Here is a 144,179-nt window from a genome sequence, read left to right as displayed (position 1 = left end):
TCTCTTAACTTTTTCAGAAATGTTACCACTATGGAACACTTCCAAGATCTTTTTTTACATATTTTCTGTCAAGTTACAGAACACAAGGGTTGCAAAGCAATCTCCCACATTTCCCAGAAAATAAACACATCTGATTTGGAAACTTATATCAGCGAGATTGTGCAAATATTATTTGTAGCAGTTATTTCTTAAATAAATAAATACAATCCCAGAAAATCTTTTTAAAACATCATTTCAAACGATACAAATAGAAATGTGACATGCATGGCATGGCTGTCTCTTTTACTTGTCCTACTTTACTGTTTCATAGTCTGAGCAAACAGAGAGGCTATTTTCCCCCAAGGGTTCAGGAGGGCATACAATTTCATTTCTTCAGAAAATTGTTTCTCAAGATTTCAATCTTCTTAGCTGAAGATGACAAAACATAATATCAGAAACACTTATGCTTTTTATCTACTATATTTTCAAAGCATAAATAAAAGCTCAGTATGCATTTAAGACAGGTAGATTCAAACTTAAGATTAAATCACATACATATTGCAAAATTGTTTTATAATGTAAGAACATCTTAATTTTAAAGCGCTTAGGAGGAGATCAATATAAAAACTAAGCCCTTTAAAATCATTTTGCATTGTCATTCTTATTTTACTCAGGTAGCATTCAATTTTCTAAATCTTGGGGTTAATGAAACAAGTAATAAAAAATTAAATTGGATTTTTAGGGAAAGGGATTCAAATGGACAACATTCGGCTAAAGCTTCTTTTTCTATTTCTCTGCACCGTGGTGAGCACTACTTTGGATTTCAGCCTCATTACACATCTATTCATAAAGCATGGTATAAAAACTTTAAACCTCAAATGTTTTAAGAATAAAACAAATCACGCATCTATGAAAAGATGAGCATAATGGCTTTTCTGCAGCGTGCCTAGTGCACTTCTCGACTGGTCTTGCAGCGCATTAGCTGAGCAATTCCCATTAGCATTAATATGCTCTTAAGTTTCTACTGTCCTATCATTTAAGCAATAATTTGAGGATCAATTCAATTTCATGGGAATTTCACTATTCCAGGTCGGCTTTGTGACATACAGAAATTTAGTTGTTGAGACACTTAAGTCTCATCGTCTTTTGTGGAGTAATTGGACACATACATACATGTACATATATACCCACGATACACATGTCATTAAATTAATGTCATGGATGAAACCAGACACAAAATAAGGTAGCTTCTGAGGTATGGATACCTATCAGCCTCTCACCTTCCTTCTCTCAGCTCCCAGCTTGTTTGCAGACACCATAGTAAATAGGTCATCCAGCAAAATATCAGGGTTGGTCCCTTGCGAGATTTAAGAGACACTTAAAGAATACTTTAGTCTCTATTCCATTCTGGTTGCTATCTTGGGATAAGGAATTGCCTCTAGAAGGTCTTTAGTAAGACACCAATTTCTGATCTGAGAGGGTTATCAGGAACTCAGTATCAGAGTTTCCTACATGTAGTAGGTGTTCAATATATGCTTACTGAATTGAAATAGCACCCACGAGATCACCCATGTGATTTGCCCAGTTAGTAATGAGCAAAAGCATCAGAGGACAGAACAAGAGTCCTGAGTGCTGGGGTTTGGTGGGGAGATGGGGGAGAGGACGGGAGAGAGCAGAACATTTACATCCCACCTGAAAATTCATAATTCTTATGTTAACTGAAAAAGGTTTAGAAAGAGGCTTCGTTGTGTGCTGAGAAAACTATATTCTTAACACTAAAAGGTATCTCTAGTGGTTGCAAGAAGGTTCAGAGAAGTCACTATTACAAGCTTAGGCAACATTTTATATATTCTCATTCACTGGAACTAGGAGAGGCCTGAGGCATCAGAACATTACACTAAGACTGACAAGTTGTGAGACTTCTGAACTTTGATACTAATAAACCTACAAAATTTTCAGCAAGTTTCCTGGCTTATCTTGGAATCTCTTAGTGTTTTTCTCTTTATAGATAATCCTGCTCCAATCTTAGTTTAGCTTCCCAGGACAAGCCCTGAAGATGATCAGTTATAACAACCACATAACATGCATTAAGAAAATGAAATAAACCTATTCTACTATAAGCTATATATGTGTTTCAAAAAATATTTGCATTCTGCAAAATCACAGGACCTATGGGAAAAATAAAGTTAGTAGCAGACCACTCAAAATTTGAGCAATTTTGTAACAAAAACACCAACAAAAAGAATAAACCTAATAAAAATATATACACAGTTCAAAAAAAAGTCTAGTTAATGTCCTGATTTTAAAAAGACTACTGTAAACAGAGGAATTTTTACGTTGGAAAAAAAAGGTATATATTTTGCCACAATAAAAAAAAGCAGAGAGAGAGAGAGGGGACAGCTTGATGGAAGACATAAAAAGAAGGATTGAGGCTGCTGGTTTTTGGAGACAAGAGCAAAATACCCAAAGAGCAGAGAGAATCACACAATAAGACAAAGCACATGGTCAAACTGTTCACAGGACAGTCTATTCCTTAACTTAGTTTGCATGTTTGTTCTATACTCTCTGTTCTTCCACAGCTTGCTGCGTTCAGCTGCTGTTTGGTGATGCCGGCCTCGTTCTCCTATTGACCAGCTGTATGAGAGCTAACTAATGCTACAGAAACATACTACACACTCTACTGGAAAAGCTATTGCCCACATGTTGACGTGGTATTTTGTGAGAAAACATAAGACATCTAAGTGTCCTGTATGCATTACTCCTTTAACAATCTGGAAGCAAAAACCTAACCTACGCAACCTCCAAGACCTATCTAGCTCTTCCATTTTAGAAATATTCAATTCTGGAGGCTCCACAGCAATTTAATTTCTTAATGATAGGTAAATGATAATACCTGTAGACAATATAGATATAGTTGACAATAAATGTAGGTACTGACCATTGCCCAGAAACTCAAGTACAAGAGGAAGTTTTCATAAAGATGGAATGATTTTGAAATTCCTACAAACAAGAGAGCTCAGTCAAACAAGAGGACAGCTAATCAAGTCATCCATAAGGGGATATCTATGCCTTTGGGAAACAGGTGGCCAAGCTATGTCATGGTTTTTAGATCCAGGAAAAATCTCTTCATTTACCGCCCTTTAAAGACACATTCACAGTAGTCAACACTTTCTACCCTTTGGGATTGTTTAATCAGTAAATGTCCAACAGACTGTATTGTACTCTATTGCATTTCACCGAAAGAATTTACCCAGGCCCCTTTCTTTTAAGCCCTTCTCGATGCTAAGCAGCTCATCCTTTTAATCTGCTTTATTCAGCACAAAATATGAAACAAAATAAAGTCAGTGGCTGACTTCCATAACTGCCTTTGTTTTACCTTGTTGGCCCCCTCCTGCCCTATTTGAATAGTACTATATCCCCTTCACATTCCATTCTTAATAAGGTTATTTACCTTGCATACCCAATGAGATTCTACTATATATAATAAATTCTCTTCTCTGAGATATGTCTGAGAGGGCAGCCTATTCAACTAGTGAAAGGATTAACCTTTTAACTGACAGTGTTCTTAAGGCTGGACACAATTTTCATGCTGAGCTTTCAATTACTTAAGAGATGTCACAATAGCACACAGAGGTGTTTACATTTACATACACTAGTACATCAACCTTAAAAATAGCCCCTTATCAACTTTTCAAAATGGCTAAAGAAATCACATTTGTTACTACATGTGTATTGCTCTTGCGTATGCGTGAAATACAGGTGTACTAATAATGCAAACTGGGAAGTAAAAAATATAATTTTAATGAATTAGTATTACTATTAATTATGCATGCTAATAAAATACATGGAGATACAATCCATATAGACCCTTCAAGTTTCCTTTTAGCCAATAATTGTTCTTTTCTCCTCACAAAACTTTTTAACATAAGTGATAACACTAACTACCTTCATTGCATCTTTTTATACTTTCATCCCAGGTGGGAAAGAGTGACAAACAGAGAAATGGCCAAAAATCTAGAAATAGAAAATGGATGAGGAAAAAGCAAATGGCTTGGATATTCTACCATTTGGACAATATATTTGGCTTTACCTCATCAATAGGGCTGTGGTAGAGGTGAGGAGGGAGGTGGTTGGTGGTTGGGCAAAAAAATTTCAGTTACTTATTTAGGCTATATAGGTCAAATGCTTATACTGCATCCAAAGTAATATGAAAAAGAATTTTCATAAATCATTTTTCCTCTAAAATCGTTTGCATTATGGCACATCTCACTCTCAGATTCTCATGCACATCACTACCTAGTCTGCTTGATTAAATGTTTTACTGACCTAAAAAGGATTTGTTTATAGTGGTATCCAAGGCACTGGAGAGCAGATCTCTTAAGTCAAAACAATTTGGACTTGAGTCTCTGGAAAGGAGAAAGTGAAAGGAGAATCTCCTCTTGGACATAAACCATCTTGTCCATGTCTCTTGCAAAAGTCCTAGGAAAATTTAGTCTATTTACTCATGTTCTGAAGCTTATGGATTATTCTAGAGAATTCAAATATTTACTGATACCCTACCAACTGCTAGGTAATGGGAGCAGAGCAAAAAGCAAAACATTCAGAAATTCCTGGCAACATGGATTGCTTTCTACTGGGGGAAGGGGTACAATAAACAAAGATGTTAGATGGTAATAGCATTGCTATTGAATGTTAGTGATAATAGAGAAATTATAGACAATTTTAATGGAGGAAAAAAGCAGGAAAGGGATATGTTAAGGAGGGTGTCGTTGGGTCAGGGAAAGCAAGTTGATATTTGAGTAAAGAACTGTTGAAGTGACTGGAAGCAATAGGCTAGCCCACTTCCTCTTCACTCTCCTGGGAGGGCCTGATCGCACAGCCCCAAACTACTTCCTTACCTGCCTTACCAAACATCTGGCAATAATGTTTGACAGCAAAATGTGTTGGTAGAAGTTTATATAGAAAGCATACTCTTTGTGAAAAGCACCATCACAACGCATGAATTACATAGAATAAACAGGAGTCGTGAAAACTACCCGGAAAAGCTGTAAGAACTAAGGGAGTAGTTGATACCCACCCCAGTGTCAATAGGAAGATGTGCCAATTACTGGTATGCAAGTGCTGAGTGCACACAGCATGATCACAAAGGAAGGAAGGAGAGAAGGGCCAGACAAGGCGGCTGACTAGTATGGGATCCTTTGTGGTGCCAGGGCCTCTCACCAAAGGTGAGGTGGAAAAGGCAGCTGCTCACCAGTGCCTGAATGTCTAGGTAAAAACCAGTAAGATGGGAATGGCCATCCCCTTCCCTTCCTGGCTTCAATAGAAGACCTAGAAACACAAAGAAAACCGAAATGCAGGTTTCTTCATTCCATTCCAGAATCCCAAATTTCAGAGAAGATAAGCATCAATATCAAGGGCACAGTGTCCTGCTAAGAAACAATTCAATTCAACAAACATGCACTGAAACCGTACCGTTTCCCAAGCACTGTTTTGAGTGGAAAGCAGACAATACCTAATTCACAATTAGTCCCTCAGTGAATGTACAGTCCAGAAAGAAGTCTACATCCTTTGCATAAACCAAACCAACATTTAACATGTGCTCAGAAAAACATTTTGATAGACAAGAAATATTAGTTATTTTTCAGTGCTTTCACTGAAAATCTCATTGGAAAGACATATATATATATATATATATATATATATATATATATATATATATTTTTTTTTTTTTTTACTAATTTCAGAGAGAAAGAGAAAGGGAGAGAGATAGTAACATCAATGATGAGAGCGAATCATTGATTGGCTGCTTCCTTCACGTCTCCCACTGGGGATCAAGCCCGCAGGCCTGGAATGCGCCCTCACCAGGAATCAAATGATGACCTCCTGGTTCATAGATCGATGCTCAACCACTGAGCTATACCAGCCAGGCTGGAAAGACTAATTTTTTAAATGGCACAGAATCAAAGAATTTAGATGCTGGTTTTATAAATTCACTTAGTATCAAGAACAGAAGTATAATTTATATACAGAGCAACTTATAATCATCTTTTCTGCTGTTGTCACAAATCAACTCAACTCTACATGGTACCCCAAAAGACACAGCCAACAGTGAAAGTGGAGTGAATGCAAACTCACCTTACCAAGTGGAGGCGAAGCCAGCAAGCATTACAGAATTCTTTTTTCAGCTTCTAAAATAACTAGAGGCCCAGTGCACGAAAATTCGTGCACTGAGGGGGGGATGCCTCAACCTGAGGAGCGGGCCTAAGCTGTTAGTCAGACATCCCTAGTACTGCTGCAAAGGCGGGAGAGGCTCCTGCCACCACCACTGTGCTGGCCAGCCATGAGCCGGCTTCTGGCTGAGCTGCGCTCCCCCTGTGGAAGCTAATGACCACTAAGGGACAGCTCCTGCATTGAGCATCTGCTCCCTGGTGGTCAGTGTGCATCATAGGGACCGGTTGTTCCACTGTTAGGGTCAATTTGCATATTACCCTTTTATTATATAGGATAGTTAACATCTCTAATAGTGTTTCACAAAATTAGTGCAACCTAAAGAGTGGTCATCTTACTAAAGGGGTTCTTCAAGATAGTCTTCAGAATATTTAAACAAAAATGTTACTATGGAACATTTTTACAGGATATTTTAATCATTTAAAGTATACAAGGTAAAGACAGTGTTGCTAACAAAGAACCAACTTTAATAAATGAATAAGACTGGAGGTGGTGGGATACAGTGAAACATTTATGGATCAACCTAGGTTCAAATCCTCCCTTTACCACTTCCTAGCTGTGTGACCTTAGATGAGTTAATGAATTTGTATGAACTTCAGATTCCTTACCTACAGGATGAAGATGAAAATTGCCCATTTCAAAGAATTCTTCTAAGGATCGAATGATATTGCATATATGAGATGCCTTACAGCAGGTTGAGTATTTATTCTGTCAATTATTGAGACAGGCCAGTAAGCCAGGACAAGTGGAACAGGGAAACTGAGGCAGATAGCAGAACAAACTGGCAGAGCAATCTGCAGAGATACAGAAGGTCACCTACCTAGATAACATCCAGACCTCAGTTGTATTTCAGCTCCAGATCCAGAAAAGCAGCAAAACCAGGTGGGCAATACCAGGACCACCTGCAATGACTGACGACCCCCTGCCCTGATACTCACCAATCAGTGAGGATCGTGGCCCTGAAGAAGCACACCTAGAGGGCTAATCAATATTCTGCTGACACCCTCCCCGAGACCTCCTCTAGGATTCTGGCCTCCAACCTTCGAGAAAGACCTTGATAAAGAGACAAAGGACCTAGCCCATGCTCTCCCTCTGGGGAGCAACCCCCACCATTCCCTTTGCCCTCTGATTCCTCCACCTCTTCCCCCATAGGCATGCATCTCCCCTAAAGGACCCCATGAGACTTGCAACCTGAGGAGCAATGGGCAGCAGCAGCGCACAGGCTAGGACCCTGAACCTGGTCCCAAGGCCCCCTTTTCTCTGACTTCCCAGGGAGCTAGGGCGCCCAGCCTAGGCTCTCCTGTTGCTTCGTCTATGCTAAGCCCTTTCTTGTTTTACTGTCCCCAGCTTTAATAAATGTTCCCTCACAGTCACCTGGACTCATGTTGAAAATTTTTCCTGCACACAGTCAAGAACCCACACACTGCTGGCTGGTCCTAGGCAGACCCACCAAGGGCCAGGTCCCCTTTCCGATAACATTATGATTTCCCCAGTAGGAGACCAGTAAGCAATACAGTATTCTTTTTCCAGTATATCAGAGTAGCTCCAGATACTGGTATACATAAATTGGTCACAAGACAATGGTGGACCAAACTGTACTAAAATGCATTACTGCAGACTGTCAAACCTCAGAGGGAAGGTAGGGGAGGGTGGAGGTAAGGGGGAGAGATCAACCAAAGAACTTGCATGCATGCATATAAGCCTAACCAATGGATACAGACGCCAGGGGGGTGAGGGCATGAGTGGGGGGGCCGGGGGAGTAATGGGGGAATAAGGACACATATGTAATACCTTAACAATAAAAAATGTTTTTAAAAAAGTACAGACAACTTGCAAATGCTCTACAGAAAAATTTTTTTTAAATGCATTACTGCATACTGCACTGTGATAATTTCTAAATGTTTATCAGAACCCAGATTTAGGGAATTACTGGAACATCCATAAGAAGCAGTCTCAGTATGGAATTAGTTGTAAGATTTCCAAAGAAATATATTAAGGGAAGATCAAAGATTATGGTGATATATTGTGTATAACAAATCAACTACTTATTATAAGACAAAACATTTGATTCATTCTTTTTGATTAAATAAGTTAATGGGCTGTGTATGCCTCTATATATATATATGCTTATAAAAGGATATGGAGAAAAGATGTAAATGTGGGGGGCTTTCATACCACTCTACAAGCTGTGAGCACTTTGAACTGCAATAAAGAAATAAATTTAAGCTTCTCAGATTTCTTCCTAACTTTTAAGTTCATATCATTCATAAGCCATTCACCTTTCTTCTTTATTCCAAGGTAAGAAAGGTCTCTATATTTTTACTGCTCAGATACTCACTTTTTTTTCTCTTCATTTTAAATTTGAACTTAAGTCAACTTTTTCCCAAGACTCATATAAAAATGTTCTGAATTTGGGAATATCTGAAGTATTAACTGAATTTAGAACACAGTGATGTTTTGTAAGTCATTCTAGATTTTTAATTTTTTTCCTTTAAAAATTAGCTTTGCTAAAAGTAATGCAAATTCTTGATATTTAATTTGGAAAATTAGGGGAAAAGATAAAGATAAAAGTAATATTCTACAATCCAAATATAATTAGTTAAATTTTGTTGTATTTCTTTAAAAAAAAAAAAAAAGATCTCATTAGCTTTCTTAAACAATTCATGAGGGTAGCATCCCATTTAGCAACTAAAAGGGCCTCTGAGGAATTATACAAAATGGAAGGTTTTTATAGGAAGAAGAGTGGGGCAAGGGAGCTATTACATATAACAGTAAAGATTACTTTTAGGCCAGGACATCTCCTTTGGAGGGGAAGGGAATGACTAGAAGTGTTATCGTGCAGATGGGGGGCAGGTGAGTGTGCAGAGGGTCCACATGACAGATTACCTTGTTGGTGCTGGACCAGAAGATTCCAGACTGGCTCATTAAGATTACATTTCTGGGAAAGGTTGAAACAACAATTAGGTCAGGTTGTTAAATCTAGGTTTGGCATCATGGCCTTTAGCACTAGTGATACCATTGTGGGCCTATGGTTTCTTTCCTCTTTAACGCTAACACTCCTTGTCTGTATTGCCCACAGGCCTTTTTTCAGTTGTGAAAACCTTCAGTGGCCACAAGCCCTATGCACGGTCAGTCTCCTCTATTTGGAACATCTACTCCCTCCCCCTTTGCTTATTTGGCTCATTCATTCATTCATGATTTAATCATTCAACAAATACTTATAGAGTACCTAGTACAGCGATGGCGAATCTATGACACACGTGTCAGAGGTGACACGCGAACTCATTTTTTTGGTTTATTTTTCTTTGTTAAATGGCATTTAAATATATAAAATAAATATCAAAAATATAAGTCTTTGTTTTACTATGGTTGCAAATATCAAAAAATTTCTATATGTGACACGGCACCAGAGTTAAGTTAGGGTTTTTCAAAATGCTGACACGCCGAGCTCAAAGGGTTCGCCATCACTGACCTACTATGTGGCAAATACTATTTAAGTGCTGGGGGCAGCACTGAGTAAAGCTAAATTCCTGTTTTCATGGGGAAAACAGAAAAAAATAATTGAACAAGTAAATAACTGAAAATAATAATGTCAGGAGTTGAATTTCTATGAAAATAAATAAAGCAGGGTAAAGGACTTGTGAGAGAAGAAGACACTATTGCAAGAGTGCCCAAAGAAGCTCGCCCCGGAGACGTGACACCTGGGCAGGGCACTGAAGTGAGTGAATGAGCCTCACAGGTAAGCAGAGAACACAGCAAGTGCAAGCATGTCGAGGAGGGAATGTTCAAGGATTGTGACCCCACCAGGAAGCCAATATGACTGGAGTGGGGTGGGCAAAGGAAGAAGTGACAGAAAGTGAGAGCAGTGGGATAGCCAGGGGCAGATCATGTACAGCCTTGCAGACAATGATCTGGATTTAATTTACTCATGATGGGGAAGCCTGAGTGCGTTTTGAGCAATGGAGTGAAATGATCCATTGTGAAAGAATCCCTTCTGCTATTGGAGAAGAGTGTAGGAGCGAGAATGAAATGGGAGGTCAGTCAGGAGGCTGCTGTGGTGGCCTGGTCTACAGCAGCAGTAGTGGAGGTAAAGGGATTTAGGACATGTGGTTAGAAGGTGTAGTTGGCAGGCTTTTCTGATAGATTGAATGTGTGAGAGTAGGATGACAGAGAGGTTTTGCCCTGATTGACCTGAGTTCTCAGCTCTAAGATTCTTCCCTAGAGAAGACCTTCTCTGGCATCCAGAGTAGGAGGTGAGGTCTCCTGTAGAGCGGGGGTGCGTTACCCATCCTACATGTTCAAAATATAAAACTGTAACCTGCACATTCCTGTCTTGGTTAGCACGGTATTTTTGTGACCTACGCAAGTATTGATTTGGGTATGCTAATAAAATCAGCCAGCATCCAAAGCCTCTAGTCTGCTCTGGTCTATTTTTTTTTCCCACATAAAGGAATGCTCACACCCCAAATTCACACCAAAAAGGTACTATTATTAACTCCATTTGACTCTTGAGGAAACTGAGGCTGAAAAAGTTTAAGTAACCTGTCCAAGCTCACAGAGCTAGAAGTGAAGGGGCTGGGAGTCAAACCCTGGTCCTGCTTCAGCTAAAAGACAGCACTCAGTTAAAGGATAAGCAGGAAGAAAAGATAGGACAAGTTTCTGAATACACTATTCAGCCAAAAATTTAGGCATAAATTTATAATTTTTGTTGTTGTTGTTGGTTTACAAAGGAGAATTTCCCTTAAGCCGCGGGTGAATTAAGAAGGCACAAATCAGTTTATTTTGAAACCAAAATAGGCAAAGCAATCATGAGAAACCATTTTTTTAGCTAATACAGTAGTAAAATAAAAAACAATAGCCCTAACTGGTTTGGCTCCGTGGATAGAGCGTCAGCCTGAGGACTCAAGGGTCCCAGCTTTGATACCGATCAAGGGCATGTACCTTGGTTGTGGGCACATCCCCAGTAGGGAGTGTGCAGGAGGCAGCTTCTCTCTCATCGATGTTTCTAATTCTCTATCCCTCTCCCTTCCTCTCTGTAAAAAATCAATAAAATATATTTTTTAAAAAACAATACCCCAAAACCACCACCAGTGCTGCTGAAACTGTTGGAAAACTAGTTTCTGCCACTTAGTGAGCAGCTGTATTTTTAATTCACACTATTTGTCAGTTTGTAATGACACACTTGTGTGGTGATCTGAAAAAGCCACATGGAGGCAGGGTCTGTGTCTATTTTGCTCTTCTCATGCCCATGGAGCCAAGCTCAGTGCCCTACACCAGCAGAAATGCAACTTGTAATTGTTGCATAATGGGATGTTGTCATGATTAACTTTTTGGAAAGCAATGGGGCAATATACATATAATAAGATGTATAAGATGTAATATTATTTGACTATTACTCTCCTGTGGGAAAATATTCAACAAAAGAAAAAAGGAAGGTATGAAGATACTCATTTCTGCATTATCTGTGAAGGTAAACAAGCAACTAATCACAGATTCTATGTATGTGGATGGTAGTATTCAAAGTAAAACAAAAGAGCGTGTTCTCAAATGCAGTCATGCGAGTGTGCAGAAAGCAAACTGACACTTTTGTTGATGGGACGAAACCCTAGGACTGGTACTTGTTAGCAGGTTCTGGACCTGGGCCCTCCTTTCACTACATGGGAAGTTGGAGCTTCTTCTGGACTCTGCCCCACAGCATCTTGTCTGTGGTCAGCCCAGGAATCACCCATGGAACAGGATGTCACTATTTATGTTCTTCCAACCTTCAGTGATTGGTCTTCCCACCTTCATCTACCACCCAGTCAGTTAGGGAGTCCTATCAATGGCAAACTGATTCATCCGTCCAACAAACACTTGTTCACTGCCTACTGTGTGCCCGGCACTCTTCCAAGTGTTGGGCAAGAGAAATGCACTGAACAGACATAGTCCTTCGCTCATGGAAGTTACATCTTAGCAGAAGAGACAAGATTGTTAATGGCTAAACAAATGCATGATGTCAGGCTCCTCCCTCCATTCTGTCGCCACACGGCAACAGCCTTCAGATGTTTTTCCTCCTCCAATCCTGGTGGCTGACAGCTGTATTTTAAATGGCAAATCAGAGCTCATCTGTCCTGATTAAATACCATCTCGGCTATTCAGGACATTGTTTAAATGTCTTACTATGCACAGGAAGCCCTTGGGGATCCCCCTGCTCACCTCTCCAGCTGCATCTCCAGGCACCCACACGACCTGCACACCCGGACCTTTCCATGCCTGCCACCTTTCTTCCACTCCAGTGCCCTCCGTCCCCCAAACACCTGAAGAAAAGGAAAAGGGATTAGGAAGTGCAAATTGGACGTTATAAAACAGCCACAAGGATGTAAAGTACAGCATGGGGAATGTAGTCAATAATACTGTAATAATTACGTGTGATGTCAGGGGTGTCACTCGGGAAGTTATATAAATATGTAACCTCTATGCTGAGCACCTGAACCTAATCTAATATTTAATATTAACGGGGGGGGGGGTAAATAATAAAACAGAAAAAATAAATAAAGATCAGAGAACAACAACAACAAACAAAGAACACTTGCGTGCCTACTATATGTAACCTCTATGCTGAGCACCTGAACCTAATCTAATATTTAATATTAACGGGGGGGGGGGGGGTAAATAATAAAACAAAAAAAATAAAGATCAGAGAACAACAACAACAAACAAACAAGAACACTTGCGTGCCTACTGCCGGGCTCGAGGCCTTACCTTCCGGAGAGTTTCCTTCTATGCACCCATTATGTGGACAAGGACTGCGCCTCGTTCATCTCTCCGCCAAAGGTCGGGCACCCAAGTATCATCCGTGGGGTGAATGTGAGCCCTCGCAGGTGTCTGCACTTCCGTGGGCACCTGGGCGGGCGCCTGAGGAAGGGAGAAGCGCCGCTCTAGGAGCCACTCTCGGTAGCCGGGAGGACTGGGGGGATGGGGAGGGATGAAGGGCTAATTTGTTGTATTTCTTCCCAGACTCTTTATATAGACACACACACATATACACACATGTGTAAACTTGAGACCAGACTTACATATACTGTGTAACCATATACAACTGTACCCACGTTTCTCTTAAAATTAAATCACGAGCACTTTTCTCACATTAAAAATACTTAAATGTTGCCGAAACCGGTTTGGCTCACTGGATAGAGCGTCGGCCTGCAGACTGAAAGGTCCCAGGTTCGATTCCGGTCAAGGGCATGTACCTGGGTTGCGGGCACATCCCCAGTAGGAGATGTGCAGGAGGCAGCTGATCGATGTTTCTAACTCTCTATCTCTCTCCCTTACTCTCTGTAAAAAAATAAATAAAATATATTTTTTAAAAAAATACTTAAATGCATTATTTAAACATTCTCCCATTCCTGCACATTTGGGTCATCTTTTTTTTTTACTATCATAAATAATCATGTGATGAAACTCATTTTACAATGCAACAGGTTTAGACCTAAAAAAAAAAAAGTTATACAAACTCAAACTGAAGGTATATTCTGAAGGAGAAATGGAAGAGGAGATACTTGGGGAAGGAGCGGGACCAGGTATCCAAGCCCTCAGCGTCCGTTTGCCTGAGCTGGAGGGGGAAAGCTCATCAACCCGTGACAGCTGCTCCGTGGTCTGTAAGCAGTTACAGGTTCAAACCTCTTCCAGTGCCCACGGCTTCAGGTGTTGCAGGTGGATAGTAATGGACTCAGAAGTCTGATCACAGTTCAGGTGAGAGAAGCTACAAGAGGCAAGTAGGATCCCCCACAGAGTACCTGCTTCAGTTGCGGTTTGATTTAAGGATACAGCTGTGTACATATCAATTTATAAAGTATATGAGCTAAAAGGAATAAAGACTAGAAGAAAACCTAAGAGAAAACAGTTAATGCATTACAGTGACAGAATACAGTGAAATAGCTTTTCAAATTTTTCTCTTAAAAGTTGAGCTTTAAAATTCTTAAATTAAAAACCAAATGAGAAAAATAGCCATGTGTTGGCAAAACAAACTAATATAATGACATTATTGCATTAGGTTAATTGGGGGTAGGGATGTGGCAGGGACAATTAAAGAACAAGCTGGGGGTGATGAAGGAACAATATTTATAATACCAAAATTCAGTAACAGATTTGTGATTCCAACAATACCACCCTTTTACTTTTAAAATTCAACTTCACTAAAACCTGACAAGTTTTAAGCAATTCTAATGTCTAAAGTGATCATTGCTAAAGCCATCAGTTGTCTAAAAGCATGCAAGACTTGCCCTGGCCAGTGTTGCTCAATGGGTTGGAGCACCATCCTGTGCACTTCAGAGTCGTGGGTTCAAGTCCAGGTCAGGACACATATTCAGGTTGCAGGGACCTGGTTGGGGCACATGTGGGAGGCAACTAATCATGCTTCTCCCTGACGTGTGGGATCGATGTTTCTCTCTCCAATGTTTCCTGCATGCTCTCTCTCCCTCTCCCTTCCTCACTCTCTTAAAATCAATTTAAAAAAACAACAACATATCCTCAGGAGAGGATTAATAAAATTAGTATATTTAAAAACACATACACACACACCACCAAGACCCACATACTAAACTGTAGTTTCATTTTTATACTAATTTTACCACTAGTAGACATTGCTGCTTTGTATCTGGAATATAGCTCCTGGCCATGGGGATAATTTGATTCTTTAAGCCCAAAGAAAAGGTACATACGATTCAATTGTGGGGGTTTTTTTTACATCATTAATCCAAATATTACGGTAATGCTACGCAATCTTTGATAGCCATTATCCTAGAAGAGAGCTACAGCATTCCTGCTCTACTGACTCATGGTCCCCCTTGAAAAGTAGATGAGAGTAAGTATTCTCTTTCTGGAAAAATGTGCAGGCACACACAAATTCTGCAGAAAATTTCCAAAGGCACTTGGACTCCCTGACTCCGTTAGTAAACGTCTATACCAGAGAAATAGTAAACTAACTGACTGAGAGGTGTAGATGGAGATAAAGGAAGGATGAAAAATATAAAAGGAAGTTTTCCTTTCTGGACTTGGCCTAAACTTTTCCTATTATTTACTTTTCACAGCAGCTCTGTGTACTACAGATTTTTCTTTTAATATCCAGGAAATTAAGGTTCAGAAAGGTTATGTGACTTTCCTGCAAGATCAGACTACTGGAAAGTGGCAGAGTCAAATGCAAATCGAACCTCCTGACTTCTTAAGTCCAATGCACATTTTACTTTGCACTTCCTGTGTCAACTTAACTGCTCTTTCATCTTGGGACTTCTCAAGGTAGAATTGAACTGTGAGGCTAAATGTACCTAGTAGATAGTGCGCTCCCTGAGAGTAGTGCCCATGTCCCAGTTACTTTATATCTCCAGGGCCTGATACATAGAAGGTACTCATTAAAGGAGAAATGAATGGATAAATTAAAACACTGGTGCAGCAAGCCCATGGCAGAAGTTATATGTAGCTGTGTGTTACCACAACACAAAAGACCTCCTTGTCATCACCAAATATTCCTTTACATGACCACTAGACACAGATTTCAACATTTTATTTTTTAAATTGACTTCAGAAAGAAAGGAAGAGGGAGAGATAGAAACATTAATGATGAGAATCATCTACTGGCTGCCTCCTGCACTGTCACCCTACTGGGGATCAAGCCAGAAATCCCAGCATGTACTGTGACCAGGATCGAACTGTGACCTCCTGGTTCATAGGTCACACTCAATCACTGAGCCACACAGGCCAGGAGATTTCAATATATTTAAAACACACACAGTAAGACCAATCAATGTTGAAAATAAGTGCATAAATTAGGACTATTTATAAAGATACTTAATTTTTAAAATTTCATAGTAAGAACTTAAATGCATTTTTGTTTTTGCAATAATTGCTCTGAAGATGAAAACTAAAGCACCATTTCAATGTAGTAAAGGTAATTGCTGCATTTACTGCTCATGTCATGTTGATGTATCACTATGTATCAAAGGTCATCCTTCTGTACTCATACATTATCAAATTTGAAAGCACAATATTTGATTCTGACCAACCTTTAAACTGCCCACAATGTTTGTGAGAAATAGATGGAGTTCTACCTTGGGTTTTTAAAACAATGAACCTATGTTTCGGAAGCAGAAGGGTCAGGAAGCCAGTGGCAAGGTTAGATGTCAGCGCTATGAATCTCATACTGTCGCAGCTTATCAATGAGGTCTAGCACAATGATCACAAGCTAACATTGCTGTATTAATGAAGACGAAGGTCTAAAAAATTAGATAGCACCGGCCCGCTGACAGAGGGCAGTGCCTTGTGGAAAATAATGCAGAAATAAGGACATAAATCACTCTTTAGAGACAATAAAACCTATAATGCACAAATTGAATTGTTTACATGTGCATTGGAGGCACTGCTAAAAACAGAAGTGTCAGCCATGGCCATGCCTCTTGTTAGTCACCTGGAAAACAGCAGCCTCAAATTCAGCCACTTTATTAGAAAGCAAGTCATCTGCTTCCCACCTCTGCTCTTCCAACTCCAAGTACACAGCACTGCTGTCCTGACACCCAATTTAGTAGTCTGGTGCCATCCTACCTAAAAGGAGTGCTGGACAGTTAGGCTTGCTGCAAAGTATTGCTTACAATTGTTTGCTGGGTGGATAAATTGGTCTTATCAGAATCTACTAAAACCTGAGCAGCTGCTGCATGTGAGGGTGGGAGGTGGCAGTGGGCAGGGGAGGAGGGGAGGGCACGAGGGGGGTGTGGAGAGCAGGAAAGAGAAAATCCCCACTCTTCAGCAATGGTGGTGGTTGTACTTAAATAAAGTACAATTAATTTCATTAAGCCCAGCTACAGATTGTCTTATTGGAAAGAAGAAACATCATAGAAACATGCAAGAAGAATCCATGGCTTCAAAGTTAAAAGAAAAAAAAAAAGTGCTGAAAACAATCCACAATGTCCACTCAAAACATGTTTCAAGCATATCAATTTTATTTCAGACTGTACTCAGTTTAGATTATTTTATAAAATTCACAGTATCCTATTCCGAAAATTCATGTATCCTTTGGCTGTGTGAACACTCATAATTGACAATGTTTTCCAAAATGTGATTCCTTTTTATTCCTAGAAAAAAATACTTTTTAAAAAGCAAAGCACTGTAACTTCATAAAATGTGTCAACTCTTGGCAGGTAGGCAAAGCCTTTAGAATCCTTGCTATAGACAGTAAGGCACAAGTTGCTTGCTTCATTTTTATTTTATTTTATTATATATATATATAAATATATATATATATATAAATATATATATATACACACACACACACACACACACATATATATATATATATATATATATATATATATATATATATATATAAAATCAATTTGAGACGGAGAAACATCAATAATGATAGAGAACTACTGATTGGCTGCCTCCTGCATGCCCTCTACCTGGGATCAAGCCTGCAACCCAGGCATATGCCCTGACTGGGAATCAAACCATGACCTCCTGGTTCAAAGGTCTATGCTCAACCATCGAGCCACACCAGCTGGACACTTGTTTCATTTTTAAATAAAAATAATGATTAACCTAGGTTATAAGTCATAAAATATACCTCACTAATGCAAGTTTTAATTATACATGCCATGTACAGTATACATTGCCTTTTAATGTTTTTTTTACAGCAAGTACTCAACTTTAAGGTCTGAATTCTCATGGCCTATATACTGAAAGTGAAAATATTCTTGTGTGTGTGTGTGTGTGTGTGTGTGTGTGTATCCAGACTCCACCAGGTAAAGAAAGCAGCAACTTTATCCAGAAAATTCCTAACTTAATGCCAGCTGTAACAGTAATGGGTCAGATATGAGCTAATAAATAAAAAGAAAAAGATTTTTAAATACCTCATTCCATAGGTAAGTAAAATGTAGGCTCAGGGGATGGGGAATGTAGGAATCTTCAAGAACTGGAGTTTGGCCCTGACCAGTGTGTACAATGGTTAGAGCACCGGCCTGTGCACCAAGGGGTCATGGTTTTGATTCCTGGTCAAGGGCACTCACTTGGGTAGCAGTTCTATCCCCAGTCCCAATTGGGGAGACTGCAAGAGGCAACCAATTGATGTGTCTCTCTCACATCGATATTTCCCTCTTTCTCTCCCTCCTTCCCTATCTTCCTTCCTCTAAAATCAATGGAAAAAAATATCCTTAGGTGACAAACAAAAATAAGGGAGTTTGTTAAAAAAAAAAACCTCAACTTATTTTATATGCAATTTAGAAACCTTACCCAAATGATGGATTCATGTGAATTAGAAGAGTTCCTACACTGTAATCTCACCCTAGCATATGGCTCTTAGATCATCTCCCTTCCAATTTATTCATAGTTACTGAACATTTATGTCAGGCACTAAGAATACAAAAACAAATGATTCCTCCCTACCCTCAATGTGCTAACAGTTTCCATATCCTCATATCTTGAGCTAGTCCTCACTTTCCAGACTCAACTACTTTAGATAGAAAAGCAGCACACCAACCACTTGTTAGTGCTGACCAAGTCAGTTCTACCACATATTTATTGAAATCCACTCTCTAAACATGCATGTAGCAGACACCATGCCAGGCTAAAGTTTTAATTTGTGTTGTTTTGTTTGAGAGCAAGAGAAAATAAAAATTGAGAAACATAGCCCATCTTCAGTGTTTACAGTCAAATAAGGGAGGCTGACAATAACAAGAGGTCAGGACACTACAAGTTACATATAGTGCATCAAGTGCAGGGGGAACAAAAAGCAAGTAACTGCTTAGGAAAGCTGAGAAAGATAGCACTCAGAAGATTACAGATAAAGCTAGGTCTTACTGAAAGGAGAGTTTAACAAGGATAGCATCATATGAGATCAGAGTTGAGCATCTCTCAGAAGTATGGAATACTCATCTGCGATCAGAGCATAAGGGAGAGTGGTGGGAGAGAAGTCTGGAAAAGTAATTCACATTCTGAAGGGCATCCTTACAAACCACCTAAGGAGTCTACCATCCTCAAATGAGCTTTAGAATTTTTTTTTTTTAATTTTTATTGATTTCTTACAGAGAGGAAGGGAGAGAGATAGTTAGAAACATCGATGAGAGAGAAACATCGATCAGCCGCCTCCTGCACATCTCCCACTGGGGATATGCCCGCAACCCAGGCACATGCCCCTGACCGGAATCGAACCCGGGACCCTTCAGTCCGCAGGCCGACGCCCCATCCACTGAGCCAAACCGGTTTCGGCGAGCTTTAGAATTTTTAATTTATGTTTTAGAAAGCTCCAACAATGCAGGTAATGGATCAATAAAAAAAAAAAAAAGTGTCCATTGGAATTTGCCCAAATTATGAGTTAAAAGTTATCTGGCCCTTTCCCTAATGAATAATTCAACTAACAGGATATTTGCAAAATTCCCCAAACTCTAAAATCTTTACTAAATGACAGCAGTATTTGCCATTCTGTGTGTGCACGTGCATGTGTACTATCTACTCAACAGATAATTTATTGTGTCTTCTAGATGCCAGACACTAGGAATGTAATGATGAACAAAAACAGATATGGCTCTGCCTTCATATTATGAAAGAATTTCAAGGGGAGGGTTATGAGTGGAGAGTCTGACAAGTGTTAGGTTAAGAGAAGACGGCTGGTGAAGTAACACTTGAGTTATCACAAAAATATGAGAACCTAAAAGAGCATTAGTCTAATATTCAGCTACCAAAGGAGAGAACTCATAGGTAGTGAAAAAGACAAGGACCTGACGATCCTAGGTTCCAATTTCATTTACAACATCCATAAATTAAGGTCCTGGGAAATTAATGTAATCCCTGCTTGAATAGAATTCCCTCTCCTCACATAGTGGCTGTGAGAACTGTAAGAGAATGTACTTGTGAAAGTACCCAGAGCACAGTGCCTGACCAAAAGTAGGTATCCAAAAAATGTTCATTTAATTCCACACTTTCTTCACCCTTCAAAATCAGACTATGATAGAAATATTTATTTTCACAAAAGTAAATTATTTTTCCCAGTTTTCCTAAATCAAGTGCCAGGGATCTGGTAAAAGTCTTTGGCAGCTAAAAATTTGGCTTATTCTCATATAATCCTGGAATAAGAATTTTAAAAAAACTAATTTATGAGGGAGATTTTTGAGAACACTTTTTAATCTTCTCAGAGTGCTTCCAAATTCTACCAAGTTTACTGCCAAAGAAAAAAGAAAGGTATAAATATTTTTTTAAATCTAGGGAAAAATACAAAAAGCAGAAAATCTAAGTTTTAAAAAACATCGAATTAGATAGAACTATGTATGTAAATAGTGTTTTCTCCTCCTAAAGCCCATGGCTAGCATAACTTAAACCACATACAACAGGACCTCTGGAGGAGAAAGAATGAAAAATGGCATCTAAGTTTCACACAAAGACAAACTGATAAAGGGCTATTGGGGGCCACCTACTATCAGTAAATGCAACAATTTCTAAAAAGGCATTTTTAAATAGTATTAAAGTATAAAATGTGGATTAATTTCTGAGGAGGAAAGAAATTCAGCTGAGACAATAGTTTATAGACTGATACAATTTAATGTTTTAATTCAGTACTTGTTTAATTTTTATTCTTAAGTTTATATTCTAATAAAGTAATTTTCTGTATTTATATATTTATCTACCTAAACTCAGAGCCTGAATATATTAACTTACTAACCAGGTAGAGTTTATACATTCAGATGAAATAATTTTTGAAACAAGTCAAATTACAAACTAAGATTTAGCAGACCATCGATTCACAACCATCTCTGTTTTGCTTCATCTTTACATATTATTTTTAATAGCTCTTTGGTAGCTCATACACTAAATCACATATAATTTTTACAATGAATTAAAGTTATCCTAGATAAAAACACTGCATTTTCTTCCAATTTTCTAAAGCAGCTCTGTTCTCCATAATTGTTTCACAATCTATCCATAATCCCATAAATTATCGCCATTCTTTGACCCTTTGTCTAGCGGATTTGCACACAATTCAACAGGTAGTATTGGAGAGTAATATTGTAAAATAATTTACAGGAATTTTTTTTTTTTTTTTAGTTTTAAGAGTTAAGTAGCCGTCGGCTGGAAATAGAAGTAAACATGTTACATTTTTAATATTAACCACTAACACCAATATTGATTGACAGTGTAAAATTGGTGTTTCAATATAAAACATCTTGCACTAGGAGTTGAGATCTGAGTTTTGGCTTAGTTGACATGCTATTTATTGCTATGAACTTTTATAAGTCATTTAGCTTTTCTAACACTTAGCATACATATTTAATGAATTATTAATTAAACCTCTCAACACACACACACACACACACACACACACACACACACATACACACGAAGCTATACCTCTGATTCAGTTATATTCTCCATAACAATATTGGGTCCAATGTATAAAATGAGAAAGTTCCATTTCAAAAATAAAAAGCATAACTTAACAGCTAGCAAAATTTCTAAACATGAGTTTTAACTGCAACTTTTTCAAGTCAACAACTATTTATTGAGTGTACCTGGTCCCTGTGAGTGGAAAAATATTGCAGGCAGAGGAAGAACACAAGGAGGTTGGGGGATTAGAAACACTTTGCATATGCCCACCACAGAAAATATTAATGTAGCTACATTAAAAATGTATATGTGGGGAGGGGAGAGGGGGGACAGTGGCAGTAATTATGGTAAGAAATGCCAGAGGTAATTAGCAGCAAAATTACACAGGCTCTGTAGGCCATATCAATAAATTCAGACCTCTTCCCAAGACCAGAGAGGAATCATTAAAGGGTTTAAGCAATGGTATGGTGGTATGATTCAATTTCTAATTTTGAAAACTCCAGTGCACAGGATAGCAAGGCAAGACTGGAAACAAGAAAACCAGTTAAGAGACAGTTTTGAGATGATGAATTAGAAGGCAGTACAACAGTAATTAATAAGGAAAACTTCTGCAGTCAGTTGCCTGCATTCGAATCCCAGATTTTCCACTTACCAACTTGCTGTTTCTACCTATTTTCTCTTCTATAATCCAGAGATAAAAAATCTTCACAGGGTTATTGCCAAAGAACAAATAAAATAATATTCATAAACAGCATGTTGCCAGGCAGAGTAAGAATGCTAATATTCATCATTAATGTATTGTTAGTGGGCAGAGAAATGAGAATATTAACTGGAAGATGTTTAGGAGACAGAAATTGACAGTGAAGATATAGGACAAAGGGGAAAAAAATTAGACTCTAGTTCCTGGCTTGAATAATGGCTCTATTTGATGAGATGAGAAACACAGGTGGTTTGAAAGTTCTGAAGGTTTGAAAGAGAAAATAGTGTTCATTTTTTGGTATGTTGATAGTGAGAGACATTCCAGCAAGCAGGTGAATGTAGTACTCTGGAGTGAAGAAACACATCAAGGTTGGAGGTCTGAGAATCTGAGCAACAGATGGTAATCTAATCCATGGAGGTTGGTGAGAGCCCCTGGAGAAAGGACATGTGGGATGAAGAAAAGCCGGCACTAGGTAGAAGCTATGGAACAGCAACATTAAAGGAAGCCTGCAAAGGACACGGAGAGAAGGCGGGCCAAGAAATAAGAGAACAACAGTGAGAGAACGCAAAACCAAAAGAAAAAAAAAGTGTTTCAAACAGAGGGAAGTGCTCAGCAATGTCAATACTGTGAAGCAGCAAAATAAGGACAGTTTTCACTGCATCTAGCAACAAATTATTCATGCACATAATAAATATGTGTCAGGCACCAGGCCTGGAGATGCAGTAGTCAGTCAGTCAACAAGAGCCTTGCACACACAGACTCTATGTTGTGAAGGTAGAGAGTAAACTAGTAAACAAAACACTTATTTTATTTGAAATAGTAAAGTGACATATATAAGAGAGAGTAAAAAGCAGACCACTTTAGTGAGTTTGGGAGGGCATCTCTCTAAGGAGGGAATATCTAAACTGAGACCTAAAGCAGGAAAGGGCTCAGCATGGTCAGAGAATTGAAAGAAGCCATTAAGGCCACAACATAACAGTGGTGGAGGGATGGAGAGAGAGAAGCCAGGCATGTTTGCAGATTATGCTGAGGGCATAGTGAGAAAAGTTTAGATGATGACTGTTAAGCATGTAAATAGGGAAGTTAAGGTCACTCTAGCTAACAGCACTTAGTTGTTTGCTTTTCCTCATTTATACTAGCCTTAATTATCAGAAACAGGACATGTCACCTCTCTTTCAACCATTAACTGTTTATTACAACAATATCAGAATAAACTTTTCTATTTTAGAAGACATTATGATTATAGCATGTTACCTCTAACATTAATATTACTAATCCCGCCGAAACCGGTTTGGCTCAGTGGATAGAGCGTCAGCCTGAGGACTGAAAGGTCCCAGGTTCGATTCCGGTCAAGGGCATGTACCTGGGTTGCGGGCATATCCCCAGTAGGAGATGTGCAGGAGGCAGCTGATCGATGTTTCTCTCTCATTGATGTTTCTAACTCTCTCTCTCCCTTCTTCTCTGTAAAAAATCAATAAAATATATTTAAAAAATATATATATTACTAATCCCCTTTTAACTGTCCATATTTCTTTTGAAGATATTTCTCATATCTGCTTGATTCTATGACTAAATTATATTTCTCTGGAGTATTTTCAAGCAATGTACATCAGAATTTGAATATAACAAGAATCAGCAAGGTGTTACTAAAACCTGATTAAATTCATCCAAAAAAATTTCCATAGTTTATATTCTATCTTAGATTCCTATCTCCTTTATATATTTATATACATGTATATCATAGATAAAAGCTGGTGCAGAAAACATTGGCTTGATTCTGAGCAGCTGAATTATATGTTCATAGTTTTTCCATTTCCTTATCTGCAAGAGGAAGAATTTATGGCCCTTTCCTATTTCATAAGAACATCAATAACATAAAATGCTATTTACTTGGTATCTATTATCAGGCACTGAAGTAGGAACATTACATAAATTATGTTTAATCATCCTCATACTAAGACTGCAGAGGCAAAATTTAAGCCCAGTTCTGTAATATCAAAAAATTGGGTCACTAAACCATGATGCTTCAGACTATTAACAGATTGAGTTTCTTAAAAATACCTAAATGATATAAGTTATTAAATCATAAACATGAATTTTAAATAAATGTCATTTTATTAAATTTTTAATAAACTATGTACAACTTAGAAATATTTGCTATACACACCATTCCTATACATTTCTCCTTTTGTCATAACTTGATTTAAATTTTTTTAATAATGGAGAAGAGAGGTAAAAGACAGAAAAGATAACCACACTGTATTTAAAGTACCAGAATTACCATTCTGGGTCAAATTTTTTTCAGTTAATCTTTAAAACACATATTAAATCCAATGAACTACCTATTCTCATAAAACTTAGGTATCTCTCAAAATTAATAATTACAAATGGCCTATGGTTTTCCTGAATCAGAAAAACCTAATCTCTGATTAGAGCCTCTCAATGTCACTAGTTCCCTGAATTCAGAAGGTAACAAGTCTCAATAAAAGCATCATAATTTTCCCGCAGCAGTATCTACAGAGTTGTTGTATTGTGAGTTCTTCCTACTAAGATATTTTCAGGTAGCTAAGTCATCCACCAAGATTCTGTCTGAGGAAGTCTAGATATTTAACAAAAAGAAACTACTGCCAGATAATCTTTATTTTCCTTAACAAAACACACACGAGCACAAAATTCACTTATAATATCATTATTTTACAAGTATAAATAATGTTCAGAATTCAAGTTACAGTCAAGTGCAGAAATATTTCCTATATGTTACTATGTAAACATAAGCTAATTATAATATTATGTGCCTTTGGCCCAGCTGCAAAATAAGAGACATCAAAAAGAAACACTGCACTTGACTGTTCAATTGCATTCTTACTGAGAATTCATACCAATGCCTATATAGTTAAAACTTTCATACTACTTAATGTAAATGCCTAAATAGACATCCATCCCCGCCCCCCCCCCACCCCCCGGCAAATATCTTGAGAGTAAAACTTCTATCCATTTTTAATGATGAACTATTAAAAATCTTGAGTTCCATTCCTTTAAACAAACACTATTAGAACTTATTCCTAACCAAAGTTCTTCCTATGTCAAAATAGATATTATTTACAGGTCACACATATAGAAAACAAGAATGCTATCATGTTTGTTTACTTTTAGAATGCAAAAAAAAAAAAAAAATTCTAAAAGCCAGTATGGGTCTTTGCAAATTCAAAAAGATCTTACTTTACTGATATCACTTGCTTGTAGTTTTAATACCTAGTAGACACAATTTTGACATTGAAATAGCTAGGCAATCTGAATTCAAATGATATCAAGCATATCCTTAGAGAGAAAAAAGCACCACCTAAAAAGCAATAACTGACATCAACAAAACTACAACTATCCAGTTGAAGGCATGTGGAAGCATTTACTACATTGTCATCAATGATTCTCCACTTAATTCAGGATTAGGAATAGAATCAGGAACAGCATCAGAAATAGAATCAGGAATAGAATCAGCTTTGGGAACTATTGATTTGGCTTCATTCACTGAGGTTTCCTCATTCTCAGTCTCTTCTTGCTTCTCTTCTGGTTCCTCTGTACCAGATGCTTTTTCAATCACTTCATTTGTCTGCTCTGTATTTGTTATTTCGTCCTCTGTCTGCTCTGTAGTGTTATCCAAAACATCTTGTTCTTCTAAAGATTCTGAAAAGACAAAGAGTTAAGACTTCAGGAATATAAAAATGTTAAAATTGCTAAATAAGGTATATGAATTGGTACAAAAACAGGAAAAAAAACAATTTGGGGAAACAAATCCAAACTTGTATCTAAAGCCCCATATTTTCATAAAATTTAGGAACTTTCATAATATTTAAGAATTTTCCTAAAGATGCATTTGAAAGCTGAACGCCCAAACAAAGCCCCAATAGAATTATGTGCTGTAAGACAACAGCCCAGCAAACAAAACAAATGTATTAAATCTCAGATTATGTTTCTTGAAGGAACTGTCTCCCTTGTGCCCAGACAATCCTGTGGGCAGTGTGTAAATATGTACCTTTGCGTGTATGTAGGTGGTGCTATTTCCCACCCTGATTTACATCTCTATTATCCAAGACCTTAGAAGTCAGGATCCACCTTTTCCAAAGGCATGACAAGTCTCCCCTCATCCCTCTATATAAGACAAATCCTCAGGATTTAAACCTCTAGGTCAGAATATGCTACATACCTACAATGGTAGGGAGAGAAAGAGAAGGGTCTTTTGTTCCTGTCTCTAAAACGGAAACTAATTAAAGGTCTTGTTCCCTACCTGAAAATTTGTTCCCTTTAAACGCTCTAGTAAGTTTCATTAAATTCAAATCTCTTAATAATAATTTAATGACAATAATTCTTTATGTTTAAAGAATGGAATGGGAGAGGGAATGACCAGAGCAGTTTTTATAATAAATAGCAACTAATATTTTTGCTAGGAAGATAAGGTTAAACCACATCAGCTAAACAAATGGGCAGATTTTCCTACCCTCATAAAAGATCCCTTATGACATACAATAAATGTTATTGATTCAACATTTATGGAGTAAAGACCAGTCTACATCAGTAAAAAGCACTAGTTTAGTTCCTTATATAGTACAAAGTGTGTGTGTGTGTGTGTGTGATATTTTAAAACAATTATTTCTACACATATATTTTAAAGTATAGTTTACAGAATTGTAAACTTTTTTCCAATTTTTATATATAGGATGAAGGACCAAAATTATACAGTTAGGAACATCCGAGTTAATGAGATCTTACTATATAAAAACTTCATATAACCACAAAAAGTAGTAAGGAATGGTTCTCAAATCATATTATACCAAATGTCACAAAAATGCTATTTTTATTTCAAAAGGAACTTAAAATGGCATTGCTGCACCACTTCAAATCTTACAAAAATCCAAGGTAAAAAGCCGTAGACTGACCGAGTTTGTTACTTGAATGTTTCAGTGTACAAAAAGCAAAAGCAAACTGCAGATAAAATTCTATGGACATGTACAGATATTCTGCTACCTGGGCAAGTAAGGCCTTCAATGGAAAACTTTAGGAGTCACCAACCATTTGTAATTCTACCCTCACAGAATTTATCAATACAATTTTAAGTTATGGTTTTCCACAATACTTACTTGCCAAGAACTTTACAATTTCTTAAAATATAGTAAGCCTTCTGAATCAAACGAATAAAGCCAAACAAAATGAAAAAAGTTCAGAATCCACAACTCAATTCACCAATAAACATGTTGAAGTGAACATAGGCCCACAGTTAGTCATATTCTGTCAGACTGCCTCAGTACTACACAAGAGAGGTATCAAAGTCTATGGTTTATTCTGTTAAAGCTTTGTGATACAACTATTTTCAGAAACACATCACTACTCAAATCCATTTAATTTTAAAATTCTTGGATTTTAAAAATGTAGTTAAACAACAGAACTACCACACTTAAAATTTTAAATGTCTATAAAGGTGAATTCTAAGAAATACCATGTGCTATTACAACTAGAAAAGGATATTATTTATATACAAAGGATATTATATACTGTGTTGTATTTCACAGAATATATGAAAGATTAAAAATTGGTAAAATGATAGTGCTTAAAAATATTCAAAAAGCCTACTAATGACAACTTCTCCCAGGTTAATTTGCAGAAAAGTAATTTTAATAGCACTAACACTACAAAAAAACTGGCATGTGCCATGATGCCTATAATGCAGGTATTGGCTAGTCTAAATGACTTAGATATTCAATGTTTGGATACCAACGCTACTTTATGAGAAGTCATCCAAAAAAGATTTAAGTGAACTAGGTGAGCAAGAACAGAGAAATACTTACCAGTTTATTAACTAAACCAAAGAGCTTTATAATATCATTAAGTATATTCTAAAGGTACTGACTTTATTTCTATGAGATAGTATCATTTGCCTAGTCTAATAAAACAATAAATTTTTTCTGTGAAGTTGTAATTTAATGAGATGTCAACATTTGGGCATAAAATACTAAAAGAAAAACCAGCCTTTGGGGTCACACCAGTTTAGACTAAAAATGAAACAAAATTACCTGAATGATCTAATCTCATCTATAAGAAATTTTAAAAATCAACTGTTGCCCCTCTGGAGTGGCTCAGTTGGTCGAGCATTGGCCCATGTACCAAAACGCTGCCGGTTCAATTCCCAGTCAGGGCACATACCTGAATTGCTGATTTGATCCCCAGTCAGGGAGCTGAGGGAAGGCAAATGACACCCCTCCCCCGGCCCCCCATCTCTAAGCATGTCCTTGGGTGAGGATTTAAAAAAAAAATGGCATCTGTAATGCCAAGAAAACAATATATTACAATGTGATGAGACAAAAATGACCCATGAAATGTGTTCCTTTCCCCACTCCTACCCACTGCCCCACGCCCACCCCAATAATCTTGAGAGAAACTTTTTCTACTGAATGTAAAAAACTGGCTTCCAGTTGTTTAGGAAAAGCCTTAACTAGACAACTCAAAATCATAAAACAGTATAATTGTAAAACTAACACTACTGCCTCACCTATAAAGCACACACATGCAAAAACATATAAGAACATCAACTTACCTTTAGACTCTTAGTCTAGCTCGAGAGAATAATTTTCTATGAAAATTAAAGAATAGTCTAGCAAAACAATTTCATATATTTACTTTAGAAAAATATATGAAATTTTCACAGAAAAAATACATAATTCTATTTAGATTATGCCTTTAAAAACCCCTTGTGCTGAGCATCAACCTATGAACAGGAGTTTACCATTCGATTCTCTGTCAAGGCACACGTCTGGGTTGCAGGCTCAATCCCCAGTAGGGTGATCAATGGTTCTCTCTCATCATTGATGTTTCTCTCTCTCTCTCTCTCCCTTTCCTTTCCTCTCTGAAATCAATATATATATATTAAACCCTCGTATTTTGGTGAATTTATTTATATTCTTTATATTTTATTCCTTTTCACAATAACAACAAATCTGCCTTGCTAACACAGCAGTACTCACTGTAGACTATAAACTTGCTCATATGAAATTTATTAAATTAAAATAGACAATTTGTCTTTGAACTTGCAGGTTTTAAACAAAGAAGTGTTTACAAGATTTTTCTCTCTTAAATAAACTGGCCAACTTATTTTAAGAAACAAAGACATGAATATTCATAGGCTCAATGAATAAACTTCAATTAAATAATAACCACCTAGGAGATAACAGCTCATCTTATATAATAAAAGCTTAATATGCAAATTGCCCCGAGTGGTGGTTTGACCGGGAGGTCAACCAGGAGACAGGGAGTTCAACCGCTCACTATGATGTGCACTGACCACCAGGGGATGGTGTGGAACATGGCGGGCATCGGCAACGCAGCGCTGGCAGCGGGTGGCAGTGGAGGCACTGCCGACCCTCATGGACCCCTACGAGAACGGGACCACAGCAGAGTAGGACTAGGACCGTGGCGGGATACTGGAACAGGTGAGCGGGCAGCACCAGGCCAAAGCGGGTGCGAGCAGGGGCCTGATCGCCCTGCAGACGGTGATCAGTGGCGGCAGCGGGGGAGGGCCCAGCCCCCATTGATCGCCCCACAGGAGGGATAATGGAGCAGGTGCGGGGGTGGTGCCAGGCCACAGCAGGGTGCCAGGTGGGGCTGCGAGGCTGGGGGCATGAGCTGGGGCCCGATCTCTGCAGGCCACCCCGAGGGACCCCACCCATGCATGCATTCTCGCACCAGGCCTCTAGTATTCAATACACAATATACTGCTTATATACCATTGGTGAACAAATCCATTAGATGAGTAAGAATGTCATTATTGAGCAATGGTATAAAACTATTTTTTTTTTTGGTGAAGGTATTTTAGAAAAGAGAATCTGCAGGCCAAAAAAATCTCTATGAATAAAAGAAGCATGCAAACTGATACTACAGTTAAATTTACATCTTGAGTAAACTGTACATAATTAAATATATAAGTATAAGCTTTATACTAGTAGATCTAGTAAATATACAGAATTCAACAAAATTTACGTTATCAAATAGTTCAATATCTTAGAGCAGTGGTCGGCAAACTCATTAGTCAACAGAGCCAAGTATCAACAGTACAATGATTGAAATTTCTTTTGAGAGCCGAATTTTTTAAACTTAAACTATACAGGTAGGTACATTGTTAGTAACTTAATTAGGGTACTCCTAAGGCTTAGGAAGAGCCACACTCAAGGGGCCAAAAAGCTGCATATGGCTCGCGAGCCGTAGTTTGCCGACAACGGTCTTAGAGCATCATAACAAACAGTACTACAACAGAATTTTCTCTAGATCAACAGAATCTAACAGTAACAGTATATTGCTTAAAAGAAAGGAAGGGAAGAGCAGAAATCAGGATATCAAAATAAATTTCTACCTTATATAAATTTTACTTGTTATTTTTTATAGTATTGATTAGATGCCATGAGTTTTATTAGCAAGTTATTTCCAGTTGAATAAAAGCTATTTTTTCCTAATATAATTACATAAAATCTAGACAAATACAACTGAGCAATGAAAACAATATTAATATTTTCAAGCATGCTAGCCTAAAACCACTGTACTAGTATATTAACAATGTAAAAACTTCATACTCTCTTACCATATGTAACAAAAAAAAATGCTATGTCAGGTATTTTGGATTGCATATTTTTTAAAAGCAAAACTGATAAACCACTTTAATGTGGCTTAGCAGATTCAAGTATTACTGTACCATCCATTTAATCATAAAAGAAACTGAGGAACCTAAAAGTAATTCATTACTTTGGAATACCATACCCAGGATGCTCTTAGATACAAGGACAATCCATAGTCCTAATTTCTTGTGTTTCTTTAATATTCTATTCCTGAAGCATTTTCTATAGACAATGCTAAAAAAAAAATATCTAGGAATTCAAATGAGCAATTAATGGGAGAAATTTCTTCTAGATCTCCTTCTTTGGTAAAACTTTCCAAGATTTCATGTGTTGTTCTAAAGAGTGGCCCAAAAATTTCAAAAGCCTTGTGCCTCATCCTAAATGCAAAATCTTCCAGTAGCAGAATCTATAGACACAACTTAATTTCAAAGCCTCACATCATAGATTTTTAAGACGGTATCTTCTATTAATTCTAGATTATTCATATAAGTGGTTTTAGAATATTCATTGAAAGAAAATTCAAATGGAAGAAAGTTACCTTCTCATTCCATCTGTAAATTCAATAACCGAATTTCTATAGCTTTTGCTGCTATCAAGGAGCTATTACAATACTTAAAAAATATAAAAATTATAGCAGAAAAGTTGTAGAAATCAGAAATCTAAGCCCACAATTACATTGGCTGTCAGCATAGAGAATAGATGATTGAGATAATATGATCTTAATAGTTCAATTTAATCATAAAGATATGCCTCCGGTGTTCAAAACAAATGCAGCTTCTCTGTTCATCAAAAATAGTTCCAGTCATTTACTAAAGGAATCCAGCTTGAAATTGATAACTGTATATCATAGTGTTGAGATAGGAGTCTTGGAGAAAAGTTCAATCTTCTAGAAAGCCAAAGAAGTAAAGGGTGCTCATAGCCATTTTAATGAATCCAAAGAGAAGAATAAAAGTTACTACTCTAAAGACTATCTTAAACCAAATTCAAGTGTTGCTTTAGTTTCTAGCACTATGAAGTTACTACCAGTGGTTCTCAACCTTCTGGCCCTTTAAATACAGTTCCTCATGTTGTGACGCAACCATAAAATTATTTTCGTTGCTACTTCATAACTGCCATGTTGCTACTGTTATGAATCGTAATGTAAATATGTGATATGCAGGATGGTCTTAGGCGACCCCTGTGAAAGGGTCATTCGACCGCCAAAGGGGTAGCGACCCACACGTTGAGAACCGCTGTCCCTGCCTCAAGTTTTGTCTTCACCTATTAATATTACCTTATTAGGGTTGAATATGAGCCAGTTAGACTTCACTCCAGAGATTTCAGACAGAAAATGAGACATCTGGGGTATTGCTCCTCCTAGATTAGATGAGAAGGAAAGGTATAGCTCGGTGTTGTTTGCTAACTATCTATATTGACCTTAGCAGAAAATATAAAGCATTGGGCTCATTATCAAGATTTTATTTTGTTGGCTGATTTTTCTTTTTCTTTTTGTCCCAACTACTGGCTTTCAAATATTCACTTTAGCTTTCATAAGCAAGGTTACTCATGGAAAGGACTTCAATGTTTCCTCTAGGCATCTTCAGTAAGAAAGTCTTTCATTTTTCAGTTCCAAGAGGGTGCACACTGGTGAGGCAGATGATTTTCATGTAACAGTATGAAGCTCAGAGTATGACTTAAGCAAAAGAAAAAATCTGATATTATGTTTGGAGTTGATGTTGCAGACTTGGAGAAGATGAATGCATTGATTCACTTTTGGAAGTAACAGACCTCTTGTCATGCTTATCTATTCAAATTCCTTTTGGTATTTGTCATTAAGCCCAAAGCCAAGCCTGAGTCAACACATTATTTTATTATTCAAATTTTTTTAAAAAGATAGACAAATTTTCATAATAAACTTCTGGTATATGAAAATTCCCTCTCATATCATTTTTAAAGCAATTTTCCCTTACTCAATGCTTTTATAAAGAAGGAAATAAAATACATGTAAATGATAATTCCTAGAAATTAAAAGGATGAATATTGAATGCTAAATAAACTATGTGAGCTTAACTTCCAATATGGATTTTTTTTCTCTTATCAGCCATAGCACCAAAATATCATGGCCTGTATCATAATTTTAGCAATCTTCAGAATTCAGAGCTGCTTAACAAACAGCTCACCTCATTATTAACAGCAAGAAATAGTTGGCAATTAATAGTCAGCTCTTCCAACTCATCTTTTCCATTTTTTTCATGAAACTTCCTCAAGAATTCCTAAAACAGAATTGCAAGATAAGGCCTAAAATCCAATGAATTCCGATGAACTCTGTTTCTCTAAAATAAGGTTGTTTACATCAAGGCATGTGTCAGCAATGTTAGTCTCATTGATCAAGATAAATTGTTTCAAAGGACTACCAGTCGTATCAACACAGTCATCTAAAGGATGCAAGGATGACTTTCCAATTCCAAGGTTTCCTGCTTGCAATAACTTCTACTAATTCAAGTGGTAAGCATAAACTTATTTCATCAATGTTATTTGCAAATTTTAAAAAACTGTATCTTATAGTTGCTCCATAATTATCATAATCTGCTTCATTTAAATAAATTGGGGAAAAATTATTCCATAAAACATTAGTCAAACCTTCCAACAATTATTAGAAGAGGTCACTCCATAAACAATGTTTGCCTAGCTATTGCTGGATGATGCTTAACAAGTTATAATCTGTATATTTTAAAACTAAAACACATCATACCAATTATACAGGAGGCTACAGTATCAGAGTGATAAGTGATATACACATGCTGCAAAATCTGATAAATCCATTCTTATTTAAAAGCATTAAGCTGTTATTGTTAAATAGTAAACATTATTAAGAGACAAAACTTTTTAATTAACATATTCATACCTTCACTTATCTGGTTCTCTGATGAAATCACACTTCCTGAGGGCAAGGGGCCAACTGAACTTGAGCCTTCCACAGCCTGCCTCTTCTCAAAACTAAACTCTGGCAATCTTGGAGCCTGAGGTCTGGTTTTTCTTGCAGGATTCAAGAAAAAACAGTAGGCACACCGAAAAGCTGCAGAGAATTTTTAAAAAAATAAAACCACAAACCAAAGAAAACTCAAGGACTAGTCAGATAACTCACAAGATTACTTTTGCAAATAGTCAAAGAACTCTTCAAAAGTTATTTTATCCAAAAAAAAAAAGTTATTTTATCCCTAGTGAAATTACATATAGTTTTAGTAATATTACTGCAGGTGTTCTAACCAAAACTAATCTTAAAGTATACTTTCTAATTATTATTAGAATATTAATTTTAAATAGAAAAGATAAGTTATATAGCAGGTTAACTAGTAATAGCAAAACAATATTAATAATGACCTAAGTGTATTATAGAAATTACATTTCTAGTCACCAGAGTCATTAGGTATTTTTAAATCCAGAACCTTGCTCATTTACCCAAGAAAGTGCAGTATATCATATATGAGAAACATAATTAACTTAGTATAAAGATTTTTAATAGTGGCTGCTCATGAGAATCATCTGAGGAGCTTTAAAACCATGCTGATGCCCAGAACCCCACCCCTTATCAATTAAAGCAGACTTTCTGTAGGTGGGCCCTGGGCATCATACTTTTTAAAAGCTATTCAGATGATTCTGGTACATAGTGAAGTTTGAGAACAGCTGGCCTCGTACATTGTTGTGAGAAAAATCTGATTTGTCTTTCCTGCTTTGCTGTGTTCTATAATAAGGACAATATCCTGAAAAATATATACAGAGACAGTACCAAAAATAAAATAACATTATATGGGAACGGGCATAGAATGAAAAATTTGAACGTAAAATATTTAAATCTGCCTAATAATTCTTACCAATGTATTCAAATTCTTCTTTCAAAGCCATGCCATTATGAGAAAAACACTGCTGACATATAAGGGCATACCTATACCAAAAGGAAAAATAGACTAGTTACAAATGCAAACAAAGCCCATGGGAGAGGCTACTTTAGCCAACATAGCTAACTTATATTTTAACATAGCTAAATATGTCATAACAAACTAGATGTTCTTAGTAAACAATAAACAATACTCTTTAAACATAACAGTCAAAATTTCAACCATTTTAAAATATAATTTATGCATCAAATTTTAAAAAAACTAAGCAGCCAGTCAAATAAATACATCTTTCTTTTAAGTTAGCAGAAACATATAACAGAACATTTCAGTGTTTCCTAAAGTACCTTGCTGGGGATGATAGACTCAAAATGTGTAGTCACATAAGATTGGAAAAGATGGAACTTCTTAGAGATTCACAATGAGACGTCTTATAGTAAAGAAATTAATTTTATTTAGTTCAATCCAAAGGTTAATTTCTGTACACCATAATTCCTGTATTTATCCTAGTTACACTTAACATCTTCCTCACTTTCTATTTATAGACTCATTCTGTTCTCTGTGTATGTACTTAACAAAATATTTGGCCCTATTAAATGACATTCTGTTTTGAATAACATGTAATTTATTATGTTAACTTTATCTAGTCCCTTTATTAAATTGATAACATTAACCAATAACCTTATCAAATATCTACTCTATTATCCTAAAAATAATTCTTAAGTCTATACTATGACAATTGCTATATCATAACTCTCTTCCTAAAATTATTTTAAGGATCAAATAAAATAACAATTGAAAGAACATTCTGAAAACTGTAAGTGCCAAATACATACAAATTGTCCTCATTGTTATTAAAATTATCACTATCGCCAAGTCTAGTACTGACATCTATAAAATTCTATTTCTTATAACCTATCAAGTTTTCACTATTTGTATTTTAAGTTTTAGTGAACAGAATCAATTTCTCTAAAAATAACTGTAGAGTAGAATTATAATATAGTAGGGCTGCAATGTATATATATATTTTTCAGTATTTTACCTCCATACTTTATCCAAACTCCTACTGAAAAAAACAACAACTGAATGCATACTCCTTTGCAGGGCTATAAAATATTCCATTATGTTTTAAAATAAAGAAACAGGAGCCACAAAACTACAGAAATCTAGTACATGCACACACAACATACACAACATGACCAATAAATGTTTTCTTCATTTTCTTTTTTTTTGCCACCTTAGTAAACATTACCTGTTTTGTGGACCATCACCAACTAAATATTCAACAACTCTATCCAAAGCACTTCGTTCTCGAGGGAGAATGGGTCTAGCTAAAGGTGGACCCGGAGGATGAAGACCTAGTATATAAATAAACACATAAAAATTATATGTATAAAACACATAAATTTTAATTCAGTTTACCAAGAACTACCTATGCTTTTCAGAATTTAAATTTTAACAAAACAAAATAACATTGAATATTATAAACCTCTGTAAAGCATTCAACATACATAATCTATGAAGACATGAAATGATGTTAGGTTCTGTACAAACTAATTTTTAAAATGGCCAGACTCTTAAAAGTGTATGTAATAATAAATTATGGAATTCCACTTTGGACCATAATAGCTCCAGGGGGTCACATTTACCTTCCCAACTAAAATACTGTGCAAAATATATGATGCAACAGTTTTAAAGACACTGGATATCAGGCAATGTAGGATAAAGATTTCTGACAGACAAAAAGCAAATAAGATGAGCCCTACAACTGCCCCAACTTGTTGTCTAGAAAGAATTTCCAGGCAACAACTCAGGGAGGGTAATCCCAGGTGAAGTCTCCCTGAGATGAGGAGATAAAGTTGGAACTCTGGGGAAGCCAAAGCAGCTTGAGTTCACAGGAAAGAGTAGAAGAGAATGCACAGAGCCAAGATCTACAGACTATTCAAGAGAGTACTGATTGGCACATGCATATGAGGAAACTACCTGAGGACAGAGAAAACTGCTCCGAAGTATTTAAAGGTAACAGTAACTCACTCGGAGCCAAAAATGTTGCATGTTTCAACCAGTCAGAGTGGAAAACTTCATAACTCACAGGTCACTGATCAAGTATTCAGAGGAGTTTTGTATAGGAATATAGAAATATCCCACAACCAAGCAAGCAGAAAAATGCAACCCATCATGAGAAAAATCAATCAAAAATGACCTTGAAATGACAGAGATAATAGGATGCATAGACAAATATGTTTAAACAGTTATGACTACATTCCATATGCTTGAGAATCTAGAGGAGCCATTCAATGTTAAGTAGAGGCACGGAAAAAATTTAAAAGACCCAAAATGAACTTCTGCAGATGAAAACTACAATGTCTAGGATGAAAAATCCAGACATGGGATGAATAACAGTTTGCACATTATAGAAAAAAAAATAGTAATTATAAAGATATAGCAATTGAAACCATACAAAACACAGACTAAAAATATTTTTAAATGAAAAAATCATCAGTAAAAAGGACACATATGTAATACCCTTTGTAATACCTTAAGCAATAAAAATAAATAAATAAATAAATAGGAAAAAAAAATCATCAGTGAGCTATAGAACCTCAAGCAGTCTACTCTAACATACATATAATTGGAGTCCAGAAGAAGAGGAAAAGGGAAAAGAAAGTAATATTTGAATAAATAATGCACCCAAATTTTCCAACTTTGATGAAAACTATAAACCCATAGATACAAAAATATCAACAAACCTTAAGCACAAGAAGCATAATTTTGCAACAGGACACAATATATTCAAATTGTTTAAAACTAGTGATAAAGAGAACACCTTAAAAGCAGTCAGAAAAAGATACATTATGTACAGAGAAACAGAGATAGGAATGACAGCACATTTCTTATCAGAAAAATAAGCAAGCCAGAAGACAATGAAACAATATGTTAGAAATTCTGAGGAAAGCCGAAACCGGTTTGGCTCAGTGGATAGAGCGTCGGACTGTGGACTGAAAGGTCCCAGGTTCGATTCCGGTCAAGGGCATGTACCTGGGTTGCGGGCACATCCCCAGTAGAGATATGCAGGAAGCAGCTGATCGATGTTTCTCTCTCATTGATGTTTCTAACTCTCTATCTCTCTCCCGTCCTCTCTGTAAAAAATCAATAAAATATATTTTAAAAAAAGAAAAGAAAAATTCTGAGGAAAAACTATCAAATTAAAATTCCATATTAGTGAAAAAAGTCTTTTAAAAATGAAGGCAAAGATGAAGACTTTTTCAGGCATACAAACTGAAAAAATTCATCACTAGAACAATTTCATTACAAGAAATGTTAAAAGAAGTCCTTCAAGCAGAAGGAAAATGACACCAGATGAAAAACTGGATCTAAAGAAAAGAGGAGTACCAGAAATGGTTACCATGTGGGTAAAAATACAAAACAACTACTTTTAAATCTTTTAAAAGATAATTGATGGTATAAAAAAAAAATTAATTTTTTAAAAATATGTTTTTATTGATCTCAGAGAGAGGAAGCAAGAGAAAGGAGATAGAAACATCGATGAGAGAGGAACATTAATTGGCTGCCTCCTGCAAGCCTCCCTACCAAGAAAGGAACAGTGACCTCCTAGTCAATGCTCAACCACTGAGCCATACCAGCAGGGCAGGAAAAAAATAATTTGTTGTGGGATTTATAACATATGTAGAAACGAAATGCATGACAACAACAGCACAAAGGCTAGAAAAGGAAAAATGTAAGTATACTGTTGTTAGAGTCTTAAACTATATATGAACTGGTACCCTATCATGTGTAGATAAATTTTGATAAATCAAAGATATATACTGTAAAACCCAAAACATCTCATCGATGTTTCTCTCTCTCTCTCTCTCCCTCCCTCTAGCTTCCTCTTTCTGAGATCAATAAAAACTTATTTTTAAAAAATTAATTTTTTCCTTTATACCATCAATTATCTTTTTACCCATATGATAATAATCATTTCTGGTACTCCTCTTTTTTTGGATCCAGCTTTTCATCTGGTGTCATTTTCCTTCTGCTTGAAGGACTTCTTTTAACATTTCTTGTAATGAAATTGTTCTAGTGATGAATTTTTTCAGTTTGTATGTCTGAAAAAGTCTTCATCTATGCCTTTATTTTTAAAAAAATTTTTTCACTAATATGGAATTCTACTACTAAAATTACACATAAAAGCAATATAGCTAATCAGGCAACAAAATGTATAAAATGGAATCATAATAAAAAATAATCCAGCCCAACTAGTGTGGCTCAGTGGTTGAATGTGGACCTATGAACCAGGAGGTCAGGGTTCAATTCCCAGTCAGGGCACATGCCCAGGTTGAGAGCTCGGTCCCTAGTAGGGGGTGTGCAGAAAGCAGCTGATCAATGATTCTTTCTCATCATTGATGTTTCTATCTCTCTCTCCCTCTCCCTTTCTCTCTGAAATCAATAAAATAAAATTAATTTTTAAAAATATTAATAATCCAAAAGAAGGCAGAACATAAGAAAGTTCGCAGAACGGATAGGACAAATTGGGGGGGAGGGGGGAATAGCACAATAGAACATTTAACTCAAACCTATACATACCAATTATTATATTAAATGTATTTGGCCTGAACATCCTCATTCTGAGGCAATGATTGACAAAATGAACAAGAAAGCAAGGACCAACATAAGCTACTTACAAAAAAAAGACATTTTATATATAAAGACAAAATAAGTTAAAAGTAAATGATAGAAAAACATACATTTACACACACACATATATTAACACCAATAAAAAAATCTATAGTAGCTGTATTAATATCAAGCACAGTAGATTTTTGAACAAAGAATATTCTCAGGGATAAAATAAAAGAGTAATTTCATAATCACAAAAAAGTCAATTCATCAAGTGGGCATAGCAATCCTAAATATATATGTGCATCATAACAGAGCTTTAAAACACATAAAGCAAAAATTATAGAACTATGAAAAGAAATAAATACACAATTATAGTTGGAGATTTCAACAGCCTTCTCTCAATAGCTGGCAGGTCAGCAAATCATTTAGTGTTGATAAAGAACAACATTAGCTGAAACCGGTTTGGCTCAGTGGATAGAGAGTCGGCCTGTGGACTGAAAGGTCCCAGGTTCGATTCCGGTCAAGGGCATGTACCTGGGTTGCGGGCATATCCCCAGTAGGAGATGTGCAGGAGGCAGCTAATCGATGTTTCTCTCTCATCGATGTTTCTAACTCTCTATCTCTCTCCCTTCCTCTCTGTAAAAAATCCATAAAATATATTTTAAAAAAAGAACATTATCTACTACCAACTTGACCTAGTTGACATTTATAGCCACTCTACCCAACAGAAACAGCATATAGTCATTAATTGCTTAATGATGGGGATATGTTCTGAAAAATGCATCATTAGGCAATTTCATCGTTGTGCAAATATCAAATTTGTACTTATACAAACCTAGACAGTATATAACCTATTATATACCTAAGCCATATGGTATAATACTGCCTATTGATCCCAGGTTACAAACCTGTACAGCACATTACTGTACTGGACACCGTAAGTGATTACAACACAACTAGAGATCTGGTGTACAAAATTCATGCACGGTTGGGGGGGTGGTCCCTCAGCCCGGCCTGCATCCTCTCACAATCCGGGACCCCTAAACCAGCAGTCGGACATCCGGGATACTGCATGGACCAATGACCACACTTTTCATCCAGGTGAAAGGCATCTTGCTATTGTACGGGCAGCTACATTTTTTTGCCCTGATTATGAAAAGTAGTACATAACATGATCCTTCTGAGGCAGTAGTACCATTTTCCTCATCTTATGGGTGGAAAAACTGAAGCAGAGAGAAGTTAAGTAATAGGCTTTGTCACACAGTTACAAGTGGCAGAATCAGGGCTGACCACAAAATGTGCAAGCCAGAGTCCATGCATGTCATCACTGCATCATCCTGTTTTTTCAGTTAGAGTAGCCTTGCCAGGTTTTAATTTTTAAATCTAAGAAACTGTTCCCAATATATAGGATAGGGTCCCTAGGCCTGGCTGGCAATCAGAGCCATCTGTGGGGCAACCGGCAGGAGGGACGATTGGGGGGCCCCCACTGGTACCCGCCATGGCTGGTGGCCTGGCACCATCTGCTGGCCAGCCCCGCCCCCCCATCACCACATCTGGTCGTCTCCCTCTGTGGGGGAGGGGAAGATGCTCAACACAGTGCATTCGATCAATTTGCATATTAGGGTTTTATTATATAGGATGTTATCTGTGTATCCAAACACAGAAAGATTAAAAATGGTACACTTGTATAGGGCACTTACCATGAATGGAGCTTGCAGAACTGGAAGTTGCTCTGGGTGAGTCAGTGAGTAAATGGTAAGTGAATGTGAAGGCCCAAGACAGAGATGGCGAACCTATGACACGTGTGTCAGAGAGGTGACACGAGAACTCATTTTTTTGGTTGATTTTTCTTTGTTAAATGGCATTTAAATATATAAAATAAATATCAAAAATATAAATGTTTGTTTTACTATGGCTGCAAATATCAAAAAATTTCTATATGTGACACGGCACCAGAGTTAAGTTAGGGTTTTTCAAAATGCCGACACGCGGAGCTCAAAAGGTTCGCCATCACTGGGCTAAGATATTGCTACACACTACTATAGGCTTTATAAATAATGTTCCACAAGCCCTCCCCCTGCTTTCTTCCAACAGGGTCAGAAATAGACCACTGAAGCTGTCAATGTTTCTCCATCAACAGGGATATGGGCTGCACTAATTAGAAACATTGAAGAGAAACTGTCTAGATAAGGCATAGATCAGCATAGTAGTGACTGTTAGGAGGGAGTGAAAGGTGGCCTGAGATTCAGTAAAGAAAGAAATCAGATGAATATATAAATGAACATAAAGGATTGTCCTGGCAATGTTGTTTTTGGCTACCTGTTGGAGTAGTAGTCAGATTAAGAAACTTTGTGGTATTCATGAAAAAACAGTGTTTAACGTGGAGAGGGTGCAGAATTGAGGAAATACCTTTACTTTGGAAATATGTTTTGGTTCCATTGACCCTGTCTGGCACAAAAGGCTCTCTCTGGCATTGAACTGAAAATAGAGCCTGAAAATATTTGCAAAGTTCAGGGACAGGCTGGCTCCACACTACTACAGAAAGCTTTTACTAAAGTGGCAGCAGCACTTAATACTTTTTAAGGTAGCACCTGTGGACCTGTGTCCTTGTACAGGATCTTAGTTCTTCAACTAAGAATTTATAGCAATGTTCTCTGAACACCATCAGCTAGATCTGGGAGGGCTGTAGTGCCCTCTGAATGTAGAGTGCTGGGGGAAACAGCTCCTCTGTGCTGATACAGGTGAGTGGCTCAGTGGTTGGGATATAATCTATACACTCAAAATTGAGGTTCTGAGAGTGAAAGGGAATCTATTGCTAAGCCAAACAGATATTGTTTCTGTCCAACAAAAAAATTCCTCCTGAACCACATATCCTTCCATTTCTTACAGGAAATTCATCTCCATTAAAATCTTATGGGACCACCATCATATGTATATGAGGTCCATCACTCACCAAAACACCATATGTGGCACATGACTATATATTCTTCTCAAGTAGGAAAAAAAAGCATTTACCAAAACAGATGATATTCAAAGACATAAGACAAATCTCAATACATTTAAGAAGATTCAAATAATACAAAGTATGTTTTCTGGCCATAACTGATTTAAATTAAAAATAAGCAAAAAAAAAAATCTCCAAGTATTTGGAGATGAAATAATATCCATGAAATAATTCAGGGTTCAAAGGGAAATTAGAAAGTATTTTTAAATAAATAAAACACTTTAAAACATCAAATTATGATATGCAGCTAAGCAGTACTTAGAGAAAATGTTATAACACTAAATACCTATAACACTAACCACTTACAAAAGAAGATAAGATAGGTCTAAAATCCATGAATTCAGCTTCCATCTTAAGAAACTAAAAACGAAAAGCAAATAAAATCCAATGTGAACAGAATAAAAGAAATAATAAAGATTAGAGAGAAAACAAATAAATTGGAAAATACAAGAATAATATAGAAAAGCTAGTTGTTTGAGAAGATCAATAAAACTGGTAAACTTCTAGCCAGACTTACCAGAAAAAGAAAGAGGGAAAATACAAAATACCAATATCGGGAATAAGAGAAATGACACAAATCCAAATTGTAAAGATATTACAAATATAATAAGGGTATATTATGAATAGCATTATGCCAAATAATTTTATAAGTTGGATGACATAGATTGATTGAAAGACTACGAAGTTACCACAACTTGCTCAACAAGAAATAGATAACAATTCAATTTGCTAAAATTTTGTTAAGAACTTTTACATCGCCGAAACCGGTTTGGCTCAGTGGATAGAGCGTCAGCCTGCGGACTGAAGGGTCCCGGGTTCGATTTCGGTCAGGGGCATGTGCCTGGGTTGCGGGCACATCCCCAGTAGGAGATGTACAGGAGGCAGCTGATCGATATTTCTCTCTCATCGATGTTTCTAACTCTCTCTCTCCCTTCCTCTCTGTAAAAAATCAATAAAATATATTTTAAAAAAATTAAAAAAAAGAATTTTTACATCTATGTTCGTAAGGGATATCAGTCTGTCATTTTTCTTTAAAAAAAAATTTTTTTTAATTAAAAAAAAACTCTCCTACAAATAAAACACCAGGCCAAGATGTTTCAACCTATAAATTCTACCAAACATTTAAGAAATAAATGATATCAATTATATACAAACTTGTCCATAAACTGAAAGAAATACTTACTACTCAAAGAAGGCCAGCATTCCACTGACAGAAGAAAAAAAAATACTATTAACTGATATTCCAAATGTAAATATTTTTAACAAAAATTTCGCACACTATACTCAACAATATATGTGCGCATGTGTGTATAAAATAAAACATCATGGCCAAATGAGATTTATCCCAAGAAAGCAAGGTCATTTAACATTAAAAAATTAATGTATTTCACTAAATGAAGATATTTTTAAAAAATAAAATAAAACCCCATGTAAGCATCTCAATTGATGCCGAAAAAATTCATAATCCATTACTAATAAAAACCTTCAGCTAACTAGGAATAGAAAGGTACTCCTCAACCTGATAAACTCTATCTACAAAAAACAAATGATAGCTAATATCATGCTTTCCTCCTAAGATCAGCAATAAGGCAAGGATGTCTATTCTCACCACTTCTATTCAGCATTTTACTAATAAAGGTTTAGTGAGTGTAATAAGGCAAGAAAAAGAAATAAAAGAAATCAAGTAGAAAGGAAGAAGTAGTACTGTATTCACAATTTGATAGTCTATGTAGAAAATACTATGGAATCTATAAAAAAGCTATTGAGATGAGTTTAGCAAGATTATAGAATATAAAATTAATATACAAAAATCAATTGCATTTCTATATATATTAAAATGAACTGGACATAGTTTTTAAAAATATAATTTATAATTTGATCAAAAATATAAAATAGATGTACTAGTACATTTAGCAAAAATGTGCGAAACCTATATACTGATCATTATAAAACATTGCTGAGAAAAACTAAACATCTAAATAAATAGAAAAATATATTATGTTCGTGTAATAAATTAGGTAATATCAGAAGAGAGGAATGGAGAGTGGGGAGTGGAAGAATAACCTAGAATTTAGTTAATGATTTATTTATATCACATAAAAATAATAACAAGAATAGAGTTACACAAACTATGAATTGTTACTCCACAATCTCTCAAAAGTGAAAGAGAATTGTCTACAGGAAATACTCTGAACGAAAAGACAACACAGAAGAAGCACTGAGAAGGAAGTGGGAGGATAAAGATGTGATGTCTGCCTTTGTAAAACAAGGCAGGATGAACATAAGAGTAATATGAGCAGCAATGGAGATTTACAGGGAGACCCCACAGAAGCTTTTAAAACAAAATGAGGCCTTGTTGGAACAAGCCTTGCCACACAAGGATACAAGGTTTACAAATTGTCTATGACAAAAACTTTAAAGCAGTTAAGATAGGCTTAAGGTAGGAATATTATATTAATACTTTAAAGAATAAGAGATTTGCTTTGTAAATAATCACAAACCTAAAAACTATTACCAACTTAAAAATAAGCAAAAGATACCAAAATTATAGCTATTAGTAAATAAAATTTAGGTTCTAGAAAAAGTAATTAGTATTACAAATCAAGTACATTTTTCTGGTTTTATCAGGTAACTTATCTGTTTACTTGTACTAACAACATTCAATCATTATCATAACAAAATAAACATTAATGCAGACAGTAAGTGTTAACTCATAAAATTTTCAACTTGAATAAGCATGCCAAATGAGATTCAGAAAGCATTTAAGCCAACTTAACTTTTGCTGGAATATTTTACTTCTACCTGTTTAAAATGAAAATGTCCATAATGGAATCTGAATACATAAAATAACAGATTTCATAAAAATATCTTAAAATCCTTACATACTTAGTAACTTTTAAAATAATGCATATTCATCTTCATACTGTTAAGGATTTACAGTAATTAATACAAACATCAAGTGCAATCATTGTAGGAATACTGGTCATTTTTACATAGCTTGGCAAATTATCAAGTACCTGCTGCTTATTAATTTTCAAACATATGGGTGCCCTGTGGTAATACACATTAAATTGATTCTCTTCCACAAATATGGCATAATGAAAAAATGAATTATTAATCTTCTCTATAAGAAATCACTTAACTCATTCATATTTTTGGCAATGTACAACTTAAAGACAGTCTTTTACACAGAAACTAATTTAAAACTTTGGTAAAATGTTATATTGACATGATCATGAAATTTAGGCCATTATTCCTTCTAACCCTATTCTGAAATGTGCAATACAGTCTTTACTTTATGTAAGTTGCTAAACTTGTATTTCTTTAAAACTAATTAGATACACAACTGTATATAATACATGCATTCTCACCAAAACAGTACTTCATTAAACAACTAAGAACTTTAAACATCATGGGTATCTCAAATCAGTCAGATAACAATTGAAAGATAAATAATTTTCAATCAATTTCATTTTTCTCAATTTCACAAAATACATGGCTACCTTAAGGAACATCATTGTATGTCAAGTTTAAAAGTATTTTTTCAATAACTGTTTTTGAAAAATATGATTTGTATATATTTCATTTACAGCCAGATTTCTTAATGTTTATAAATTAACAGTTTTCTAGTTTTCTAAAATGTAATGCTGCTTTTTTTGAAGGAAAAGCAGGAAAAACAATCTACTGTAATATTAACATTTAGATTGGTTATTGATTTTATTACATAAGTGTCTTGAATATCTGATATCAACTACTGACTAGCCTCAAAATCATTATAAATTATATTAGTAATTAGTCATAAAAATATCAACATAATCTAAATTAGAATTAAATATCCTAAAATAGTATAATTTATAATCAGAGTCAAGAACCTGACATGGAATCTACATAAAATAATGTGATTTGCTAAAACAATGAACTTCCAAGTCCCAATCACACCCAAAAGATAATTGCAGGGTAACGTAATATATTACACTCCAAAAATGGGATCTTCCCTAGTGTTCCTCCACACTAAAAAAGGAGAATCTGCCCGATCAGTGTGGCTCAGTGGTTGAGCGTCGACCTATGAAACCGGGGGTCAGGGTTCAATTCCCGTCAGAACACATGCCAGCTTGCAGTCTTATTCCCCAGTAGAGGGTGTGCAGAAGGCAGCCGATCGTTGATTCTCTCTCAACATTGATGTTTCTATCTCTCTCTCTCCCTCTCCCTTCATCTCTGAATCAATAAAAACATATTTTTTTTTTAAAAAAAGAGAGAATCCAAAGGAATGAAATAATAGTAAAGAAAATATGCTAATTTAAATGGACTTTATGCTAAAGTATCTGTCACAAAATACTAAGATTCTTTGCCTTAAAAAAAGAATACTTTAATACCAGTCCATATTAACGACAGTAGTACTGTACACCACAATAAAGGAATATTCTTCCTGAAATATGTTAATTGTCCTGTTTAAAAATATATGTGAAGGGTGTAGCAAAAAGCATAAATATATTCCAAAAGTGTTCTCTTCTATCCCCATGTTAAATAAATCTGGAGCCATTCTAAAGGTGAATATAAAAAGATATGCTATACTATTGACTACAAATACTACAAAGTTTTATCGCCATTTAAACAAAGAAGCCATAACAGTTAAATGAGCTCAAGAAATAGGTTTCAGTATCACAAGGTGCCAGCTGTAAAGAGTTATGGCTAATTGAATATGGAACTCCTGCTTAATCAGATAACTGCCTTGCTATTTCCAAATGAAATGCCATTTCCATACTGTCTGAAAATGGCCCGTTTTATTGGTAACCAGAGAAAACAATATAAACTGTAAATAACATTTAGTGCTCTGTTTACCCATTCCAGGCACAGAAGTAGCAGGGGATCCAAGACGTCTTGGTAACACATTTGACGATAAGGCTGGAGTAGCAGTTCTTTCTGGGGGCCCACCAGGGGCTGAAGTGTCCTTTGTTGGACCAGGAGATACTGGAACTTGTGGAGGAGGGCCCTGGCTAGACCTTACTGGTGTTGGAGAAAGGTTTCTTTGAGCTGCAGTTCGCTGACGAATCTCTAAGAAAAAGAATAAAAAGTACAAATTACATTTAATATCCAATATACCACATTAGCCAATACCACATTATTTACATTTAATTTAATTTTGTGACACCAAAAGGCATTTATAGGGCTAAAACTGCTTGTAATAAGAAATCTATAAAATGTAACATTGAAAACTGACTATAACAGAGTACTCTATTTCTGAACCTACAAGTCAACTGCATATATTTACACAATAAACCTTGATCTCAATCCATCCACTGATATCACTTTTCAAAATAAATTCAAATAAAATAAAATCATCACCCAATTTGTCGTGTCTTTTACGGTAACCCTTCCTAATTTATAATAAAGAAAAGAAAGTTTACCAGAATTTAGTGAAAATTGCAGGTTTTTCAAGATAAAAACAATGGTAACTCTAAAAAATGAGTGAATAAGTATATTCTGGAATTATCAAATAATTTATGAGGTAATTAATCTAAGTAGTCATAGAAATGTAGCAAAAGTATTCTTTACTATTAGGTACCATGCGTATTCTCCTTTACACTACTGCTATTTTCTTAGTATACTACTTTCTTTTTGCCAATACATTCAATAAAAGAAAACTTCCTATTCAGCATAAATAATGTATCACCATAAATAAATCTTATATTTAGTTGCAGAAATTAAAAGATTGTCTGTAACAGGGTTGGCAAATGTGCCATATCCAGGCTGCTGCTTCTTTTTGTAGTTTTACTAAAATACAATAATGCTCTTTTGTTTACAGATTGTCAGTAGCTGCTTTAAAAGAGCTGAGTAGTTGCAACAGAGACCATACAGCTCTCAAAGCCAACCTATCCTATCTAATAATAGACAAACAGAGTAATTGACCGTACCTTCGCTATGCTTCCCGTTGGCTAATCAGCGAGATATGCAAATTAACTGCCAACAAAGATGGTGCCAATATGTAGCGTGAAGTGGCTGAGCGAAGACTGAAGGCGGGTTCGGCCAGAGCAGCGAAGGCTTTGAAGGCGGCTCTGGCCAAGCAATGATCAAAGCGGCTCCAGCTGGAGCAGCGAAGGCTTTGAAAACGGCTCTGGCCGGAGCGAAGGCCTGGGTCCCTGGTGCCGAAGGAAAACCGGTGCAGGCAACCAGGGGAAGGGAAGACCTATTGCACGAATCCTTTCGTGCAACAGGCCTCTAGTCCTATATAATAAAAGGCTAATATACAAATCGACCGAACCGTGGAACAACTGGTTGCTATGACTACAAGGGGCAGACGCTCAATGCAGGAGCTGCCCCCTGGTGGTCAGTGTGCTCCCACAGGGGGAGTGCCACTCAGCCAGAAGCCAGGATCATGGCTGGCAAGCGCAGCAGTGGTGGTGGGAGCCTCTTCCACCTCCGTGGCCGCGCTAAGGATGTCCGACTGGAGTGGGCCTAAGCCATCATTTGGACATCCCCCAAGGGCTCCTGGACTGCGAGAGGGCGCAGGCCAGGCTGAGGGGACTCCCCACCCCGCTGAGTGCACGAATTTCATGCACTGGGTCTCTAGTTTATTATATTTACTATCTGGCCCTTTACAGAAAGTTTTATGATGTGCTTCCTCTGAATGTGCATTTACCCTGTGAAAATTATCCAAAGCATATTTTTAATATCACTCTGCGCTACTATAAGGTGAGGTTTATAACTAACTTGTAAGCAAAGAACACCATGTCTAACATTCCATAAAAGAGACTTAGCATAATAGTTTCAAAATTTAAATTTAAGCAGACAAAGGGGGGTAAATGATATACAAGAGTCAGGAAAGGGAGAAAATAGTATCATTTTCAAAGGCAAAGCAGGTAATAAAGACAGTATAGTGATTACTAGAGAGAAAAGGGGGTTAGGAAGGTAAAAGAAGGTATAGGGGGATAAATGTTGAGGGAAGGAGACTGGACTTTGGGTGGTAAACACACAATACAATATGTAGATGATATATTATAGAATTGTACAACTGAAACCTATATAATTTTATTAACCTATGTCATCCTAATAAGAGTTACAATATCAATAGTTAAAAATCGCTAGTGATACAATCTAAATCTACACTTGGTAAAGTGTTATGAAATATTCTGGTAAGTCTTGATTTAAAATATCTAAGATTTGCCCTGGTCAGTATGGCTCAGTTGGTTGAAATGTCGTCCCATACACCAAAATGTGGCGGGCTCAATTCCTGGTCAGGGCACATACTCAGGTTGCAAGTTCAATCCCGGTTGGGATGCGTGCAAGAGGCAGCCAAGTGATGTTTCTCTCTCACACTGATGTTTCTCTCTCCTCTCTCTCTCAAATCAATTTTAAAAAATAAAATATCTAAGATTTCTCAACTTTTAGCCACTTGCCATTCACAAATGCCTTGTGTTATTACTATGCCAAAGTTTCCAGTACTCAACAAAGTAGTCATATGGTTATATTAAATATTTCCTGCATTGAAATATAAAGTAGCATCCCCCAAAAGATTTACCTAGCATTCCACCTCAATCTGGTATAGTATCATAACAGGTATTCCATAAGGTCAATTCTACATTGGAGGATGTTTTAACATCCTTATCAATGACCAATCACGGATTCAATAAAAATCACACTCACTGAATATGAGGACAAATTTTTAAAATTATAATAAAACAAATCAAAATAAGATTTTAAACTACTATAGTATGATACAAAAGAAAGGTTTAAAATAATGATGAACAGTTCATCATTATTTTACATCATCTACATATTGTATTGTGTGTTCACCACCCAAAGTCCAGTCTCCTTCCCTCAACTAACAGGATAGTTGCTAAAGCATAAACTCTGGGATCAAACTGTTTTAATTTAAATTTTAGCTCCACCCCATTTATTAGATGTGCATGCAGCCTTTTCCAAGCTGATAGCATCTCTCAGTACAGCTTCCTCATAATGAGAATATTTACCTCTTATAGTTTTTGTAAAGATTAAATAAATCAATGCAAAGAACTTAGCCACAGCACAGAAAATTATTTAATAAGCAATAACTAATAGAAGTAGTATACATCTAAAAGTTCCAGAGATTACAATAAATCAATAGTTAAGCAATCTACAATTTCTAAATCAATTAAAATAAAATAGATTAATTTTCAAATTAAATGTTTTCCTAAAGTTATTGTGAACATATTTAAAGTGCAAATTCATAACTTATGTAAAAACTTAAATCTATAACCCTAGCTTAGTATTAAATAATTCTTGAGATAAATGTGCTATAATACAAATAATTACCTCTCAATTTCATCAAATTTTTAAATACTACTTCTTTACATACTGATAAAAAAATTCTGCATTTGTTTTGGTATCAAGCTGTAGTAGGAAGAACACTATATAATATTTAGGAGGCATGATTTTTCATCCTAGCTGAAATCACCTGTGAACTAAAAAGTCTTTTATGCACTCTGGGTTTCATATTTCTTTAAATAGTGTTGGCAAATCTACAAACACAATCCTCATATTTTCCTTAGTATTGGCCAAAGACTTTCTGAATTTTTGTGTGCAGTTCTTAGCCTCAAAAACAAACAAATAAAAAAACCCCCACAAAACTTAGTGAATTTTAGTAATGAGAAAAAACTTTAAGCCTATGAGTTATTCACATGCATATGGAAACTTAAACCTAGTGTGAATTTGGCTCTTTATAAATATGAGATGTATTTAAATGGGGTATGGGGGTTTATCTTCAGGAGAGTTTCTATTTTTCAATTTATATAAATTCAAGTTTCATTGTTTAAATTTATATACATACTAGAGGCCTGATGCGTGAAATTCGTGCAAGAGTAGGCCTTCCCTTCCCCAGCTGCTGGCACCAGCTTCCCTCTGGCACCCGGAACCGGGGCTTCCCTCGCAGCCCCAACTTCCACCAGAAGGTCGTCCGGAAGGACATCCAGTCTAATTAGCATATTACGCTTTTATTATTATAGAAGATAGCCCTAGTTAGTTTGGCCCAGTGAATACAGCGTCGGCCATGGACTGAAGCGTCCTGAGTTGGGTTCTGATCAAGGGCACCTAACTTGGTTGCAGCCTAGATCCCCAGGCCCTGGTCAGGGTGTGTTCAGAGGCAACCAATCCATGTGAGACACATCGGTATTTCTCTCTGTGTCTCTCCCCCTCTCTTCCACTCTCTCTAAAAATCAATGGAAAAATATCCTCAGGTGAGGATTGACAAAAATAAATAAATAAATAAATGGGTAGGTAGGCAGATTAAATAAACAAATAAATAAATAAATGTATATACATATAATTCCTTTAAATAACCAATAATAAAGAACATGCATATGACATCTCTTCCTTTTACTTTCAAATTTTTCTAAAGTCTACATTCACTATATCATCTTCAAATCCTATTCATACCGAGATCCTTTAAATACAGCTTCTACCCTACTTCTCTACTGAAATTATTTTCTCAATAGGTTGATGGCTTTTTATTAACAGAAATGACTCCAACATCTTCCTTCCCATAGAGGCAAAGCTTTTTGAAAAAAGAAAAACTTCCCTAACATTTCACTCCTCAACACAACACAATCGGATTTTTGTGCTCCTTCATAACTTCCACAGTATCACCCACCACTGAAAGGACCATTGTTTTGGTCATATTGCCATTATTGTCATTAGCGTAACTGCTCTTCATCGATCCCTATTATCTGCTAGGTACTATACCAGGTGCTTTATGTGAGTTTACTAATCTATGTAGTATTTATATAATATTATGCACTAGTTAATTCTTTGAGATAGTACCTATCCTCAGTTTTCAAATGAAACCAAAGCTCAGAAACTAAGTAACTTGCCAAAAATTACTCCAGCTCAGAGCTGGAGCCAAGATTCAAATCCCAGTTTTTATGACAACAATGCCCTCACTCTGTTATATAACCTGTCAGCTACAATTGCCTCATTTGTCTTCTACTTACTGGTACTTGACTTTTTGCAAACTATGACAGTGGATGCCTTCTCTACTACAATTTTTTAGATACCAGTTTAGTTATACTTTTAACTCTGCTCATTGCTTCTGTCTTTTTCCTGGGCTCTTCTTTTTCCATTTATCCTTACACATTAATGTTCCCTAGAGTTCTGCTATAGGTCCTCCTCCTCTATTTTCTCTTCCTAGGAAATTTTACTCAATCCCATGGTTTCAATAAGTATGTTGCCTATACTTCCCAATAATTTCTAATCTGTATCTATAACCTCAACCTTTTTCCTGAGCTCCATTACAAATAATCAACTTTCTATAAAGAATATAATTCCCACTCAACAAAACAAATTCATTATCTTTTACACAACCTACTACTCCAATTCTTATGTTCCTTATCTTGCTTAAAACACTAACATCTAACCAGTTACCCAAGCCAAAAACCTAGGCAATATTGTGACTCCTCTTCCAAATCTGATTGCCATTGAGTCCTGTCAATCTACTCTTAAATCTGAATTCTCTTAAATCTCTTCCTTTCAACTCCTTCACTACAACTTTAGTGCAGGCCTTTATCTCTTACCTATGTTAGATGATATCCAAATTGATCTCCAAGTCTCAGCCTTGCTCTCTCCAATCCATTCTCCATATTACAAAAAAAAAAGTGTTCTTTCTAAAATGCAAACTTGATCTGAAAGTTCACCAAGATTGTCCCATTTGGTAAATTACTATTTCATAACATTTAAACAAAATTCATGAATTAAAAATAGGTTTCCTTTTATTTTCTTAAGCTCAACACATTTATTAAGCAGCCATTATAAGGAAGGCACTACTGAATGGGACCCAGAGCTGCATTAGAGGTGGCAAGCAAAGATAATACAAAATTACAAAATACACATATGCAAGGTAAGTGCCATAAAAAAAGAACCAATAAAGTACAATGGAGAGTTCAAGAAGGGGAAGATATAAACTCAGTGATGGGATGAAGAAAGGGTTCATAATAATGGTGGCATTTAAGATGAACACTGAAAATGGATAGGGATAGAAATGACTTTGTTAACTGTATTAAGGTACATGTGGCAGTTTTAAGAGTCCAAATTCTTTGATTTCCCTCCCATCAAATGGAGGAGGGAGGATGTAAATGTCCCCTCCCTTGAATCTGTGCTGTTACTGTTTGACCACACAAATAGAGGTGTACCAGTATCTAGGACAACTTTCTGTCTCTTGAGCTGTGTGCTTAGAACCCAGCCGCCATGTTAGCAGCAAGCCCAAGTGACCCCATTAGAGAGGTCCAGGTGGAGACAAACCAACAGCCAGCACGAACATGTTAGCCTTGTGAGTTAAGCCATCTTGATAATACATCCTTCAGCTCCAGTTAGATAGCTCTAACTGATGTGAGGCAGGGATGAGCTGTTTCTACCAAACCTTGCCGAAATTACAAATTCATGAGCAAAACAAATGAATGCTGTTTTCAGCCGTTAAGTTTTGAGGTGGTTTGTAACAACAGATAACTGTAACAGTATAGATATGACACTTAAGTAAAGAACACCCAAAAAAGAAAATTTGCTATTTTTATAAGGTGTTTTCCAGATTTTCTTAATCAAATGTACATCCTCCGGAAGAAAAAACAAACAAACAAAAAAAAACAGCAAAATATAAAGTGCCATTTATTTGCTCTCAAAAAAGATTAATGATGTCTACTTTAATCTTCCCTATATGCCACGGAAGTAAGTAAACTCTAAAATCCTACTTAAATAAGAAGTTGTAATCTATTTGCTAGAGCCATTAAATTTTTCTGCAATACTTATTGATTTCAAATTTAGCTGTGGTAGGATACAATTGACTTTTCTTTTGTTAATTTCATTAAGAGAGATGTAGTGCTATATACACAGGTAAAGAGAATGTATAGGTGGCTTTCTTTTTGAAACAAATATAGAAGGGTCTGTTAAGAATTTATTTTAGCTATCAGATGGCATCCTCCAACATTCTTATCAGCCTCTCTACTTCAGTCATTCACTTGTGCACAGAGGCTTTTGCATATGAATGACCTGGCCCTTTGCAATCTAAAATTATCTAACAAGCTGAAGCTGGGTCAGAGAGATGCAGAACATCCAAAAGAAGGCCCAAGGCCCCACAGCAGCTTGCACTGCTTCACAGCTGGGCCTCATCTGGACACCTCCAAACCCCAAACAAAGAAGAGGAATCTGCAGATCTCTCCACAGCTCCTGCTGGGTAGCCTCAGGCAAAGGCTAAATTAGCACCTCCTTAGAGATCCAAGAGCCAGTGTACCCAGTGGTCAGAGTGGGACCATCCAGATTACAACTCCTCAGATCCATAAGGGACACACTCAGGGGGCAGACTCAGTGAGCACCAAAGCCCCACTGAAGCAAGTCTTGCCCCATAAGGGTGTCTTCAGCACAGAAGTTCTCCCACTGTAGACACAGCTGAATCTCACAGCCAACTGGCCTGGAGGTCAATTCCTCCCAGTGATACCAACAACAGTCAAGGCTTAACTACAACAAGACTGTGCACAAAGCTCACAAAGGGGTGCACCAAGAGTGTTCACCTCAGGTAATTGGGGAGGCTGAGCCACCAGGCCCTATAGGATATCTAGCACAGAAAGCCACTCTATCAACACAGGGAAGCAGCCAAAATGTGGAGACAAAGAAACAGGTCACAAATGACAGAAATGGAGGAAAGCAAACTACTGGATATAGAGTTCAAAACCACACTTTTAAGGTTTTTCAAGAACTTTCTAGAAACCGCCGACAAATTTAGTGAAACCCTCCATAAATCTAGTGAGACCCTCGAGGATATGAAAAAGGACCATCTAGAAATTAAGCATACATTGACTGAAATAAAGAATATTATACAGAGATCCAATAGCAGACTAGAGGATCGCAAGAATAAAGTCAAAGATTTGAAATACGAAGAAGCAAAAAACACCCAAACGGAAAAGCAAAAAGAAAAAAGAATCCAAAAATATCAAGATAGTATAAGGAGCCTCTGGGACAGCTTCAAGCGTACCAACATCCGAATTATGGGGGTGCCAGAAGAAGAAAGAGAGCAAGATATTGAAAACCTATTTGAAGAAATAGTGACAGAAAACTTCCCCTACCTGGTGAAAGAAATAGACTTACAAGTCCAGGAAGCGCAGAGAACCCCAAACAAAAGGAATCCAAAGAGGACCACACCAAGACACATCATCATTAAAATGCCAAGAGCAAAAGACAAAGAGAGAATCTTAAAAGCAGCAAGAGAAAAAAAGTCAGTTACCTACAAGGGAGTACCCATACAACTGTCAGCTGATTTCTCAACAGAAACTATGCAGGCTAGAAGGGAGTGGCAAGAAATATTCAAAGTGATGAATACCAAGAACCTACAACCAAGATTACTTTACCCAGCAAAGCTATCATTCAGAATTGAAGTTCAGATAAAGAGCTTCACAGATAAGAAGAAGCTAAAGGAGTTCATCACCACCAAACCAGTATTGTATGAAATGCTGAAAGGTATCCTTTAAGAAGAGGAAGAAGAAGAAAAAGGTAAAGATAAAAATTATGAACAGTTTGGCTCAGTGGATAGAGCGTCGGCCTGCGGATTCAAGGGTCCCAGGTTCAATTCCGGTCAAGGGTATGTACCTTGGTTGCAGGCACATCCCCAGCAGGGGGTGTGCAGGAGGCAGCTGATCAATGTTTCTCTCTCATTGATGTTTCTAGCTCTCTATCCCTCTCCCTTCCTCTCTGTAAAATAATAATTAAAAAACAAATTATGAATAACAAATACATATCTATCAACAAGTGAATCTAAAAAGCAAGTGAATAAAAAATCTGATGAACAGAATAAACTGGTGAATATAATAGAATCAAGGGCATAGAAAGGGAGTGGACTGACAATTCTCAGGGGGAAAGGGGTGTGGGGGTGGGGGAAGAGACTGGACAAAAATCGTACACCTATGGATGAGGACAGTGGGGGGGGGGGGATAAGGGCAGAGGGTGGGGTGGGAACTGGGTGGAGGGGAGCTATGGGGGGAAAAAAAGAGGAACAACTGTAATAATCTGAACAATAAAGATTTAATTAAAAAAAAAGTCCTAGTTATACAAAATACTGCAAAAATATAGATATGCAGCCTATACACCAAAAAAAAGGTTTTTATAATTATTAGGAAAAAGTTTAAATTGTAGAAAATTTAAACTGATTATGAAAGTAGGAGTTTCTTTGAAAGTATCTATGCCTAATTTATTTCAATCATATGTAAACTTTTACATTTATCAAAAGAGCAAGCTAATGTTTCTAAAAACCAAAATCCTATTTATGGAATTATAGGAGAAGATGGTATTTTTCCCAATTAGAAAACCTAAAACTATTATAGCTTCTTTAGTATACTTAGTCTTTGGGGACATTTATAAAAGAATTGACTTCTCAAAGTTCTACATGTCATCTCAACTTTATAAGCCAGACCATAATTCTGATGATTTATAAGAATAAATGTTAAAAAATTTTAAATACTACATTCTATATTGCAACAAAAGCCTTATAAACTACATTATTTTATTTTAGACAAGGGAATAAAGAGGAAAGCCAATGAAAACTCAAAAATATCTTTTCATTTGCCAGTCTTGGGAAAAGACCACTTAAAATATGTAACCACTTAAAATGATGACTTTTAACATTTACATAATAACTAATAACATATAGTGATTATTTCACTAATAACCTGGCAATATAACCTCCAAAAGAAAGTTAACGTTATTAAATAGCAGTAATTCAATTTTTTCCTCATTTCTAAATTATTTTCTCTTCCTAAATAGAAGTGTTATTTCAGAGAAACTTCAAATTTGACAAAAATCTTCATTAAGCTCAAAAAAATAATAAAAATGTAAAAATTTTCTTAAAAATAGATAGTCCAAGAAATTCTTAGAGGAGAAAAAAAAACTATAAAAATATTGTTTAAATTACTTAGATTTCAAAAAGTCAAACCAATTGTATATTTAGTCTCAATAGAAAACATCTTTATTTGTCAATATAATCCTATAAAATCAAAATGAGATAAACATATTGGAATCATTCCAAGTCATACCCCCAATTACCAAATAAAAATTAACACAAAAGCATTCTACGTAAGTTTTTATACACCTCTAACACATTTTTGAACTCACTTGGGTAAATATGGATCTTTCCAACAGCAGCAGCAGTTTCTACAAAGTTATTTACCTTGTCCGGGTCTTGCAGTTACAGCTGGTCCAGCAGATGGCGGCTCAAACTCCTGTCAATTACAATAATGTTATTACAGTGATCTATTACAATGTGCAATTTATAATAAAATAGTAGTGGTATCACAGCCTTACCTTTGCTTTCTTTGAGTCTGGATCAAACCTTTCAAGAATTAATTTAGCTGTTTTATAAGTTTCTTTTTCCATGACTTCTTCAAGCTGTGAACAAAAATTTCCATAAATTCCACATTTTAAAACACACACAATTTATTTTATAAGTCCCATTCAAAAAGTGTTCAAGTATAGGCTTAAAATAAACAGCACATAATACATCCAGATAGCATGAAAGACTTCCTACATTCAAATAATTAAAATCCAGATTTTAAAATGACTTCTAACCTCTAATATGCTACTTGTACTTAACAGTTTTACTGCAAGGAAATACCAAATATTGCTAATTGTTTACATATAATGAGGAGAATAATTACATGCACCAACTTCAATAATGGAATGTGCAAAAATCTATCAGCCATCATTATTGGAAGTTATTAGACATGACAAGCAAATGACAGGCAATTCCTTAGATTTATTTCCTCATAGCACTTAATGCTATTAATTTAAAGAAGGTCGTTAGCCAAGAGCTTTACAAAATAAAATCTCTGTGCCAATTAACTGCTGTCAGCATCGATTTTAGATTATTTATTAGCAGAAGCAATTAGCTTGCTGCAAATGCAGCGAACACTCACTAAACTGGGAGAACAGCCATGGAATTTGCTCAAATTACTTTAAAAACTAAAACTCCCCCTTTTTATACTTAGAGTCAAATAACTTTAAAGAGAAAAAAAATGAACATACTAATAATTAAAGTTAAAATTTTACTGAGTTCTATGCTCACACTAGAGACTGTAATTAAAATACATTATTATAGCATTTTATTTACAATGCATTCAAGTCACTTTATGGGTTAATACTGGGTTCAATTTTAAAGTAATTACTAGTAAAGTATCATTTTAGCAGTTATGGCCCAATATCAGAAAAAGTTTAACTTTAGTACAAGACAGTCATAGTTATAACACATAGCTAATGTGTGGAATAAAATGCTTTTGCAAACATTGGAACAGGACCATTTCCTTTTCAGTGACCACTGATAGCCTCTTGGATTCATTAAACGTCATATTCCAAAGGACTTTTATTTTAAAATGCAACATACCAAATTAAAAATACAGTTAAAAATATGTTGCCAGAATAGTAATTAATAGATTCCTCATGAAAAACTCAATCTAACATTTAAGCAGCTAAGTGCTTAGATGAATGATTTATTAACCTAGGTTTAGTGAAACTAAAACATTTTCCTAATTATTTCAAAATTATAATAAATTCTCAAAGCAAGGAAATTTAATCTTCTGATGTAAAGGAAATATCAACTTCAGAGTTGGGGAAAAGTTGGTAATGAAGTTAGAGAAAGTACATAGGATAGAATATGTCCCCAAATCAGCATAATCTATATAGAATATCAAATAACTGAATCCCTGATCTCTACAAATTAATTTTTGATGTTTTAGACTAGTGTTTTGGCAATAGAACTTTATGTAGTGATAGAAATGTTTATATCTAGATAACTACCAATGAAATTGAAGCAGTAATCAAAAATCTTCCAGCCCTGGTCCGGACAGCTTTATAGGGGAGTTCTACCAACATTCAAAGAACTAAAACCTACCCTCCTCAGACTATTCCAAAAAATTCAAGAGGAAGGCACACTCCCAACTCTTTCTATGAAGCCAGCATTACCCTAATTCCAAAACCAGATAAGACACCACAAAGAAAGAGAACTACAGGCCAATATCCTTGATGAACAAAGATGCTAAAATCCTCAACAAAATTCTAGCAAATCAGATCTAGCATTACATTAGAAAGATCATACATCATGACCAAGTGGGATTTATTCTGGGGATGCAAGAATGGTACAATATCTGCAAATCAATAAATGTGATACATCACATAAACAAATTGAGAGACAAAAATCAGATAATCATGTCAACTGAAGCAGAAAAAACATTGACAAAATCCAACATCCTTTCTTGATAAAAACTCTCAGCAAAGTGGGAATAGAGGGATCATACCTCAACATAACAAAAGCCTTATGTGTCAAAACTACAGCCAACATCATACTCAATGGGCAAAAACTAAAAGCATTTCCCCTAAGAAAAGGAACAAGACAAGGATGCCCACTTTCACTACTCCTGTTCAACATAATACTGGAAGTGCTAGCCATACCGATCAGACAAGAAGAAATAAAAGGCATCCAAATTGGAAAAGAAGTAAAACTGTCATTATTCGCAGATGACATGATATTGTACATAGAAAACCCTGAAGACTCCATCAAAAAACTACTAAACTTAATAAATGAATTCAGCAATGTAGCAGGATACAAAATTAACACCCAGAAATCTATGGTTTTTATACACCAATAATGAACTCACAGAAAGAGCAACTAAAAAAAACAATCCCATTTACCATTCCACCAAAAAAAATTAAGATACCTAAGAATAAATTTAACTAAGGGGGTAAAAAACCTGTACTCAGAAAACTATAGGACATTGAAAAAAGAGATCGAGGAAGACTTAAACAAATGGAAGAACATACTGTATTCATGGACTGGTAGAATCAACATCATTAAAATGTCCAGGCGCATGGAGGGGGCGACGGCCGCGGGTGACACTGCTGCGGCAGGCGGGTGGCGGTGCGTGAAGCGCGCCATTAACCCCGTCTTGGAAGCAGTGCCCCGGCTCTCGCCGCTCCCGCCGCCCCCGCCCCCGCCCCCGCCATGTCGAGCAGGTCAGTCAGGGCCGAGACCCACAGCCGGGCCAAGGACGACATCAAGAAGGTGATGGCTGCCATCGAGAAAGTGCGGAAATGGGAGAAAAAATGGGTTGCTGTGGGTGACACATCCCTTAGGATATTTAAGTGGGTTCCTGTGACCGACAACAAGGAGAAAGAAAAGTCAAAATCGAATGGTTCAGCAGCCCGGGAACCTAATGGCTTTCCCTCTGATGCCTCAGCCAATTCCTCTCTCCTTCTTGAATTCCAGGATGAAAACAGCAACCAGAGTTCTGTGTCTGATGTCTATCAACTCAAGGTGGACAGCAGCACCAACTCAAGCCCCAGCCCCCAGCAGAGCGAGTCCCTGAGCCCAGCACACACCTCTGACTTCCGCACATATGACTCCCAGCCCCCTACTCTGGGCCAGGAGATCCTTGAGGAGCCCTCCCTGCCTGCCTCAGAAGTGGCTGATGAACCTCCCACCCTCACGAACGAAGAACCAGTTCCACTGGAGACACAGATGGCCACGGAAGAGGAAGACTCAGGTGCCCCATCCCTGAAACGCGTCTGTGTGGACCAACCCGCAGCGCCGCAGACAGCCTCAGAAAGCTAGCACCATCCTGGCACCCTTCACCTCCTGGCCCCCTGCCTCTATTTATTGCATTCTGGTTCTGACTGTGCTGTGTTGCTGGTCTAAGAGCAAGCACTGGGGTCCAGAGCCTGCCCATAGGAGCCTTCTATTCTGGAAGACTGACAGAGGACTTGGGGTTATCGCATCATCTTCCCTCCCTGGCACCTATGTCTACTTGTTCCTGAGAAGAGGAATGCTCATGTCCTCTTTGTATCCCAAGTATGCTGGAGTATCAGCCATTCCAAGGTTTATCTGTCACCTCTAGGTAGCAGTCTCTGCTCCAGAACCTCTGGACTGAGCTGCTGGCGCTTCTATAAGAAGAAAGAGATGTGGAAGGCACCCTTTAGAGAAGAGGGTGCCAAGAGTTACTTGAATTTGATGACGACTGTAGATGTCTGGACTTTCCCTTAGGGCCAGGTGCCCTGTGGGCCATTATTGGAGGATGCCTAGGTAGAGACTTTGGAGGGAAGGGGCTTTTCTCCACATGAGGGCAAAAAAGTCCATATAGATTTCTTGTTGCCCTGGCACCTCTGCCCATTTCTGAGGTCATCCTGCCTCTCATGGGCTCTCTAGCTGCTGACAATTCCCCCCACCACCACCAAAAGAAAACTATCTCCCCCACACACACACATGCAGCTTTCTGTTCTTACCCGTACATTTCATTGCAGCATTCTCTGCCTCCTGCCACAGTCCCTAGCAATCATGCCACAAAACCCCAGAAAGAATTCAAAGTCTGACCACAGTACCCATCCCCCAGAGTACTCCTTCGGCTCAGACTTTCTAGAAAGATTCCCTTTCTTTAAAATCTGCATGTTTAATTGAACTTCGTGATTTTATTTTTTGTTAAAAAAAAAAAATGTCCATAGTACCCAAAGCAATTTATAGATTCAATGCAATTCTCATTAAAATACCAATGGCATATTTCACAGACCTAGAACAAACTCTCCAAAAATTCATCTGGAATAAAAAAGACCCCAAAGAGCCACAGCAATCCTGAGAAAGAATAACAAAGTTGGAGGGATCACAATACCAGATATCAATCTAAATTACAAAGCCACTGTTCCCAAAACTGCCTGATACAGGCACAAGAACAGACATAACAGAAAACCCAGAAATCAACCCAAGCTATTATGCTCAATTAATATTTGACAAAGGAGGCAAGAGCATACAATGGAGTCAAGACAGTCTCTTCAATAAATGGTGCTGGGAAAATTGGTCAGATACATGCAAAAAAAAATGAAACTAGATCACCAACTTACACCACACACAAAAATAAACTCAAAACGGTTAAAGCACTTAAATGTAAGATGGGAAACCATAAAAATCTTAGAAGACTCCATAGGCAGCAAAATAGAAGACATCTGTTGTAGCAATATCTTTACTGATACAACTCCTAGGGCAGTGATGGTGAACCTTTTGAGCTCGGCATGTCAGCATTTTGAAAAACCCTAACTTAACTCTGGTGCCGTGTCACATATGGAAATTTTTTGATATTTGCAACCATAGTAAAACAAAGACTTATATTTTTGATATTTATTTTATATATTTAAATGCCATTTAACAAAGAAAAATCAACCAAAAAAATGAGTTCGCGTGTCACCTCTGACACGCGTGTCATAGGTTCGCCATCACTGTCCTAGGGCAATGGAAACAGGAGAAAATAAACAAATGAAACTATATCAAAATAAAAAGCTTCTGCACAGCAAAAGAAACCATCAACAAAACAAAAAGAAAGCCCACTGAATGGGAGAACATATTTGCCAACGCTATCTCAGATAAGGATTTAATCTCCAAAATTAACAGGGAACTCATACAACTTAACAAAAGGAGGATAAACAATCCAATCAAAAAATGGGCAAGGACCTAAATGGACATTTTTCTAAAGAGAACATACAGAAGGCTGGGAGACATGCTCGAAGTCACTAGTCATCTGAGAGATGTAAATCAAAACAACAATGAGGTACCACCTCACACCTATCAGAATGGCTATCATCAACAAATCAACAAATGACAAGTGCTAGAGAGGATGTGGAGAAAAAGGAACCCTCATGCATTGCTGGTGGGAATGCAGACTGGTACAGCCACTGTGGAAAACAGTATGGAGATCCCTCAAAAAATTAAGAATGGAACTCTCATTCGACCCAGTAATCCCAGTTCTAGGAATCTATACCAAGAAACCAGAAACACCAATAAGAAAGGACATATGCACCCCTATGTTCATAGCAGCACAATTTATAATAGCTAAGATTTGGAAACAGCCTAAGCGCCCGTCAGCAGGTGAGTGATTACAAACTGTGGTACATCTACACAATGGAATACTATGTTGCTATAAAAAAGAAAGAACTTTTACCATTTGCAACAGCATAGATGGACCTGGAGAGCATTATGCTAAGCAAAATAAGCCAGTTGGAGATAAATATCACATGATCTCACTCATATGTGGGATATAATGAACAACATAAACTGATGACAAAAGTAGATCCAGAGACAAAAGAAACACTGAAAAGACTGTCCAACCTCAGAGAGAAGCCCGGGGGGGTTGGGGGGGGAATAAAAGGTCAACCAAAAGACTTGTATGCATGCATATTAGCATAACCAATGGACACAGACACTGGGGCAGTGGGGGCTTGTCCTGGGAGGCGGGTGTGTGTGTGTGTGGGGGGGGGGGGGGGGGGAGACATATGTGATACTTTAAACAATAAAAAAGAGAAATAGAAAAGAAATGGTTTAAAAATAAATAAAAGTGGTAGCCACTGAGCCATATGTGATAAATTCGCACTTAAAATTCTGTTTGTGCAACTGAGGAACTAAATTGTAATTTTATTCCATTATAAATAATGTAAATTTTAAAAGCTACTTGGAGCCCTGGCCAGTATGGCTCTGTTGGTTGGGCGTCATCCCATGCATGGAAGAATTGCTGGTTCATGCCAGGGTTGCTAGGGTTTCAAGCTCCATCCCCAGTAGGGGGTGTGCAAGGAGGCAGCTGATCAATGTTACATCCTCACATCGATGTCTGTCTGTCTGTCTCTCTCTCTCTCTCTCTCTCTCTCTCTCTCTCTCTCCCTCCCTCCCTCCCTCCCTCCCTCCACCTTCCTCTCTCCCTAAAATTCAATCTAAAATTCTAAAAAAAAAAAAAAAAGCTAGTGCTTACTGATTTGGACAGTACAGGTCTAAACTGAGACTACTGCTAGGTTTAAAAATATGATTAGCTACTACTGTGATCTTTAACACAAAACCAAAATGTCTCTCCATCAAAGGATTGTAATTCCTGGTATATCATTCAACAAATATTAATGTTTATGTCCATGTACATGTAAAGTATCTTAAATAAAACCATTTTTAAAAGCACTTATATAAATCCATTCCCCTTTTCTTTTGCATTTACTTCTAGCCAAAATTTTTCACATAATAGCATAACACACTTATCTATACAATATTTTAAGTGAATAATTTGTTTTAAATAGACATTCCGATCAGTGGAAAGAACATAAACTTGTAACTTTGAAGTCAGAAAAGATCTGGGTTCAAAGCACATCTCCATTCTTAATCATCTAGAAAGATTTTAAGCAAGTGTGTTTCCTAAAAGGAAACACTAACACAAAATAAATGTCAAAAACATTTTAATTTTTAATTTACGGGCCAGTCTTATTATTAACGGTGAGCCTGGCTAGTGTCGCTCATTGGTTGAGCATCAACTCACTGAACCAGGAGGTCACCATTCCATTCCTGGTCAGGGTATATGCCTGAGTTGCGGGCTCGAACCCCAGTAGGGGGCATGCAGGAGGCAGCCAATCAATGATACTCTCATCAATGATGTTTCTATCTATCTCTCCCTCTCCCTCTCCTTTCCTCTCTCTGAAATAAAGAAAAAAATATTAAAAATGGGGGATTAAACTTTCTTAAAGAATTTAATTTTGAAAGATAATTCTACACATATTTAATATTTAAATTATCATTATTGAAATGAAATTTTAAAATACACACATTATTAATTGCCCTAGCCAATATTTTTGATTTCTGTTCCATGAAAAATTTCTTTCATTTTACATTGGCTTAGGTCAAATTATTAAGAATGTGCTCAAAGGCATCTTCAATTCAGAACATTAGGGTACATGTTTGCGACATTTAAACTCATCTTTTTACAACAATGAAAATATTGTCTGTTTACCCTGATTTGTGTTTTGTTGTTGAAATCAATATTGTATTGACTAATTCAGATTTTACATCATTTTCTAATTTCATATAGGAGTATTTCACAATAATAGTCACAACTTTTCTCTCTCTACACTTTTTTGTTAAAGTATTTAAAAAGATCTGTAGCCTATAGTGAATATTCAAACACTGGAAAATGCCAGCAAACATTATTAGATAATATAACAATGTAATATTTGAAACATCTAATGAGGTTAACAACCTTACAGAGAATCACATGCTGAAATTGCCAACTTAAGGACATCCTTTATTTCCAAATTTATTTCATGGAAGATCATTTGCAGGATTTTGTATAAAGTATACTATATGTATAAACTTACTAACATTTATTTGTGAGAACTCACCATTAATAATAAGACAGGCCCATAAAACATACTTATAACATGGTCACAGGAGCAAGACTGACTAATTAGATTGTTCCACTTCTCTTGTACATGGTCCTGTTCCCAGATATGTCCACATTAACTTACAGCTCAGAATGTAAGCATTTCTAGCTCTTGTTTTCAAGTGACATAAGTGGATTCTTTTGAACCAGTAATATTTGTAGTTGAGAATTATAACACTTCTTCCCATATTTTCAATTTCTCAACTGATTTTTTTCAGGATTTGGTAAATTTCCTGAGAAATGCCGGGAAGAAGTTACCACACAGAAATGCTATCTTGGAAAAAACATGGCATTTTCATGAAGCCATTTAAAGAGGTCATTTTGACTCATGTGTTCTATCTTGATTTTGAATCTTTTTGATAGGATGCTCATGGATGCAGGGGGATTATATATTTAACAATGATTTTTAAAAAATGAAAAAAAAATTTAAAGACCACAAAATATGTGAGTGGCAAAATATACACATCCAGACTTGAAAGTTTTTAGATAACTTAAGATTAAACCCTAGCTTTATTTTATTTTTTTAAAATATATTTTATTGATTTTTTACAGAGAGGAAGGGAGAGAGATAGAGAGTTAGAAACATCGATGAGAAACATCGATCAGCCGCCTCCTGCACATCTCCCACTGGAGATGTGCCCGCAACCCAGGTACATGCCCTTGACCGGAATCGAACCTGGGACCCTGCAGTCCACAGGCCGACGCTCTATCCACTGAGCCAAACCGGTTTTGGCCCTAGCTTTAGTTTAATAAGCAAATATTTACATTAAGTCCTCAGATTTAAAACTGTTAAGATGTTACTCATTTTCCTTTCTAAGTAATTTAACTTTTTAATCAATTGGTAATTCACATTCACTGTTAAAAATTATACTTTTACAAATTACATTACAAATCTAATCATATTAAAGAGATGCATCCTTAAGAAAACCACCTTTAATAAAATATCAAGTAGTAAATATAGTGTATTAATTTTGTTAATAAAAGAGAAGGTTTAGGAGTTGGATAATTTTGGACTGTCAGTCATTTTCCTGCAGACATTTCAACAATAAAAGTATTTTTAAAGCTATAGCTGTAGAGTGAAAACTTAAACATCAATGAACAAGATCACTGTAGGGAGCGGCTCTAGGGTCAAGCCTCAGGCTGACCTGTGGCAGGGCCACAAACAAGTCCCAGCCTGGAGGGCAGAGCTCTCCTAGCATAATTAAGCCTGACCTTGTAGCACTCCCTAATTCCTTCCTAAGTAGCTAATGGGCTCGTGGGAGGTGCAGCAAGTGTTGCCAAAACAAGAACATTTGTATACATGTTAATCTACCCTTGTTTTAATCAGACTATAAAATAAAGCATCGGCTTGCAAGCTGGGTCTTTTGTGTCCTCATCCAGGCACCAGAGATCCACCGAGCCCCAGCTGTATTCTCGTCTATCTTTTCTTCAATCCTTCACCACCCCTCCTCAGGTTCACCCTTGGCCATGCTGGTGCGGCACAGATCAGTTTTAATTATTTAGCTTTTGCTCAAACTAATGTCCCTTCTTTTTCCTCTCATAACCAGCACAATCATTAGCTAGCCCTGGCCTACTACTATTTCACCCTTAACAAACCTACTGTTCTAAACAAATTGTAAAGCTACTCAAACAAAGCAGTTTTGTTAAGTGCTCCAGCAATGAAGGCCAGGGACTAGTTCCCAGAAGCAACAGTATTATTACCAGCAACATTCAAGTCAATATAAATTGTGTTTCCTAATTAATGAGTTATAATAGCCAACTTATTTTTCCTTAATCATACTATAAGAAAAATGCCATACTGAACTATTCTGTAATACTAATGCTTCATAATCCATTTTAATACTCAACTATTGAACCCTGAAATGAATTTTCCAACTGTCAGGCCTAAATGAAGCACCTTTTATGTTGTGAGTCCTTCAATGGCTATTAAAGAATTAGTAAATAGCTTGCCTTGCCCTTTCACAGAATTTTCCAAGTTTGCTCCAAGATTCTGTTTTCTGGTGATGTGATGCCACTAATATGGGAATGGTTTCTCATCACTTGGAATTTTTTATTTTCTTCTGTGTTTTTTTCTCTTTTTTTTTTTTGTCTTCCTTGTCTTTTCTACTTTAATCAATACTTCTCCATTTTAGTACATACAGGGCTTGGCTCGGACCACCACAACCTGCTCCTTTTTATCGTATCAGAAAACTATATCAATCATATCACAACTTCTAGATTATGAGAACCATCATTATTTCCTCACTTTGGTTTTTTTCTCAATTAAAGTTTATATTCAATATTATTTTGTATTAGTTTCAGGTGTACAGCATAGTGGTTACACAATCACTTTACAAAGTGTTCTCCCTATTCTTTCCAGTACACATCTGGCACAATACATAGTTATTACATCATTGACTATATTTCCTACATTTACATCTCCATGACTAATTTGTAACTACCAATCGGTACTTCTCAATCCCTTCACCTTTTTCACCCAGCCCCCCAACTCCTCTCCCCTCTGTCACCTATCAGTCTGTTCTCTGTATCTGTGAGTCTGTTTCTGTTTTATTTGTTCATTTACACTGTTCTTTAAATTCCACATATAAGTGAAGTATTTCCTCACTTTGAATTCTAGCTGTTCCATAATGTACAGAATGCCAGAAACATAATATAATGAAAATATTTCTATGTTTCAATTTAGGACCATGAAAAATGTTAATGCAATTTTGATAAATACCTCATAGAACATTGAAGAAACATTAAACAAAACAGATAAGAAAGACTTTCGAACTTAGTTTCTTTATTTTCAGGTACTTAAAACCCTCAAGACCAATGTCTTTTACTACCCATTCACAGAACCAGTTTTAACATTAATCTTAACCATATTAATTTTACTGATTTCATATATAATTGTTACATATTACATTTAGACTAAAATATATTCATCATTTGCATCTAACAAACATGATAGTACTATCAATTATCATTTTCATACTTCAAAAAAATAATTACATAAAAAAGTACATATAAATTCAAGTCAAAAGCCAAGTTCAATTAACTTATTAGAGACTACTATATATAAACCTCTAAATATCTAGGGTCCTTTCTCTCACTCTTGGCCCTCCTTCCAACATATTGGAAAGATACATTTAACTGCCCCTACAATAGCTACCCATGTAATCTGAGTTGCTGACAAAAAATGAAAGAAGCCAAAGGGGGAAAAAATCTCTTTCTCCCTTTCTTAAGTCTATTCATGTTAAATTTGTCTCTTACAATCAATCTTCTTGATTCCCTCTCTCTTACCCTTATCATGTCAAGAAAACTTAAAAACTGACATATGTAAATGTTTGGTCCTTTTTTACCCCTAATCAATAATCAATCTGGACACCACTTTTTCATCTCTCTGCCTTATTTAGTCCTCCAATATTATTCATTTACTTACTTCTCAGCTTCCAACTGATATAGATTCTCAGGATCTCAAAAGTCCATTAGCTACTTTTTCCTGTCAATCATTATTAACTAGCAAAAATATTCATAATTTAGCTTCATCATTAAAATGCTATCTAAAAGCATATTTGTTTCTTAGAAGAGTCATTACTTACAACATATAAACATTATTCAGTTCTTTATTAGTTTTACATAAATTAACTTTAAGTAAAAGTTAACTTACTATTTTTTTCTTCTGGGATTTTAAATCATCCAATGCTTCATCTAGAAAAAGAAATTTAAATCAAAGCTAAATGAGATATTAAGATAGTTAAAGAAAAAAATCATGCCAAATGACACATATTAAGCAAATGCAAGAAAACTTTCTCATTTTAGTATTTCTCACTGATATATACAGATAAAAATGACCTCAATCTTTACCCACATATATTTCATATTTTGCCCATATTATATATTACAAGCTACTTAAATAGAGAAAAAATTGCCTTAACACAGACTACAACACTTTTCCAAATTCAAAAATATATTATTCAGTTTTCAGAAACATTACTATTATTTCTCCTTCCTTTCATTATCCCACCCAAATTTATGAAATACCAAACCTTTTTATACATTGCTAATAAAAATGTTCTGTTTATTAAGTGCATAATATATTTTATTAAGTTATTCAACCTTCAAGGTATTAAGCACTAATAAAGAAAATACTTTGAAAATCTATAGTATTATACCTGAGAAGGGCCTTGGAAAGGAAGAGAACACTAATCACTTTTCAAAATTAAACTTTTCTAAGATTTGTCTGCTTTAGGTTGGCGTGGTGAAGAATCATTCAAATGAATTATGAATGTCGATGTCTGCTTTACAAATGTATTTTAGGTCTCTAGTTTTTCTCTAGAAATATTGTCAACATCTGCTTTACAAATTAATTTTAGGTTTTGAGGTTTTATCTAAAAATATTTAATTAGTGCAAAGAGGAATACTATTCCAGCTGGGGGGAAAAAAGAGTTATACCTTGATTTAAATATTTTTATCAAAGAGAATTTAAATTTTCTTAAATTTTTAATTAAATTTATAAATAATATCTGTTCATTCAAGTTCTGGGATAGCAAATATCTGAATATCCAATTTAAAGCATATTATTGAAAGGAATTTTAGGGATAAAATAGGCAGGTTTAGGAAGTCTTAGAAATAAAGAGTGTCCATGGGAGAGGAATGCATAGGTGAGGCCTTGGAGCCCTCAGAAGGCATACATTCACAGAGAACAGAAAGGTGCCACAGGATAAGAGGAGAGGAAGACATACTAGGTGTACCAAGTTAATAATGCAGATTTTTTTCAATAGATGGAGTTACACATATGTTGATATATATGCGATTTGATATGTATGCTATTTTGTTGTATTGACAGTAAGCTTCAAAACTTCGTATGTCAAATTTGCTGAAGGTGTTAACATCATAGATATTTTTATGCTTAAAAATGTTGAATTTTGTGCCAAAAAAAAAGCATTTGTGGGAAGTTTTACTTCATTACTTTATTTTGAAGAAAAAGTTATCGTATACTTCAGGAAGCTTATGGTGAACATGCTCCAACTCAAGATACGTGTGAACGCTGGTTTAAATGCTTTAAAAGTGATGATTTCAATGTGAAAGACAAAGAACATCCAGGTCAACCGATAAAATTCGAAGACCAGCAATTACAAGCATTATAGGATGAAGATGCGTGTCAAACTCAAAAACAACTTGCAGAAAGATTAAACGTTGTTCAGCAAACAATTTCTGATCGTTTACAAGCAATGGGAAAGATTTTAAAGGAAGGAAAATGGGCGCCACATCAACTGAACAAAGACAAATGGAAAACCGAAAAGTCATCAGTAAAATGTTGCTTCAACGGCACAGAAAAAAGTCTTTTTTGCATCGAATTGTGACTGGCAATGAAAAGTGGATTTATTTTGAGAATCCCAAATGCACAAAATCATCGGTTGATCCAGGTTAACCATCAACATCGACTGCAAGGCCAAATCGCTTCAGAAAGAAGACAACGCCCTGCGTTTGGTGGGATCAGGAAGGTTTGGTCTATCATGAGCTTCTAAAAACCTGGTGAAACCATTAATATTGATGGTTAATATTGCTACCGACAACAAATAGTCAATTTGAACAATGCTGTGATCGTGAAACGACCAGAATGTGCCAGAAGACACAGCAAAATAATTCTGCTTCATGATAACGCACTATCACACACTTCAAAACCAGTTAGAGACACATTAAAAGATCTTGCCTGGGAAGTATTAACCCACCCGCTGTATTACCAGACCTTGCTCCTTCAGATTACCACTTGTTCTGATTGATGGCACATGCACTTTCTGAGCAGCACTTCAAAACGTACAAAGAAGAGGAGAATTGGGTCTCTGAATGGTTTGCCTCAAAACAAGAAAAGCTCTATTGGGACGGTATCCACAAATTACCTGAAAGGTGGGGGAAATGTGTAGCTAGCGATGGACATTACTTTGAATAAAGCACTTTTGATGTTTCTCTTGAAATTATCGTGTTTTCTTTGATTACAAAATTTGCCACTATTAACTGGTACACGTAGTACATGCACAAAGGATCAAGAAAAATCACAAGAGTGTGGGGAAAAAGAAAACATACTTTCACAGAGGATAGAGAAATGCCAACAAATGCTGGAAAAAGGTAAACATATGTTCACAGGAGATAGAGAGATGATACAAGAGGGAGAGAAAAAGCGGGGGAACCACATGGGTTTTGGACTTTGAAGCTGATATTCTGCAAAAGACTGACCAATTTAAAAAGCACAGAGTCATAAAATCGGGAAGGGGTCCAATTAAAAGGGAGCATGAAGAGACACAAAACTACAGCATTTATAAGCTTTAGAAAAAAGGAGCCAAGTGGGTTACCCCCTTGGGACACTCTCCCTACATGGGAGTTTGTATTTGCTTCCAATAAATGTCCACCCTTTTCATCTATCACCTTTTGTCCATGGCTTCGTTCTTCGAATCCATCTGGACAAGTACCCGGGAAAGAAATCATCCTTGCATCCTGCTCAGGAAATCAACCGAATCATTATTTTTATTTTCTTCTTGATATTTGCCTTTTATCATGTCAGCACTGTACATGATAAATTAATCACTTCTGATTAAAGGTAAGTGAAAGCTCCTCAATTGTATAGTTAAATGAATTTTGAAATATTAGAATATCCTTTACAGTTGTGTGAGCTCAGGGGGGAAAACTGCTGAAACTGTAGTTTGAACTCAAATAATGTATCTGCTACAAATTTGTGTGGAATGGAGATCTTGCTTCTTGTTTTAACTTTTCATAGCACTTTTTTAAAAATTACTTTTTGTCATTACAACGTTATTTGTTTTCTAAATGACTTCATGGCAGTATAGGTTTCACATATAGGATTGTTTGTCTTGAAATCTTAGTTTACTCATTGATAACCATTATCAAGTCTGCAGCAAAAGCTAATTTCCAAAGCCAGTGAGTGGTTGAAGGTGGTTCCTCTCAGAAAAATTTCAATCTGGGCTCTGAGCTCAAAATCTACACTAATAAAAGAGAAAAATGGTAATTGGCGTACGACGATACCCTTTTCATTGGCTAATCAGGGCTATATGCAAATTAACCGCCAACTATGATTGGCAGTTAACTGCCAACAAGATGGCGGTTAATTTGCATATGTAGGCACAATGCAGGGAGGCGAAAGGGAAAGCAGGAAGAAGCCCCCTGCCACTGACAGTGATCGGAAACCCAGGGGGGAGCTAAGAGCTGCCCCCCAGCCATGATCAGAGAATCAGGCGCCTTTGCCGCCCTGGCCAGTGATAGCAGGAAGTAGGGGTGGAGCCAGTGATGGGAGCTGGGCACGGTCGAAGCTGGCAGTCCCGGGAGCTAGGGGTCCCTGGCCTGGGCCTAAAGCGAAGCCCACGATCGCGGCGCCCCCCGCTGCCACTGCAGGTCCCCGCTGCCTGGGCCGGACGCCTAGGCCAGAGGCGTTAGGCCTGGGCAGGGGCGGAGCCTGCAACCGCAGGGAGCTGGGGGTCCCCTGCCCAGGCCTGACACCTCTGCTGGAGGCCTCAGGCCTGGTCAAGGGGCCGATCCGGTGATTGGTGATCGGAGGGTGATGAGGGTCAACTCCTCTGGCCGAGGCATCAGGCCTGGGCGGGGGGCTGAGCCGGGGATTGGGGGGATATGATGGTCCCCTTGCCCAGGCCTGAAGCCTGGGTCAGAGGCGTCAGGCTTGGGCGGGGGGTGGAGCAAGCGATCAGAGGGAGATGGGGGTCCCCTGCCCAGGCATGATTCCTGGGCCAGAGGCCTCAGGCCTGGGCGGGGGCCAGAGCCAGTGATCGGGGGGAGATGGGGGTCCCCTGTCCAAGCCTGACACCTCTGTCAGAGGCGTCAGGCCTGGGCAAGGGGCCGATCAGGTGATCAGAGGGTGATGGGGGTCTACGCCTCTGGCTGAGGCATCAGGCCTGGGCAAGGGGCAGAGCCAGCAATCGGAGGGGTCTGGGGGTCCCCTGCCCAGGCCTGATGCCGGGGCCAGAGGCATCAGGCCTGGGCTGGGGGCAGAACCAGTGATGGGGGGAAATGAGGGTCCCCTGCCCAGGCCTGACACCTCTGTCAGCGGCGTCAGGCCTGGGCAAGGGGCCAATCCTGCGATTGGAGGGTGATGGGGGTCAACGCCTGAGGGCTCCCAGTATGTGAGAGGGGGCAGGCTGGGCTGAGGGACACTCCCCCCCGCCCCACACCCAGTGCACGAATTTCGTGCATTGGGCCCCTAGTAGCAAATAAAACTTTACCACTGCTAAACCATCAAACAGCTGTGTGGTAGAACAGGTCAAGATATTCATCTTCTACTTCTGATACAATTCACATATCTGATTATGGTTAAGTCTGTAAGAGCAAATGAAGCTCCCCATTGACACTACTAGTTCAATAATATGTAAATTCAAATATAATCTGTAAGTACCTGCTATTAAATAGTACAGTGACTAACCATATAATTCAAACACCTACAGTTTCACAAGCTTTTTTTGTTTCACACATATTTTTACTACCAAAAGCTGCATCTTAGCAGATTCCACCTCAGGTTGTACTGAGTTCATGTATGTATTTTTTCAACTTATCAACTTAACAAATATTCTCTCCAGGAGTTGTTCTACAGACTCTTCATAGAGGCTAATTCTTCAATCATCTCAAGCTCAGTAATGACTCCTTAAGTAAACTACAAATGAGTAGTATATGTAACATCTGTCAATTCATCAAGAGCCGAGGAAGATCACTTGAAATCATTTGCCTTGTTTTTAAATTGACTATGTTGCTGCCAATGTTCTCAATTTTTCAAGCAAATATTCTTGCCAAAGATTACTAGTCAAACAAATATATTTTCTCTGAATACATTTCTTTAGCTGCAGCAAACACACACAATTTAATTAATTCACCATTGGTAAGTGCCTTTCTTTGCTTCATAAGCCACTCGGAAACTTACTTTGGTAGACATTCCATTTTCACCTTTTATTTTTACGAAGAAATTTTACTACGATGAGATATTCCATTTTAAATGTTCTAATTTTCTGACCATTGCTTTTCTGTGAGTTGGGAACATCATGATGAGTATTTAGTGTAGTTATGTCAATGTATATTTGTATTCTTTTAGCACAACTATAATGTCATTGCATAAGAAACACAATGCTTTGCATTTTGATAATAAAATCTATACTGCATTGTGCCCTAAAAGTGCAACATTTAAAGTCCAATTTTCTGTTTTTGTTTTTACATGATGAATATGCACTGGTAACAAAAAATAAAGTTGTCACAAAACAGAAATACAGGTGGCACTTGAAATGCTGTCAAATTATAACTATGTCACTGTGACAAATCTGAAGTGTTGAGAGCACCAGTACAGTCTGTCACAACTACTCAATTCTACCATTATAGAATGAAAGCAGCTATACACAACACAAGTGAATAGGCATGGCTGTATTTCAATAAAAACAGAAATTTGAATTCCATACAAATTTAACATGCTACAAAATATTATTCTTTTGAATCTTTTCAATGATTTAAAAATGTTCAAACCCAACTAAAGGACTTGTATGCATGCATATAAGCATAACCAATGGACACAGACACTAGGGGGTGAGGGCATGTGCTGGGGGGTGGGAGTGGCCAGGGAGGGGTCAATGGGGAAAAGGGAGACATATGTAATACTTTCAACATAAAGAATTTTAAAAAAGAAAGTGTTCAAACCATTCCTAGATCATGAGCTATACAAGGACCTATCTCACAGGCTGTAGTTGCCAACCCTTAATTTAATCTATACTTTCCAACTTGTAAAACAAAGGAAATAAAACTAATAGAGAACAAAAAGCAAGAACAAAATAAAACAAACCAAAAAAAAGGCAAAAACATGACAAATAGCTTCAGGCTTAAATACATATATGTGTGTGTGTGTGTGTATACATATATATGTATATATGTAACCTGACTTTATGCTAAAAATAAGTGTAAGACTGCAAGACAATCTTTTATAAAGTCTATATTAAATGTATATGCAATACCTATTCAAATGAATTAGTAACATTTTTTTAAACAAAAGGATCCCTAAAATAAATTTTTAAAGCATAATCTTTTTATATAATAACCATGCCCCGATGTGCCTCTTTCTCTTTCATTCACATATTTGAAAAAAGTATATACAACAAACTCAATATCTGGTGAAATAAAAATGTTTAAATAAAAAATTTCACACATTTGATTTCCTTAGAAAAGTGTTTCCAAGGACTTACTGTGTTTTTTTCCATTTTGTTAGTTCCATGAAGTCAGAAAGCATATTTGTTTTAAACTTCTTACTATCCTCCCAGAAGCTACTATATTACTAAATACCACTGGAAACAATACAATAAACTTAATTTCCTTAATCTGATTTTTAAAAATATCAATATTTTTTTAACCATATCAAATATCCCACTTAATGGTTAATCAGGAACTAGACAAGTTTACCTGCTATCCCATTTCAATATTATACTGGGTCTTAACCCATTAACTAAGGCAAGAAACATTTTAAAAGAGTAAGAATTGAAAAAGAAAAATTAGTACCATCAGGCCACATGTGTATAACACTTAACAGTGTTTACATGCTTTTACATGTATTTTTGTTTGGTACTTGGCAATAGTCCTGCCAAAACAAATATTTCTTTACATTTTATAAATTGAGGCTTAGATAATTTAAATTTATTTGTATGACAAAAAGATGGCCAGTATGGCTGTAGCAAAAATGAAAAAAGGAGAGTGGAAGGAGATTAAGGTTAGAGAAATGGAATAAGCCAGAGAGTTGAAGTAAGAATTCAAATTTTACTTTGGTTGCCATAAGAAATCATTAGAAATTTTAAATAGAAGAGACACAAGATCTAATTTAAAATAGATTGGTTATATAGCCCTGGCCAGGTGGCTCAGTTAATTGGAGTGTTGCCCCACTCCAATTGCAGGTTCGATTCTCAGGCTGGGCACATACCTAGGTTGCAGGTTCAATCCCTAGTCAGGGAGTGTGTGGGAGGCAACCGATCCATGTTTCTCTCTCACATCATTGTATCTCTACCTGTTTCTCTTTCTCTCTCTCTCTCTCTCTCTCTCTCTCTCTCTCTCTCTCTCTCTCTCATCTCTGTTTCTTTCTTTCTCTCTCTCTCTCTCTCTCTCTCTCTCTCGCTCTCTCTCCACCCGCCCTTTTTCTCCCTCTAAAATTAATAAGAAAATAAATCCTCAGGTAAGGATTAAAAAATCTATATATAGGCTGTTACAAAACCACTGCAGTACTGCAAGCAAGAAATAATGATACCTGAAGTAGAACTGTACTAGTGATAAAGGTTAGAAATAGTTAAGATTCAAGATAATTTTAGAGGTAAAGATAATAGGACTTTGAAGGGAAAAGAGAAATGCATGTTAGACTAAAGGGAAATGGAAGCCAAATAGGTTTTTCCCCCTCTAGATGATTGCATTGAGGCAGAATTATATGCCAATAGAGCAGTGGTTCTCAACCTTGGCTGCACATTAGAATCACCTGGGAATCTTTTTAAACTCTGAAATCAGGATTTTAAAAAGATTCCCAGGTGATTCTAATGTGCAGCCAAGGTTGAGAACCACTGCAACAGAGAAAATCCAACAGAAACAGGTGATGCAAAAGAGAGGATAATTCCAGGAAAGGGTAATTATAAGAGCAAAGTTCTTGAGATGGCCAGACAGCATCTAGAATCCAGGGCATAAAAGAGGGGCTTAGCCACATATAGGATCAGTCATTCTTCCAGAATTTCATGAAGGATGACAACATACTGAGTAACACATGGAGCTAACGATATATTTGGTGGTAGAGGTACCTCCCATCTGTTTACATCTATTTTCTCCATAAAGTGAGACTATCAGGTGAGAGTGGCCAGGTAGATTTTTGTGTGGTTTTGTTTATGGCTTTTGAATTTTTATTTGGTTGGTTAGTTTGTTAGTTGGTTGGTTGTATTTTGGTTTGGTTCTGAGATTTTGGCAGGGAGATAGATGTTAGAAATTTGAGGAAAAATACAATCTCAAACAATGCTCTCAAAAAGGAAAACAGTGAATCTACCAGGGCAGTGGTCGGCAAACTCATTAGTCAACAGAGCTAAATATCAACAGTACAACGATTGAAATTTCTTTTGAGAGCCAAATTTTTTAAACTTAAACTATATAGGTAAGTACATTGTTATGCACTTAATTAGGGTACTCCTAAGGCTTAGGAAGAGCCACACTCAAGGGGACAAAGAGCCGCATGTGGCTCGCGAGCTGCAGTTTGCCGACCACTGTCTAGGGAACTATAAAATAGGACTGTGCAATGTTGAGTGTACATTGGTGTTTGCAATAAGTCTGGTCAACATGTTGTATGATTTTCCTCCAACAAATTTAGCTTTTCTGATGTAGGCATAGATTAAGCATATAAATGTTTTTAACTAGGACAGGGTTTTGGCAGTCACTGATTAAGCATATAATTATGTTTAAACAGGGTATGGTTTTGCCAGACAAGTAGACTGGGAAAGAGGGCAAATGAATCAAGAGAGTCTGCAAGGGATGGTCAGGGCTAGACCACAGAACCTCAACTGGGTTCAAATAATGAGCAAGAAGGGCAGTTTGAAAGTCATATATCTGTACGACCCTTATCTGGATCCTGAGTCAAACAAACAAAATACTTTTAAAGCAAATTATATTTATGAGATAACTAGAAATTTAATACTCTCATATTTAATGATATTAAGAATTCTTTTCAAAGAAACAAATGAACAAACAAAACAAAACCAAAAAACCTCACAGATACAGACAAGATTGGTGGTTTCCGTGGGGAAGGAGAAGAGGAGGGTCAAATATATGGTGATGATGGAAACTAGACTATTGGTAGCTAGCAAACTATAGTGTATACAGATATCAAATTACAAGGTTGTACACCTAAAACTTATGTTATTACCCTATGTTAACCTCAGGATTTTTAAAAATTCTTTTCCAGCTGTTATAATGTATTATGTTAATTGCTTTAAAAGTCTGTTATGGATTGATATACTCGGGATATACATCAGAATAATAATACAGAAGATAGATAAGTGGGGGTAAAAATGAAACAAGACTGACCATGAGTTGAAGACTCTTTAGGTTGTATGATAGCTATAAGAGGGTTCATTATATTATTCAGTCTACTTTTGTATATGTTTGAAATTTTCTATAATGAAAAGTTAAAACAAAAAAACAAAACACACAGAAAAAGAAAAGTTAAAACAAGAAAACATAAGGCACATAAATTTTATTAAAAATTAAATTGGCATCTTTGGTTAATTATAGCTCATAGTTTTAAGACCTGAAAATTCTTAAAATCTGTACACATACAGAACAAATACAGACTATTTCATCATAATTTGCATATTTCAATAAAAACAAAAGCCTAGGGGCTGTGAGGTTACAAAGAATAGTGCAATTAATAAAAGATTTTTAACTGTATTTTACTCCATAATAACGTAAGATTTATATAAAGATTAATTTAACAAATATAATTTCTCTTGACTTAGATGAATTATTTTGTTTTGTGTAAACAAAAATTCTAAATAAGACAGAAATAACACAAATGAAAAGTAGAACCATCTTGATCATTCATAACCTTTCTTATGCTTCACAGTAAACAACTCTTCAATATATACCATGTTTGTCATTTCCATATAACGTTGCATAACCTGCCATTTAATTACAAACCAATGCACTATGAGTTTTCTAATGCATTTATATAAACTTAGAAATTTAACTTACTATTTCTTTCTGTTCTCTTGGAAAAGAAGAAGATAAGCACTGTTCTTATGCTCCAGATGCTACAGAGGTGGCAAAATTCAAAAACAAAAATCATCATTAGAATAAGTAAATTAGAAGCCATATAAAATTAAAACAAATACACATTTCCCATTAGAGTTAGGTTCACTGTTTCCTTTTATATGTTGAAAATCAAAAAGTGCTCCTTTCTTTCAGAGACATCAGAAGTCTACCTGTGCTTTCAAAAGAGTTCTCAATTTAAATCCATGGGCCTTCCGAGGCTCTTTTGAATTGTAAAATTGCCTTTGTTTAAATAAACGCCTTTCTCTGGAGAGATCACTGCTTTCATCGTTCTCAAAGAGGTCTATGAACTCCACAAAAGATTAGGAACAAAATTTAGAATCCCTTTGTACTAAGTATCAACAATTAAGACAGTGGTTCTCAATCTTGGCTTCACATTAGAATCACCTGGGATTGCGCTCACAAGCTAGTCACAAGTGTGCTCTATTTCCTGGTATTCACATCTTTGTGTAGTCCTCTCTCATTAATGTTGATCTGTGTGACCAATAGCACATGGCAGGAAGGATAGCATGTCACAACAAGATTATGTTATAAAAGATTACAGCTTGCATCTTGGACCTCCTTTTCCACTCACTATCTTTCTCTCTCTTGGATTACTCGTTCTGAGAGAAGCCAGCTGCTATGACATGAGGACATTCAGGGAACTCTATAGAAATGCCCTTGTGGCAAGGGACAGAGATCTCTGGCAAACAGCCAGTGAGGAGCTGAAGCCTGCCAACAACTACATGTGTGAGCTTAGAAGTAAATTCTCCAGTCTTAGTTAAGCCTTGCGATGATTACTGCCCCAGCCAACAGCTTAAATGAAATTTGTACACTCTGTATATGAATAAAAGACCCTGAGCCAGAACCACCCAACTAAGCTGCTCTCACATTCCTGCCCCTCAAGAACTATAAAAGATAATAAACATTTGTTGATTTAAGCTACTAAATTCTGGGGCAATGTGTTAGACAGCAACAGATAACTAATACTTGCTTTTTATATTGTTATTTTTATGATCTGAAAACACCAAATAACCACACCAGATTCCCACATGGTACTTATGTTATTTTCTGATGTAGCACTAAAAAACTCCTAAGCACTAAAAAACCCTTGAATATTGTCCTTATCAAGGAGAGGAAGATGAGAGGAGAGGTTAAACATAAGGCTCATAACCCTCACGGATCCCACAACAGTAAAAAAGTCCCATGATATTTCTCCACTTCGAACAAATTGAAATAGTGGCAAGCTGAGAGGTGAATTAGAAAAAAAGTACAGGGAACAAAAACAGAAAACATGAGAGAAAAAATCACAGAGATAGCGCCTGGAATTCTACAGTAAATCAGTAAATTTTCTTAAATGAGTAGAAACTTTTTAGAAAACATAAGTAATTTTTGCCCTGGCCAGTGTGGCTCAGTTGATTGAGCATCGTCCAATGCACAAAAAAATTGCTGATTCGATTCCCAGTCAGGGCACATGCCCAGGTTGTAGGTTTGATAGCTGGTCAGGGTGCATGCAACTGATTTATGTTCCTCTCTCACATAGATGTTTCTTTCTCCCTCTCTCTCTTTCTCTCTACACCTTCCTCTCTCCCTAAAATTAATAAGAACATTTTTTAAAAAAAAAACAACCAAACATGTAATTTTCAAAGTGTATAAACTACAAGAATTGAAATAGGCTCCCTTACTTCAAAATAAAACTCATTAATCCACCATCATGGACAATAAAATTCTCTTTTTGGTTTTGATCAGAACTACTGCAGGAGAAAATGAGCTATCAAATTTCCATGTGTCAAGTCTTCAAGACTTGAAAGTGCATGTAAGTTATTCTTTAAGGCCAAATTAAATTCATAGCATTTTAAAAATAAAATTTCAAAAAAGAATTAAAGTACATCAGGAATCTATGTTTCAGTTATCTCAAGAAAGGTTTTTCTCTCCAAATTAAACATAATTTATGAAAATGTGGCAACATATTTTCTGAAGACATTAAAGATACCATTACTGACTCCTACTTTGAGAAACGTGACATAATCAACATTTCCCCTTCCTCTTCTGGAAATAATCCAAAAAGCAAAATCAAAAATTCCTTTTCTGGTAAAACTAAAATACAGCTAAAACCCAACCCTCAAAATATGTGTTAGGGCTCCCAAAAGCAATGGAAATCATGCTGGGAATCAAAAGAGTGGAAGCAGAGAAGAAAAATGGCTTATCTCACAAAGAGGTAGCAAGAGAAACTTCTCAAGGTGTAATAAAGCCTTGTTTATCACAATGAAAATAAGACATACATGCTATAGGCAGAAACTGCTTAGTTTGGTCCCATCAATGACACAGAGAAGGCGGAGCTTAAAGAGAAATCATTCATTCATTCTGCCAAACTTATGCGCTCTCTTTCCAACAACCACATAAGCCCTATCTAATTTATTGAAATGTTTTTAGGTGAGATTTAAATACTATATAAAACTAAAAATGAAAAGATATATAGGTCTCAATATTTATAACTATGTTGACTATTTTGTCTGTTTATTTAACTATCAAAGGTTTTAGCAAGACTAATCTTCATATTCAGACAGAAGAAGAATGATTTATTTTGATATAAGGCAGGCATCAAGCTTTATATTTAATTTTTATCTATTTTTCGGTATAACTCAACATCATTTCCCCCCCAATGATTTGAAATGTCATCTCTATCATATATAAAAACCATACATAAAAAATCATTTGGGGATTTATTCCTGGATTCTGTGTCTCTTTCATTGGTCTCTGTCTCTATTTATATGCTGTACCAAACTTTTAGTTAACAAAGTTTTATAATGAATTTGATGCCTCGTAGGCCTCTGCTTCTCATTCTTCTCCTTTTTTAGAATTTCCAAGACGATTTTTAGGTGCTTATTTTTCCATTAAAAATTAAAGAAGGGTACCATGATTATTAAAGCATTGTTATTTTTATTATGATAACACATTTTTTAGATTAATCCAGGGAAAACTGATCTCATTACAATATTGAGTCTTCAAATCAAAGAATAGGATGTGTCTCTTAATTATGTCTCAGTACATAATTCTTTAAGTATAAAATCTATCAAGTGATTATCTATCAATATTCAAATATTATCAATATTGCAAAGGGAATACTTGCGAAATGATTTTCTTACCTACCAAAGTAAATACAGTTGACTTTTGACAACACAGATTTGAACTATGTGGGTCCACTTATATGTGGAATTTTTTTCAATAAATGTTATTTTCTCTTCCTTATTATTTTCTTAATAACATTTTCTTTTCTCTAGCTCACTTTAAGAATACAGTATAATACACATACAAAATATGTATCAATCAACTATTTATGTTATCATTAAGGCTTCCTGGCAATAGTAGGCTATTAGTAGTTAAAACTTTGGGGGGGTCAAAAGCTATATGTGGATGGATTTCTAGCTGCATCAGAGTGGGGGGAGGGGGATCATTGCCCCTATCTCCACCTGGTTCAAGAGTCAATAGTCAAAACACCGGAGATTGCTGCCTCGCACAACCACTTCAAAAATAAAACTAAACGAAGGAACGGACATCATCCATAACCACAGGAAGGCTGGCTGAGTGGAAATTCTACAACTAGAAGGAAAGAGAAAAGCATACCGAGACTCAGAGGAGGTGCGGTGCGGAAGTAAAATACAAAGGTGCAGAGGTGCATGCTGAAAGGGCTGGCGGCTGAGGTCACAATTGTCTTTTTCAATCGGGAGGGAGTCTCAGGCTCTGAGCTCCAGTTCCAGGGGAGTGTCTGGAAACCCAGACTCATACGGGAGAAACGGGACTATCTGGCATCAGTTGGAACTCGAGGGCAGCTTTCTCTCGGAGGCACACGCAGCCATTGCCGGGGCCTCTGAGGACAGGACGGAGAGAAGCCATACTGCTCGCTCCACCCGTCCAGTTGATCCCCTGGGGCTCCGTCCCGGCCAAGCTGTGCTAGGAGGCTTTTGCATATGAAAGGCCCAGCACTTTGTAATCTGAAAACTACTTAACAAACTACAGCTGCCCAAGGCCCCAGGGCAACTTGCATTGCTTTACAGCTGGCTTCTGCAGAGTAGCCTCAGGCAGAGGCTAGATTAGCACCTCCTTAGACCCAAGAGCCAGTGTACCTGGTGGTCAGAGTGGGACCATCCAATTATAACTCCACAGATCCATAAGGGACACACTCAGGGGGCAGACTCAGTGAGCACCAAAGCCCCACTGAAGCAAGTCTTGCCCCATAAGGGTGTCTTCAGCACAGAAGTTCTCCCACTGTAGACACAGCTGAATCTCACAGCCAATTGGCCTGGAGGTCAAATCCTCTCAGTGTTACCTACAACAATCAAGGCTTAACTACAACAAAACTGTGCACAAAGCCCACAAGGGAGTGCAACAAGAGTGTCTACCTCAGGTAATTGGGGAGGCTGAGCCACCGGGCCCTATAGGACACTTAGCACAGAAAGCCACTCTATCAACACAGCGAAGCATAAAAAATGCCAAGACAAAGAAACAGGACACAAATGACAGAAATAGAGGAAAGCACACTACTGGATATAGAGTTCAAAACCACACTTTTAAGGTTTTTCAAGAACTTTCTAGAAGCCACCAATAAATGTAGTGAGATCCTCAAGAAATCTAGTGAGACCCTCAATGTTGTGATAAAGAACCAACTAGAAATTAAGCATACACTGACTGAAATAAAGAATGTTATACAGACTCCCAACAGCAGACCAGAGGATCGCAAGAATCAAGTCAAAGATTTGAAATGCGAAGAAGCAAAAAACATCCAACCGGAAAAGCAAAATGAAAAAAGAATCCAAAAATACCAAGATAGTGTAAGGAGCATCTGGGACAGCTTCAAGCGTGTCAACATCCGAATTATAGGGGTGCCAGAAGAAGAGAGAGCGCAAGATATTGAAAACCTATTTGAAGAAATAATGACAGAAAACTTCCCCTACCTGGTGAAAGAAATAAGACAAGTCCAGGAAGCACAGAGAATCCCAAACAAAAGGAATCTAAAGAGGACCACACCAAGACACATCATAATTAAAATGCCAAGAGCAAAAGACAAAGAGAGAATCTTAAAAGCAGCAAGAGAAAGACAGTCAGTTACCTACAAGGGAGTACCCATACAACTGTCAGCTGATTTCTCAACAGAAACTATGCAGGCCAAAAGGGAGTGGCAAGAAATATTCAAAGTGATGAATAGCAAGAACCTACAAACAAGATTATTTTACCCAGCAAAGCTATCATTCAGAATTGAAGGTCAGATAAAGAGCTTCACAGATAAGGAAAAGCTAAAGGAGTTCACCACCACCAAACCAGTATTATATGAAATGCTGAAAGGTATCCTTTAAGAAGAGGAAGAAGAAGAAAAAGGTAACGATACAAATTATGAACAACAAATACACATCTATCAACAAGTGAATCTAAAAATCAAGTGAATAAATAATCTGATGAACAGAATGAACTGGTGATTATAATAGAATCAGGGACATAGAAAGGGAATGGACTAACTTCCCTTTAGTTAGGGGGGGAAGGGGTGTGGGGGATGCGGGAAGAGACTGGTCAAAAATCATACACTTATGGATGAGGACAGTGGGTGGGGAGTGAGGGCGGAGGGTGGGGTGGGAACTGGGAGGAAGGGAGTCATGGGGGGGAAAAAGAGGAACAAATGTAATAATCTGAACAATAAAGATTTAATTTAGAGGGGAAAAAAAATTGTAACACACACACACACACAAAAAAAAAAATACAACTGTAACAGGAGAATAAAGAGACAACCTGGCTGGAGAACCTGGCTAGGCTGCTGATCAACGGAAAAAGAAGAAAAAACAAAAAAAGAGTCAATTGTATCCTCCTTGAGTAAAAATATCAGGAAATGTTCACAGATATCTTCTCCTTTAAAAGCCAACTATAGTTGATGAGAGATACTTTGTATTCTTATTAGAGTGCCATGAAACAAATAATTTAACTTTCTTCCAAAGGCTACAAATGATCACTTCTCAGCCTTTTGGCTGAAATCAAGCCAAGTACCTGTTTTTATCAGTGTAAAAGACTACAAATTTTGTTTTTCAACCTTCTAGCTGGATTGAGAAAATATGTTACTAGCTAGTTGGAAAAAGGAGGTATGTGAAAGAGGCATAAAAATTATACAATATCAAAGCCCTAACCTCAAATGGCTTTCAATTTAGTACAACAGGGATTTTCAACCAGTATGCCACATCATACTGGTATGGCACAAGAATTTGTAAAACATGCAATACCTGATTATTTAGTCAGGAGTACTGACCTCTTTCCTCTTACACTGTCAAATAAAAAATGACAACAGCCAACACAACAATAGCGGTCTGGTGTGAATAAATCAATACTATACCTTTTTAATTTTTTTTGTCAGATTGGTAAAAGATTATTCTTTGGTGTCACGTAATTTTAGTAATTAGTTTATGTGTGCCATGAGTTGAAAATCACTGTGGCAGAAAAACATTGCTTGTAGAGTCTGTCAAGATAGAGACAAAGCTTCATGGTTGTTCGCTCTTAGAAAATGAACCAACTCTCGAGGTAATGCGTATCTGCCAGCATAATGTAGAAATACAAAAATTTAACTGTAACCCATATCTTCCCCCTCACTAAGCATTAATACTCCTATGAAATAAGGTCAGCATTTATACTATAATTTCATTTTAGTAAGAGTTGCAAAGATCAGAGACATATATATTATTGAATCTGAAAGGCAGAAAAACAATAGGTTGAAATCACAGCAAGTTCCTCCATATTACAACCTGAAAAGAAGATATAATAAAACCTCAAAGCATCTTATGTAATATATTGATAATCTACCATAAAAGACAATTTTGAAATAGTTATGATTATGCAATATATGCTAAGCCCTGAATCCATGACTTCTCAGTCCAGTAAAAGTATCTGGAAAACCTGGACTCAAGAGATAGTCACTTTTTGCACTTATTGAATAGATTTCTAAGCTGTGCAAACAATAAAGACAGTGATAAGTAAAGCAATACATTTTATTGCTCCTTTTGTCTCCATTTCTTTAAGCAAACCCTCAAAACTTTTATTTCCAAGGGAAAAGAGTCCAGGGATAAGCTTGAGCAATACTCACACTACACACAAAAGAAAATGTCCTTTGGTAAGTCTTCTTCTATCTACCATAACATCCACTTTCACGTTGTTGTATTTTATTTCATGCTTTTTTGATTGTCATCAATCAGAAGGACAATTCTATTCTTTGTTGGGTAACTGTTCTATGTTTCCAAGAGAGAAAAGTTCACTGAAATAGAAGCTGCAGCAGTTGAGAACCAGGTCACAGATATGAATGAGACAAAGTGTGAAATGGCTCTGAAGCTTAGCCAGTCAAGAAATACTAGATGCAGGTGATGCAGAACAGTCAGAGGACACAGTAAGAAGAATAAAGCTTCATACTCAAAATAGTAGAAAGATCAAAATGAAGAAAAACAAATATTTTTAAATAATTGAAATTTTTCTACTTTTAAAAACAATTAGTATATGATTTGCAAAAAATAAAAAATAAAAAAGTCTTCTGACTCATAACAGCAGTTCCAGAAAATCACAGTTTGTGGGTAGCCATTAAAATTAGCACAGTAATGCTAATTCCCTTTCCAAATTTCTTTTCTCCCCTCTTTTTATGAAAAAATACAAGGAAAATGAGAGAAAGCCGCACAGCATTATAAAGTCTGCTACTAGACCTAAAGTAAGAAGCATTCCAAAAGATTTCCAAAGAAAAATAAAATGGCAAGACATTTATTCTGTAATGGTATGCCCTCAATTTTTGGTTCTTTTTTCTACCTACAAAGTTAAAATTTTATAAGCTCCAGGAGTTCCAATTTGAAAACACACCTTACACTAAAGACTAAGACAAAAAAATTTTTATTATAGTAATCCCTAAGAAAAAGATCCTATCCTTCCCCCATGTCAAACCAAAAAAACTAAGAATCACCACCTTGATTCCTCCTTTTCCCTTACCTCTTATTTTCTACCATCAAACTATCTCAGTTTTACTTCCAAAACACAAGTCATCTACACATCTCCACTGCCACTGGGCAATCCAACCCATCTTCCATTTTTAGATTACTTCTATAATAGCCTCCTCCCCATTTCTACTCTTGTCCTCCTCTTAATCTCTACAAAGCAGCACACATGATCCTTTTAAGTTAAATCGAAAGCCATTCTTCCATTAAAACCTTTACAAACTTCACATTTCACCCAAAATGAAATTCAAACTTTTCTCCATGATTCTCCATGATCTAGATCCTGCCTGATTCTGCAAGCTCGCTTCCTCTCCATTACAAATGCCAGATATACCTATCTTTTTGACCCTTAAATAAGTCATGCAATTACTTTACAGATTTTACATTTTTTATTCTCTCTTCTTATACAGGAGAATTACTAGAAAGATCTCTCAACTCTTGAATTTTGGTGTTGTTTTGAGGACTTAAAGAACACATTGAGCCCAGCTGGTATGGCTCAATGGTTGAGCGCCAATCTGTGAACCAGGCGGTCATGGTTAGATTCCCATGCAGGGCACATGCCCAGGTTGCGAGCTCAATCCCCAGTAGGGGGTTGTGCATGAGGCAGCCGATCAATGGTTCTCTCTAATCACTGATTCTATCTCTCTCCCTCTCCCTTTCTCTCTCTGAAATCAATAAAAACATATTTACAAACAAATAAATAAAATAGAAAGATTATCCTAGTGGGTCTAATATAATCTGTTAAACCCTAAAAGCAGAGCTTTCTACACCCGAGGGCAGAATACAGCAGAAGAGTCAGAGAGATACAGCAGAAGTTGAATGAAGATTCTCCCCACAGAGACCCTAGATAAGACCCCAGACCAGCTAATAACCTTGACTTAGACCCGTAAGACCCTATACAGGGAACCAGTCAAGCCTTCTGTTCTCACCTGCACAACTGTAATACAACAAATGGGTGTTGTTTTAAGCCACTAAGTTTGTGGCAGCAATAGAAAATGAATACAAAGGCCGTTCTCTGACCCCCACCTCCTCCCCAGATTGTGTGAGGGCCCCTGTTAATCCTCCCATAGCATTTGGCACTTCTTTTTCATAATATTCATCATACTTAGTACTTAATTTAATGTATGCTGTCTAAACTCTACAGTCAAAAATTTTGTATTTTTGTGTACCATACACCATTATAATCCAATGTCTATGCAGTTGGTACCCATAAAGGTGTATTGACTGAATGGACAAATTTTTTATTCAATTCTCAATCACATTACATCTTCTGTAGTGTACTAAATTATAAAATATTTCTATCATAAGGGCCAATTGTTTTATAGCAGTGATTAAAAAGAGGAGAAAACAAGTAGAATGAGTGGAATATATTCAGAATCATTGGGGCAGGTGTTCCTTTTGTTTTACAAACCCTCCCTCACTTGCCACTACCCACAATTTGAAATGCCCATTCCATTCCCAATACACGTAGGGAAGATAGACCTCTATTAGAGAATCACAAAAGATTGCCAGAGTCTTTATTACTAATGTCACTGGGTCATATTCCTCAGGTATGTTGAACTATATGAAAAGGCTCAAAACATCATTTTATTTTTTTAAAGAAATATTTTTCAAAATGCAAAAACAACACATATTTATTCAATCTGAGACATTGCTTTTTTTCTAATTAAAAAAAGACTAAATATATTAAAACTAATCAGAAAGAGGAAAAGTCAACAAAAAGAACAATTTACTTACATCAATGGGAAAGTAAAAAATGGGAGTGTCATGGCAAGTCTTGCTGTAAGTTCATCGGGAAGATACCACAAGTATACAATTAAACATGTAAACAGATAGAGAATTGAGGAGTAAAGAATTAATCTTCCAACCCATAATTTTTGTAGTCTCTGATTTTTTTCCCTAAATTCTTCCAATGCTTGAATTTCCTGTTAAGAGAAAATTATTTTATACTATTTAATCTCAAATTTCATAAACATGTTGATAAAAATTTTTCATATGATAGAGATTATATAGAAAGAACTCTTAAATTTCAATAAAATAGAATATCTTAATATTTTAAAATAGAACATATGAAAAACTAAAATTAAAAATAAATAAAAATACCTATTCTGACAAATCACTTTTTTAAATGCAATATTTTAAGATACCGTTTCTAACCTATCAAAAATTGGAGGTTTGAAACTAGCATCAATAAATAGTATTAAATCAAATAGGAATTCTCCTGTATAAGATCTATAAAATATTTGGCTATAAAAAGAATTCATAAATATTGAAACAGTGATCTATACTATATTTTTCAATCCATTCATCACTCTCAGTATTCCCAAGAAACAGCCATTTTTAATAATCACAGAAAGCATAAAAAGCTGTGAAGTTTGCAGGCTAATAAAAATTGTTGCAGACTATTTTATAATCTACTTTATCCACCTGTAACATTGATTTGCACAAATGCTGTACACATCTAATTCCATTAGAACAGGCACTATCGCTTGGCACAATCTTAAATCAGTGATAGACTGGATTTTTTTGAGATTATGTAAATCAGAGTTTTCATGCTTACTCTCTATCATCTCTAAATTCCCATACCAGATCTAGTCTCCAAAATAATATATACTAAAATAGTATTTACATAATACCTAAAATGGATTTAAAACACCCCAGAAACAAAGAACTTACCTTATCTATATTTTCCAGAACTTCTACAGTTGAAGGTTTTGTCTGTTACAGAAACAGAAATGAGACACAGCATTAAAACTTGGTATTGCAAATTTAGAAACACCTTGATTTATATAATCATAAAAGAACACTTTAACTGAAAATTGTTTTTTCAAATGCTGTCAAACTATATATATTCCTGTTTATTTATAAATAAAATTTAGATTTAAAAAATTATAATTATAAACAAGACTATATAAATAAGATTAAATAAGCATTTTTCACTTAACGTCTTTTTAGTCCTAGAAGTACCTTTAACTGATAGCTCCATTTTTACCATTCGTAAACACAATAGAACATATTTTTATCAAGAGAAACAAATTTTCCTCCAAGAAAATTTTCTCAGATATTATTCAAAAAAAATTCATATATTAAAAATTCAAGACTAAAATTAGTCTTATTTTCTATTGCTAAAACGTCAGTTAGGACTCTGGAGGTCTAAATCATTCTGAATTCCTAAAGTACTTCTCTGAAGATCAGATTTTAAAAAGGCATCTAAAAATACTTCATTAAAGCAGAGCTTGCCCTGGCTGGTTTGGCTCAATGGACAGAGCGTTGGCCTGTGGACTGAAGAGTCCCAGGTTTGATTCAGGCCAGGGGCACATGCCTGGGTTGCGGGTTCAATCCCCTGTGGGGGACCTGCTGGAGGCAGCCAATCAATGATTCTCATCATTGATGTTTCTTTCTCTCTCTCTCCCCTTCTCCCCTTCTCTCTGAAATCAATAAAGAAATATATTAAAAAAAAAAAAAAGCAGAGCTTGTTTGTTAAAGGTGTTTTTAATACCACCTAGAATAAAAACCAGCCAAAATGACTCATACAACACTTGAGAAAATGTTTACCAATTATATACTCAACAATCTAAGTGAGTAATGAATATCAATTCATTGTAGTTCCCACAAGAGTTGTTAACATTAGGTTGAACCATATGAAACTGCTATTTATGTAAGTCAAAGCTGTTGAAAATTGGCAATTTCATATGGTCCAACCTAACACAAGAGACAAAAAAAATAGATAAATTTGATCTTCTGTAAAAAGATTTCTAAAGGAGGGCAGGGGTAAATATAATGTCAATCCAAAACAGAGCAGTTCCAGCAATAGCTGAAAATTAAATTGTGTAGCAAGTATTACTAGACTCCATTATTATGGTAAAAAGGAGTCTAAAATAAGCAAAGTAATTTTTCCTAGACCAGTGATGGTGAACCTTTTAAGCTCCGAGTGTCAGCATTTTGAAAAACCCTAACTTTAACTCTAGTGCTGTGTCACATATAGAAATGTTTTGATATTTGCAACCATAGTAAAACAAGGATTTATATTGTTGATATTTATTTTATATATTTAATGCCATTTAACAAAGAAAAATCAACCAAAAAAATGAGTTTGCATGTCACCTCTGACATGCGTGTCATAGGTTCGCCATCACTGTCCTAGACTATATTACCTCCTCTTATATTAGAGAAGAATATTTATCAATGTATTTTATATTTTCTAGCTCTAAAGTTGAGCTATTTCCTCTAAAGAATTAACCAATTAAAATCAGACTGCATTTTTAAATCTGTTTAACCTATATTTCCTGAAAGTATATTTAGTGTGACTTCAGTAAATATTTGCAACAAGTTTTAAGCAAAGAAATATAACCTGTAAAAACGTAAGTACTGTATAAAATACTATTTTCAACTATCTTTCAAATAAGATTGAAATTTAGGTATTATGAGAAAAAAACAAGAAAAGATAACTACTCGTACATGAATACATAGAGACAAAAACAATTCATAAGTCAGAATGAAAAAATTGTTAAACAGAGACATTAGACACCTATATAGCAAGTAGAACTCTGAAGTCCAAATAAAAAACTAATTTCTAAGAGAAGAAAAATTAGAGTCAGGGATAATATCAAACTACTATTCAAGTATACATCACAAAGGAGACTCTCACAAATAGCTTTATTGGACACTTTCATATCAGACTAAAAAGTTGACTGTAAAGAAAAGTTAACTTACCCTCCATCGGGAAAATAATCCACCCATCTTTTAATTGTAGAAACTGGGCACAATGATAAATACCATCAATTGTCCAAAGAAATTCCCAGCTAGAAATAAAACAAGCACTTAAAAAATTTAAGTTACAACACACAGCCTATCCACTATAATTTAGATGTTGTAGTACTCCTTAAAAATACTATAGAAGATTAATTTCTTTGGACTCCACTTATGTGAAATTATAATTTAGACAGTCTTGGGATAGAGTCCATCCTTTAAAAAATCCTTTCTTCCAAACTAGGACATATTTAAAAGTGAAGATAAAGCTGGAAAAGCTTTTTAATGGCAAGGCATTTTAGAAGTGTATATTTATACTACTTTGCAATTTTCTGTTCTTTAAAGTAAGTCCCCGTATTGTTCTTGTCAGAAAAGTTTTAATTTTTATTTTCATTCTACATGACTAAACACAACTTTTTCTTTCAGCTGTCTCCAACTAGTTATTTGAAATTAAAGGTATTTTACAATGTTTAGAATAATATCACCTTACAAGTAATAATATAGAAACCCAACTGCATTTGAATAAGAAAACAAAGTTTTCAAGGCTACCTGTGACCTTGAGTAAATCATTTCATGTTTCTGAACCTTAATTTTCTTTTCTGTAAGTTAGAGTTAATGCTATCACTTTTCACAGAATAGCCTTCATTGTTACCATTTTATAAGAAAATTAAGTTAAAGAGGTTTAGTGATTTGTCCAATAGCTCAGAAAAAAACATTGCCAAAAGCCACTCTATCTTCAGAGTTCTCATCTGTTCACTACTGTTTAAAACCCAAATAAACATTTCTCTCTAAAACTGTATCTAAGTCCCCCTCAAGTTAGTTGATCTTCATGTCAGCTATCTGTATAGCCTCTTCATTTAGCTGTTTTTCTATTACTCTGAAATGTGTTCTAATATTACCATATGCTTGAAAATGTATCAGCAATTATATTCTAAGTCAATTTACCAGTCAATAATTATACAATTTTTTATTCTTTTAAGTTGAACCAGTGAAAGTACACTTTCAAACTTATATATATTTTACCAGGTTATAGTTACATACTGCCAATGTATAAAACTATTTCATTTCCATAAAATAAAAAGTTGGGTCATGATTCTTAACATTTTTTAAAGCATATATGTAATAAAAATAATAATAATAACGCCAGTACCAAATAAGTACTCTCTGCAACACTACTAATAGGCTAGAATTAGCACAAGCCATACCTATCTTGGACTTTTTTGGTTAGAGAAGTAACAAAGAGCCTAACTATAAAATACTTTCACTTACAGAATAATTTTTACAGACAGAAATAACTATAATCAGTCCCAAAATTTTTTGAAGTTTATAAATATAACGAATGTTATAAGCCATATTTAAGTTGCAATCTAAATATTATTAATCCTTCAATATTAACTCAATATTCAAATTTCTAAATGCAGTTGTAGGAAATCCAGGAACTTTAATGAATGAAAGTATACATTTCTGAGTTAAGACATTAAATAGACCTTAAAACCTTCTTAAGATGCTAAAAAATAATCAAGAAAGATGACTGGGAAGGGGAGATTCAGATGAACCACTTTAAGTTGGTATTTGCAAAGTATACATCATCTCATTATTTTGAAACTAATGTATGGTTATCTAGTTTTGTACACAACTGACCTACACATTTTGATTTGTAACAGACTTACATGCCAAGTTAAGTTTGTAGCCATCACAAATCAGAATTTTTAATATTTGAAAGTAATAACAACAATGATAATATCAGTTAAACACTTGCTAAGCACTTACACTCTAGCAGGCCCTAAAATAAATGCTTTATTACATGAATGTTATCATTTAGATACTACTATTGCTCCATTTTATAAATGAGGAAACTGAGGCTAGGGAAGTGAAGTAATTTATTAAGGCCCCAAATATATTAGAGCCAGACACATTTTAGTTTTGATTTTTTTAAAGCAACCAGTTAACACAAAATCAGAAATAAAGTCTAGTTTATATATGTGATTGAACTATCTATAATAATAAAAGGGTAATATGCTAATTAAACCAGATGTCTTCCTGAAGTCATTCCAGATATCCTTCCTGACCAAGCCGGGGCCAGAGGGAAGCCAGCCTGGGTCCTGGGTGCCTGTGGGTGGCCCGAGGGAAGCCAGCACAGGTCCCGGGTGCCTGCGGACGGCCGGAGGGAAGCCAGCCCAGGTCCCAGGTGCCTGCGGGTGGTCGGAGGAGGGCAGCAGCCAGAGTCCCAGGTGCCAGGGTCCCAGGTGCCAGCAGCCAGGGGAAGGAAGGCCTACTCTTGCATGAATTTTCGTGCATCGGGCCTCTAGTTTATATATAAAATACATGAAAGCACCTGTGCCATTCTCATATAGCTGGTAAACAGAGATACTGAAGTGGAAAATAAGTTATAAACACAAGAGACAGTGTTAGTATAGTATATCATGTAGCCCAATTCCTTCATTTGATTAACTTTGAATGCATAAATCTGCGTGGAAGAGATGCTAATGGTTTGCCAAAATCAGGCAACTCCAGCTAGAAGCAGAACTGACACTAGAAACCTGCAGGCACTTCCTTTGTTTATTGTATAGCACTTTTAAAATAAGTATAATGTGAAATATATGCATAAAATTGTAATTAATACTGATTTTGACATCAATTATTTGCTTGGAGAATTGTTTTGGAATTAATGAAACAAACTATGGCTTAGCCTTCAAGATCCCTGAAGCAGAGGATTGTGCTTTTCAATTTGTCCTCTAAAACATTAGAGTAACAGTCATTAAATGCCATATCTATGCTTTCAGGCTCATAATCAAAGAACCAGTAAAACCCTCATTATTCCAGCAATTTTCCTAACAATTTCTGGTATTTGTTAAAGAAGCTAACTTACTATAATGCACATGTAATGTTATAAAGATATAAAAGTATAACAAAGTTAAATAAATCAACTATTTCTCTATAGCTTTAATTTCATACCTCTTCTATTTTCAAACACTTTTTCCCTCCTTGCCACCCAAACATCTTAATTCCAATTCCTGTGACCCATTACTTACTATAAAACCTTGGGCAAATAGGTTACCCTCAGTTACTCAATATCTTCATCTTCAAAGGAGGGATAGTTAAGGACCGTCTTAAATGTTGAAAGGCTTAAATGACATCATGCCTTCAAAACGATTTAAAACAGTGCCTGACCCATATTAATTTCTCAATACAAATTGTTGTTTTAACTGCTATGATCATTGCTGTTTTCCAGCCCATCTCTGCTTCCTTTCAACACATGGAAATTACATTGGGACCAAATAACTAGCATTTCTTTCTGAAGTATAAATCAATGTGCTTGTCCTTGAGTGGACAGATGGCTCAATTTCAAGTGGCTTATCCCCAAGAACTCTCCCATGAACATGTACAGAGAGCCTCTTTCCACTCTGATATCATAATGGGACTTGACATGACCTTACAAACGAGGTGCATCTAATATGTTTTCAATGAATAATAATGCCCCCACAGTACATGATTTTTTTTCTATTAACTGCAATTCACACTCAGGTTTGGATGTCAAAATTTAAAATTTTGGGGCATGTTATTTTTAGATTTTTCAGCTCATTTCAAGTCATATTAAAATAATGGAGTAGAAAAAGTCTAGGTTCAAAATATGACTCAAGCACATACTAGCTATGTGATCTTGGGTAAATTAAATTCTAAGCCTCAGTTTCTGCATTTGTAAAGTGGCAAAAATATCTATACTTCACAGAATTATTGTATGAATTAAATGAAATTATATATCACTTGGTACAGTATCCAACAAATTTTAAGTGCAATGTAGCCATTGTCATTACTATTACCAGAAAACACATGTAGTACAGACAGTACTTCTAATATGAACATATTTCTTTCTAACTTCCTATAAAGAACCTGCTTCATAATTTTAAAATTGCAAAATAAAATTGCAGGGTTTTTTTACTGAAATTGTATTGCGCTCATCTTTAGTATAAAAAATAAACCAAAGTACTCTGCAGATTCTTCCATTAAAATAACATGTAGGCCTTTAAAAGCAAAGGAAGTTTAGTGTTATGTTTATCAAGTTTAAAACTTAAGTAGAAACTACTCAACCACTATCAACAGTACCTTTATAACACAGTGTATGTACTACTCAATTTAAGATTAAAAGTGGTCTGTTCCAAAACTCTAACTTTCGAGTACATAACTGAAAAGGCATTTCTGAAATATCTCAAATTGCCACATTTATTGCTTAAAAATAAAATTACTGAAAAGAAGTACGCCTCCAAAAGCACTTTTACTAGATGATGATGACGTTCTGGTCTTCATGGTAGGCCAATGTTCATTCTGAACTAAACACTACCAAAAAATGATGATCTGATTAGAAAGTTTTTTATATGAAGTTATGAGAGCCAATAATGTCCTCCTCCTCTTATATCCTTTTCCGATTTAACAATATATAAACACTATATGAAATTCTAATTTTAAATGCATCACTCGTATTTGTTTAAATGTGTTCAAAATCAACTTGGTCCTCCTACAAAGGAACTGTGGGGACAGCTGAGGATGAGAGATTAGCATTCCCTGTCAGTTTGAACATAAGCCTGAAATCAAGCGTATGCACATCCACACAAAACCCTGCAGAACAGGGTTAGTTCTGTCAGTGGTGACGCCCGGGCCCCAGAGAAAGGAGAAAACAGGTGACGTTAGGCATCACAAACCAGGAGCTCATTAGGAAAAGCCGACCCCGGGAAAGTTGGTGAGTCACAGGTTTTACTTAGTCCGGCGAGGGAGCCCTCAGCAAAACGGAGTTAGTTCACCGGTCCCAACTCCCTCTCCATCCCCAACACGCAATATTAAAGAGTGAAAACTACCGGTGCAGACTCGACTTGCTCTTCTGCTGCCATGCTCACGACAGCTGAGCGCCCCTGCCCGTGCCCCCACCCGCTCCGGGGCCCACCGTTCCTCAGAACAGGACAACCGCCGCACACCGGCTTCCCTACACTGTACACAATCCACGCCCACACGCCGGGGCCGAGCCGCGTGACACTGACAGTTTTCGGTCCCTCCCGATCTGTCCGACTCCTGGCGCCTCCGAGCAACTCAGAAAGTCGGGGTCGGACACTGAACGCCAAGGCGCGGCGGAGGGCCTGCTGACCCCCCGCCTCCACGCAGGTGGGCCGCAGAACCGAGGCTCGGCTCGCCTCAGCCCCCACCCCCCGGGTGCCCCGCCCCACCCCACCCCCGCCGCGAACAGGGCTGGGCACCACCGCCCCGGGGAGAAGGCGGGGGTCTCCCGCATTCCAGAACCGCCGCGGCCATTGTGCGAGGAAACCAAGGGCCCGGGCGGCGGGGCTGGGTCAGCGCGCAGCAGGGAGTGGGTTTGCCGGGCCGCCACCGCGGAGCGCTTAGGCCACTCGGCAGGGGCGGGGGCGGCGTGGAGGGCGAGCGCGGGCACCCGGAGCGTGTTTCCCAGGAAAAAGCTCAGCGCGCCTTCCCGCTGCCAAGCCCTCCCAAGTGCCCTCATTGTCAGCGCTTTACCGTCAAGAAGTGGGCACAGCCCGGCGCTGGCGTCCGCCTCGGCCAGCTTCGGCCGCCACCGCGCAGCCCGCCTCCTGAGCAGGCAGCAGCCGCCACTGACAGAGCCAGCGGCCCGGCCAACTCCTTCCCATCAAACCCCGCGCTCCCGCCGCCGGCCAATCGGCGCCGCGGCCGGCGCGCGCCGCGCCGTCACGTGACTGTGAGCGGGCGGGCCGTTGGGGAGGGCGGGCGAGCGGCTGTCCTGAGCGCGCCGCCCCCGGTGACTTCACAGCTAAAGCGGGTGCCGGTCGTCGGGACCCCGAGGTGGGATGCTATGGATTTTGACTCTTACCGATACCATTATTCTCCTTCTTCCTCTGCCTCCTCAGCCCGTTCTGCAGATCTCCTCGGAGAAAGCAAACGCCCGAGATGGGTCCTCTAGGACCATCACGAGCGAGGAATGGGGTTGAAGGTGGAGGTGGGTGCGGATGGAAGGTTCTCCTCCCTGAAGAGTCCCCCCTGGTCGCCGTCATCCGGCGGGTAGCAGAGCAAGTTAGTGCTACACGTCATAGAAGAGACCAGCCCCCCCCCCCCAAAAAAAAAAAATGGGTGAGAAAACAGCCAGGAGATCCTGAGGCTCCTACCACCAAGGACGTCAAGGAGTCACTTGATAACTGCACGCTCACCTCACGTGCGTGGTGAGCTTCCGATGCCAAGTGAGGCTGATTCCAAATTGGAGATAACAACATGAGCCGAGTTTTCTTTCTTGAAACCTCAAAAACACTCCCGTCAAAGGTCCATCTGACAGCTGGGCCCAAACAACGTAACCTCCCAGCCCCCGTTTGCCCCCCCGTTTGGGAACGTTGCCTGGCGAGGATTCAGTTTCCCCGTCAAATGGGAATGACAGTCCTAAGTAACTAGATACTTGGACCACACCAGGTAGCGCGGAGAAGCGGAGAGAAGCCGCAGCAGAAGCTGTTGTCGTGTGTCACCTACGCCGGTGGCGTGTGTTTCGGACCCCGTGCTCACACACGTGCGTGGGATTGTTCTATTGGTTACACGTTCTAAGGTGAAAAAGTGGCGCTGATTTTTAGAGTGTAAATTTTTTTTTTAATATGCAAACAAGAAAGGCAACTGAACGTGGTATCTACATAGTAAGAATAATTTATTTCTGAAGCTACCAGATAATCCTCTGGGGAGTTCCTTGTCCTCGCTCCTAAAAATCTCTAGTAACAGGATGAAGGAAAGGGAACCAAAGTTTGCTTGTTGTGTACTCTGGGTCAGGCACTTGATAAATCCAGAAGGAAAGGAAAGCCGTTCGCCTAGTTTAATATAGAAAGTAAGCATTTTGTTTTTCAACCTTCGCTATTTCAGCATGTGGGTTTGTGTGTGTTTTTTTTGAAGGCCTGTGCTGTTAGGCAAATACTGCATCTCCCCTCAGGAAGATCTCTTTTTCTAAAAGAATAGGTAGGGAATGTTTTCCACTTGCTAAGGATTTATTCTCTAGTTTTAATTGAGCCATCAGAGAGTCTGTTTGCAAAGGGGAAGGAAACAGGAAGTGGGAAACAGAAGAGTTAGCTGGATGAGATTCCAGAAACCTAATCCAGCCACAAAATTCTCTAGGTAATTGCTCTAGAAGAGCAGAGATTTGGCCTGGCAAGGAGAGGGAGAGAAGTACTGAGTCGTTATTTTAATCCTCCTCACCAACTTTTAAGGTATCCTTTTGCAAGTGAGGAAACTGAAAAGTAGATGTTATTGTTGAAGGTAACACTGTACCCACGGCCTCCTTTCCATCAAGTGGTAAGAGTGTTAGGCACAGTGAGGGAAGACGTTACCAGCTGAGAAATGGACATGTGCACTATATGGCTGGACTACAAGCTGCGAGGGTCCGTCTAAATATTGAGGACGAGACCTTGTGTTAAGTGCTGAGGACACTGAGATAAATAACGCAGCTGCCCTGAAGCAACTGACACTAGTGAAAGAACCCTTCAAGAAAACAACAACAAACTAAGTACTGTGATGGAGACAAATGTTCAAAAGGTTCAGAAATAATAAGCCAGAGGTTATGTGGGAAAGCCAATGAAAGTGGTGCTTAGTTGAGTCCAAATATTAGAGCTATTTCCTACTAATTCTAAAATTATACTGCGATAGATTCTCAGGAAGTGAAATTGCAAGAGCACCAGAAAAGATGAGACAGGAAACTATTCTAGCCAAAGGAATTCTAAAAGGTCTAATTAAGTGAGACACATGTATTTAGAGAAATAAATGAAAGTTGCAAAAAATAGGTGCTACGGGGCTTACAGTGGATCATTCATTGACCTGGTCAGAACATTTAGGAAAGGCCTCGTTGAGGCAGTCACTCTGGAATGGAGATCTAAAGGATGAAAAACTCAAGAACAGAGAAAAGGAAGCAGAACATCTTATGTAACAGCATCTTGCCAGGAAGGAACATTATAAGACTGATGGATTGAAAGGAGGCCATTGTGGCCTCGTAGGCCACAGGTTGCAGGGAGAGGGTGCTACAGTGTGAAGCACTAAGACCACACTAAGCAAGGCCTCACTGGCCATACTGAGAACCTTCATCATTTTCTTGAGAACATAGTGGGGAGGGAATTTGATCTGATCAGCACTGTGTTTTGAAAAGATCATTCCAGCTGCAATGTAAAAATATGAACAGGGCCAGCAGTGGACCAATTAGGATTTATGATGGTGGTTAGAGTTGGTGGTAGTCAAGTGGATTGGGGTGGGAACAAGGAGGTGAAGACAAGCTGGGGCATGGATGGGAAAAAAAGGCCACATGCTAACCTGACAAGCTCAGGGAAGGCCTGCATGGCGGTTTTGCAAACCAAAGACCTAAAGTAACCGCAAAGGATGGTCTGAAATTAAAAATTTAACTAAAAGCTGTTTATAGTCCGTAGTCATTTCCTAGGCCACTATTTTCCCTGACAATGATCAACTTCAATCTTTACTGAGCCTGTTGTCTTTCTGCATCTAAGATAGCATACCTGTGAAATGTCTGGGTAACTTGTAATTTCCCTTTTTCAAGACCCTTTAGGGCACAACACATGGCACCAGAGCTGGAGACCACAAATTCCCCCCATTGTTATTGTTGTCATGTTAATTGTCAAGTGTTAACTATCCTGTATCCACCTATGGAAAAGAGTATCCACCGATGGAAAAGAGTATCCACCGATGGAAAAGAACCATATGTCCATCATTTCACTTTTTATCCAATCCCAGAGGTTTCCCCGCTTTGCTTTCTCCCATCTCCCTAATCTATCACCAATGGATTTCTTGTAACCCACTTATGGCTCCTCCTTTGATGGTAATTTATAAGAACAAGGTAAAAACCTGCCATTCTCAGGAGCATTATCCCAACACGTAGAGGTTTTGCTTCCCAGCAATTGTTGACAGTTTGGCTCAAATAAACACAAAAATTCTTTACAGGTTTGAATGGTTGTTTTTGTTTGTTTTATGTTAACGAGGAACTGGAACAATTTAGGAAAGAAAATGTTAGCTTTTGATGATGAATTAGATTTGGTGGGGCTGAATGGGGATTGAAGGAGAGGGAGGAGTCAGAGATGACAGGATTTCTGTCAGGCACAGTGAGTGGATAGTAATGCTACTATCTCTAAGATGTGGGAACACTGACATAGAGTTGGGTTTTGGGGAAGGGGGTGATTTCAATTTGAACACATTGAGTTTAAGATGTTTTTGTGACTTCAAGGAGAGACGCCACGTAAACAGATTATGAATCTTCAGCCCTGAGGAGAAATCTGGACTGGAGAAAAAAAATATAGTTTGTAATCTGTTCTTTTCCATGAGGTACTTACTTTTTTCAAAATGCAATTATTATAAACAGATGTTTTTAAGAACATTGCAGAAAAACAGAAAATAAAAAGTAGTCTCGAGCAGTTTCCCAGGCTTCCCTGTGAATCACCTGGGGTCTTTGTTTAAAAAAGTAAACTCTCAGACCCCTTCTCTGGAAATTCTGATTCTACGTGTCTGGTATGGGGCTCATAAATTCGGATTTTTAACAAGTGCTGATGGGCGTTTCCCTGGGCAATGGTACTCCAGTACCAGAGGCCACCTGCAGAAGAGTTACCCACAGTGCTTACTAAGATACAGATTCTTGGGCCCCGCAGACTAAAATCTCTAGGGGTATAACAGAAGGGAGGAATGGAAAGAGGAAGATTGTACAGTACCACAACTTCACCCTCCATCTTTGACAGAGGCATCTTAGGCTCACTATCAGGAAGTTCGGAGGAAAGCTAGTGTCCTTTGCTGGATGATGCATATGTAGGCAGTAGGCAGCCCTCAAAAGCTCCTCTGATAACAGCTTTCCTGGCTTCTAGCCCAAACCTCCATTCCTGTCCACTGAAATGGCACTCAGCCCACTCTGATGCTGTTTTTCCACTCTCCCATCAAATCTATCCTTCCCTCCCTGGCTTCCCAATCTTCTTCCATATACTCCTCCCAGTTTAGTACTTTTTTAGCTAATCTGACCAGGGCTGGGAGGGAAATAAGATCAAATGCTATGTTTCACTCTCGGCAAAGCTTCTTTTGGTGGTGTTGAGAACCTACTTTGGAAGTGTCTTTGTTTTTAAAGACTGAACTGTGTGTTCTCTTTGTAGTCTTGCTATAACAGCTCTAAGTCTCTATGCTTCTAACTAGAGAACGAATCAGGAAGAATGGGAGAAAAAGATTAGAATTATTTTTTGTGATTGTTAGTATAGCAAACACAGAGAAAAGTCCATAAAACAGGAGTGTGCTGCTTAAAGACTATAACTTAAATACTCATGTATCTCCACTGGGTCAAAAAGTAGAACATTACCAACATCCCTAAAGGTCCCAATGTGCCCCTTCACTTATAAACCCCAAGTGCCCAGAAATAACCACTATAATGATTATCGAATTGTTTACATTCTTTGTAGTTTTACTGCCTAACTGCCCATTTTTAAACAATATAGTTTATGCCTGTTTTTTTTAACTCTACATAAATGGAATTATAGAGTAAGTTTTTTATACATATTAAAATTCTTTAATCAATGTTATGTCTTTAAGATTCAGCCATGGGATGTGGCTGTGGTTTATTCTTCTTCAGTGCTTAGATTACTATGTTGCATGGATATACCATAATTTACTTATCTACTCTATTATTGATGGACATATAGGTAGGCTATATCAACCTGTAGGCTATTATAAACAATGCCGATGTCCTGAAGCACCTAAACAGATTTCTATAGAAGTTTTAGCTTGGAATGGAATTATTGGTTCATAGGGCATGTTTATCTTCAGCTCTACAAGACTATGCAAGAATTTTTCAAAATGATAGTACCAATTTATATAACCAACAATCTTCTATAATAATAAAAGTGTAATAAGCAAATCAACCGAACGGCCGAACAGCAGAATGACTGTCCGGACAATCACGCTATGGCACGCACTGGCACCAGGCCTACCAAGGCAGGTGAGATGCAATTGGTCAGGGGGTCCCACCATCGCCCCATGATCGCCCCGCAGAGGGATGCCCAGGCCACTGGCTGGCGGGACAATCAATCGGAGGGACTCAGCAATTGCCCCAAAAAAGGAGGCCCAAACTACCTGACCAGCGGCGCTGCGGCAGGTGGGCAGGTCCTCCCTCTGCAGGGTAATCGATAGCAGAGCCCTGCCCAGGTGGGCAGAGGAAGACCCAGGCTACCTGGCAGGTGGCGCTGCGGTGGGCGGTCAGGGCCTTCCTCTGTGGGGCAATCGATCTCGGGGGTCCCAGACTGCAAGAGGGCGCAGGCTGGTCTGAGGGACACCCCTCCCCAGTGCACGAATTTCATGCACCGGACCTCTAGTAACATATAAAAGTTCCTGTAGCTCCACATTCTCACCAACACTTGAATTGTCTGAACTTTTAATTTTTGTCGGTCTAAAGCAGCGGTTCTCAACCTGTGGGTTGCGACCCCTTTGGGGGTCAAACGATCCTTTCACAGGGGTCACCTAAGACCATCGGAAAACACATATATAATTACATATTGTTTTTGTGATTAATCACTATGCTTTAATTATGTTCAATTTGTAACAATGAAATTGGGGGTCACCACAACATGAGGAACTGTATTAAAGGGTCGCTGCATTAGGAAGGTTGAGAACCACTGGTCTAAAGGATGTGTACTGCTAAGTTATTATGACACTATTTTGTATTTCTCTGATTATTAATGAAGAATAGAATCTTTTGCCCTAGCTGATTTGGCTCAGTGGATAGAGCATCAGCCTGTGGACTGAAGGCTCCCAGATTCAATTCTAGTCAAGGGCACATGCCTGGGTTGTGGGCTCAATCCCCAGTGTGGGGTCTGCTGGAGGCAGCCGATCAATGATTCTCATCTTTGCTGTTTCTAACTCTCTTGCCTTCTCCCTTCCGCTCTGAAATCAATATAAATATATTTTTTAAAAGAATAGAATCTTTTTATATGAGCATGGACTCATTGTTCAGGTGTTTTCCCATTTTATATTGGGTTGTTTGTCTTTTTCTTATCTATTTGTATTAATTGATTATATAGTGTGCTACAGATATTTTTCCCCACTCTGTGGCTTGCCTTTTCACTATCTTAATAATGTCCTTTGATTAAAAGAAATATTTTTTAAACCTTTATTGTTGGAAATATTACATATGTCCTCTATTTTCCCCCATTAACCCCCTCCAACCTACCCCTGCCCGCCCCCCCAGGCCTTCACTACCCTATTGTCTGCGTCCATGGGTGATACATATATGCATACAAGGTCTTTGGTTGATTATCTCCCACCCACCCACCCTCCCCTACCTTCCCTCCAAGAAAAAAGAAAATTTTAACGGAGTCACATTTACCACTCTTTTCCTTTATGATTAGTGATGTCTGTATCTTGTTTAAGAGATATTTTCCTACCCTAAGGGCATATGTCTTCTAAAATTTTATTGTTTTGCTTTTCAAATTTAGTTCTAAGCAGACCTGAAATTAACTTTTTTATGTATGAAGAATGTGAGACATCTGTAGCCCTCACACCCCTCCACCTCCTTCCAATGTGGAAATTTAAACCAGCACCATTTATTGACAAGCAGACCTCTCCCCTCTCCCCTGCAGTGCTATCTTGGTAATAAACCAAGTAGTCATATTGTGTGGATTTGTTTCTGACCTTGCTATTCTGTTCAATTCCTGGTCAGGGCACATGCCTGGGTTGTGGACTCAATCCCCAGTAGGGGGCATGCAAGAGATAGTCAATCGATGATATTCATCATTGATGTTTCTCTCTCTCATGTATATATACATACACACACACATACACACACACACACACACACACACACATTGACTTGACCCATTGTTGCTGACTGAAAATGAAGGGAAAGGATCATAATCCAAGGAATGTGGGCAGGCTCTAAAGCTGAGAATGCCTCCTATCTGATAACTAGCAAGCAATTGGAAAACTCAATCATACAATTATATGGAACTGAATTCTGTCAGCAGCCTAAACCACCTAGAAACAGATTCTCCCTTGGAGTCTCCAGAAAAGTATATAGCTAGCCTGCTGATTACTTGATTTCAGCCTTGTGAAATCAAGGAATCACCCTTTTGTCTATGCCCATGGGTTATGCACATATGCATCCAAGGTCTTTGAGAACCAGCTGAGCCAAATTGCCTGGATTTCAGATTCACAGAACTGTGAGATAATAAATGAGTGCTGTTTTAAGATACTTAAGTTGTGGCAATGTGTTATGGCAGGAAAAGAAAACTAATACATCCTTTCATACACACCTTTCTTATTAAGCAAAAATATGTTTGATGGCTCATCAAGTAAGCCTTTAAGTACAATGATACCAGGAAGGTCACACTATTCAAATCCTGTAGCTGAGATTTTTCATCTTTTAGAATTCAGACTAAAAATGCACATATATTGCCCTGGCCAAGTGGCTCAGTTGATTGGAGCATCATCCTGTACACCAAAATGTTGCAGGTTTGATTCCTGGTTCAGGCATGTACAGGAGGCAACTGATCGATGTTTCTCTCTCACATTGATGTTTCTCTCTCCTCCTCTCTCTCTAAAAATCAATAAAAACATATCCTCAGGAAAGGATTGAAGAAAATGCGCATATATCTAAGTGAGGTGGCACTTAAAGCTATTCTCAGCTACCTCCAGAAGGTAGGTTGAGTAAACAAGAGAGTATGTGGGAGATGAGGAACAAGTCAGGGGAAAAACAGCACCAAAGTCAAGAGCTCCAAGTGCAGCATAATGAGTAGTATGGCTCCTCAACCTCTCCGCTTGCCCACTTCAGTACAAACTCATCCATCACACTTTCCTGAAGCAAATGTGTGCTAAACTTGGTTCACAGGTTCCAATAAAAAAAAAAAGTAGGAAATAAAGTCTAGACTTCTGTGAAGATGTGGGAAACAGTGTATTGTCTTCACTATCTGATAAGCATAGACAGAGAACCCCCCTCCTCCAAGGCTGGGTGCCTTTGAAGCCCTAGCAAAGGTTGGAGCTAGGCGCCACCTCTGTTTGTCCAGACAGTGGTAGCTGAAGCAACTTCCCCATCTATTATTATGTAAATCCTTGCTGATGGGCTAGTCTGCCTGTTGCAGGGGGCCGCCTGCCTAAGGGCTATGCTATGGGTGCATCCCAGATCAATAAAAGCTTGGTGAGGCCTGACCACGGGAGGAAGTCCTTCCTCCTGAGTTGGACTTGCCTGCCTGGCCCCCAATATTCCCAAATTATCTCTTGTCTCTTCTCTTTCATTTGTGTTCGGCTCCATCCAGGTCCTGAACCCTGAACCACGCGGGACGTGGGAAGGAAACACTCAACAGAAATAACTTTAAAAACATCAATGTATTATATATACACATATATATTTTCTTTTATTTCAGAGAGAGAGATAGAAACATCAATGATGAGAGAATCATTGATTGGCTGCCTCCTGCACACCCCCCACTGGGAATTGAGCCTGAATCCTGGGCATGTGCCCTTGACTGGAATTGAACCCAGGACCCTTCCCTCCGCAGTCCAACACTCTATCCACTGACCCAAACCAGCTAGGGCTATCAATGTATTTTGATACTGACATTTGTCCAGTCTAACATTGAAGATTCCTATTATCATAAATAAAGCATAATTCCAAAGACCATTTGTATCTGAAAGGCATGACTAAAATTAGGACACAAGGTATTCTGTCATGTGCACAATTCCATGTGAAGTCAATCTAATTATTGAAAAAAAAGGAACATTTCCTTCTTACAATGGAAAAAAACAACTTTGCTTGTTCTGGAAAAAATACACTGTATATATAAATTAAGCAGGTTAAAATAAATTATTGGCTTGGTGCCCAGTAATTCCAAAATGTGGCCTTCTAATGCTACTTAAAAAATAATGATACACATGACTAATCAGGTAGCTGGTGAAACTTGAATCTTCTTTTGTATGCTTGTAAAGTTTACACATAAAATAAGAAAGATGTAGCTTTATCTAAGTCATACTAAGATTTACTGTTAATAAAAGTCATAAGAGTACATGGTGTAAAAACAAAGCATAAAATATGGAAGACAAATTCTCTGCCCTAAGGAGTTTAGTAAAACATGTGTAGGCAATAGCTAACAGGAAAAAAAATTAAGACATGGTGATTTACAAAGTGATCACCAATGGAAGACTGGGTATTAAAAAAAGTCCTATAAAAAGAAAGAATTGGAAAATGCCAAGGATTTAGATAGAAGGAGACTGTGAAAGCTCAAAGAATGAAAAAGAGATGAGAGAAGTGAAAGACAAAGTTGTAAGAAATTAGGACAGAGGAAGATACAGGTAAACGAAAATGCTTGATGCTGTGAGATACAAACCAATACATGAGAAAGAAGGTAGGATTGATTTGCTTGACAAACCTCTGAAATTAGATGACTAGAAATTCTAACTATGCAATTAATTTCTTATAAACTTAAGATCTAGTTTTCCAAACAGTAGGCATTAAACCAAATCTCTTGTTCAAGCCATATTATTCTATCTGTAACGTATGTATACAAATTCCACACAAATCTGTATGCAGCTGAATTGTGAACAACTTTAAAAAGTTAAATTTTTAGCTATAGTGTAATACGAACTTCACTTTAGACGATATAGTCAAAAGCACTAGTTTTCTTTATATAGACATATGTTCTAGAAAAGTCCCAATGCTAAAGCAATACTGAATCAGACCCAATATTTCCCTATAAAATAGAGACCAACTTCCTGTGCAGTGTAGTATACAGAGCCCAAACCATCCCCAGGCACTATCTTTGTGGACACAGAGGCTAAAGACTTCTCTTTATTCCCCAGATAGATCATACTCAGAGAATTATCAGTTTAAAAAAAAAAAAAGAAGAAGGTTGTTGCTCAGCCCAGTGTGGCTGGCTCAGTGGTAGAGCTTCAACCCAAGCACCAAAGGGTCTCAGGTTCAATTCCCGATCAAGGGTATGAACCTGGGTTGCAGGCCAGGGTGAGTTCAGGAGGCAACCAATCAATGTTGTTTCTCTTTTCTTCCCACCCTCCCTCCCTTCCACTCTCTCTAAAAATCAATGGACATGTCCATGAACACAGACCCGGACAGGGGGTGAGAGAGAGATGGGGGTGGGAGGGAGAGACAGGGGGGAAGAAAAAAAAGGGGGACATCTGTAATACTCTCAACAATAAAAACAATAAAAATAAAAATAATCAATGAAAAAAATATCCTCAGGTGAGGTTTAACAAATAAAAAAATAGTGAAATGCTTTTTCTGCATCTATTGAAATCACATGATTTTTCTTCTTTACTGAGTAGATATGATGATTGATATTGATTTTCAAATCTTAAATCCCGTACAAAACTGCAACCATAGTATAATAACTCTCACAGAGTTCTGTGCATCCTTCTAGTGAATGACCAAACCTGAATGTGGTTTTGAGAACCCCTCTGAACTTGCAGTTGGTGTCGGAAACCTTAGGTGGACTTGGCAGTCTAGAGACTTCACAGTTTAGCTCAGTGGTTCTCAACCTTCCTAATGCTGCGACCCTTTAACACAGTTTCTCATGTTGTGGTGACCCCCAATTTCATTGTTACAAATTGAACATAACTAAAGCATAGTAATTAATCACAAAAACAATATGTAATTATATATGTGTTTTCCGATGGTCTTAGGCGACCCCTGTGAAAGGATCGTTTGACCCCCAAAGGGGTCACGACCCACAGGTTGAGAATCGCTGGTTTAGCTAATTCTAGGTAGCATGCAATCCATCTATATAAGCTCAAAACACAAGTTTCATCTCTCTTTCTAAAGGTGATGGTTTCTGCCGAAACCGGTTTGGCTCAGTGGATAGAGCGTCGGCTTGCAGACTGGGGGGTCCCAGGTTCGATTCCGGTCAAGGGCATGTACCTGGGTTGCAGGCACATCCCCAGTAGGAGATGTGCAGGAGGTAGCTGATCGATGTTTCTCTCTTATCGATGTTTCTGGCTCTCTATCTCTCTCCCTTCCTCTCTGTAAAAAATCAATAAAATATATTAAAAAATAAAAAATAAAGGTGATGGTTTCAATGTTAATTCAGGGTTTTTTGTTTTGTTTTGATTGGTTGGTTGAATGATTTGCTAGGCTGTTTTGTATTTGTCTCATGTTCCATTTAAAGGTTAGTCTGAGTTTTGAGATTTGTAATTCCAATCTCAAAGCCTTTGCTATGTAACTCTGTGTCTCCCACTGTGATAAAATAAAAATACATATTTGGTCTTTATCCTCAGGTCCTGGCACAGAACTCCTAAAACCCTTACAATCTCCTATATAAAAGTGCCTTTGGAATGCTAAGAGTTGACTGTTGCCTGAGGGTCTCCTAGATAGTTTTAGGATAGGACCTAATCACTAGAAAAACTAAACCTTGAGAAGCTTAGAACTTTCAGCTCCATCCCCCAACCTACAGGAAGGAGAGAGAGGAGGATGATTACCAATGGCTCAGGCCAGGCCTGTGTAAGCCATAAATAGGATTTCTCCGAGTTTTAGCTTTCTGCAGTATGGATGCCCATCTCTGCCAGGGGCCCACCCTCAGCTTAAGAACATGAGCAAAAAACTCTCTAGGTTTACTCCTTTCCCCAATCTGCTTTTCTTAACTTACCGAAGTCCTCAGATAGTTGCTTTTTGTATTTTGTCTTGAGTTTTCAGTTGTAATTAGCAGAGAGAGAGGCTTCAGTGGGCTGATTCCACCTAGGCCACATCAGAAATTCAACCTGCATCCTTCCTAATTGCCTCTTCATATGACAATGATTTTGTAATGTCATTTTCTATAAAGAATAGAAAGATAATGTAGTCTTTTGGTTGATTAAAAAATGCATTATTTACAGTTTAGGAAAATATTTCAGCTTTGTATTAATATTATGTACATTTTTAGAATGGCTGTCAAATGTGGGAAAAGTACTATCAGATTGTTAGATTTTTTTCACATATGTACTATTAGATGTCAGGGCTTTTCAAATTTCCTTATGCAATAATTAATCTGAAACGTCATTTAAACAACGAGAGTTATTACCCATCCGTGATGTCCTTGTTGAAATGGCATATTGTGTGTTTTATATTACTTTTTTGAAACGAATTATTTTATGTCAAATCAACCAGTTTCAATGTGTTTATATGACTCCCTCCTCTCATTAAGTAGATTAGCAAATAATCCAAGAACCTATCGATTACTTCTATTTGGAATGTATCTCATCTAGTGAATTCCTGCTTTTGGTGTTGATTTGAAATCATCCTAGTTAAAACTCTTCTTGATATCAAAATACTTTATATTGACTTAAGTACTTATCTTTTTCATTTTTGTGTCATATTCCATTAATTTTTTATCTGAATTTTTTCTCAGTTCTTCACAAATAAATTCAAACATGACAAACGATTATCCCCTTCATATAATTCAAACAATGTGATTGCAATTTCTTACATATCTTACAGAAATGTTTCAAAGTATCTTTCTGAATTGCAGTTAAAACATTGTATTTGATTTTTATTATCTTTTTGAATAAGCGTTTTGCTTTTTTGTGTTGCGGTTTTTCTTTCAAATCTTCGAAAAAGGTTTTTTAGCGTCCATAAACTGTCCCTGACCCATGTTGCAAGGCTTAAACAACTTACAATAGACAACGCATTATATTACACTCAGACTTTTTTTTAATCCAAGTTAATATGTGTATGTAAAATACTCCGTTTATGAGAGGAGCCTGAAAGGAAAATAACTGTCGTAAAATGCCAACGTGGTTAACAACTGTGGAGGCAGCTTTTTCTCTTACCAGATTAAAGAAATGAGCTGCACATGGTGTACATCCTGCACACTTATTAATATCTTTAAAGAGTGCTAGGAGCCCTTTTCCTCACCTTTCATAGCAGCCATGTTGTTGGACAACACTCCATGAATGTTTTCAACCACAGGTTACTATTGTCCAAAAGTTATTCCACATTGTTGAATAAAGCCACAGGCTGGTTTTCAGTCAGTGAAAAAGTTTAAAACTATACAGTTTTCAGTCACAGCAGTAGAGCACAGTAATGGCCATCTAATCGGGGTTGGCTACATCCGGCATAGAATCTACAATAATGAAGCAATATTTGGTGTCTGGTTTATTTATTTGTTAACCCTTTTGTTATTTGTAAGTCTTCTGGTTTTCCGGTTCATTAACCGTTACTTGTTTTTCATTTTGTGTATTTTCCAAGTTCTCATGCAAAAATGAGTTACATTTAACAATCATTTCTAGGATTCCCATTAAACTTGGTTTTTGAATCATGATTGTTATTTTCATCATTACCTCTGAAGATTCCCTTAAAAATGCAATAACCTCAACTACTCTATTGAGCACTTCAAAATAATATGGGATATTCTTTCTTAGCTGTTTTTTTATTTGTGTGTAATCTTAAAGAAGGTAGTTTTCTTTTGCTCATGGAATAGTCACAGCTTTTTCAATATATTCATTAAGTCTGAAAAACCATCCAGTAGAAGTAATGTCTGTCTTGTTGGAAATAATTTATAAACAAAACAATATTTATGACCTCCTTTTTTATTGCCTTGGAATAGACTAGCTAGAATCTAAGAGTATGACTATTTAAAATATTTTTTAATCTTTTTGAGAAATATCTCTTTTGCCATTTCATATTCTGTTGGTTCTATATAAATATTATTGGATTCACAAGTTTGAAGGAAAAAAGTCTTTAATTAAAGTATTAAATGACATTATTACTTTTTGTAACAGATCTAATGAAACCATAGTCTTTATTAAAGTCAAGGAAGTCATCAACATGAAGCTGCTGCCAACCTTTGTTGGCTACACAAATTGTATTTTGCTTTGCTATTTTCCATTTCTTCTGCTTTTTCATTTCCTCTTTAGGAGTATCCTGATTCTTATAATCTTTATCTTTTCTGTTGTCATCTTAACCACCTATATTTTCTTGGCCCTCATGAATGCTTTCTTTTCTCCATGATTATGACACTTTTAGTTCATACTTTAATATAAGATAGTTTTTGAAGCTTTTGTGAGTCTTCAGTTTAAATTTTTGGCTTCCAAAAGGATACTTTCTTTCCACTGTATTTGAATCTTAGAATAATCAATAAGCCTGATTTTTTTTAAAAAATTCCAAAATTAAAGCATACAAAGGAGCAATTCAAATGCATTTTTTTAAAATTTGAATTTATACTATGAGCTGGAAACTTGTGTAACTAAACTACTCATATTGCATACATTGGTTTATTGATGAATATATACGGGGGTTTTGTCACTGGAATACTTGTCTGCACTGTGTTAGTGGTAACTTTGCATATCAAGTCCCCTGAACCACCAGCTTTTGTCAGGATAAGATGAATCAGTTAGCCTAAGATACTTTTTAATACATTGGGATGCAGAAAAATTCACAGAATGTCCATTGTTTTAGTGTTGCTACAGGCATATGCCCTACAAACACCAGAATTTTGATAAACCCTACTTTGCACAATTCCCACCAAAAAACAAACAAGTGAGTCATATATAATTGCATATGCTGCATTATCAAGTACATTCCTGATGTGAAATAACTTTTAATTTCACTAGATATTAATGGGAACTCAATTCTTCACTTACATTTTACTCATCTGATTGAATGAATTTTCCACAGACTAGCTTCTAGCTCCATACATTGCAAATCTTGTTTCTGTTCCACTAATAAACAATTTTCACTAGGTACCACTCATTTTGTGATAGTCTCTGGCCTTGCACCTTGATACCATCGTGCCAAGTGAATTGGCAGAATGGACAACTGGAATATGCCTATAAGTTATCTTATCCGAAGAGGGCTAGCAATCACCACAGGAGTAGCTGTAAACGATGAAATATATCGCACGAAACCCAAAATAGCCTATCTCCAAATCAACTGCTCCTAAGCTGGATCCTAAAATTGCCTGAGCAATTGCAAAGCCACCTAACACAAGGGGACGTATGATGAAAGGAAAGCCAAAAGGGAAAGATACAGCAATCTTCTCTGATTGGAATTAAATTATTTTACTAGGGCAAATTTTGCAAAAATATATGATCCTGTGAGCACGTCGTTGGAGTCCCTGTGAAGAAGCCTTGTAACAGTTTCTTCCCAGGATTCGTGACACACAGCCCTTCTTCGTTTCATGGTAAATCAGTCTCTGGACATTCCTTCCAGGCTTTATCCACAATCCCCTCCACTGCCTGGAATGCCATATCCCTTTTTCTGCTCCTGGCAATCCCTACTCTTCTTTCGGGGCTTGATTCAAATGTCAATAGTTCCATGAGAAAGGACTTAGTATATTGGAAAGAATTTGGGCCTTAATAAAAAACAGATCTAAGTTTTAATTATGGCTGAGTCATATGCCATTTGTGTGTCACAAGCAAATTACTAACTTCTTTGAATCTTGATTTCTTCATAATATATACGAATATATATATATATTGCTAACATATAAGAATTTTTTAGAACTTAGCATTTCATCAATTCTATTTTTTCTAATTTTAATATCTCTCCATAGACTATTAAGAACATTGAGAAAATGGCCCTTGAGAGGCTTTATTTATTTCTCTTCTTTTAACATTTTACTATGTGGGTGACCAACAGAATTGAAACTAGGATGAAATGAGCAAGGTGTTTGCCTCAAGTCTAAAATATAGGAGGGGTTATCAAAAAACTCAGTAATCAATATAAATAGTACTTAATTCAATATTATTCAAAATCTATAATAAAATATCAAAATTTTATATAATGACAAGATTGGTTTTACTAATTTTTTTCTTTTGCTCTAGGATCTAAAATGGCTCACCTTAGTACTGGTTCTCAAAACTTAATGAAAAAATTTGGAATATTATTTCTCTTTATACTTATTAATAGCAAATTTGAATTATTCTCTTTATATTCCATTGTTTTGACAGATGCCATCTTTTAATACCTCCAAAAGTAATTTTTCTAGCATTAAAACGTGACCCTCCACAACAGATGAATATGAGCAAATTATCTTGGTTTTATCTTACAAACATTATTTGTGTTACTAAAAAGTGCTTGCTGTTTGGGGAATCTTTTAATAATTTCTATTAGAGATAACTTCACTCTAGAATGATCTACTCCATGTTTTCCTCCACTAAAATTATTTAAATTTCACTCTCAACCTTTTGCAAAATGGCTCATTTCAGAGAGCTTCAGAGACCTTATGCTTCCTGTAGTAACTCTACCTATATATCAGTAACTTGTTCTTATTCTCCATCTACATTATTTAGATAAACATATTTATGGCCATTTTTCTGAGATAATGGAGTAACACACTTCAGATAGTCTACTTGAGATGTGCTCTGAATGTGTAGTCTTACACCCTGTTGGTGGAAGTACTTGTTTAAGTTCAAATTGGTACTTGTTTAAGGTCAATTTTTAAAAACTACCAAATTTGAAATATGCATGACACATATTACTTTAGTAAGTAAAAATGGTCATTTTAAAAAGAAGTAGTGTGTTGTTTTTTCCATTCTATCCTTCTAGGTGAAAGAGGATAGCTTCAAGGACCTCATACTTTAAGGATAAAGGAGAAAATAATGGAAACCTGTGACTTTATATAGGATGTTGTTTTTAAATTGCTTTGAGGTGTATTTTCATATTGTAAATATTAATAACCCACTCAGAAAGTTTGGCAGAGTCTTAAAAACTTTGGAATTGCCTATAATTTTATATTAAATGTAAATATGATAATATTCCTCAAACTAAAAATAAATGAGTGCTTATACCATTCCTGACATTTCTATTTTTAATTATTCTGTTTACTTTTTGAGTGGGTAATATGTGCATATAACACAAAATGTAAAAGTTGCTAACGGGCATACAGTGAGAATTAAGTCTCTCTCCGCCCCGTCCTCAGGACTCATAGTTCCCCTGCCTCTAGGCAGCCACTGCTGCCTGCCATGTTTTCGGTAGCTTTTCAGATACATTGTGTAAATATGTAAATCTCTCTCTTTAAATTTTTGTTAATTTTTATTTTGCACAAAGAGTAGTTCACTCTATACACTATTCTGCATACATCTTAAGGATTAATTCTCAATATTTTTAGTGGCTGCATTACATTCAATTGAGAGAATGTAGCATTCTTTGTCTAGTCTTCTACTGATGAACATTCAAGTTCTTTCTGATCTTTTACAGTTACAAACACTGCAGCAATCTATAACCTTGTACATGTGCCATTTCTTTATGTGTCAATAAATACCCATGAGAAGTGGAAATGCTGGGTTAAAGGATATATGCAATTGTAATTTCAATAGATATTGTCAAACTTCCCTCTATAGAAGCTGTACTAAATCCTAGTCCCATCAGTAATGTGCTCCTTTTCTAACCCTGGACAACACAGAGAATGATCACATTTAAAAGGTGGGGTTTTTTGATAGTGTAATAAGCTTTTAAAAATAATATCTCATTACAGTTTTGTATTTTTCCAATTATGAGGGAGGTTGAACATGACTTCATGCATTCAAGAGCAACATTTACTTTCAAGATTCATTACATAAAGAGTGTAATGAAGATAGATATCTAATATAGATAGATAGATAGATAGATAGATAGATAGATAGATAGACTCTTAGAGTATAAAAGCAGGGTTTTCCACCTTTTCTGAAAGAATTCAACAGTTCCATCTTTGAACTTGTAACAAATGTATAAAGTTTCACTAGTATTATCTATTAGTACAGTTAGAAATCCCTTCAATATATAACTCCTCAATTGTAATTGTTTCACAATTCCATGCCAAATGCAAAATACGTATACCAATAAAAAAGTTTTTCTTCAAAACTAAAGCTCTGATATTATTCAGTAATAAAAAACAAATTTCTAAGACTTAGAAAATCTCTCTTCTAAATTTCACTTCTAAAAAGTGAAAGTTTGTCTTTAGAGACTTCTATACTACTTAATGAGTAATTTAAACATAGTATAAATTTTAATGCAGTATCCATAAATAGCATTTTTACATTGTTTCTAGATTTGCAACACCAATGTAAATAAATATTATAAATGAATATCAAAGGTATTTTTTCTCTATGTTCTGTCATTTCACTGTTGACATTAAATCATTATATTTCCATTATTGCTATTAAAGTTACATTTTACTAAATAAAACCTAGCACTTGAAATGTGTTAAAAAATCTCAAGACTTTTCCAGTTAGTTTGACCATACGGAAATTACATAGTATCTTAGAGCTCTAGGTACAAAATATACTTCTTAATATCATTAATTTGAGAAAATAATCATTCTGTTCCTACATCCCACCCTACACCATCAGCCTCACCCAGAGAAATAACTCAAGTTACAGATAAGAGACGCCAATTAATCAGTTCCACTGGTCACTGGAGTGAAAGATGTCGCTGCCAGGTTCCCTGTTACCCTGTATAGGAGCACAGACTCCTGAAATTGAAAGGGAGCCAGCTCAAGGAATCATTTAATCCAGACCTCTCTCTTCCTGCAAGGCTCTGCCTGAACTGTCTAAGACAGATGGTTTGTCCTTAAAATTCACTAGGGACTGAGATTCTACAGTATTACTCTGGAGCCTTTCCTAATGTTTAATCACTATTACTGTCAGGTCAGTTTAAGCTCTTTCCTGCTAGTTTTTCCTCTGCAGACATGGAAAACAGTTGGTCAGCAACCTCTTTATAATCACCTTTCTAAGACACAAAGACAGTTACCAAGGTGCCCTTCAACCCCTTTTATTTTCAAGATTATATCATTTATCTTCTGTCCATTTTTAATATATCAATATTTATCTTATTAGTCATTTGTGTTTTTTTCATTAAACTTTTTCCATTTGTTCTATGTCACTCCTAACAATATTACAGTAAGTTCTTTCATTGTAACGTAATTTTTAAAATTTTAATTGTTGTAGGGCAAGGTAGCTGCTCTTTCACTTATTCACTAAATAAGTACTCATTGGATATTTTGTGCCAACAGGAGAAAGATAGACAAATTTCCTGCTCTCCTACAATATATATTCTAATAGAAGAAATCAGAAATAAGCAAAAATGGATCTGTAATATAACATAATGTTATGATAAAATAGGCATCTTGTATTAATTAGCAAAAGGTTAGGTTGCTGTGCTAGAGAACCAACAATATTATTCAGTGGTTTGAAGAAGAGGTTTGTTTTTTCCCTAACAGTCCAGTGTGATTGCTCTGGAACATCAAGGAGTTCAGCTCCGTGAAGTCTTTCAGGGACTCAGTCCTTCTATCAGGTTCATCATCAAATCTTAAATTTTTGATGTTGTTGTTAATCCTCACCAGAGGATATTTTTCCATTGACTTTTAGAAAGAGTAGAAGGGAGAGGGAAAGACACAGAGAGAGAAACATCGATGTGAGAGAGACACATTGATTGGTTGCCTCCCACATGCACCCTGACCAGGGCCAGCGATTAAGCCTGCAACTCAGGTATGTGCCCTTGACCAGAATCGAACCAGGACCCTTCAGTCTGCAGTCCAACACTCTATCCACTGAGCCAAACCGACTAGGGCTCATCATCAAATCTTTTATTATTGCCATTACTTTTATAGTATAAACTGGGTCACCCTGAGTTCCAGCCAGCAGGGAGGAAAAGACAGTATGGATGAAGTTATCCTGGGCCCAGAAGTGGCACACATCTCTTACACTCAGTACCCCTGAAGAGAAGACAGCTACAGGGCCACACTGGCAAGAGAAGCTGCAATCATAATCTAACCATGTGACCAGGAAGAAGAAGAAAATGAATTTTGGGGGACCAAACAGTATGTTGCAAAACTATCAATGTTTATCCCCAATATCCTCAGATCCCTTTTTACCTTTGTGTGTTTCTGCTTTCAACAGCAAACACTGAGCTATTTTTCAAAAGATGCTCTGAGGACACTGGGTCTCACTTTGCCAACACTGGAAAATGCCAAGAGTTAGCTTGATCTTACCTTCTGGTCAAGATCATTCTGAGCCACAACTTACCTTCCAGAGTTCCCATGCAGGCAAAGGATGAGGCTACCCTCAGTAGGAGTTGCCTGAGATTCATCCTTGCTTGGCTGTATTTTCTTTTCTGCCCTGCTTTCCACATCCCCTTATTGGTTTTTCCCCAGGAGTATTTTCTTATTTCACTTGCACATGAATCCTCATTTGATGGTCTGCTTCTAGGAAACCTAATCTAAGACTCAAGGTAAAGGATTAAAGATGCTGGATCATTTTTAATGGCTTCACACATAAGATCAGACTCATCCATACATTAGCTCACCACTATCACCACTACCATGGGAAAAAAACATCGAATGTATATTATTTTGCTAGGGTCACATTCATATGTGTAAATTTAGCTTTTGTGCTGTAGATATTTACAACCTTTTGCAAAAGAGATGCATCTGAAGCTTATTCTATTTTATCAGACTAAGCTTCATAAAAATAATCTAATTAGAATTGTGCCGATACAGTTAAGTGAATGAAGAAAATGGGCAACAGAAGTGCTCAGGGATACTGAGCGCTGGGTAACCCAACAGGGACTTCAGAATACAGGATGTCATGGAATGAAAAGTGACCTCTTTCTATTGGCCAAGTATGTTGCATGTAGTTTTTTTGAACAAGGACATTGGCCACTGAACTATGAAGGAGAAGAGTGTGGGGAGGGAGGACTCCAGAAGCATTTGGCAAAGGATTCGCTCATTTAATTTTGACTTCACTAATCATGACCATCTATAATTCTCTTCTGTGATCCCAATTACTAAGTTAACACAGAAGTTTATGTCATGCAGTATTTTTACAATAATATTTGAAGTATGTAAACGTTAGACTTATTTGTGTGCTGCAGAATTACTATGTTTTATATGAATAATTGACTCAGTAAGATAAAAAATTTTCTTAAATGTGTTTTTAATTTAAAGTATCACCTTTGATCAATACAAAAATCAGGAAATACAGATGCTACTTAAAGTAAAATTAACTTACATTGAGATTACTGTTCTACAAATTTTACCCTTTCAGGTCCTGCAGACTTCTCTCAGAGATCTTTGTGGCTCTGATCACAGCTACAATTGTACATTTATTTATGTGCTTATTTGATTAATGTGTGTCTCCAATACTGAACTATAAACCTATGAGGGTTATTTTTTATCATTGTTGTATCTCCAGCAACAAATACAGTTCCTTGACATTGTGTATATGTATTTTATTGACCAAAAACATTACTAAATATATAAATGTGGAATAATTTACATTACATTTCAAATAATAGAATCTTTCCCATCTAAAGTACATGGCACAAGTATTATTATTTATTAATCTCTAAATTATAGTAAATAGATAATACAAATAATTCTTGTTCATAAAAAATGCAAATAAATTATATCCAGTAGAATGCAATTGATTATTGCTCTATGCCAGTGAGCTTTATCCGGTGTGAAGCGGCAGACTGGTGTGCTGCAAGAATTTTTAAAACATGCAATACCGGACTATTTACTCATGTCACTGACCTCTTTTCCCTTAGATTGTCAAATTAAAAATTGACAACAGCCGACACAACAATAGCCATTCAATGTGACTGAATTAAAATCATTAATTTTAATTTAATTTAATCTAATTTAATCTTTCTATTCCTACATCCCACCCTACACCATCAGCCTCATCCAGAGAAATAAATTTCATTTGGTAAACATGATGTATTTAAGCTTATATTTCTCTGAAGGAGAAGACAACTTTATGTGCTCTTGCAGCCAGTCTTGGACTCCTCTTTCATAATTTTTGGTGTGCCACTGAATTTTAATAATTAGTTTAGGGGTGCCATGAGATGAAAAAGGTTGGAAAATGCTGCTCTAAGCATACATCAGTTTTGCATCTATTTGTAAATGTATTTTAACTTTCCATATTGCCCAAATGCATGCGGTTCTTTGGATTCTCTTTTGATTTGCTTATAATAACACTCCACTGGTTCCCTCATTAATTAATGCATTAAATAAAATATTTTATGTGTGTTCATTTAGATTCACATAAGTCATTTTACCTTCTTCTAGAAAATATTATTTAACCTTAATAATAATTTGAAAACATCTTAAATATTGTTAATAGTTTATCTATGTACACAAAAATATATTGAGAATGAAATACACAAGGTTCTCTTTGCAATACCTCAGCATAATAAACAAGTGCAGAAACTGAATATCTTCATAACACTTTTTAAAAGAATTTTACTAGTCAAGCAACAGAGATTTATAAAAGAACTATTCATACATGTTTTGCCTTCTATCTTTAGTATTGATTCATGTAACCACAAAGGACGAGCACTGCACTGTACCAGTGGGGCCTGCTCCAGCTTCCTGGGATTTGCATTCTAGGGAAATATTTTTATACAGACCATCCATGTGAATATTTCAAAATGTTTCTGTTTGCACTTAAATTCATTCTTTCCTTTTCTGTTTTCTTTGGTTGTTATTATTTCATTCCATTTTATGTGCTTTATAACTGAATAATTGAAAAAAAGAGATAGCTCAAGCATTGGCATTTCAACTTCATACATGTTTCAAAGAGTGCAAAAGGTTGTGTTTCAGGGGGGTAATAAAATTACATATGATTTTTTTCAAACAAATGCCACGAACTGTATCTGCTAATAAGTTTTGCCCAGCTTGGAAACCAAACTCAGCCACGTAGTATGAGAATGCCAGATATACGACAATAAATATTTTTGGCATAGTTTCAAAGCTACATAATGCCAGACATAGACATGTAAAAGTAATGGCAAGAACTACAAAGATTATAAAAGAAATAAAGTCACAGTTCGTAATTCATATGATTATGTTCAATAGCAGGCTTAGACAGCTTTTCACATAATAAGATCCACATGTAAAAGCATCAGCTTATTTTACTCAAAAAAAGATAACAAATATTAAAATGGCTTTTAAAAGTAAAATTTTGTTGAGAGCTTGTAAATGTATTTTTGCAAGCTGAAGGAGAATAACTTAAATTGTTTTTTCTTTCTATTTAGATACCCAATGTTTGCTTGCCTTTTTTTGTGGTGCAGAAAAAAAGAAGAAGAAAAAAAGAAAGAAGAAAAGGCAATTTCAAAGACAGGACCATCTTTTAAATATTGTCACTATAATCTGTATATTAAAACTGGAGTTCAGTAAAAACACCATTCCCCTAACGTTAAATAAATTGTGCATTGAATTTAGAAAAAAAAAAAAAAAGATGAAGGAAATGTAGTTGTCAGATATTCAAACCTTGATGTGACTACTGGGTACAGATTACAAGGCTCAAAGCCAAAGTGGATAAAATAGACCAAAACAATTGCATCGCATCCTCTTTTGCAAGGTGAATACATATAAGACTTGTTTTTAAGCACAGGTATTCTAGCAATATTTTGTGCTCCTTGAAATAATTTATTTTACACCCAGAGAAATCAAACTAAACTGAGTTTGTGATGGGTTTGATTTCCAGAGATAAAAGAAGCACACTTTTGTGTTTTCCTTCTGTTTAATTTATGGATTAGAAGTGGTTAGCCACCAGGGTGGGCTAATGAAAAGCAAGACTAAGGGGAAATGCTAGTGAAAGAAGGATGGAAGAAACTGTAGAATCTGAGATAAACTGTCAGTCCCTTAGGCAAGATAAGCCAGAACACCACAGTGCCAAGAACAACGGGCTCGGGTTTCAGGTCTCAGTGACCAGCAATACTGTGAATTGAGATTCATTTTTTAAAAAGGATTTGCCAGGATAGAAAATTATAATTTAGTAGGTGGACTGAAAATAGTCACTTTCTAAGATTTTATATTAAATGCAATAAAATATGTTTGTTAATGCTCTAGGTCTATATTGTATTGGATTTTTTTTTATTTTTTTGTTTAAAATATAAAAATGTTTTGTTTTCACCCTACTGAAATTTATAATGTAAGGTAAGTTATGTGAAATCTCTTATCTATCAACTATTATAAGAGAAAACATAATGCTTTGCAAACATTTTTCATAGTTCCAAGTTTTGCGTGAAAATGTTAAATACCCCTCTAGCAATGCACTGGTTGTGTTGAACACATGTATGATGCATTGGAGGTGATACACATTTTCACTTAGATGTGGGTGAAAACTTTTTTTACAAAAGGACACTTTCAGATTGAGTTCTATGCCCATTTACACAGGGATCCCTTTAATGGATGTTGAGTCTGATTTAGAACTTTTAGTAGGCTCGTTTACATTTTGCAAATCTCTACCTTTGAAATAAAAACGCAGTGATCCACCCATCTGCAGACAATTAAGACCAGCAGCCAAGTATAAAAGGGTGGAGAACTTTTAATGGGTGTTTATAGATTGGAAGCACCGACCCCCTTTTAAATGAAAGAGGTCTGAGAAGAAATAGTAAGTGTTAAGGATAACCATGAAATTCATTTAACCCCCCAAGCAGAAGATCTGTTATCAAAGAATTGGCAGGGCTCTATTCCTTACAACTTAAGTTCTTAACTTAAGTACTTAGCAAAAGTACTTAGAAAAGAAATATCTTATTTAGAAGTGTTTTGATTATAATTTTTTAGCTGCTTTAAGGTCAAAACACAAGCCCACAGGAAGACCAACAGTAAGGTATGTGATATAAAAACAAATATTTCCATAAAATCTTTGCCCTAGCAAAAAGAGAAATTCTTAGTAGGTTTAAGGTGGGAATTTAGGGAATAGTATTTTTTTACAGGAAATACTGGTTAGGCGTTTTATATAGGGGGTTCTGCATTTGTGAAGGGATAATTTGCTCTAAAATATGTGGGCAACCAGCCTAAATTCTCTAATTGAGTAGTTTGCTCATAACCCCAGGCCATTAGGTGAATGTAAACTGTTACAGGCTTAGTAAGAAAATAGTCCCATTAGGATTTTTGTATTTGTATGTGGTTGTGGGTTAGAGTAACTGTTTCCAAATCATGGATTAATGAAAAGCTCTTTTTTCTGAGTTTGCAAATACCAGCTTTGAAATGCTCAGTCAAATTAAGCCAAGGATTCTTTTTTTCGTTGTTGTTGTGTGTTTTTTTACAGTTAAAAAAATTTTTACACGATCAAGTCTCAACTGTAAGTTCCATTGTAAGTTATCGAAGGAAAATTAGATATATTTAATTGACTGGTTGTTAATAATAAAGGAAAACAGACATATTTTCTTTGATACTGTCATTCAAATACTCTGTTCATGACAACTGCCAAGGTGCACAGAAAATGGGTATGACTTTTAGAAAATAAAGAGACATGCAGAAATTCAAGAAATACCATGTACATGAATTTCACTTGGTAAACATGATGTATTTAAGCTTGTATTTCTGTGAAGGAGAAGACAACTTTATGTGCTCTTCTTGCATCTAGTCTTGGACTCCTCTCTCATAATGGAGCTCTTCATTTGAACAGTCTATTTCCTTTTCTGTTCTCTGATTCCTGTTAACTCATCACATTGTATTTCTTACTAAGTATACTTGCACATATCCCAGAGTTAGGCAGTGGATGGACCCTAAATAGATGCATATTATTCCTTAAATCAATAACTGTAAGTGTAGAAGAAATCCAAAGGAGGAAAATATCTGACCAAACACATCAGATAAATTTAATAGAGAGTAAAATTAAGATAATTCATGTGTTTTTTTCATGTCTCCAGTTCTCCTTTGAAGTTGACTCTAGTACTAATAAAGTCATGGCTAGTGTTACATCAAATCTTTTAAAAATTGACTTACACAAGAACTTTTCTTAGCAATTAAATAAATAAGAAATATAAATAAATAAGTTAGAGCCCAACAGCAATCTGTTACTCCACCTAGGGCAGTGCTAGGTGTTTTCATAGGCTGTTTAACTTTTTACTCTGTCAGGTTTTCTGTTTTCCCGTTTTAAAAATTCTTATTTCAAAATATAATAAAGCAACCTCATAAATATACGTTTGCCTAAACAATTTAGTTGACTAAATCAGAATAATGTTATATGGAAGGAAATATCTTTTTTTTTTTTTTTAATAAAATTTGGAAAGCACATAAAGCAGAATTTTTCTGAAGTGATTTGTGAGAAGTGGAGAATTAAACTTATATATACACAGAATATGTGAAAAAAGAAGGACTTTGAAGAGGGCCTTGCTCTACTGTGAAGGTATATCTAAACTCAATTCCTTGAAAGAATGTATAAAGATTTCCAGAACAGTTCAATAGCTTTGAATAGCTTCCTAGAAAACTTTCTAAAAGACATAACAGAGAGAATGTATTTATTCTCTTCTTTGGATTGAGATTGAAACTAGAATGCTTGAATAATAAATTTTGGACAAGTCAAGAGATGAGATTTTCTAAAAGGATTAATGATACAGGAAATACAAATTGATCTGGCAATAATGAAATGGAGAAGAATTTATCTTCAAAATTCTTCCCTTAATTTCTCATTGTCAAAAATAATAAAATAATGCGATAGAGAAAAAAGGAAGTGACTCATCAGATTCTTTCACATACCAGCTCACCTGTACTTTAGGTGAATTGTGTTTAGAACAGAATGAAAATGGAGAACAAGCCCACTTGGAGTGACCAAAAAACACAGGGAAATGTGAATGACAGCTGAGACCTAACAGAGGAGAAGAAAACTCCATAAACATAAACATAAAATTAGAAACTATCTGCATGTAAATATGATTTGAGAGAATCCTAGATGATTTCTCAGAAGAGATATAGATAGCATCTTAAATGAATAAATGTCCCATCTCTCCTAGTTCCACCTTGTACATACAATGCCTTTACCATTTTTTAGATAAATAAGAAAGAAACAAATGCAAGCCTGTTATGACACAATATCTATTTTATGAGAAAAAAAATTTTTGCTCTAATATTAAGTCTAAATATTTGCTCTTTCAAATTTACTAAGATATGGTTTTAAATGGGTTCCTGGTAGTTAACTGTAGAAGCAGGTAAGGAGACTTCATTATTGCATTCTCTCTTTTGTATATGCTTGAAAATTTCCATAATAAACATTTTTTAAAATGAAAAAGTGGATTCTTTAAGATTTGGAGAGTAGATAAATTGACATTTGCCAAGTTCATATTTAGTAATCAAAACCTGGAAAATATTGTGGAATTTCTTCTCTAGGAAAGACTTGTTGGGAAAAGAGGTAGCGTGTTGGGTGTCCACTGTGTTGAGTGACAATGTAACAAGAAAGTGGAATGAGGCAGGAAGGGAAGTCAGAAGGGAGGGACGAGCAGCTGCTTTAAGCTTGGTGGCTATTTTAATATTACAAGACTTTGTTCTTCTGATGCTTCACCACCTCATTAACCTATGTGTCATTTTGAAGTATTTTGCCATGCTCTGATGATTCGAGACTTGCTCACTAACAACACAACAAGTAGAGTCGTGGTGAATTAATTTTCAATTAGTTCTCATTAATGAACTTCATTGTTATGGGTCTAATTGCTGTCCTAACTTCAGAAAATTTAGCAAGCACTTTGATGGGGTAGCAGGGAGAGCAGCTATAAGAGTCAGGAATATTGTGGGCCCTTTTCAGAAGACCTTACTTCAACCATCACCCAAAACAAAACAAAAATTATGTCTAAATTATAAATCAAACACATACCAGTAGAACCCATGTGTCTTTTCTGGGGTCTTCAGAGGTAAGTTTTATTTCTAGCTGTACCTGGTGTTTATCTTGTCCCCCAAAAACAGGCTCAAGGAGGGAAAAGATTAGATTTAAGAAGAAAAGGGCTCTGGGCAAGGCATTTTCTCCTCCTATGCCTTGAAAAAGGTTTAGTCCAGAGCATCTAGATCCAACTAATATGAGTCTATAATACTTGGCAAATAATCCCAAATGAATCTAATACAGAAAGACAAACTACATAGTAAAATCAATGTTCTTGGGTCGCTTAATGAAGGAATAAGAGCCTGAGTAACATGCCCACAAACCAAAACCTCTAGCAGTTTCTCAGGAAGAGTGTGATGTTCTTGTGCCAAGACAAGAAGGTTTCAATGCTCCTTCCATTTCAATTTTTTAAAAACCTACGACTGAAATGGGTGAGATATTCACCACCCACAGACTAAGCCTTCGCCTTCATAAAATTTAATAAACATTTTTTGTCCTCATGATTTTTTCACAAAAAACTGAGTTTGTTGATAGATTAATCCTTTGGTGTTTGCTCTTGAGGAGGCACACATTTTAACATACACTATGATTTTAGAATTAGAAAAAAAGGTATTTAACAAACAAAGAGCATTTCTTAGTTTATGGTGTGAATTCTTCCTTTCACGTAGAAATGATTATTTTAGTGTTTTTCACTAGGTATTTATTGAGTGACGACTATTCATAACATGAGACTTTTCGAATCATGTCTTTAAAAAATTAAAATAAAACTATAATATGGGGGATGCTGTTCTGGTGAAACTATAAAGTAGTTGAGATGACAAAGGAGGAATGCATGAAAGTGCAGAACAGTGACAAAGCAACAGATAAGTAAGTACAAAATAATGCATAGAAGTTCTAAGGGGAAGTGTTCGGGCACGTAAAACAGAGTCCATTATGATGGCCAACCCTTTGCTGGTGATTTATTGGCTTTATTTACTTCCTTCATCAGAAGCCGTTTCACTGCATTGCTGATCATTTTCTTTTGAAAACAAACTCAGATTTTAACTCTTTTTAAATGAGTGGCATTTTATAGACAGAAGAATTTCCTGGCATTCCGTTCTTTGACACAGAAAGGTGTAAGAATAACATTGGGGATTTTCTATGGTGATGTAAAGACAATGACTTCCTTGTAAATCAGCAAGAAACTGGAAATGTGAAACATTTTATTCCGTCAGTCACTTTTAAAGATCTGGAATGAAACTGTGCAGATTAGATACAATCTGTAAAAATATAAAAAGAATGATAGATAATAAAACTATACATTTTTTAATGAGCAGGAACAAAACTCAGAAGAAATAGGTGGCCCGTTAGTTAAGTCAGTGAATTAGGAAAACTTGTCAAAACATTTAGAGATAATTAATCTTTAATAAATGGATGTGTTTTTAACAAAATATTGTCTAAATGGTTACAAACAAGATCTGGAGTCTGAAGATGGCATAGTAGAAAGAGCTCAGGTTTTAGAAATAGACAGACTTGAATTAATCCCACTTCTGACATTCATGAACAGGTTCTTGGACAAGTTTCTTAACTTCTCTGTGTCTCAGTTTCATTATTGGTAAAGTACAAAAACAATAGTGGCACCATTATAAAGATTTTTGAGAGGACTAAAGGGTAAGCACTCAATGAAAAGGAACTATTCCTATATGTACTCAGCTGAACATTCGGAAGTAAGCAAGGCTCTCTAGTAGGAAAGTTATCTTACAATGTCATCTCATTAGTTAAATCAACAAAATATTGTTATTAAAAACCACCAGGAAACTTGGAGACATAAGCAAGTAAGAATTATGTGACTGCCATAACTGAGGCTGCATGGTGGACAGTTCAAAAAAGTTGATGTCAGTTTCCAAATCTCAATCTAGAGCACAAAAATCAAGCATTTAATGTTATTTCACCTCTGTAATTACACTGACACACCAGATTATTGGATCCTACCTTTTGTCCTAAACTTTCCTGAGTTAAAAATCAACAATAACACCCTGGCTGGTGTGGCTCAGCTGGTTGCACATAGTCCCGTTTGATTCCCGGTCAGGGCACATGCCCAGGTTTCCTGTTCCATCCCCAGTTGGAGTGCGTGCAGGAGGCAACCATCGATCGATGTCGATGTTTCTCTCTTCCTCTGCCTTCCTCTTTCTCTGAAATCAATAAAAACATTTTTTAAATCAACAATAACATACATGTCCTGTTGCTTCCCATGAATAAAACATAAGTGTATGTATGTATGTGGTTTTATTAGGTCAGCTGGAAAAATAAACTGCCCTGCAGCCAGGCACCTGTTTTCTATGTGTTCCAATACGGGGAATGTCAACTCCCTTAAAGAACCACCGTGAAACCGGCCTCTCCGTGCACTGTCCCAACTCAACATAATTCTTTTTCTTACATGTTTTGCAAAACATTAAAGACCTTCTCAGTATCTCTCATCTTAGTCATAATGTTCTTGTAAGATGATTTTATGACTTTAATTATTTTTTAGACACAATCATACCATACTAACTGAAATTCAGATAGTATTACTTAAAAAAAAATGAGAAAAAATTGAATAAAATTTTAATTCTGACCCTGCAAGGTACTTTTAAAATAAGCCATTTTACCTGTGGTTAAACTAACAACATGTTATTGCCCCCATTCTAGCCTAAGAAAATGTCAACTATTTTGTTTTCTTTTTAGAAAATAAAACAATAATACATGTACATAGTTTCAAAAATTGAAGAGTTCAAAAGAATCTGCTCCTCTAATCTCCCAATTAAACTTGGTTCTTAATTTGGAGTCACTATTCAATCATGGACTTTATTTTCTTATTTTTTAAATTCTTTTATTTTGTCACTCATGGACTTCCTAAATGCAATTTTACATTGATGTACCTGACACCATGATAGATAGATAGATAGATAGATAGATAGATAGATAGATAGATAGATAGATAGTAGATAGATAAACTTTTACTCCTATTTAATATATGTAGTATGTATTGTTATACTTAATGTTATAATATTAGTTAAAAAAGCTCTAGAACCATTTCACTTAAGTTATTGTTTATATGAAGTCAAAAGTAGAATTAAAGCAAATAACATAAGCAGCTATCTAGTCAGAGCTAAATAATCAGGATTCTTTGTAGTCAAACAATGATAGTCCTTCACTCTGCAAGATGCAAGTGCCTTCTGAAGCACAAAGCAGTCCTTTGACTTAGTCTTGATGTTAAAGTCATCTTATTATATTCTGTTTCCTTGAAATGTATGATCCAGAACTAAAAGTTTCATATGTGTGGCAATTTATTTTTACTTAGAATATTAATGATACTACTTCATTATCCTTAAATTCTTTATAAGGAGCTCCCTTTACATTTCACATGGAAATAAAAGGACCTGTGGAGAAAAGAAAAGATGATATTTACCAGTACAGCATTTTGAGTAAAAATTCTGTTTGTCTTCATTCTTGAGTGCATCGGTATTAATATTGCCTTAATGTACACGAAGCCATTTTACCTTTTTTTCCCCTAATACATATAATCAAATATCTAGATGTTGTCTTAATAGATTTTGATTCCATAAACACAATATTTTAACTTCTTATAAATGTATTTCAAATGATTAAAGTGCAGCTATTTAGATATTTTATACAAGGAAAAATACTTTTAGTGAATAAAAGTAATTGTGCTCAGATATCTAAGTGTGTTACGTCAAACATTTATGGTACTCAGTTTTATAAGTTAATAATTTAATACCATTTAATTATTTTACATAATTTAAGTAATTTCTTCAGAGCTAGTTACCTCTATTTTCTACAGCCATTTTCATAAGTATGCATTGTACATGGTATGAATAACCACCTTAAAACCTATTGCTCTCCAACCAAAGGACTTGTATGCATGCATATTAACATAACCAATGGACACAGACACTGGGGCGGTGGGGGCTTGCCTGGGGTGGGAATGGCTGGGGGGATCAATTGGGGGAAAAGGAGACATATTTAAAACTTTAGACAATAAATAAATAAATATATAAATATATAAATATATAAATAAATATTTTTTTAAAAAACCTATTGCTCTGAATATTATTTGGAAGGTAAATAATTAACACAGAAAACTGTCTTTTAGAAGTTTCTATAATATTTTATGTATGCTTTGCTTTGATTTTTTAAATGTTTTGAGCATACTAAGTTGTTCTATTATTAACTATTAATTTTTTATATTTATATGCATCAATAGAATATTTCTATTTTGATAGACAGAAACCAAAGGAAGCAAGGAAATGCACAATTAAACCAGAAAGATATTATGTCATCCAATACTGAGACACCACAGGGTATGTTAAGAGATTCTGTTGTATTCATGACATATGGTAGGCTTCCAAAATTAACAGAGTATTTTGCTGTCTGCTGGCTTGTATCAATCTAAACAGTTTTGTGTTTGGTTTCATTCCAGAGGGAGGGCCTTAAAATACCTTCTTGTTTTGCTAAGCACTGTTTGTTATTGTTGTTAATCCTCACCCAAGGACATTTTTTCCATTGATTTTTAGAGAGAGTGAAAGGGAGCGGGAGAAATATCGATGTGAGAGAGACACATCAATTGGTGGCCTCCTACACGTGCCCCGACTCAGCACTAGGGACTGGGCCTGAAACCAAGGTACATGCCCTTGACCAGAATCAAACCTGAGACCCTTCGGTCCTCGGGGCCATGGTCTAAGCAACTGGCTAGGGCTTGATAAGCACTTTTTAGAATTTATGAAGCATTAACCTCTTTTAGTTATGTGATTCTAGTTAAGAAAATACTCAGAAATCACATTTCTTCTGTTTTCCTTACAATTCTCTCCTCCACTCTACCTATCTTCTCTTTGTTCCTTGGGGTAATTCCTTTGTTTTCTTCCTCTCAACCAAACTGAATTTTTTAAAAGATATTTTAAAAATAGATTAGGGAAGATATATTAAAAATAGATTAGGGAAGATATATACTTATAGGCTTGTGATACCTGTTTTTCATGCCTGACCTAATAGGTTGTGCGTTTGTTCCCCTTGACCTTTCACATGTGCTGTGGCTTCTCCACTTTTGTTCAAGACTCACAGGGTTAGCATTGCTGAGCACACCCTTGACACCCACAGTGGTATGGAGTCACTGTCACTTCACTTCAGCTTATAAAATATTCAGTTTATGCCCAGAATGTGTTCACTATATCAATCCAATTTCAATCTGATTTCAAAACATGGAATGTATTTCTAAATTCTAAGGAAGAACATAGAGTCTCATCTCAAATTCCACAGAGCCAGGTCAGTATGTGGCACCGTTATAAAATGAAATGAAGGTTTTCAGAGTCTCATAAACTCAACTTCAATGTTCACGTATACACTTTGTAAATATTAATTAGGATACTCTGTGTCTCCCATAAACCGTAGTGGGGCCTCCTTCTCCAAACCTCCAACCACTGCCATCTGGGTCTGAGGCATCCCTGGGTCATTTATTCTGCTAGGTGTCAAATTTTTGTTGAGGGTGTTATATTTAGATTTCTGAAAGAGGTGGCAGTGATACTTAGCTCTATGCCCCTCACTTAACCATAAAGGAGCCAAAGAGCAATACACATTTTGAGATCAATTATTTTCTCTTTGGTTTAGAAGGACCTTAGTGACTCAATCTTCAAGACCAGTCATTTTGGTGAGAGATTCCAGCCATGCCAAGCTCCTTCTTCACACAGTGTCACACGACAAAGCACAGGCACAAGTTCACCAGGCAAGGGATAGCTGGAGTGTTGTTGGTTGCCTTTAGCTGACTTTCTCCTCCTGGAGCAGAGGGACAACTCAGACATAGCATGTTTAAGATCACAGGCACTGGGGTTAGCCGGTCCTGGTTCAAATTTCACACATTGCTAACCGTGTGACTTTGGGCAAGTTAATTAAGCTTAACTTTCTCCTCTATAAAATAGCTAATAACCACATGTACTTCATAGGGCTTCAATGTGATAATGTATATAACGTGTCTAGCACATGGTGAAAACTCAGTAAGTGTTGATTATTATTTCATTCATTTATTCAACAAACACTGAACACCTAACTGAAAAGCATTTTATGGATGGAGAAACTGAGGCACAGGAATCTGGTGCAATTATCCAAAGTCACTGTTGAGATAAAACAAATGTCCTAATGTCGATATTTTTTTTTGCCTCCAGACTAAGCTAGTTTTCTTAATGCGATGTTAAAAACCCCACTTAGATTTAGGAAACAGCCAGGAGCTTCTCAAAAAGTAAAACATTTTAAAGACAAGCCCATTTCCTGTTTTGGTTTTGTGCAAGGTATAATGATTTCAAATATGCCTAAAGTGTGTTCTTGAACAGAACAAAAGAAGACTGAGATGTATATGTGATACACACACACACACACACACACACACACATTATATATATATATATATTATATATAATGTAAATTATATTTTTTTTTGAGAGAGAGAGAGAGAGTGGAAAGGAGAGAGAGACAGACAGACAGAAACATCAATGTGAGAGAGACACATCAATTGGTTGCCTCCCCACTGTATGTGGGATAGGGCCTAAAAGTGAGGTAAGTGTCCTTGACCATAATTGAACCCAGGACCCTTCAGTCCACAGGCTAATGCTCTATATGCTGAGCCAAACCAGCCAGGGCCCAACAAATATTTTAACCACACAAAAATCTCTCTCATTGCTTTACCTGTATCTTGCACAAGCTAAAAAATATATATAATTGTCAACTAAAAGCCTGGGATTTCTATTTTTTTATTGTGCATATTGTCTTCATTTCTTCATATAATGATATTCTTATACATTTTAATCAATACTATATAATATAGCAAATAATAAAGACAAACAATGGGTGAGGAGCAGAATAAATAAATCCATTGATGATTTATTTTTTCAAATGAATGCTTATTCCCAGAGATAGCCTAACAAAGTGAAATTATTGTACTAGATAGATTAACCCACAGTCACCCTACCAAATGCTGATTAGACCCACCTTTCCTGACATAAATATGTCAAAGTGTTAAAACTTGATTTTTTTCTAAATTCCTCTAATTGAAAACTGTACTAAACTTAATATGAAAATAAAGTTTGAAACAGCCGGGAGTCAAAATGTATATTTTGAATGACAGCAGTTCTACTGGATAATAACCATTTCTTTAGCCCATATAAGAACCTCCTTATCATTCCATGATTATGCATTTCTGATGCAGATAATTTATTGTAAGAAAAGCAAGACAGTCCTGGTTTGTGCAAGTGCATTTAAAATTTACTCTGCTGTGAGATGTAACCTTGATAAGAAAATATTATTACAAATGACAAGACTTTTTATGCAAAACTGAAATTTGACAGCGTCATTTACAATAACAGTGAGTCTTTTAATCCATGTGCCTTATCTGTTGTACATGATCCTTATCAGCTCACATTATAACAGCTCTGAGCTTAATATTCACTTTTATGTTCCCTCCCCTGCTATAACAATTTTGAAGCTGATCAAAATATTTCTCCTTATTGAATAGGAGATGAGATGAACCCATTGATTCATTTCACGTACTCCTATGGAATGCCTCTTATGTGCCAGCTAGCAACCTGTGTGAAGGAAAATCCATAGTCCCTGCTGTCATATAGCTTAGAGTCTAGTGAAGGAACCAAATTTCTAACAAATAATCACACAAAGAAGTAGATAACTTAAAGGTGATTAAGTGTTATGAAGAAAGATTATAGGGCACCATGATGAGCTAGAACAGGAAGACTAATTTAGTTTGGTAGATCAGGGAAAGCCTTTCTGCAACCTTCACATTTAAGATGAGAACTACAGAAGCAGTGAGTTGGCTGGGCAAGCTAGTGGAGAAATAGAGTAGACTTTGTGATTACCTCCCTCCTTCCTCCATCCCGCATACCCCTTGCACACATAGTCTATTAACCACCAGTTTGGACTGGTATAGAGAGCCTGCCCTCATCTCAAGGACTGCAATCAGATCTCCTTGTCAGAGTGATTGGTACAGAGAAGGACTGGCCTAAGCCAATTAGCATATGACAGACTTCAGGTCAAAGTAATTGATTCTTAGTGGGTATGTGACTTAAGTTGAATTAATCAGAATGGTGGTCAGGGCTTCCTATTGAAGGTGGAAGGGAAAGAGCTGTTTTATCTTCCTGGACGTGAACAAGGACATGCGGCTTGGGGGGCTAGTGGCAGCCACCTCTCTACCAGGAGAAAACCCAGCCTTGAAAAATAAAGCCAACACATCGGAGAGAACCAGCATAAACACGGTGAGGTGGAGCCCTGATGGGACTGTGAACTGAAGGCCAAACCAACCACTGGGCCATCCCACTTGAGTGTTTTGTTAATGGCTACCAAAAGCATTCTGTTACAGGCAAAGAGGATTCTTGACAGAGAAAATAGTCCATGTGAAAACCCTAAAGCAGGAAAGAGTGTGATACAATGTTGGATACTTCTTGTTTCCGAAATAGATCCCTTCCTTTGTTCCCTAAGAACGTTAGACCCCTAGTCAACTCCTGTTTAAGTATTTCCCTCTTTCTCCATAAAGTCTTCTCTAATCATTCTTACCCATAAGAGTGATACCCTTCCTTCTTACTGAATCTAGCCAACTTTTTCCAATTACAATTTCAATATCTGCTATATTACTTGCCTTCCCCCTCTAACCTGTTCTCCAATGTACTTTTGCATCTGCACGCCTTTGCCCAGCATATTTCATATTTCTTCAACCATGAATGAACTTCTTACATCATCTATTGAAGTTCTACATACCCTTCAAACATCTCCCGGTAGATAATTAGGGTCTCCTTTTGCTGGTGGAGGGGAAAGGAAGCCAACCTCTCCTGGAAAACCTTCTCTAATCCCCCAGGAGGACATAAGCATGTCTGTTTCTTCCACTAGATTGTCCTTTGTTGAGGACAGGGATCACCTTTTATTCAACTTTGAGTTCCCACTGTATTATTACAACAGAAACACTGTTTATTGAATGAATAATTGAATGGATGGATGAATAAATAGATGGACAGATTCCTCTAAATATATTTTTATATGTGTGGAAGTTCTTAGAAAAACCATATCTAGTTTTTTAATCCTCTTAGTACATAGCAGAATACACACGCATATTGTAGGAACTAATAAAAATATTTAATAAATGAAAAAGCTTACATATGAGATGCTAGAATTTCAAATCAGAAGGATAAGAATTTAAGTAAATTTGTGGTTGATGTTTTTCTTTTTAAACTGGAAGCTATAGAAGGTCATTTAGCCACATTCCTTGACTATCAAGAGTTAAGCACATTCTTTGTTTATGATATAAGTCATCAGAGCTATTACTAAAGTCTCTGATATACAAAGATAGAAAACTAATAGAAACCAGAAGTGTTGTTCAGTTGTTTAAGTACTGAATTTTGGTGAATTGAATTTAAATGGCAAATAGTTTCAACAATAAATACTTGTCTAAAAGAACTAAAGACCAATGTTTAGGCCCCTCTATAAAATACTCTTTTGAAATGGCAAATATACTTTTACTGAGAATGTCTTTCAATGGGTCAAAGTGGAAACTTAACTGTTTTATCATTTTTTTTAGAGTGAGGAACCTCATATTTTTGATAGGTTAAGATTTTTTGTGTCACTCATGCAATGTTTGGAAGAAATATAATTGGTACAGATTTTTTTGCATGACAATTTGACATTATCTGTCAAAATGTAAAATATGTATAACCTTTGACCTATTGAATCCACATTTAGGAACCCATCCCAAATAAAAACTCACACTAGAACACAAAGAAATATATACAAAAAAAAGTTGGAAGTAATATTATTATTCAATCTCAACTCAAGGGAAGAAATGGGATGGTCAGTTCTCCTTGGAAGAGGGGAAGGGGATTCTAAGAGGAAATAACTTGAGCCAAGCCTTCAGGGGTAATTTGGCACATAGCAAAGGTAAAGTACAGGTAGTGAAGAGTAAAAAAAGATATCTGCAGTTGTCCATCACCCTGGTGTCTAACATTTACACATAAAGTTATTGATGTAATTAAGTTGGAACCTCTGTTTAGTTAATTCTGTGACAGCAGTGTGAACCACTTTCCTAAAAGGATTTGGCTTATGAAAAAAAAATGGCTAAAAAATAACAAAACCAAACAGTGATAATACAGCTAATAACAACAGCTACCATTGATGAGGTGCTACCACAAGCCAGCACTGTGCTAGGCACATGATATTCATGAGTGCAGTGATTTCTGATCACATATGCAAGCTGCCTCAGGATATTCGAGGACTATATAGTGTGACAGAGGTCATTTGGATTTGTTCTATGTGGTCCTGGGTTAGAACTGAAATCAATGGGTGGAAGCCGTAGAAAAGACAGATTTCAATCAACCAGGGGAATAGTTACCAAAGATGGACCGAATAACTAACTGCTGGATATAATACGCTTTTTACTTTTTAACTCTTAATACTTTCCTTTGTAATAGATCGTTTTTACTCCCAAACTACTTAAAGACTAAGAACAAGAAGCAAAGGCAGAATTTAAAGAATTCTGATTCTTGAAGAGTTTGTTATTCCTCTCACCCACAGATACACTTCTATGTCCTACAAGACCAGCAAATGAAAAAGAACACAGGGAATTAGAAGCTCTTGACTCATAGGTGAAATACAGCCTTAAGCAGCTCAAGCACACTGAGTTTTACTGGGACATGCACAATACGAAAGGGGTTCCTCACAAAACTCTGGGGCAAAAGTGTTACTTGAAGCTTCTGTGGTCAGGTATAGCCTCCTCTTCTGATTGTACAGTTAGACTGATGCCCAGATTGCCAGCTGCCTTGGTGGTTCTTATCCCCTGCCACTCATCTATGGATCTACCTACCCATTTGCTTTTTACACTGAGTCCTTGCTTTGACAGGTGGCTTTAACTTCAAATTACAAATAATTTTCTCTCTGGGTACAATCTCAGTCCCTCACTCATGTTTAACATTTTAAGTAACAGCCTGCTGTTCATCATCTTAATTGCGGATTTAAACCTACACTGTGTATGTAAATACATATGCGTTCTAATACAAATAACTTCCTGCTTCATTCCTTTCACACATAACATCCTCAAACAAAAAAGGGTAGAAAAAACAAAGCCTCCAGTGAGCTGAGGATTCCCCACACCCCTATCACCATTACACCATATGTGAAGAGCTCCATAACTCTACAACTTACAGGAAATGTTGAAGAAGGGCCTCCAAGTGTCGGGGGGGTGGGGGGGTAGTTGAATTAGACTACCTAGAGTTGTTCTCCCAAGTCTGAGAATCTGTGACTCTCTGATAATTAACTTTAGTTGAGAATAAGCCTTGTCCTGGTTTAGCTCAATGGATAGAGCCTCGGCTCATGGACTGAAGGGTCCTGGGTTCGACTCCAGTCAAGGGCACATGCCCGGGTTGCAGGCTCAATTCCCCAGTCAGGGGACATACAGAAGGCAGCCAATCAATGATTCTCTCTTATCATTGATGTTTCTATCTCTCTCTCCCGCTCCTTTCCTCTCTGAAATCAATAAAAATATATTTTTTAAAAAGAGAGAGAGAATCAGCCTTGAAATGGGACTATTCCCATATATGTCTTTTAGTCACAATTTATAAATCATCATTGTTGGATTACTGAGAACAGTGAGATGATGGGAATGGGAGTATTAGAACACAAATGAAGTCATTGATTGGTTACAGCCAAGATTACAAAAATTAATAAGACATGGTCCTCTGCTCAGAAAGTTCATTGTCCAGTGAAGGAAACAGCCATTCTAGACCATTTGGGAACATGACAAGTAAAGTGACTTTTTAAAATGTGTACAAAATGTCATTGGTAGATATTAAAGAGGGGGATCGGGGATAGCATTCAGGTATCTATAGTATTGCTTCCCCATGAGGCCTTCCTGGCCACCCTTTTAAAACTTGCACATCATCCTTACCAGTATCTTCTATCTCTTTTCCCCCTACACCTTTTTCTATAACTTCTAGAATGTTTTATATTATTCCATTACTGCCACTAGAATATATGAGGTTTTTCAGGGCAGGGATTTTTGTCTCTTTTATTCACTGCAGTATCACCAATATCAGGAGCAGTGCCTGGAACCTCCTATGTGCTCAATACGTATTGAATGAATGAATGAATGAATGAATGAATTATGGTGGTTCTGAGAAACTGAGAACAAGAATACCGGAAGAGGAAGTGGTCTAGAGAAAAATATGTCAAATTCAGTTTAGGACTTTCTGGACCACTCCAGGGAAGACTCTGTAGGAAAGATGAAGCTATGCCGAGTCTCAGAATGTTAGATCTGACAGACACCTCAGAGATTATGCTCTATTCAGTTCCTTCATTTAGAAAAGAAAAAAAAACAACAACAGGTCCAGAAAAGTGAAGTACCTTGAGCATGGCAAGACAAACACTAGCTAGATACTAGCACAACTGAGCTGAACTTCCAGGCTTCCTGTTCCCAGCTCCATGCCTTTGGTGTTTATGCCTCATATTGTTTGGTTTCTGCTGATCTAAGAGAAGGCTAAAATTCACTTGCCTTTGACCTTCAGCTAAAACTTAACTAAATTGTTAAATGACTATTTTTATGGGGCCTAGTTGGCCAATTAGTTCAGGAAAGAAAACTTTTGAGCATGAACGAAATATAGAAAAATCTAATCATGGAGAACTCTTCATGGCTGAGACTGCCTTAGCAGCTGTGCTAGAACAATAGACGTCTTTGATTGTGTGCCTCACGCCAAGCAAGAGGTTGGCTGAAACACTCATGATTTCATTTTTATTTGATATTTTTAATAGAAATATAATTTACACACAGTAAAACCTACAGATGTTAAGTGCACAGGTCAATGAAGTTGCCCTTCTCAGTCAAAGTCCCCTCCCACAGGCGCCACAATTCTGATTTCTATCACCATTGTTCAGTTTTACCAGTTAAAGAACTTAATAAAAAAGAAAGCCTGTAGCATAGATTTTTCTGTGTCTGGCTCCTTTTGCTAATGACTTTTAGCATCATGTCTGTGAGATTCAGCCATGTTGTTGTTGTTATTAGTAGTTTTTTTCCCTTCATATTGCTGAGTAGTATTCCATTGTATGAATATACCACAACTTGTTTATCCATTCTTTTACGATGGATATTTGGGTTGTTTCTAATTTCTGGCTACTGTGAATAAAGCTGCTATAGACATTCTTATTAAGTCTACTTATAGACATATGTTTTCATGTCTATTGGGTAAATACCTAGAAGTGAAATGCCTGGGTCATAGGATAGTTACATGTTTCACTTTATAAAGAACTGCCAAAGAATTTTCCAAAGTGGTTTTATGATATTACACTCCCACCAGCAATGTATAAGATTTAATTTCCAATTCCTTCAGATCCTCACCAATAAAGGTGTTATCAAGCCTTTTCATTTAGCCACAATACTATTTTGGTAACTTCTGAGAAGAAGCAAGATCTTGGGAAGAGATGGGGGTAAGTGGGGGTGGGGGCTGGGGAAGCTGCTGGGGACATTTGCTCTAGGGATTGAACTAAACTAAGAAAGATCGGTCCTAGGCTCAACGCAAAAGGATCTTTTCATTTCGGTCATTTCGCCCACACAGGGAATGATGCCTCTGGAAGTGGTGGTGGAGTTGCAGATCCAGGCGATTTCCTGCCCAGGGGCATTCCTTCCTGACAAGCAAGATGTGTACCTTGGGGTTTATCTCCTGAATCAGTATCTGGAGACAAACGGCTTTCCCTTTGTGTTCCCTATTATGATTCAGCAGAGGATGAGATTTCAAAAGTTATTTGAAAATGCAATAGATCCTGGAGCTGTAGCAGACATTTTAGAAAGTATTTTAACCAGGTTTGAATTAATACAGCTAGTGCCTCCAGAGGGGAAGGGCGAGGGAGCGAGGCAGAAACATCAATGATGCGAGAGAATCATTGATCGGCTGTCTCCTGCATGCCTCACAATGGGGACCACGCCTGCAACCCAAGCATGTGCCCTTGACCAGAATCGAACTTGGAACCCTTCAGTCCACAGGCTGATGCTCTATCCACTGAGCAAAACCAGCTAAGGCTGCAACTTGCTTTTTTTTTTAATTTATTAACTAAGATGTCTTTATGAGAAACCAAGATGGCGGCATAGGTAAACACCGGAGATTGCTGCCTCGCACAACCACTTCAAAAACACAACTAAAAGACGGAACAGACATCATCCAGAATCATAGGAAGGCTGGCTGAGTGGAAATTCTACAACTAGAAGGAAAGAGAAAAGCATACTGAGACTCAGAGGAGGTGCGGTGCGGAAGTAAAATACAGAGGTACAGAGATGCATGCAGAGAGGGTTGGCGGCTGAGGACACAGTTGTCTTTTTCTATTGGGAGGGAGTCTCAAGCTCTGAGCTCCAGTTCCAGGCAAGTCTCTGGGGACCCAGACTCACACGGGAGAAACTGGACTGTCTGGCATCGGTCGGAACTCGAGGGCAGCTTTCTCTCAGGGGTGCTTGCAGCGACTGCCGGGACACTGAGAAGCAAGGCCTCTGAGGGCAGGACTGAGAGCAGCCATAACTGCTCGCTCCATCCTGTTGATCCCCTGGGACCCCGCCCTGCCCAAGCCACGGATATGAAAGGCCTGGCCCTTTGCAATCTGATAATTATCTAACAAACTGCAGCTGTCCCAAGGCCCCAGGGCAACTTGCATTGCATCACAGCTGGCTCCTGCTGGATAGCCTCAGGCAGAGGCTAGATTAGCACCTCCTTAGAGATCCAGGAGCCAGTGTGCCTGGTGGTCAGAGTGGGACCATCCAGTTTGCAGCTCCGTGGAACCATAAAGGACACACTCTGGGGGCAGACTCAGTGAGCACCAAAGCCCCATTGAAGCAAGTCTTGCCCCGGAGGGGTGTCTCCAGCTCAGAAGTTCTCCCACTGCAGACACAGCTGATTCTCACAGTCAATTGGCCTGGAGGTCAATCCCTCCCAGTGTTACCTACAACAATCAAGGCTTAACTACAACAAGACTGTGCACAAAGACCACAAGGGGGTTCACCAAGTGTGTCCTCCTCAGGTAATTGGGGAGGCTGAGCCACTGGGCCCTACAGGACACCTAGCACAGAAAGCCACTCTATCAACACAGCGAAGCATAAAAAAATGGGGAGACAAAGAAACAGGTCACAAATGTCAGAAATGGAGGAAAGCAAACTACTGGATATAGAGTTCAAAACCACACTTTTAAGGTTTTTCAAGAACTTTCTAGAAACCGCAGATAAATTTAGTGAGACCCTCAAGAAATCTAATGAGACCCTCGAGGTTGTGATAAAGGACCATCTAGAAATTAAGCATACACTGACTGAAATAAAGAATATTATACAGACTCCCAACAGCAGACCAGAGGATCACAAGAATCAAGTCAATGATTTGAAATATGAAGAAGCAAAAAACACCCAACCGGAAAAGCAAAATAAAAAACGAATCCAAAAATACGAAGATAGTGTAAGGACCCTCTGGGACAGCTTCAAGTGTACCAACATCCGAATTATAGGGGTTCCAGAAGAAGAGAGAAAGCAAGATATTGAAAACCTATTTGAAGAAATAATGACAGAAAACTTCCCCTACCTGGTGAAAGAAATAGCCTTACAAGTCCAGGAAGTGCAGAGAACCCCAAACAAAAGGAATCCAAAGAAGACCACACCAAGACACATCATAATTAAAATGCCAAGAGCAAAAGACAAAGAATCTTAAAAGCAGCAAGAGAAAGACAGTCAGTTACCTACAAGGGAGTACCCATACGACTGTCAGCTGATTTCTCAACAGAAACTTTGCAGGCCAGAAGGGAGTGGCAAGAAATATTCAAAGTGATGAATACCAAGAACCTACAACCAGGATTACTTTACCCAGCAAAGCTGTCATTCAGAATTGAAGGTCAGATAAAGAGCTTCACAGATAAGAAAAAGCTAAAGGAGTTCATCACCACTAAACCAGTATTATATGAAATGCTGAAAGGTATCCTTTAAGAAGAGGAAGAGGAAGAAAATGGTAAAGATACAAACTATGAACAACAAATACACATCTATCAACAAGTAAATCTAAAAATCAAGTGAATAAATAATCTGATGAACAGAATAAACTGGTGATTATAATAGAATCACGAGCATAGCCCTAACCGGTTTGGCTCAGTGGATAGAGCGTCAGCCTGCGGACTCAAGGGTCCCAGGTTCGATTCCGGTCAAGGGCATGTACCTTGGTTGCAGGCACATCCCCAGTAGGGAGTGTGCAGGAGGCAGCTGATTGATGTTTCAAACTTTCTATCCCTCTCCCTTCCTCTCTGTAAAAAAATCAATAAAATATATATTAAAAAAAAAATAATCACGAACATAGAAAGGGAGTGGACTGACTATTCTTGGGGGGGGAAGGGGTGTGGGGGATGCAGGAAGAGACTGAACAAAAAATCGTGCACCTATGGATGAGGACAGTGAGTGGGGGGGTGAGTGCGGAGGAGGGGTGGGAAACTGGCAGAGGGGAGCTATGGGGGAAAAAAGAGGAACAACTGTAATAATCTGAACAATAAAGATTTGATTTTTTTTTAAAAAAAAATAAATAACAAAAAAAAAGATGTCTTTATTTTTGTGTGTGATTAATCACTATGCTTTAATTACATTCAATTTGTAACAATGAAATTGGGGGTCACCACAAAATGAGGAACTGTGTTAAAGGGTCGCAACATTAGGAAGGTTGAGAACCACTGGTCTAAGGTTTATTTCTACCTCAATTGCTGGCCCCTACCCAGCCTTGCCCTGTTCCGGGCTTGGGCAGGAGGCAAACAACTGATGTGTTTCTCTCATATCGATTATTTCTTTCTTTCCCTCTCTCCCCTACTCTCTCTAAACATCAATGGGAAAATATCCTTGGGTGAGGATTAAAAAAACAAACAAAGGTGGGTAACCTGGTCAGAAGGTCAAATCTTCAAAGTGCACGCAAGCTGCTCCTCCCAGGGCATCGGGACTGAATGTTCCAGAGCATCTCCAGGAAGGCCTGGGGGGATGGTGACTCCACAATCTGGAAGGTGTTCTGGACTCTGCCCAACAGGATGAAGTGTCTCTTCGAGAGAGATGAACCCGAAGTGGTTCTCATCGAACAGGGTGAAGACTCCAGGGCAGCGCCCGGGGTAGGGTGAGCTATATGAGGCAACATTGTGCAGGCATAGAAACACATCCTGCAGGTTCAGGGGTAGTCCTGGTAAGATGAGTACACACCCACAGGCAGAACCAAAGGAACAGGCTGCTCCTCTGAAGCTGCAGCCCCGGACTCCCCGACGCCGGGTTGGGCAGGGCTCTGCCAGCCATGGCCCTGGCTTTCCTCAGTCCCGTCTTCTTGCTGCTGCTGCTGCTCCCGGATCACCTGCTGGTCAATCTCCTGGACCACGCGGGAGAGCTCGTTGAAGTTGGGGAAGAACTCGCCATCTGGCAGCTGGATGCGGCGCATGAGGTGGATATCTAACGACCCCATGTAATTTCCCGTGATCTTCGAGACCATGGCATACTTCCCATGGAAGCTGAGCATGGCAATCATTAGGCCTAAGTGATCGTATCTGCATTGGAAGAGGCCTGGCCTGATGAGGTCTTCCAGGTGGCTCGACGGGAGGTAGACTCGGCGGTAGGTCAGCCAGTCATATGGCTGTCTGTCCTCAAACACCAGCAGAACCCGTTCTCCCCTAAGCCGCGTGGGTGAATCTGTTTGGTGGTCTCTCTTGATCCACTCGATGCTGAACCTGTCCTTCCGAATCTGCATGAGGCGGCCGTGGGAAAAGCTGTAGAAGTCGTCTATGTACTCCACCGTGGCTGATTTCCTCTCCGTCAGGCGAGTTCTGAACGAGGGCTCGAATTGCACTGGGCCATCCACATGGGTGTTCAGGGAAGGCACGCACGTCCAACCAGTAATGCATAAGCCATCCACCGCTACATTCAGCAGTCTTCTATAGTCATGATCTAGCTGCCACAACCCCAAAATGTTTCTGTATGGGTGGAACAGCTTCGCATGGACTTCTCGATAAGACATACCCATCATCTCCGGTTTCTGCAAGGTTTCAGGAACGCCAAACTCCTCCCGGCAGCGCCGTCTCCAGATGCTGTCTGTGTGCAGGATGTGGTGGAATTTTTTGCAGGCCTGGGCCAGGCTGGGCAGGGCGGTGCCGAGAAGCAAGGCGAAGATCTCCAGCAGCATCTTCACGGGCAGGTCCTGCAGCGAACAGTGCGGGGGCGGCAGGGGCGGCATGGGGCTCTCGATTCCTCCCCTCCCCGCACAGCACCGCGCTGCCCGTCCATCTCGATGTGCTCTTCTGCCGGGGCCGGCTTGCCATTGGCCGCTGCCGTCTCAGCTGCGACCTGGCGCTCCTGAAGACACCGACATCCCCGCGAAGAGCCCACGCTCAGAGGCAAGCGCAATCCTCCGTGCCTCCACGCTTCAGCCACCACAGTGTGGGCCGCCGCCCCTCCGCAGGGTTTTAAGCTGGC

At 37.0% G+C, this 144,179-nt stretch overlaps 2 protein-coding genes across 3 annotated transcripts; one reads left to right on the top strand and one right to left on the bottom strand.

Annotated features, from left to right (window-relative positions):
* Nucleotides 1–24,338: 24,338 nt before the first annotated feature.
* LNPK (lunapark, ER junction formation factor) lies at nucleotides 24,339–97,822 on the bottom strand. The gene is made up of 13 exons (XM_081095622.1): nucleotides 97,673–97,822; nucleotides 92,120–92,208; nucleotides 90,083–90,124; nucleotides 89,144–89,331; nucleotides 79,350–79,408; nucleotides 69,265–69,305; nucleotides 57,700–57,783; nucleotides 57,566–57,617; nucleotides 47,236–47,448; nucleotides 36,022–36,127; nucleotides 34,749–34,819; nucleotides 33,782–33,952; nucleotides 24,339–25,927 (listed from the first exon to the last, which is right to left on the bottom strand). The coding sequence occupies exons 2-13, from the start codon at nucleotides 92,144–92,146 to the stop codon at nucleotides 25,653–25,655; spliced, it is 1,329 nt and encodes a 442-aa protein (XP_080951748.1). The 5' UTR covers nucleotides 92,147–92,208; nucleotides 97,673–97,822; the 3' UTR covers nucleotides 24,339–25,652.
* LOC308522754 (B-cell CLL/lymphoma 7 protein family member B-like) lies at nucleotides 60,389–61,054 on the top strand (the record flags this gene model as incomplete). Of its 2 annotated transcripts, XM_081096319.1 has the most annotated exons (2): nucleotides 60,389–60,652; nucleotides 60,824–61,054. In XM_081096319.1, the coding sequence occupies 2 exons, from the start codon at nucleotides 60,389–60,391 to the stop codon at nucleotides 60,995–60,997; spliced, it is 438 nt and encodes a 145-aa protein (XP_080952445.1). In that variant the 3' UTR covers nucleotides 60,998–61,054. The 2 variants fall into 2 exon arrangements, with proteins under 2 accessions (XP_080952445.1, XP_080952444.1); XM_081096318.1 differs by having other exon boundaries at nucleotides 60,389–61,054.
* Nucleotides 97,823–144,179: the final 46,357 nt, after the last annotated feature.

Source organism: Myotis nattereri (genome assembly GCF_964212035.1).
Source record: "Myotis nattereri genome assembly, chromosome: 7".
Lineage (NCBI taxonomy): Eukaryota > Metazoa > Chordata > Mammalia > Chiroptera > Vespertilionidae > Myotis > Myotis nattereri.
Note: the sequence above shows the minus strand (reverse complement) of the source record. Positions and strands in the feature narration are given on the sequence as shown.

Coding starts and splice junctions, on each gene's coding strand:
- LNPK (XM_081095622.1), bottom strand. CDS start 92,146: ATGGGTGGATTATTTTCCCGATGGAGG. Junction 57,784..69,264: donor AATCCCAGAAGAAAAAAATA/GTAAGTTAACTT, acceptor TTTTGTTCACAG/CTTGAAGAAGTCATGGAAAA. Junction 57,618..57,699: donor CAGACTCAAAGAAAGCAAAG/GTAAGGCTGTGA, acceptor TGTAATTGACAG/GAGTTTGAGCCGCCATCTGC.